Source organism: Chiloscyllium plagiosum, unplaced genomic scaffold (assembly GCF_037043375.1).
Source record: "Chiloscyllium plagiosum isolate Xiang-an unplaced genomic scaffold, Cpla_swu_hap1 HiC_scaffold_16, whole genome shotgun sequence".
NCBI classification, from domain to species: domain Eukaryota; kingdom Metazoa; phylum Chordata; class Chondrichthyes; order Orectolobiformes; family Hemiscylliidae; genus Chiloscyllium; species Chiloscyllium plagiosum.
The window spans coordinates 44,562,680-44,706,858 of NW_028270154.1; the positions used below are offsets into that span (position 1 = coordinate 44,562,680).

Here is a 144,179-nt window from a genome sequence, read left to right on the forward strand (position 1 = left end):
TTCACGATGTCAAACTGTTAAAGTCAGCTGAGCATTCCATAAAATCTCCTACATAGGTTCCCACAGAGATATAAGATTTTTAAAAAGTGGGCATATTTATGCATTCTTATATTTTTTCATAATATTTAATTTCCTTAGAGTCTGGTAATGATAGTAATAAACACTGAAATAAAATCAAAATTTATATTTTGACAAATGATGAGAAGGAAAGACAGTGTGCTGCCTGGGGAAAGTAGTGTCATTCTTTTGACAACATGTTTTTTTCCCATCTTGTCAAACCCCGCATCCTGCAAAAACTCCATCAGTTTTCCCAATCTTCTTCTCCGTTGTATCTGTTCTGACGAGCTGTCCGCCTATTTTAAACAATGCGCTTTTCCCCACTTCTGTCAAACCCACTTTACTGCTCTTAACCCCTTCCCCTCCAAACATAATAAAGATAGAGTCCCCCTTGGCTTCACTTTCCACCCCTTTAGTCTCAGCATCCAACGCATCATCCTCAAATACTCCTGCCAACTTCAGTTAGACCCCACCAACCAGAACATCATCTCCTCCCTGCCTTCCACAAGAACCGTTCCCTTTGTCACTCCTTGGTTCGCACCACTTCTCCCCACCAATCCCCCAGTACCTTCCCCTGCAACCGTAAAAGATGCAAATCCTGCCAGCACACCACCTCCCTCACCTCCACCCAGAGCCCCAAACAGTCCTTCCAAGTGAGACAGAGGGTCATCTGCCTCTCTCCAACCTAGTTTACTGTATCCGGTGCTCCTGATGTAGTTTTCTCTACCTTGGTGAGACTAAACATAAAGTTACGAGAATGTTTTGGCAAATATCTCAGCCGGGGTTGTAAGGGCCAGCCTGACCACCCAGTCACTGCCCATTTCAATTTCCCTTCCCACTCCTTCTCCAACATGTCCATCCTCAGCTTCCTCCATTGCCACAGTGAATCAAATTGTAAATTGGAGGAACAATACCTCATCTTCCTCCTGGGCACCTGTAGCTCAGGGGATTCAACATTGAGTTCTCCAATTTCAAATAACCTTTCCACCCATCCCCCAACTCCCTTTCCAGCCCCATTTCCTTCCTTTCCAGGCTACTTCCTCCCTTTTATTCCACCTACCGAGCTTTGCTTCCAGCTACCAACCAGATTCACCCCTCCCATTGACCTATGAACATTGACACCTATGTTCACCTATCTCTGCCTCACCACTCTGCCCCTCTCTCCGCCCAAAACCCTTCCCTCTTCTCTCCAACCCCACCTCCATTCCTGAAGAAGGGTTATACCCAACTCTTCTCCACTTCCTGATGCTGCCTGGCTTGCTGTGTTCTTCCAGCCTCCTGCTATCCACTTGTTCTTTCGACAGTCATAAGTGTTGTACAAAGGACAGGACAAAAACAATGATATTTAGAAGGAATACATTACAAGAAACTAGAACAAAGATTGAAGTGGATGACAACACACTGGAACAAATAGATAAATTTGTTTATTTTGGATAAGTGATAACAGAAGAAGGCAGATGTGAGGTAGAAGTTAAGATAGAGATAGCCAGAAGTACTTTTGTGACATTAAAGGATGTGTTAACAGCATGAAAATTCAAACTTGTAACAAGGAGAAAAACCATAAAATGCTTATTCTATGCAATTTCTTGGAGGCCTCAGGAGCCTAACTATTAAGTTAAGATTATGAAGAAATTTGAGATTATGAAATGTGGATGCTAAGATATACATTTAAAATTGAATTATACACTGAGACAATGAAAAGGTGCTTGAAATTGCAAGAGCAAAAACATACTTTAAAAAAATGCCAAGAAAAGAATTTGTAAGTATTTTGGAAATTTTGGATATATATGAAAAACTACAGATCTCCTGATAAGACTAGTTACAAGCAGCAGGAGGGAAAGGGCAGAGATTTCCTGGTTTTAGGACCTCAATGTCAGGAGCAAAGAAGGGTTGGAGCCTGCATTTGCTAAGAACTAGACCAGGGAGTTCTATTTTCCCACAGTCTTCTAATTGGCCATGTCGGAGTTTGTAGTTCAATTCAGGATATGGAGCAGGTGCAGAACACTACTCACCCTCTCACAGAACCAGTAAATCCAGAATCTTGGCAGGCTCACTAAGTGAGTTGGGTGTTGGTTTGAAGAACATGGAGGTGTCTAGATATAAAAGCAATTCAATATTTCATAGGGACCAAGCATGAATGCCCCTGTGATCAGGTACGCTATTCCTCTAGCAGGAGGGTTTCGGGGTGGTGAGGGCAGCACCATAATTGAGGGATGGAAATTCTGTTGAGGTTTCAGGAAGGGCACACTCCATTGCTGGGAAATTATCAGTGAGCACTTCAAATAGTTTGTAATTGCTGTTTTAAGTGTATAGATATGCTGGCTGGCTCTGTTTCTGCCTCCCAGTGGCAGGAATACATTGGGGAACCATCCCAACATGGCTGCTGGCAATTTTCTCAAACCAACCACCATGCATACACCCTCCCCCACTGCCTCCCCCCACTTTCCAGCTGCCATGTACCCTAGAACTGTGAAAAGACATTTATAAGTCTTGTGCCTTCAAAACTGAAATGATCATGAAAAGATTTCAACATATTAGAGTTATGTAGCACTGTAAATAAAATATTCCATCATTGACTTTGTGTTAATGGCTTCTTTCATTGTCATGGTTCTCCTGTTGCAAATGCTACAATGTTAAAGTCATCCGTACTGTCGTCAGAATATATAATAGCGAACTGAAACATGAAGGTCTGTGAATGTTATTGACCTGCCTGTAGTTTGGAAAGGATTTCCTTATTAGGTAAACTATATCATGCTCAATTTTCAGAACAGGAAATACATTTGTGGCTTCATTAAGAGCTTTTCATTTTTTTGATGAAAATATCTGACTCTTTGACCCACTCTCTTGTACTGTTTTTTATGTACTATGGGAATCCAAACTACACCACATACTGTACTCCAGAGAAGGATGAGCTAATCTGCATAAGACCAGGCTGTGGGAAACCACATCCTTCCCACAACTTTCCCATAAGTTTTATTGCTGCACATTATATGGACAGAGTAAGGATGATTAGCGGCAACTATCTGATATCTATTAGCACAGTATGCCTATAACAGACAGAAGAACAATATGCTAAATATTTAATTCTAAAAATACATGATTTAATAGTGGATTTGGAAACAAAGCACCTCCAAATGCTGCCCATTAGTGTAACTGCATTAATGCCAGGCTCAAATCATTAAACAATAAACATTTTAAATCATAATTTTATATTATCAAATGCATAAACTACACCATCTAAGTAATCTACTACTAATAATATATAATAGCTTCATGTAGGTTAACTATATTTATGTCTTAATATTTTTATTGAAACTACATTCATCGTAATGATAACAACCTTCCTATGGCATTGCTCAAAAGAATTTAGAGGATGTACATTTCTACAATGTAAGCAGCATCATGCCTCTCCCTGCAAAAGTACCTAATTTTCAGTGTCACTTATTTAAGTTATAGAGTCATGAAGTCATACGGCATGGAAACAGACCCTTCAGTCCAACTAGTCCACACCAATCACATTCCCAAATTAAACTGATCCCACCTGCCTGCATTTGGTCTATAAACCTTTCCTATTCATGTACTTATCCAAATGTCTTTCAAACATAGTAACTGTACCTGTATCCATCACTTCCTCTGGCAATTCATTCCACTCTCTGTCTTTTTAAAATTTTTGGCCTCTCACCCTAAAAATATGCCCCCTAGTTTTGAACTCCCCCAACCTAGGGAAACAACCTTTGCTATTCGCCTTTTCTCTGCCTCTCATGATTTTACAAACTTCTACAAAATCACCCCTCAACCTCCAATACTCCAGTGAAAAAGTCCCAGCCTAACTATTCTATTTTCACAACTCAAACCCACCATTACCAGCAATACTCTAGTAAATCTTTTCTGAACCCTCTCCAGTTTAGTAATAAATTGACTGGGATTTTCTGTTTCTCAGATCTGTTCAGACCTCTGCATTCCGTAGAGATTCAGATTATATGACCATAACAGGTAGGAACAAGAATAGGCCCTTTGACCCCTCGAGCCTGCTCCACCATTTAATAGAATCATGGCTGATTTAGCTTTCCTCATATCCACTTTCCTGCCTTTTCCCCACAACCATTGATTCCCCTACTGACCAACAATCTGTCTGTCTCAACCTTGCCAAAGAGAGCTGTGGGGGCAGAGTCCTTGTGTTGAACATTGAACTGCAAACAAATTCAAATCACAGCTTTTATATATTCTAATGTTTGACAATGCCAATGAGACACGGACCCTACCCTCCAAAAAATAAGGATGAAAAATTTGGCAGTTACTTTGGAATCTGCTGCAGGGTGGGACTTTCACCAATACCCAAATCATTAATCTTGGTTCCTGGGTTACTCGTCCTATCATTAACCAGCCATAAGCAATATCTTGAAGACTGCACTCAATGATAAATGCATTAAAATCTGCACCTCTGTTGAATTAGAAGTGAACAATGAGGTATAATGATTATAAATTTGCTGATTGATGAGATTTCAACATCAGTTTATTGTGGTTTAAACACTAGTAGAACAGAAATCAATTGTTGTTTTTGGGAATGGTCTGATAAAGGTTTGTTATAAGGAGATCTATTGTAAATGCATCAAACAACACATACTGACAAGACGTAAATTAGAAATGAGACCACTGGGATCAGAGTAGATTCACCTTGCAAGAGAAACTGGCATATCTCTACCTCATAACTATTCACTGCAAATCTAATGAAGCAATATGTGTTTTTCAAAAGTTATGAAGACTGATTGGTACTGGTCATATAGGAGAGCTGTACAGCATGGAAACAGACCCTTAGGTTCAATCCTTCCATGCCCACCAGCTATCTGAAATATCCCCTTTGCCAGCAGTTGGCCCATATCCCATATACCCTTCTTGTTCATATACCCATCCAGATGCCTTTTAAATGTTCTAATTGTATTAGCCTCCACCATGTCCTCTGGCAGCTCATTCCAGACACACATCATCCTCTGTGTGAAAAGGTTGCTCCTTAGGTCCCTTTTAAATCCTTCCCCTCTCACCTTAAACCTATACCCTCTAGTTCTGGACTCCCGCATGCGGAAGAAAATACCTAGTTTACTCACCCGTGTTACAGCACTGTTTTACTCATCTCTTTACGGAACTGAAATCTATTGATTATTTCTAAAGTTTCCTGACATCTGCATTCTCCATCTTGAAAATAACCTTTTCTTACTTCTGATATGGTCTTTGCTTCTTTCAAATGATCATTGCTTATTGCTTCATTGGCTCAACTTTTTTCAAAGATCAATGCAACTATATTTTTCTGTAGGAACAATCCTCTGGCCTCTGTTCAGCATACACCGGGGAAGGCTTGCCCCTATTCAGTGAAGCTGCTCAGTTTTATGTTTACTTCGCTGAAGTGTGTTTTTTGGTCAATTTTATCTTGACACTTCAAGACTCGATAGAAGCTTTGTTCCAAACATAGATTAAGATGAGAATTTTAATTATATTTACAAGAACAATAAATAAATTTGGCATTCCATGACTTGTTTCTAAAATTTCAGTCAAGTCACTGCTGGAGCAAAATGTAATGCATTTGTTGCTCTTCTGTAGGTCATCAAATCACTGATTACTTTTCTTTAAAAATGTAATCCCTTCATAAACTTGGAGCATTCTGAAATACTGTGCAAAATCATAATTGAAATAATTTTATTAGACTATGCACTTCAATCAGATTAATTAATAATTAATACCATGGTACAAAGGCTGTTAATTATCCCATTATCTGGCACATGTTCATGTTTATTGCTTCAATACAGATATGAGTATTTCAAATTGTTTTAATCAGTATCTGCCCTGTGTCAATGTCGTTCTAAATTGGAGTTAAGCTGCACCTTATCAAAATTAACAAGGCCCATGCTATCTTTACACTGTTCTGGATTTTGATGTCACTGTCTTGTGTTGGAAAACTCTTCTTCTGCAGAATGTTTTTAAAAAAAATCAGACACCTCACACTCATAGCCCTGTATAACCCTAATGCATCTTACTTAACTGCAGTCCGACTGTTTTTTTCTAAGCTCTGCTGCTTATGATAGAAGCTCACATATATACAATTAACTCAAGAGTTGTGGAAAAATGATTATTAGGTCATGTATTATGCCATGAAAACCTGCTGTTAGGATTCCCAGTACAAATCTTCAGAAGCTATACCCATTGTCACACACAAATGGCCCATCAGGTCTGTGCAACACTCAAATTGGCCAAAACGCTTCCTCTCTTCTTCTCTCCCCCATTCTCTACCCTCCCCATTTCTGTCCTCCCACAGCCATGTAATCTTTTGGGAAAGTTATGGTAGTGGGAACAATGGAAGGGGTAATTGTGAAATGTCATTAGAAGCTGGTACAAGAAACTGCTATAATACATGCTGGATTAATCGTTATTACCCAATTTATTTACTAGCATCATTCAGAGAAGGAAATCTGCCACCCTAACAATGACTGGGCTACATGTGACTTCAGACCCATGCTGCATGTCTTGATATTTAAAACTTTGGTGGCGACTAGGGAAATGATCATAACCCAGGATAAACTAACCAATCTCACTCCCATAACTGTTTTGCCATACCTTGTAATGTTAATCCTCAGCTTTCACTTAGCACAAACAATGAACCATCAGAAAGAAAGTTATGTTTAAGGGTGTTGAAGTATAGAGCAAGGAAGTCAGAAAGGGTTGACATGAAACTACACCTAGGGCTGGTCTGCCTTACCCTACTTGAGAAGTTACTCTGCAGCTGTCATCTGGTCATTGAGCTGTTAATTAGTCCAAAGCTGTTGATTATTTCTGGAAAATAAGTCTCACCTCCAAGAGCTGTTGACCAATCAAATAGCAATCCCTTAGAAAGAGATTCCATACACCTCAGAATTTAATCCCTTCCTGCTTCAGAATTAGACAAAACAATGAAAGTTCAATATTGAGCAACTTTATCATGAGAAAAGCAGGACAAACATATACCTAGGATTCTGGAAGTGATTGTCAGAGCAACACAAGCTATATTCTACCTGTATTAAAATTGGATGGAGATGCACCCTTTTATCCTCACTATAGTCTTCAGTTCTTCTTGGTTCTCTCTTGTTCATTTTTATTTTTGCTTTCTTCTATGTCTTCTCCATTGTATCAGGTAGTGGAAAGTGAGCTTCTTATGCAGCAATGTCTCCAGTGGACTCCGCCAGAAGAACCAATTTGGATCGTCCCTGTGTAATTCACTCACTTGTATATAGGAAGAATCTTATTTAATTGGAGGGGGTTCGGCAAAGATTTACCAGGATGTTGCCAGGAATAGATGGTTTGAGTTATAAGAAGAGGCTGGATAGGCTGGGAACTTTTTCACTGGAGCTTAGGAGGTTGAGGGGTTGAGGTTTATAAAATCATAAGAGGCATAGCTAAGGTGAGTAGCAAGGGTGTTTTCCCTAGAGTGGGTGAATTCAAAACTAGGGGGCAAATTTTAAGGAGAGAGGAGAAAGTTTTAAAAAGGTCATGAAAGGTAACATTTCTGCACACAGAGTGGTTTATGTGTGGAATAAACTGTCAGAGGAAGTGGTGGATACAGGTACAGTTACAACATTTAAAAGTCATTTAGATAAGTACATGAATAGGAAAAATTTGGAGGGATATGGGCCAAATGCAGGCAAATGGGTCTAGTTTAGTCTGGGAACATGTTTGGCGTGGGCTAGTTGGACCAATTGGCCAGTTTCCATACTGTATGACTCCATGACTCTATTTTTCCTCAGTGAAAACAGTTGCTTTTGTTATTTCATTATCTCACATTTCTAACCAACATAAATAGACATAAAGCACGACAACTTTTTTATAATACATTCACTGAGACCATTATACAAAAGAAATTCCTCCAACCTAGACTTAAGACTGCGGTTTAACTGGGACGAGGTTAGTAAGTCCTGGTGAGAGGTTGGGGAATTGTAAGAACTTGGGAGGTGGGAACTACCTTGATGGGGTCCTCTATTGAGCACAGAGTCCTTTATCATAAAGGACAATTCTCTTCAGTTCACAAAAAGGCTGCATGATGAAGGCTTTCCCTTATCCCACCATGGATAAAATCCTAGTGGAGATGGGTGGATATTCTTAAGTACCCATTAATTGGCCCATGGGTGAGCTGGTTGTCCAATGTCTCTCCCACTGCAGGTAAAATTGAAACAGAAGTGAGTAGATGACAGGCCCAGCACTTCAACAATGGCTCCTATTGTTACCTGTAACCCTCTGCCCCTTCCCCTTCTCTCCCCACCAACACACAGACATATCCCGAAGGGTGCAACGTTCCTCTCTAAAGTTAGAAAGTTGTAGTTTGGCATATATAAACTTTGCAGTTTGTTGTTTAAAAATTGAATGTTTAGATTGTAAATTTGTTCGCTGAGCTGGCAGGTTTGTTTTCAGACCTTTCATCATCATGCCAGGTAACATCATCAGTGAGCCTCTGGTGAAGCGCTGGTGTTCTGTCCTGCTTTCTATTTGTGTGTCTTGGTCTGTTACAGTGGGTGATATCATTTCCAGTTCTTTTTCTCAGAGTTTGGTAAATGGGGTCCAAACCAATGTGTTTATTAAAGAAGTTCCAGTTTGAATGCCAGGCTTCTAGGAATTCCCGTGTGTGTCTCTGTTTAGCCTGCCTTAGAATTAAAATGTTGTCCGAAGTGGTGTCCTTCTTCATCTATTTGTATGGATACTAGTGATAGTGGGTCATGTCTTTTGGTGGCTAGTTGGTTTTCATGTATCATGGTGGTTAGTTTTCTGCCTGTCTATCACTATCTGTCTGACCAACTACCACTAGTATCCTTACATACAGATGAAGGAGGACACCACTTCGACTAGGACAAGGCTAAACAGAGACACACACACGGAAATTCCTAGAGGCCTGACATTCAAACTGGAACGTCATCAATAAACACATCGATTTGGACCCTATTTACCAACTACTGAGAAGACGAACCGGAAATTATATAACCCACCGTAACAGACCAAGACATAAATTGCAAGTGGGGTCAGAACACCAGCGCTTCACTGGAGGTTCACTGATGAAGTTACCTAACATAGTGATGAAATGTCTAAAAACAAACCTGCCAGCTTAGTGAGCAAACTTACAACCTGAACCTCAAACTAAGCAACACATCTTCTCAAGAATCGCAATAAAATGGTAACTGATGTTGTACTCTATTAGTCATGTAGGTTAAGGTCATACAGGAAAGGATGTGTTTAAACCTTGCAGATACAAACAGATTATTATTGACTTTGTCATTCAGAATCAAAGAGGTTGGTGTGTTGTCATGTTCTAGGATGGGTACTGGATTGGAACCGTCTGTTTTGAAGTCGAGGAAGAAATAATTAAGATAATCAAGACCAAGACATTCTATTAAATAATGAGGAGCCTTAGTAATCAGCTGTGCTCTGATGCCCTTTATAGTAGTCATTAAGGAGTCCTCTGTGATGGTCATAATGATGCATGATGCTCTTTTCCAGCTACTTTCACACAAACTGCTGGGGCTTCTTCTGAGGATGTTCCAGTAAATGCTTCTTTGAATAGAAAAACGGTACAGGATAATGAACCACTATACAATGCTGGTATTGATTTGAAAATATGCTTTTGGCTTCCTGGATAGCTAAAGTCTGGTGATGCTGATTTATTAGTGAGTTGTACACCCACTTAAGCAGTTTTTTAAAAATTAATGTAAAGCTCTCTGTGCCTTTTGCATTTAATGCTGCAGTGTCAATGCTATGTCTTCTCCTAACATTATTCTAGGACAGGTGTAGACACATCACAATAAAATGATATTCTATTCTGCAAGTTGAAAATAGAAAATAAAAGTGAAGGTGGGACCATCCATGAGTATAAGGACAGATGTAAATTTGGCAATGACTTTGGCTGAAGTTATGGGCATTTTTATCAAAGCCCTAATAGTCTTTGACCAAGAGGGATCCAGAATTAGTCTTCAAGTCACATGGAACAAGAAGAAAATGCAATTGTTGGGAATATAATGGAATTCCAGCTGCATTCATAATATATGACAATCCGTCAAAGGCAGCGGAATCAGTGACACAATTATTTACTTAGACAGCACTACTTTTTTCTTCTTCATCTACAGGATGTGGTGGTCAAGGTTTCCTGTCCTTAATTGCTTTTAGGAAGGTTGCAGGGACCTGCTTCCTTTACCTGCTACAATCTGTATGATGAATGTATCTCCATGTTGTTCTGAGAGATGGCGGTCCAAGATTTTCACCCAGTGGCAATTAGGATTGTTTTTCTGAATGCCACAGGTACAGTGTATTCACAAGCTTTACAAACTCTCCATTAGGGCCCTTTTGTGGCACAGTGGGAGGTCATTTTGCCTGGACTAAGAGATCTGGATTCAAGAACCACCTGCACCATATCATGTCCAATCAGGTTGATTAGGAAAAACAAGGTTAAATAAAAAGCAAATGAATCCCCACCCCATATTTGAAGATTAGACGTAAAACAGAATCTTAATGCTAAGCTCCACAACCCATTTTATGACTAAATTAAAATATGACTCAAATACCACTAATTATCAAATTAACAAATAGGCAAATTTATAAATGTCATTTTATATTGTTTCAAACACTGCTAAAGGCCTGGCGACAAAAACTTAAAGGAGATTATGCATAATCTGACTAACCATTCTGACCTGATCGGTTGATTGTCAACGATTCTTCTGCTATGGACACTTTGAGGAACCCAAACTAAGCATCATTGAACAGGTTACTGCAGAGTAAGTGCTGCTTGACAGCAATATCAATGACACCTCACTTTGCTGATAATTGAGAATAAACTGATGGGGTGATAATTAGCTGGATTAAAGTTCTATTGTTTATTGTGGATAATACATACCCAGTCAATTTTCTACATCATTGGGTGGATGTAATTCTCCACGTTCTGCGTGGGTTTCCCCCGGGTGCTCCGGTTTCCTCCCACAGTCCAAAGATGTGCAGGTCAGGTGAATTGGCCATGCTAAATTGCCCGTAGTGTTAGGTAAGGGGTAAATGTAGGGGTATGGGTGGGTTGCGCTTTGGCGGGGCGGTGTGGACTTGTTGGGCAGAAGGGCCTGTTTCCACACTGTAAGTAATCTAATCTAATCTACTAATCATGGGGCCAGAACCCATGAATTAACTCATCATCCACAAATTAGTTGTTAAGATAATTTTCTTCCTTGAAATGATCATGGAAAGGGGACTTTGGAAGGAAAAACACATCTTGACAGCTTCTTGGAAATTTCAATTTGACATACAAGATCTTAAAAATGCCATCAATATTAGGAAACACTTTACAAGTGTTCCATAGTCTTGGTTTCAGGTCACCTCGCCTTGCTTGGAGTTGCCTGGAGATAGAAATTATGAAAAAGTCAACATCAATTTTTTTTCAGTAAATTCTTTAGTAAATGCTTGAAAAAAATTTCACGTATGCTAGACTTCAGTTAAGACCTGCTAGAGGAACAGAAACATGAAGGTTAAATACTTTAGTCGTAATTTCACAAGGAGCAGTCAGAATTATATCAGAGCCAGCCTGTGAAACATTTGGAAATCAAATTAGTTTCTAGTCATGTGATATTAGACAGTAATGTATTTGCTATTGCACAACTTATTCACAAAGTCATGTGGCCTCTTTCTTTTCTCAGGGAAGAAAGGAGAATGACATCATGAACCAAAATTAGCACCTACAAATTTGTGCCCAGATTCCTTAAACTAGTTTATGTATCCAAAATATTTTGTCCATTGTTAACAAACATTTGGATATCCTAAAGAAGGATATTTCCTATTTTTTTCTTTTGAATGAAAAATTTAGATGAAGGGTTAAGCCAAAAACAAAAAAAAACTATTTTCTATTCTCTACCTGTTTTGGATGGGCAGCTGGCTGACTGAGAGCAGGTTAAATATGTAGATGCTACATGAGTTGCAATCTATTTGGTGGAGAAGATCTAAGGCAGTAGAATCAGCAATTCTGAGAAATCAGAAGCAACCTTTTGATTTTGTTTAGAAGGTCTCCCTCCTTTGCTACCAGGTTTTACTGAACAGGCTGCTCAAGGCCCACTCAGTCAGCAGCAGAAATATCATTGGAATTCTTTGGATGTTATAGGTTCTAAGATCTAATTATAAAGGAGGCTCCTAACTGAGGTAGGTTGGAACCTCTGGCGCTTAATAAAAGGGACCAACTAAGAAGGTAGTATATGGAAATTGAGCAAGATCAAAAAGGGAAATCAATGCACAGGTATTTTAATTGTCCAACTGTGCCATTCCCAGAATGGGTTCACACTATGCCCTATCCCATAATAATGCTTGATGTGTATACGCATATGTGAAATTCTTGGCAATAAAATGTAATGTATACCATTAAATTAAAAGAAATAATGAGGATATAAATGAATCAATTTCAGAAATTCATCTGAGGTTTCAATTAGATTAAATCAAGCCAATGATAACATAAATTTTACATTCCAGAGAACAAAGTTCTATGTTTCTATTTGCAAATTCTTAAAGGGTTCAAATGCAAGTTTGAAGTACACTACTGCACACCTCACAACCTGTTGTGGAAAATTAAAAAATTTAACTGCAGCAGACTGTAAAATGCTCAGTACTCAGGGATTACCCACTGGGAATGGGATTAAATTTGGAAAAGTCAATTTTGCGACATTATTTATTGACACTGAAAAAGGATTTTAGGAACTTTTAAGGTGTCTTGGCTAGAGTCAGTGCAGGAGCTACTGAAAAATGTACGACGGCACCTTCAGTATAGAAGAAATTTAATTCTCTGTAATTCGTCACAAAGTAAATGAACATAATACCCCAGAATCAGTGTTTGATGTACAGCAGAACCCCAAGTGGAATAAAGGGAATGTAGGAAGTGTAGAGGAGAAGCAGTGATGAGTGAGGAGAGCGAGTAGGAGTGGGAATGAAATAGGAGGGAGTTGGAAAGAACATAATGGGAGGAAAAGAAGAAAGAGGGTACAGAGGGAGGGACTTTGGATAAGGTAAGGGGTATGTGGATGGGATGGAGGGGCAAGAGCAGGAAGGGAGGAGCAAGGGGAACAGGGAAGAGTGAAATCAGCAAAGAGGGAAGCAGGGATAGGATGGGAAGAGAAGAGCAGGGTAGATGTGAATGGTCTAGAAGAGGGTGGGGAAGAAGGGATAAGGCAAGGAGAGAGGAAGGAGAGGAGGTGGAGGAATGTGGAGGAGCAAGTAGAAGAGCGAAAGGAAAGTGGGGGATGCAAAAAATGGAAGAGTGGTGTTGTGAGGGATTTGAGTGACATGCACAATGGCAAGATATTTGTGAGAACACAGCAAGAATGGAAGAATTAGATTCTCCATACCTGGATAATAAAGTCTGATTTTCTCTTTATGATTTTAATGGTTAAATAAGAATTTCACTAGTGAGTAGTGAGGACCCTATTTTCATCTTATTATTGGTTAATCTTGTCCCACTCCTATGCAGTGTGTGATTCCTCAGCTGGAAGGCCCCAGTTCCTGAGTTGAACATTTGAGCTTTTATTTGGTGGCTGCAGATCACTGGTGTGTTCTCTGGAGCATCCTGCTGGCTATCATTTACCAACATTTCAGAACAACAGGGGTCCTCAAGATGAGCTTCTGATGTTTGGATCAATCTGGACGGGCCTTGCGATACACCCTCTACACAGAATGGGCTGCATAATCTGACCCTGTAAAACTGCAACAGACAACCTGGACTGTCATGGACATCGAGGAGCTGGGGGGGGGAAGAGAGAACAGCAGACTTCTGAGGAGGAAGATGAGGACAATGACCAGGAAGGGCATCATTTTCACCATGATAAACTGATTCAGCATCAGATAAGACAAGCCAAACAAGAATTAATTAACTGGGAGAAAGTAAACACTGCAGATGCTAGAGATCAGAGTCGAAGAGTGTGGTACTGGAAAAACGCAACTGGTCAGGCAGCATCCGAGGAGCAGGAGAATCGATGTTTTGAACATAAGCTCTTCATCAATCCAAGATAAGTGAGTACATCAGTGAATATAGATTTATTTTCATTAGAAATGTAAGCAGCCCCTTTATAATGAACAAAAGCAAATGTACGTACTTTGTTTGTCCTTTCTTAAAGTCATAGAGACATAGAGATGTACAGCATGGAAACAGACCCTTCGGTCCAACCCGCCCATGGTGGCAAGGTGGCACAGTGGTTAGCACTGCTGCCTCACAGCACCAGAGACCCGGGTTCAATTCCCGCCTCAGGCGACTGACTGTGTGAAGTTTGCACGTTCTCCCCGTGTCTGCGTGGGTTTCCTCCGGGTGCTCCGGTTTCCTCCCACAGTCCAAAGATGTGCAGGTCAGGTGATTTGGCCATGCTAAATTGCCCATAGTGTTAGGTAAGGGGTAAATGTAGGGGTATGGGTGAGTTGCGCTTCGGTGGGGCGGTGTGGACTTTTGGGCCGAAGGGCCTGTTTCCACACTGTAAATAATCTAATCTAATCTAATCTAATATCCCAACCTAATCTAATCCCACTTGCCAGCACCCGGCCCATATCCCTCCAAACTCTTCCTATTCATATACCCATCCAAATGCCTCTTCAATGTTGCAATTGTATCAGCCTCCACCACTTCCTCTGGCAGCTCATTCCACATATACACCACCATCTGTGTGAAAACATTTCCCCTTAGGTCTCTCTTATATCTTTTCCCTCTCACCCTAAACCTATGCCCTCTAGTTCTGGACTCCCCAACCCCAGGGAAAAGACTTTGTCTATTTACCCTATCCATGCCCCTCATAATATTGTAAACCTCTGTAAGTTCACCCCTCAGCCTCCGACGCTTCAGGGAAAACAGCCCCAGCCTGTTCAGCCTCTCCCTGTAGCTCAAATCCTCCAACCCTTGCAACATCCTTGTAAATCTTTTCTGAACCCTTTCAAGTTTCACAACATCTTTACGATAGAAAGGAGACAAGAATTGTATGCAATATTCCAACAGTGGCCTAATCAATGTCCTGTATAGCTGCAACATGACCTCCCAACTTCTGACTGATAAAGGAAAGCATACCAAACGCCTTCTTCACTATTCTCTCTACCTGCGACTCCACTTTCAAGGAGCTATGTACCTGAACTCCAAGGTCTCTTTGTTTAGCAACACTCCGTAGGACCTTACCATTAAGAGTATAAGTCCTGCTAAGATTTGCTTTCCCAAAATGCAGCACCTCGCATTTGTCAAAATTAAACTCCTCCTACCACTTCTCTGCCCATTGGTCCTAACTGGTCAATATCCTGTTGTAATCTGAGGTAATCCTCTTTTCTGTCCACTACACCTCCAATTCTGGTGTCATCTGCAAACTTACTAACTGTACCTCTCATGCTCACATCCAAATCATTTATGTAAATGACAAAAAGTAGAGGACCCAGCACCAATCCTTGTGGCACTCCACTGGTCACAGGCCTCCAGTCTGAAAAACAACTCTCCCCCACCACCCTCTGTCTTCTACCTTTGAGCCAGTTCTGTATCCAAATGGCTAGTTCTCCCTGTATTCCATGAGACCAAACCTTGCTAATCAGTCTCCCATGGGAAACCTTGTTGAATGCCTTACTGAAGTCCATATAGATCACATCTACCGCTCTGCCCTCATCAATCCTTTTTGTTAATTCTTCAAAAAACTCGATCAAGTTTGTGAGACATGATTTCCCACGCACAAAGCCATGTTGACTATCCCTAATCAATCCTTGCCTTTCCATATACATGTATATCCAGTCCCTCAGGATTCCCTCCAACAACTTGCCCACCACTGACATCAGGCTCAATGGTCTATAGTTCCCTGGCTTGTCCTTACCACCCTTCTTAAACAGTGGCACCACGTTAGCTAACCTCCAGTTTTCCGGCATCTCACCCGTGACTATCGATGATACAAATATCTCAGCAAGAGGCCCAGCAATCACTTCTCTAGCTTCCCACAGAGTTCTAGGGTATACCTGATCAGGTTCTGGGGATTTATCCACTGTTACGCATTTCAAGACTTCCAGCACTTCCTCCTCTGTAATATGGACATTTTGCAAGATGTCACCATCTATTTCCCTACAGTCTATATCTTCCATATCCTCTTCCACAGTAAATACTGATGCAAAATTCACGTTTAGTATCTCCACCATTTTCTGCAGCTCCAGACAAAGGCCGACTTGCTGATCTTTGAGGGGCCCTATTCTCTCCCTAGTTACCCTTTTGTCCTTAATGTATTTGTGAAAACTCTTTGGATTCTCCTTAATTCTTTTTGCCAAAACTATCTCGTGTCCGCTTTTGCCCTCCTGATTTCCCTGTTAGGTATACTCCTACTTCCTTTATACTGTTCTCAATCTATCCTGTCTATACCTGACACACGCTTCCTTCTTTTTCTTAACCAAACGCTCAATTTCTTTAGTCATCCAGCATTCCTTATACCTACCAGCCTTTCCTTTCACCCTGACAGGAATATACTTTCTCTGGATTCTCGTTATCTCATTTCTGAAGGCTTCCCATTTTCCAGCCATCCCTTTACCTGTGAACATCTGCCCCCAACGTTTTAAAGTTCTTGCCTAATACCGTCAAAATTGGCCTTTCTCCAATTTAGAACTTCAACTTTTAGATCTGGTCTATCCTTTTCCATCACTATTTTAAATCTAATAGAATTATGGTCGCTGGCCCCAAAGTGCTCCCCCACTGACACCTCAGTCACCTGCCCTGCCTTATTTCTCAAGAGTAGCTCAAGTTTTGCACTCTCTCTAGTAAGTACATTCACATACTGAATCAGAAAATTTTCTTGTACACACTTAACAATTCCCCTCCAACTAAACCCTTAACACTATGGCAGTCCCAGTCTATGTTTGGAAAGTTAAAATCCCCTACCAAAATCACCCTATTATTCTTACAGATAGCTGAGATCTCCTTACAAACTTTTCTCAGTTTCCCTCTGACTATTAGGGGGTCTATAATACAATCCCAATAAGGTGATCATCCCTTTCTTATTTCTCAGTTCCACCCCAATAACTTCCCTGGTTGTATTTCCAGGAATATCCTCCCTCAGCACAGCTGTAATGCTATCCCTTATCAAAAATGCCACTCCCCCTCCTCTCTTGCCTCTCTTTCTATCCTTCCTGTAGCATTTGTATCCTGGAACATTAAGCTGCCAGTCCTGCCCATCCCTGAGCCATGTTTCTGTAATTGCTATGATATCCCAATTCCATGTTCCTAACCATGTCCTGAGTTAATCTGCCTTCCCTGTTAGGCTCCTTGCATTGAAATAAATGTAGTTTAATTTATTAGTCCTATATTGTCCCTGCCTGCCTTGAATGTTTGACCGCTTCTGTTCTCGATTGTACCAGTCTCAGATTGATCTCTTTCCTCACTATCTCCCTGGGTCCCACCCTGCCACCTTACTAGTTTAAATCCTCCTGTGCAGCTCTAGCAAATTCCCTGCCAGTATATTAGTCCCCTTCCAATTTAGGTGCAATCCATCCTTCTTGTACAGGTCACTTCTACCCTAAAAGAGATTCCAATGATCCAAAAATGTGAATCCAGCTCCTCAGCCTTCTTCATCTTTCCTGTTGAGTAATAAATGTTACTATTATTAGCAGTTTGAAGTCTTTACAGAATCTGCTGCTCCCACATTCAAGAATCATAGCACTATCTGTTTTAATGGGTTTGAGGCAAAGAGTAACAATCAGCCATACAGAGTTCCACATCATTTGGTGCAGAGGAAAGTTAGCTTCTGAGATATGCTTCATGATCTAGTGTCTGGGACCTGTGTACTCAATTCTGCCGTGGCCATTATCCATCTGAGAAGCAACGTGACATTAATCCGACAGTGCCTATGGCCATACTAGTCTGCAAGTGTCTAATGTAGTCTGAGCTTGCAAGCTAAGTAGATGCAGGCCTAGTTGATGCTTGGGTGACTACCTGGGAATAGCAGGTGCAGTGGAAGGAAGCTCTTGTGACACAGTGGTAGTGTTCCTACCTCTGAACCAGAAGGCCAGGGTTCAGGTCCTAAATGCTCCAGAGATTTGATAGCATCTCTGAACAGGTTCAATATAAAAACAAACCTCTCCAAACCATCAGCATCAATATCTGTGACTTTACACAGACACAGAGGTAGAAATGAACTTTTGCAACCCAGAGAGGTGTGTAGCCATGAATGGTCACTTACTCACATTCCCAAAGCGCTCAGAAGCATGGAATGAATAGAAGCAAGGATCTAGCACAAGGCATTTTCATTGTATTTGCATCAATAATCTCCTCACCAAAGTGTTAAGTCTTGGCTGCAGTCATGAACATAAGTGTGGAATCTGTAGCTATCCCGGATATTTCTCAGAAGCAATACCTTGTCATTATAACTTTTACCCTCCTTCTAATTTATTAAGAGGTTGCTTAACTCCGACATAGTATCCAATTAACCCACACTACAACTAAGATAATAGTCAAAATGATAGGTGAGGATTAAAAGTGCATCTATTTACAGATATAAGACACATAAACTTGAACACAACCATAAGCTCACCTGCCTGTGTCTTAACTTGCACTGAGTCCTATTCCCCTTCAAACTCTATGCTCAGTGACCTGTTTAGCTCCTGGTGTGGATTTTGAAATTCTCTTCCTTGAGTCCAAACATTCCATTGAGAAGAAACAGGAAATTGGCAGAAATGATGCTCATTTGGCACAGACATGATAGGCCAAAAGGCCTCCTTCTGCACTATAACATTTTTGTTCTTTGATTCTGTCTTGTTAGCAAAATAATTAGCAATATATTGTCTTAGTGTTGGTTAGAACTAGTGAGACACATCGCTAAAAATCTTATTGGATTAGCCAGAGATGAAAAATGAAATTTTTGACAAGAAATGGAAAAGCTTTTCTATTGAAATTATATTAGGATATCATGTTTCCTCTTTGTAAATTTTCGTAAAATATCAATGTATGTCCATCCACGTGGTCAAAATTATTTTGGAGGTAACAATAAATCCATTTTTAAAATGTAACTACAGCAAATACAGCCTAAAATCTGTATAGAGCTATTTTATTGTAATGAATCAGTAATTGCAAAGTTGTCATGTAAACAAAGGGATAGGAAGACTTCTGTAACCATGTGTAAATAGAGCATCTTATTACAACTCCATTCTCTCTGAAACAGCAAACATACAAATTACAACAGCACAAAAGGAAGATTCTTAGATGCCAGAAATCTGAAATAAAATCAGAAAATGCAGGAAATACTCAGTGACATGATCAACATCTGTGGAGAAAGAAACAGGTGACCATCACTATTTTGAGACCATCACTATTTTTCTTTTACCTTTCTCATTTTTGGTTCATAACCGAATGTTCCTGAGAGGGTGGCACAATGGCTCAGTGGTTACCTGCCTCACAGCATCAGGGACTCAGGTTCGTTTCCAGCCACAGGTGATTGTCTGTGTGAAAGTTGCATATTCTCCCCATATCTGCGTGGGATTTGTCCAGGTGCTCCAGTTTCCTCCCACAATCCTAAAACGTGCAGGATAGGGGAATTGACCGTGCTAAACTGCTGATACTGTTCAGGGATGTGTAGGTTAGGTGTACTAATGAGGGGTAAAAGTAGACTAGTAAGGTAAAGGAATAGGTCTGGACATGTTACTCTTCAGAGGGTCGGTGTGGACCTGTTGGGTTGAATGGCCTATTTCCAAACTGTAGGGATTGTAAGTTCTAAGTTGCAGTTTAGAATTGAACTTTTGAACAGCTGCTTCTTTTAAAAAGAGAGAACAAAAGACAGATGTTGTTGGGAACTGGACTGGAAAGACAATGCAGGTTAATTACTACTCTAAGGACATTGTAGACATTTCAGCACAAAGTTATTGCTGAGCTCAGGGACTGGTAGCTGAATGTTGAATTGGACAATCAAGGGATGGACCAGTGCTGACCAGCCAACCACGGTCAATGTTGGGAAAAAAAGAAAACAGAGTGAGCTGGTACTGACTGGGTTTTGGGCGGGAGGCAGTTTTGTTTTGGAAGCTACCAGACTTAGGGCTGCTTTTTTGTTTTCTTTTCTCTCTAGTCATTTTCCAGTTATTGACTTTTTGAAAGTTGTGAGAAAACAATCCCAGTCAATAAGAAATGAATTAAAGTTTCCAGAGATCTGCAGAAACTGTTGGCATTTACTAGTGCCTTTGGAATCCAAACAAGATACAGAGCCCATGTGCTTGTAATACAATCCAGTATCCAAGGGTTTCATGAAAGCCTTGCATTCATGACTGAATCAGTTATCAAACTGACAAATTACAATTCTTTTATTTCCTTTTTTAAAAACTTTTATCCCTTAACTGTGTCTTTCTGTCAAATCAGTGTGAGAGTGGAGGATTATGATCAAAGAAGAATGATCTTAAATCATAGATAAACTACAAGGCAATCTCATTAATAGATATGTTTTGATAAAGTTAATTATAAGAGTCATAGAGATATACAGCACGGAAAGAGACCCTTCAGTCCAACTCGTTCATGCCAACCAGATATCCCAACCTAATTTAGTCCCATTTGCCATCATTTGGTCCATATCCCTCTAAACCCTTCCTATTCATATACTCATCCAGATGCCTTTTAAATGTTGCAATTACACCAGCCTCCACCACTTCTCCTGGCAGCTCATTCCATACATTCACCACCCTCTGCATCAAGAAGTTGTCCTTTAGGTCCCTTTTATAACTTTTCCCTCTCACCGTAAACTTACATCCTCTAGTTCTGGATTCGCCCATCCCAGGGAAAAGATTTTGTTTGTTTATCCTATCCATGTCCCTCATGACTTTATAAACCTCTATGAGGTCACCTCTCAGCCTCCGACACTCCAGGGAAAACAGCCCCAGCCTATTCAGCCTCTCCCACAGCTCAAATCCTCCTACCCTGGCAACATCATTGTAAATCTTTTCTGAACACTTCTTAACAATAAATTGCTAATTTTGCTTAAGTTGCAAACATGGTGTCCAAGAACTGTTGTTTGTAAGGCATGGTTAGGAACAATTGTGCAATTTTGAGGGCAACTGAATGTTGCAAACCAGCGATGGTAATGCCAATTTGGGTTTGATATACTTGATATACTTGGTACTATCTGTCTCTGTCTCTCTCGGTCTCTCTCTCTCTCTCTCCACAGATGCTGCCTGTCTTGCTGAGTATTTTCAGCCTTCTCAGTTCATGACAATCAATTTGGTCACTGTTACTGCATAAAAAAAAGGAAGCCTTGCAAACAAGTAACATCTGGGTTAAAGGCCAATTAACATTCTTATATTAGCTGAGAGAGCAATATTGCTCCTGGAATAAGCAAACTATGTGCTCCAGATACAGTACACCAGTATCCTTGGGGGGAGGTTTGCTAGTGCTCTTTGGGGGGGTTAAAACTAACTCTGCAGGGGCATGGGAACCCAGATTGTAGCTTCAGGGTGCAGGGCCTGGAGTGTAGGGAGGTTAGGAACATGGCATCAATTTCCAAGGAGGGTGTCTGTAAACAGGAAAGTGGCTTGAAGTGTGTATACTTCAATGCAAGAAGTATACGAAATAAGGTAGGTGAACTTGCAGCGTGGGTTGGTACCTGGGACTTCGATGTTGTGGCTATTACGGAGACATGGCTAGAACAGGGACAGGATTGGCTGTTGCAGGTTCCAGGATTTAAATGTTTTAGTAGGGTCAGAGGTGGGGGTAAAAGAGGGGGAGGTGTGGCATTGCTTGTCAAAGATAGTATTACAGTGGTGGAAAGGACGATGGATGAGGACTTGCCATCTGAGGTAGTTTGGGCTGAGGTTAGGAATAGGAAAGATGAGGTCACCCTGTTAGGAGTCTTTTACAGGCCTCCTAATAGTCCTAGAATCATTGAAGAAAGGATAGGGAAGGTGATTCAGGAGATGAGTGACACTAATAGGGTGGTTGTTATGGGGGACTTTAACTTTCCTGATATTGATTGGGAAAGCTATAGCTCAAGTTCGTTAGATGGGTCAGTGTTTGTTCAATGTGTGCAGGAGAGTTTCCTGACACAATATGTAGACAGGCCAACAAGAGGTGAGGCCATACTGGATTTGGTTCTGGGTAACGAACCAGGCCAGGTGTTAGAATTAGAGGTAGGTGAGCACTTTGGGGATAGTGACCATAATTCGGTGATTTTTACTCTCGTGATGGAGAGGGATAAGTGTGTACTACAGGGCAAGAGTTATAGCTGGGGTCAGGGAAATTATGATGCGGTGAGGCATGACTTAGGATGTGTGGCTTGGAAAAGTAGACTCCAAGGCAAGAGTGTAAATGATATGTGGAGCTTGTTCAAGGAGCAACTATTGAGTGTCCTTGATAATTATGTACCTGTCAGGCAGGGAGGAAAGGGTCGTGCGAGGGAGCCGTGGTTTAATAAGGAATTGGAATCCCTTGTTAAATGGAAGAGGGCGGCCTATCTCAAGATGAGACGTGAAGGTTCAATTGTGGCGATTGAGAGGTATAGAGTAGCCAGGAAGGACCTGAAGAGAGAGCTAAGAGCAGCAAGGAGGGGACATGAAAGGTCCTTAGTCGGTAGGATTAGGGAAAACCCTAAGGCTTTCTATAGGTATGTTAGGAATAAAAGAATGACTAGGGTAGGAATAGGTCCAGTCAAGGATAGTAGTGGGAAGTTGCGTGTGGAGGCGGAAGAGATTGGGGAGACACTGAATGAATACTTTTCTTCAGTATTTACTCAGGAACAGGGCATTGTCGTCGATGTGAATACTGAGTCACAAATAAGTAGAATGGATGGCTTTGAGGTATGTAGAGAAGAGGTGTTGGAAATCCTGGAAAAGGTGAAAATAGATAAGTCCCCTGGGCCTGATGGCATTTATCCTAGGATTCTCTGGGAAGCAAGGGAGGAGATTGCAGAGCCATTGGCCTTGATTTTTATGTCCTCTTTGTCTACAGGAGTAGTGCCAGAAGACTGGAGGATAGCAAATGTGGTTCCCTTGTTCAAAAAGGGGAGTAGGGATAACCCTAGTAACTATAGGCCGGTGAGTCTCACTTCTGTTGTGGGCAAAGTCTTAGAGAGAATTGTAAGGGATAGGATTTATGCACATCTGGATAGGAATAATGTGATCAAGGATAGTCAGCATGGTTTTGTGAAGGGCAGGTCGTGCCTCACAAACCTTATTGAATTCTTTGAAAAGGTGACGAAGGAGGTTGATGAGGGGAAAGCGGTAGATGTGGTATATATGGATTTTAGTAAGGCGTTTGATAAGGTTCCCCATGGTAGGCTACTGCAGAAAATACGGAGATATGGCATTGTGGGTGAGTTGGAGGTTTGGATTAGGAATTGGCTGGATGGAAGGGTAGTAGTTGATGGCAAAGTTTCTTCATGGAGTGCCGTCACTAGCGGTGTTCCGCAAGGATCTGTTTTGGGACCATTGCTGTTTGTCATTTTTATAAATGACCTTGAAGAGGGGTTAGAAGGTTGGGTGAGCAAGTTTGCGGATGATATGAAAGTCGGAGGAGTTGTTGACAGTGAGGAAGGATGTGGCAGGTTACAGCAGGATATAGAGAAGCTGCAGAGCTGGGCAGAAAGGTGGCAAATGGAATTCAATGTAGCTAAGTGTGAGGTGATTCACTTTGGGAAGAATAACAAAAAGATGGGGTACTGGGCTAATGGTCGGATACTTGGTAGTGTGGATGAGCAGAGGGATCTTGGTGTCCATGTACACAGATCTCTGAAAGTTGCCACCCAGGTAAATAGTGCGGTGAGGAAGGCATATGGCGTACTGGCTTTTATTGGTAGAGGAATTGAGTTCCGGAGTCCTGAGGTCATGATGCAGTTGTACAAGACTCTGGTGCGGCCGCATCTGGAATATTGTGTGCAGTTTTGGTCGCCATACTATAGGAAGGATGTGGAGGCACTGGAACGGGTGCAGAGGAGGTTTACCAGGATGTTGCCTGGTATGGAAGGAAGATCGTATGAGGAAAGACTGAGACACTTGGGGCTGTTTTCATTAGAGAAAAGAAGGTTTAGGGGTGACTTGATTGAGGTGTACAAGATGATTAGGGGGTTAGATAGGGTTGACAGTGTGAACCTTTTCCTGCGTATGGAGTCGGGTATTACAAGGGGGCATAGCTTTAAATTAAGGGGGGGTAGATATAGGACTGAAGTTAGGGGTAGGTTCTTCACTCAGCGAGTCGTAAGTTCATGGAATGCCCTGCCAGTTGCAGTGGTGGACTCTCCCTCTTTATGGGCATTTAAGCGGGCATTGGATAGGTATATGGAGGATAGTGGGTTAGTATAGGTTAGGTGGGCTTGGATCGGCGCAACATCGAGGGCCAAAGGGCCTGTACTGTGCTGTATTCTTCTATGTACACTGGAGTCTTTAACATCTCCCTCAACAGGGAAACAAAGCTTTGATTTTCATGTTTCCATTGATGGATGAAACTCACTTTAGTACACTAAACTATTTGCTCAAGCTCTGGAGCAAGACTTGAACCCAAGTGCTTCTGACTCAGAAAAGAAGTTGCTATCACTAGAACCATGCTGTTCAAACTATGCTTTGTATCATCTTGAGTCTGAAAGTGAGGTTAATTGGAGATCTTTACATAAATCATAAAATGTTTAACTTTAGTGACAACTGAGAGGAGCAGAGCTTGATTTCCAGTGTGCTATCCCAGTGAATCGCAACAATGAACAGAATTTCCTACAGCACTCGCAGAGAGTAAAGAAACACAATCTTTTGTTGGAATCTATGCAGAAAAGACAGGTCTGAAGCATCTGCAATGACCTTCAGCAAGAAATACCCAGTGGTAATTTATCTCTGTATTTACCTGAGTTTAATTGCATCACAGATGCTAGTCTTCAACCAATTTGATTAACTGCAGGAAATATGAAAAAACAGACTAGATTAGATTAGATTACATTACAGTGTGGAAACAGGCCCTTCAGCCCAACAAGTTCACACCGACCCGCCGAAGCGCAACCCACCCATTCCCCTACATTTACCCCTTACCTAACACTACGGGCAATTTAGCATGGCCAATTCACCTGACCTGCACATCTTTAGACGGTGGGAGGAAACCGGAGCACCCGAAGGAAACCCACGCAGACACGGGGAGAACGTGCAAACTCCACACAGTCAGTCGCCTGAGGCGGGAATTGAACCCGGGTCTCAGGCGATGTGAGGCAGCAGTGCTAACCACATTGCCACCGTGCCGCCCACAATGGCAGTGGATACCTGACAACATACCTGAATTGGTATTGATGACCTGTGCTCTAGAACTAGTCACAGCAAGGCAGCAGATGCATGGGAACACCACAGTTACATGTTCCTCTCCAAGCCACTTATCATGCTGATGTCACCATTCCTTGGATCAAAAGCTTGAATACACATCTTAACGGCACTGTGGATGTACCTATGCCACATGGTTTGCAGCAGTTCAAAAACACAGCTCATTCCATCTTCTCAACAGCATGTGGGCATTAAATGCTGGCATTGTCAGCAATGCCTACATCCTGTGGAAGAATTTTAAAATAATTTTTGATTGGATTATAAAAATATTGGATAAGAAAATGTGCAATCACAGAGAGGGTTTTCATGTTAAAAATTTTGCAACATGTTGAATAGAAAATAAATTGGTTGATGTAACTGTTATGATTCCAGCTGATGGTAATACTGGACAAGTCAGATCCCAGAGTGAAACCTGGCTTGACAGACCACAAGTTTTATTTTTGCAATTTGTTTACCATTGTGGTCAGTCACTGAACATATTCAAAGAACACAAAAATTCATTAATTTATTACAAAAGCAAAAGAAAACAAACTATATTACACTTTATACACTAGTTGAAATGGTTTTCTTACAAATATCAGTTATAAAGATTCAATTTTCCCTCAGTAACAACCTTACAGATTCTTCAACTTCAGTGAAGAGTCAGCTGGTTTCCACTTTAAAGTTCCTTGTTTAGTTGGTGTGGCAGTAATCATTTTCTTCTCAGCAAATTTCTACTTTCACTCAATATTCTTTTATTTAGCACTCATTTATTTCTTAACAAGGGTTCATTAACTCCTGACACCTCGAAAGCTTTCTGTTTCTTGAACTTTTTTCCTCCTAATTTGAAGCCACTCAAGATTTCATCTTTTCTGCATTTACTGTTTTGGAGACTGAAAATGTGTTGCTGGAAAAGCGCAGCAGGTCAGGCAGCATCCAGGGAACAGGAGAATCGACGTTTCGGGCATAAGCCCTTCTTCAGGAATGAGGAAAGTTTGTCCAGCAGGCTAAGATAAAAGGTAGGGAGGAGGGACTTGGGGGAGGGGCGTGGAAATGTGATAGGTGGAAAGAGGTCAAGGTGAGGGTGATAGGTCAGACTGGGGTGGGGGCGGAGAGGTCAGGAAGAAGATTGCAGGTTAGGAAGGCGGTGCTGAATTCGATGGATTTGACTGAGACAAGGTGGGGGGAGGGGAAATGAGGAAACTGGTGAAATCCGAGTTCATCCCTTGTGGTTGGAGGGTTCCTAGACGGAAGATGAGGCGCTCTTCCTCCAACCGTCGTTTTGTTGTGGTCTGGCGATGGAGGAGTCCAAAGACCTGCATATCCTTGGTGGAGTGGGAGGGGGAGTTGAAATGTTGAGCCACAGTGTGGTTGGGTTGGTTGGTCCGGGTGTCCCAGAGGTGTTCTCTGAAGCACTCCGCAAGTAGCCGGCCTGTCTCCCCAATATAGAGGAGGCCACATCGGGTTTGCAGGGAATGTAGGTAGCGGTGCATGGCTGCAAGCGTGGAGCGGAGACTGTTGAACTGCACTGCTGCACTTACATGGCTTTTTCCCGCTGACTTCTCTCGCTGAAAGAAACCTGCACTCTCACTGACGTTCTGGACAGTTCTGCCACTCTTTCCAAAGAAGCTGGTTTCTGTCCCTGTCTCACAGCCTAATGCTTTTCTGTCTTCTATTCTTGTTTTCTGAAGTACTGAACCATTCACTTGAAGTGTTTAAAGACCTCATTTAATTGCATGTAAGCAAACTCCAAACAACCCAGTGCCATTCACAGAAATGATCTAAAATGAAACTAAAGTTATGCCCTTCCCTTCTGAACATACACAACATAGAAACACAAAACAAACCTAAAGCTGTACATGGCTCTGTCCACTTTAAACCCAAGCTGCCAAATAAAAATAACATTGCGTACTGTCATCACATTTCCCCACTGGAAAAAGCTGAAAAGGTATCTCTAAAGAGCATTCAAATTTTGCTGCAGTGTTGGGGGGCGGGTGGGGGGGAGGGAATCGAAGATGGCAGCGATCTAGGAAGATCACTTTGCAGAGCTCCGCACCACATCACAAGCGGGATCAAGTCCTAACCTGTCCTACTCTGAGACTCTGAAAAGGCTGTGGAGTCCCAGGAACCTGTCAGAGAGTATTCATCATTCAGGGATGCCGAAAAAGGGAGGAGGTATGTCTGAGGCCGGGCCCACGGCCCAACTTGCAGGATCTTTAGCCTCAATTTCTTACTGGGTCCTGATGATGGAGCTCGCGAATTCTTGCGAGATGTTGGGCAAGCAGATAGAGGAGAAGCTGGCCCTGATTTCTATCATGCTGCAGAAGCACGAACAGCAGCTGGGAGACCTGGAGAAAAGGACAGATGAGGTAGAACACTGTCACAGTGGTGGAAGCTCCTATCCTCCAAGGATAATTTCCAGGCCCTCAAGATGCAGGTCCGTAATTTGCTTGACCAGGTTGATGACTTGAGAACAGGGGCAGGGGCAGATTGTCGGTCTGCTGGAGGGTAAGGACAGTGAGCGGCCGGTGGAATTTATTGAGGACCGGTTGCCAAAATTCCTTAACTTGGAGGCTGGAGTGAGAGGCTTAAAGATTGAGAGGGCTCACTGGGTCACGGCACGGAGATCAGGTCTGGACCGGTGTCCTCATTCTATCTTGGTACGGTTTCATCACTATAGAGATAAGGAGAGAATCATGGAGGCTTCCAGAATCCAGGGAGAGGATCTGAAGGCCCTAGTTTACGAGGGCTCCAAGATCATTATCTTCCAGGACTTCACAGCGGCAGTGATCCGGAAAAGAAAATCCAACGATGGCATCAAGAGAAGACTGAGGGAGCTCGGGATCCAGTACTCTCTGAGGTATCTGGTGCTTCAGAGCACCTTAGATAGATCTGTACATCTCTTTGACATGTCGTAGAAAGCAAGAGACTTTCCGCACAAATTAACTTAATCTGAACAATTTAGTATGTACAAATAGTAGTGTTGTTTGGGTATGTCTTTGTTTCTCTTTAAAGGAAAACAGTAGGTCCAGTCAGGGCTTTCTTTTCCTTTTTTTCGTAATAATCTGTTCTAAATTATGCTTGGGGAGGGTTGGGATGTGTACTTTCAATTTCTAAGTTGCAATACCAAAGGATGGGTGGGGTACTTAGTTTTTTTTCAAAATTTCTTTATTCGCATTGTTATTTCATGGTGTATTTTCTTTCTTTTCTCCTTGTGTTTGTGGTGCAGCTCTAGCTAGGAGGAGGAAAAATGGTTGGGATGGCTAGATGCCTACTTACAGGCAGTTTATACCCAGTTCAGGTATTTAAATGTCCTGACTGCAGTATTGGCAGCGGGTTGGGAAGTTGGGCTTTGGGATGTCTAGGGGCCCTGTTTGGGCAGGGGGTGAGTTCCCCTATTCAGCACCATTGGTGCTTTATATGTTGGTTTGTTTTTTGGTTTTTATTGTATACAAGTTTTGGAGATTTGTTAACTGTAGTGGTTTTAGTTTATGTAGTTTTTATATTCAATGAATCTTGCGACACTAAGGCTCGATGATTTGTAGAGTTCCTACTCTCTGGAATTTAAATGCTACTGCAGAAGGTTATGGCTAATGACTTGACTAAGTGGTATATGTGGAACATCAAGGGGAGTCACTCACCAATTAAGAGGAAAAAAGGTACTCTCGAGTCTTAGAAAGGAAAAGGTGGATCTTGCTTTATTACGGGAGACACACTTGGATGATAGGGAGCATTTGAAACTAAAGCAGAATGGCTTTGATTGGGTTTACTTTTCCTCTTTTAATACCAGAAGCAGGGGATTGGCTATGTTGGTTAGGAGGAATCTCCCAGTTAAGTTACTAGAGTGTGTTAAAGACCATAAGACCATAAGACATAGGAGTGGAAGTAAGGCCATTCGGCCCATCGAGTCCACTCCGCCATTCAATCATGGCTGATGCGCATTTCAGCTCCACTTACCAGCGTTCTCCCCGTAGCCCTTAATTTCTCTAGACAACAAGAATCTATCAATCTCGGCCTTGAAGACATTTAGCGTCCCGGCTTCCACTGCACTCCGTGGCAATTAATTCCACAGGCCCACCACTCTCTGGCTGAAGAAATGTCTCCGCATTTCTGTTCTGAAATGACCCCCTCTAATTCTAAGGCTGTGTCCACGGGTCCTAGTCATGGGAGGTTTGTAATCCTCAAATCCCTGATAAAAGGAGAAAAATATGGTGTTTTAAATGTTTATCGCCCTCCGGCCCATCCTCTCCAATTTCTGGTAGATGCATTCTCAATCTCAAGTCCCAGCATATCATTATAGGGGAGATTTTAATTGTCTTTTGGATCCCATAGTAGACAGGTTGCCCAAAGGCCCCCTGATACCCTCTGTACAAACTAAACAATTAGTGAATCTGTGTGTGGAGTTAGTGTTGGTGGACATCTGGAGGTATCTCCAACCTACGGACAGGGATTTTTTCCAATCCAGATAGGTGTCACACCAGGATTGATTTTTTTTCTGATCCCTGTGGCAACCCTGGACGTGGTGCTATTTTGTACGATTGGTAAAATTCCTTCTCCGATCATGCTCCAGTGTACCTGTTGGTTTTGATTAAAGATGCTGTATTGGGCCCGAGGCACTGTTTAATGGATCCCTTTATCCTTTAGGAAAATAAGTTTGTGAAGCACTTCTCTAAGGAATTTAGGGTGTGCCTAGACATTAATTCAGGCTCGGTTGGTAGCACATCCATCCTTTGGGAAACTACCAAAGCCTATGCCGGGGTTAATTATTTCCTACTCTGCCAGTAGGAGGCTGCAGAAGGGCGAGCAGCAGCGTCTCCTCGAAACATGGTTGAAGACAGCTGAAAAAGCTGACTTTGACAGTCCCTTGTTGGCCAAGCTAAAGAGGATTATGGTGCTGCTGTCTGCCTTGAAGTCTGTGTTCATGCAGACAGCAAAGAAGGAGCTTACTTTCGCAAAACAAAGGTTATGTGAGCATGGTGACAAACTGGGCAAGTACCGAGCATATCTTGCCAGGAAAAGGAGTGCCCCTTGAGCCATTATGTCGATTAGGGAAGGACCTGGGTGCTTAGTGTTAAGAGTACACTTTCTGTCAGCACGTTATGTCATCAACTGGAGGGTGGCCCCTCAGATGAGTTCAATTGGCTTTGCAGGGTGTGGGAGAGAGAGCTAGGCATTGAGGTCTCTTCAGATGCATGGGAAGATATTTGGGAAAATGCAAGAAATATATCAATTTGCAATAGGATAGATGCTTTACAGTTGAAGATTCTCCACAGGGTCCACTTGGCTCTGGATCGATTGACAAAATTTAAACCAGGGGCGTCTTCAAGATGCCCCAAGTGTAAAGTTGGCATGGGCACTCTTACCCATTGTCTCTGGTCATGTGGTAGGCTTCAAACATACTGGAGCGCTGTGGCAGATGCAGTGGGGGGGGGGGAATTTTGGGTGTAAGGATGGAGAAGGTCCCGATCTCTCTTCTTCTTGGCCTGTCCAGTATGTTCATGTAGATGCGCATAAAAAACTTTCAACATCCAAACTTTCTGCGCTACAAAGAATGTCTTGTTAGATTGGGTGTCCGAAAATCCCCCGGGCTCATCGGGTTGGCGTAAGATATTGATGAAGCATATCCCCTTGGAAGAAAATTTAAGTATTGTAAACCACTAAGACATGGCGGCCCTTTTTGGAATACCTGGACACAGATTTGTCTGCTGCACTAATAAAGGATTTTATATAGCCGTTACGATTGTGCTTTACGAGTCCAATATCAAGAGAACATATGAATAGATGAAAGTTAACGCTCTCGATTTTCAAGAGTTAGTGTTTTGTTTTGCTAAGCTGTATTATTATTATTTGTTAGTTTGCTGTTAGTTATAATTTATTTAGTTAGGTAGTTAGTTTTTTCTTCTTTTTTTAATACATATTTATACATTTGTACATGAGGGTGGTTTGGGATTTTTACTTTTTGGGTGTATTTTGTATTGTTTTATTTGTTATAATATTAAAAAATCTATTTTTCAATAAAAATACATTTTTAAACAATTTTGCTACTGCAATTTCCTCTCATCACCATACTTACTCAATTTACACAAATTTAATTTTGACAGTAATAATATTCACATTAAATTTCTGTATCAATCATACTCTACAGATTTTGATCACAACATTTGTTTTTCTCCATATTTGCATCTACTATATTATCTCTTGTAGCTACATGAATGATTTTCCGATTTTATGGTTATAGTAATAAACTCCAACACAACAGTCTAAAATTCTTGGTGTGAAATTTTGATAGAAATGTCAAAAGGTCATGTTTCATACAAACTAACAATCTCTACAGTTATTAAATATGCAGATATAAAAAAATTCTAGAGCTATTCCAAAGTCAAAATCTAAATGTGGAAAAAGAGATATTTCTGCTGGTACCAGTTTAGCTTGAACTAACTGGTTGTTAAATCCCTATATCATCTTCCTGTATTAACACTGTAGCACTGACATCAGTGGCATCAACAGCCAATTTGAATAGCTGAACATAATTTGTTGCTGCAGTAGCTGTGTAAAGCTTTCAGTACAGCTTTCAAAGGTACTGACATTCTTCCCTCAAAAAATCTTTTGGTCTTTTTTAAACAAAATTGCCTAAATGCTGAAATTCAAACCAAACTTCTGATAAAACCTATTTATGCTGAAATACAGCAAAATATCATCTTTTGTCTTAAGCATGAGAAATTCCAAGGTAGCTGCTGTTTTTTTTGCTTCTCCAAGGAATACTTGGCATTAACCCAACAAGTGTGGCCCAAATAAGTATCTTTTTCTTTGGTAAATTCACTTCTGATCAAATTCATTACTGAATTAGCTCATTGTAACAGATCATTAAATTTGGTCCAGCGTTGTAAATATTCCTCTGAGATTTGGCTGAACACAACCACATTATCTATATATATATATAAAAAAAAACTTAGTTGCATAATCCTTTGATGATTTAATTGATTAATCTTTGAAAACATTGCTAGCTCATTTTTTCATTCTAAATGGTACGATTTACCTTGAGAAAGTCCATCCAAAAGTACAAAAGCTGATATTTCTTTGACAGTATTGCTCAGTGGAATTTGCCGACATCTTTTAACAAGTTGATTTTTTAAACAAATTGTGCTTATCCAATTCTCACAATCATGACATCAGATATGACTTCAGCTTTGTTCCCACATTAACTTTGCAATAATCTAAACGCAATCACCGTGATCCAACTTGATTTGGCACCATCACATTAGGTAAATTTCAGCTACTATGCCTAATTCAATAATGTTATTGGCCATTATAAACGTAAGAGTTTCTCTCACTTCACTTAACATCTCTGGCCAGAATCTGTAAGGATGTTGTTTTATTAGGAATTCATCATCTACCTTAACATCATGTATAGACAAAGACATTTTCTCTGTTCTATTTCCACTAAATTTATGAGTCTGTAATAGTTTTTTAAAGTCACATCAATAGTTTTTTTGGGGGATAGTGAAATATGTCATGTAACTTTTCAAGCACCTTAGTATTATCCAATCTGATTTGTTTTCAAATCCTTCTGATATATTAGTTTTACTTCCTATTTATTTCACCACTATAAATATACTTCTCACTTGACTATCCTCCCTGCCAAAGTATCACTTTAACATCTGAACATACATTTCTTGATTTTCTTTTCCTCCTGATTACATAATTCGGATCATTGAGTTTTTTTTCGATTTGATAAGGTCCAATGAACTTTGCTTGTAATGGCTCCCCAGAAACAGTTAACATTACTAACACTCTTCAGCAACTAAATGAATTACTGCCATTCCGATCCATTGGCACTTGAGGTGGTCTCCATTATTTGATATTTCGGTTTTCAAATAATAATACTAAAGTATTCATTTTGATTCAGTTTCTGAGGAATCAGTTCTTTAAATTAGTAAGGAGTAGATCAAACAAACATATACACACATCGTGGTTGTTTCTAGTTAACAAAATAGGTGACATCCATTCTCTGGGGCAATGCTTTCACCAGTAGGAGTCAAATTTAAACAAAGTTTGACAGTTATCTATCAGTCATCATCTAACTGGTGTGTTCTCTATGGCAATGCCTCTACTAATCTGTTTACTTGCCAACTAATCAGCACGTTCTGCTCAAAGAGTACAAATTGTATCTCTCTTTTACTGTGAATGTCCTGATGCATGCAAGACCAAAAGCTTCAATGAATGTGTCTTTTTTCAGAAACTCTTAAATTCTGTACTACCTATCACCTGTTGTTGTCAAGCAAAAACTACACCATGTTTTGTATGAAAACTGCCTCTTCTTGTCTCTATAGTGGTGTATCCTCTACCCTTGATGATTAGATAGGGGCTTATATAGATCCTTAGAAAAGAGGATTGCCTGTCTGGTTGGAATGCACAATCACTCTCAGAGGTGATGTTATAACTTAATTTTGATCAATTTTCATTATAATTGTTAAGTTTCCGTTGACCATTTGATTTTTTAAAGTTTTGTTCCTGTGTGCCATCAAGGTCTATCTAATGTGCTAAAAGTTTATTTAAAAGAATGGAAAGGAGTATTGGTGACAGTCAACTATCCCAGCCTCAGGTAACAGAAGACATGGTGTACTGAAAATACAAAAGCACTAATGACACACACATTTGTAACTCATTGCTGACCATCTCATAGTTTATACAGACACCAAATTCATATTTTAGGGTGGTGACCTTTATTTCTGTTCTGTCTCCAACAAAGCTTCTAAACCTGTTGATCATCTCCTGCATTTCATGTTTTTACTTTTGTAATACTTACCTAACTCACTTGATGGAAGACTAACAGGATTGAACCATGATTTGGAGATGCCGGTGTTGGACTGGGGTGTACAAAGTTAAACATCACACAACACCAGGTTATAGTCCAATAGGTTTAATTGGAAGTACACTAGCTTTCGGAGCGACACTCCTTCATCAGGTGATTGTGGAGGGCTCGATCGTAACACAGAATTTATAGCAAAAGTTTGCAGTGTGATGTAACTGAAATTATACATTGAAAAATTGATTGTCTGTTATGACTTTCATCTGTTAGAATGCAGTGATAGTTTCACTTCTTTCATGTGTAAATCACAAAACCCTTTTTTTTAAAGTTGCATTCTCGGGTTAGCTGTTAACAATGGTGATAGCTAGACAATATGTGAAGGTGTTAGCCCCCTGTGTTCTCTGTCTATGACCTGATGTTTAGATTGATTCTAAACTAAAAAGTGAGATAACAGAGTTTTACATAAATTCATGCAGTTTTTGAGCTCAGAGTTCTACATGAATGTATTCAGTTTTTGAGCAAAGTGCAATGTAACTCTGCAAGTACAAATTCACCACACAAAATATATGTGTGCATGTGGGTCTTTGTCTGTCTGTGTGTGTGTGTCTGTCTGGGGTGGGGGCTGTGAGTGAGAGAAAGTGTGCATGTGCGTGTGTAGTGAGTGCAGAGTGTCTTAAGTCTGTGACGGGGTGCATGTGTGAGTGTGGGAGTGTGTGTGTCTATAAGGGTGTGTGTGGGTGTCTGTGTGCACGTCTGTGTGTACCTGTGTCTGTGTGTATGTGTGTGTGTGTGTGTGTGTGTGTGTGTGTGTGTGTAGGAATATCTGTGTGTGTGTATAGTGCAATGGTGATCACCTGTAATGTGACATGAACCCAAGGTCCCGGTTGAGGCCCTCCCTATGGGTACCGAACCTAGCTATCAGCCTGTGCTCGGCCACTTTCCCCTGCTGCCTGTCCCGAAGTCCACCTTGGAGAATGGTTGCCCGAAGGTCCGGGGCTGAATGTCCTGGACCACTGAAGTGTTCCCCAACTGGGAGGGAACCCTCCTGTCTGTTGATTGTTGTGCGGTGCCCATTCATCCGTCATCGTATCCTTTGCTCAGTTTCCCCAATGTACCATGCCTCCGGGCATCCTTGCCTGCAACGTATAAGATAGACAATGTTGGCTGAGTCACATGAGTACCTGCCATGTACAAGGTGGGAGGTGTTCTCACGCGTAACGATCGGTGAAGATGGATCGAGAGAGACAGCGAGAGTGAGAGAGAAAACAGCAATGGGGCAAACAAGGAATAGCCACAATCAATCCTGAAGAAAGCTCGCTGGACCCCAAAATGTTGATTCTGCTTTCTCTCCACAGATGCTGCCAGGTCTGCTGAGTTTCTTCAGCTATTTCTGCTTTAGTTTCAGATTTCCAACATTGACAGTTCTTTGTTTCTGAATTGAATTTCTTCCAACTTGTGACCTTAAAATGATTTCCGACTGAAAGGGTAATAGGTTTATTGATCCATGGATACCATCAATCACAGAGTGTATGACTATAATGCCACAGATGAGCTATTCAAGCTATATACATGATGTTTTATCAAAACAATGTGTTTTACTCAACTTTTGTTGGCCACATTCATAATACCTGTGCTCTGTTGACCAACACCAGTAAGTCACCTAGTTTTATTTTAAAATATTTGCTTGTGCTTTGTGTGGAAGTTGTCTGTTTTGGGGCAAAATAGAATCAGAATGGTGAGAAATTGAATCAGGCGTGGTCATAGCAAACTGCAGAAATACACATTTTCTTGGACATGATAAAATGTGTCTCTAAATTGAGACACATTATTGATAGTGGACCATGTTCCTTGTTTTTGCTCAGACTTATTAGAATTACATCAATTAGGTAGAAGTGGGTTCTGCAGATGCTGGAGATTAGAGTCAAGATTAGTGTGGAGCTGGAAAAGCACAGCAGGTCAGGCAGCATCCAAGGAGCAAGAAAATCGACGTTTCGGGCAAAAGCCCTTCATCAGGAATTATCCTGCTGAAGGACTTCTGCCCGAAACATCGATTTTCCTGCTCCTCAGATGCTGTCTGACCTGCTGTGCTTTTCCAACACCACTCTAATCTTGACTCTTATTAGGATTACATGCAACGTGAGTTTGTTTAGCATGGGGCTAAATATAATAATTTTAAGCTCTACATGGGTCTATATGATATATATGACATTCCTCATGAAATAATTTACTATTGCTTTATTTTTATGTCAGGATATCAGATTGATGGTGTCTTGTGGTGCATTAGTAGTGTCCTTGCCTCTAGAACCAGATCACCTGGGTTCAAGTCCCACCTGCTTTAGGGGTGTGCAATAACATCACTGAACAAGTTGATTAGGAAAGTATCTATATCTGATTGATAGGTTATATACTAAATTGCATGATCTGATAGGAAGAAAAGAAATGCATTTACACTTTTCATGATTAACATATTTTTCAGCCAATAAATAAATTTTAGAAAAGTAGCCACTTGCAATTTAGGAAATGGATAACAACTTTTTTTTTAGTTATTCATGGGATGTGGGCATCACTGTCCAAGCCAGTTTTTATTATTCATCCTTACTGGCCCAGAGGGCAGCTAAATGTCAACCACATTGCCATGGGTCTGGAATCACATGTAGGCCAGATAGGTAAGGATGGCAGTTTCCTTCAATAATGGACATTAGTGAACCAGGTGGGCTTTTCCAACAATCAATAATGGTCTCTTGGTCATCATTAGACTCCTAATTCCAGATACTTATTGAATTAAAATTCCACAGTCTGACATAGCAGCATTTGAGCCTAAATCCCCCAGAACATTACCAGGGTCTCAGGATTAATGGTTTAACAATAATATCATGAGGCCATCACCTCCCCTATTACAATCAACTACAATGTAATAAAAAAACCCAAGATGCATAATAGGAGCATTATGGCAGATGACTAAATATTTGATTTATTGAATAGGTTCTAATGAAAATCATAAAAGAGGGAAAAGAAAGGCAGAGAAAGATGGAGGGAAGGTATTCCAGAGCTCAGGGTCTGGAGACTGAAGATGCAGCCACCAATGGTGCAGCAATTATAATGGAGAATGCTCAAGTTGCCAGAATAAGGAGCATAGATATGTTGGAGGGTTAGAGAAGGTGAAAAGTGAGGCTATGGCTATTTGAAAACAAGGATAAGAATTTTAAAATCAAGATGTTGCTTGATTGGAAATCAGTAGAAGTCAGTGAGCACAGGGATGTTAGGTGAACAGGACTTGCTGCAATTAAGACACAGGCAGTGTAGGTTTGTATGATCATAAATCTATGGAAGGTAAAATGTGGGAAACCATCCAGTTGTACCTTTGAAGTCAGCTTCAGAGGTAGTGATAGAATGAATAAGGGTTTCACCCATAGGTGAGCTGAGATGACAGGTAAAATTGGATCTTACAGAGATGGGAATAAGTGATCTTATGAATATCAGGGCTGAGGCTCATGTTGGGGTCAAATGTTATATCAAGGTTGCAAACAGACTATTTTAGTTTCAAATGTTGCCAGGGAGAGAGAGATGAAGTCCGTAGCTAGGGAATAGAGTTTGGAAGTAAAAATAATCAATAAATACTAAGATGACTCAATTAATTCATTTTGGTTGATTACTTTATTTGACGATAACATTGTATGATAATTGACCTGCAGAACATGTATTTCAAAATAAATGGGGAGATATTACTGAGTAGAAGGAAAAATCTACACTAGGAGATTACCACTCTATCACTGGCACACCGCGCATGCAAGAATTCATTGTTCAACAGACATACTAGAGCAACTGTAACTAATTTGCAGTAATTCCCATCTCAACAACTCAGTCGTAAAGTGGCAGCACCATCACCTCATTCCCTGTATTTCAATTCCTGACTTGGACATGCATTATCATTTCATTATTTTTGGAACAAATCATGAAATTCCCTGACTGTAGTTATGCAGCACTATAATTACAAAGATGTTGCAATTCTAGAATGCTTAATGCTACTTTCTTAGAGTATTTAAGGTTTGGCATAAAGAAAGAAATACTTGAATTTATATAGCATTTTTCAAGACTGTGGAATGTCTAAAGTATGTTGTAGTAAACTAAGCACTATACTTCCAAAGTGAAACCAGTGTAATAATGTAGGAAAGATCTCCACCAATTTCTGCATGGCAAGCTCTTCAAAATAGTACTATGGGTCTTTTGTGTCCATCTGAGTTGGCAGACAGCACCTTCAACAGTACAGCACACCTCCATACCACTGTCAGCCTGGAGTTGTGTGTTCAAGTCCTGGAGTGGGACTTGAATCCACAATTCTTTGACTCAGAAGCAAGACTGCTATGAACAGTGACCACAGTTGATACCCACACAAAAGGAGTATGATCACAGCAGGATCTTCTGCATCTAAAAAGCAAAACAAAGAAAAAATTCTGTGAATTAAAACAGAATCAAATACTTTTTAACTGTGTCTAGCGTCATTATATGTCACTTCCCAGAATCCAGAACAAATATAGCACCATCTGCTGGTGGAAATATCAATGGACAAAATTCAATATCCATATTGCTGAAACTATCTGAAAGATAATTGTACTAGATCTTGTTCAAAAAATAACATTAATGATTATGCACAATTTGCAAATTAACTAGAAAATTCATGGGATTGAGATATCAAGAGATTAACTGAGATCTGCAGAAATCTATAGAAGATGCTTAATCATTATACCATTCTATCATTTGAATCAACTAAAAGGCATGTGTCATTCGGCCTCCTAATTTTTTAAGAACTTAATGGATTTGTATCTAATTACCCATTAAACGTACCAAAGATAATTCAATCTTTCACAAGGTGCAGATGTTGCTGGTTAGGTCAGAATTTATTGCCCTCAGTGTGGTGGTGGTTGAGTGGCCTTCTAAAGCTGCAGTTCATGTGTGTAGGTACCTCTACATTGCTGTTAATATGTGTTGACAGAAGCAAAAAGAGGGAAAAATTCACTTGACCTTATCGTCACCAATTCACCTGTTGTGGATGCATCTGTCCACGACAGGAGTGATTGCCACAAAGTCATTGTGAAGATGGAAGTCCTTTCCTTATACCAAGGGCACCATCCAAAGTGTTGTGTGGCATTGTTATGGGAAATAGGACAGATATTGAACAGATCTGGCAACTCAAATCTGGGATCCATGAGGCATATCAGCAGAATTGCATTCAACCACAACCTGTAGACCCGTGGGCCCACATATCCTCACTCTACCATTAAAATCAAGCTTGTGGCTTCTTTTGTGGTCCAGCAGTTAGGATTCAGCTATGTCGTTTTTGGACTCTTGAAGCTGCATGGGTAGGCAGGGGGAGACAAGAGTTGTGAAGAAGAGAAAATAGTTTCAAACCTGATAACAAAGAAATAGTCTGCTAACTGGAAGCTAAGAAAACCTGAAGTCACTGAGGTAATGAAAACTTTGCAAATGAAACTGTAATCCCTCGTCCGTATACGTTCAAAAGGTCTTATATGAGGAATGAGACAGTGGATGCTTCCATTGTAATGAACATTACATCAATTACTAAATTAAAATCTGATGAATCTCCTCTGCATCCTCTCCAATGCAGTTATGTCCTTCGGATAGCGTGGTGACCAGAACTGCACACATTATTCCTACTGTGATCTAACCAATGTTTTATAAAATTGTAACAAGACTTCCTTGCTCCTATATTCTATGGCCATGGAATGAAGGCAAGCATACCATGTGCTTCATCACCACGCTGTCTACCTGTGCTGACACCTTCAGGGATCCATGGAGTTGCACACCAAAGTCCCTTTGTTCCTCAGTACTCCATAGGTACCCACCACATTCATTGTGTAAATAGTCATCCCAAAATGCATCACCTTGCACTTATCAGGGGTTAAGTTTCTTCTTTCACTACTGTGCCCATTTTACCAGCTGATCAATACAAGACCATTGATCGCACTGTTAACACCACCACCAATTCTCGAGTCATACAGTCATATGGCTCGGAAACAGACCTCTACAACTTACTAATTATATCTTCTATATCCAATTCCAAGTCATTATGTTATTGTTATGAAGATGTGAGTGTACTGGACCTTTAAGAGTTAAAAGCTAGCAAAAACTACCTGACAGCACCAAGTGTTATGAAAAAAAAGATACAATGTAACTTGTGCTCCAGGTACTGGGGTAGCTGGTTGCCTGGAAATGACAAAACATATTCGAATCAGGCCAATCAATTTAAACTATACCCCCAAAAATACCAAATGCCAATCCGGTTTGGCTTTTAGGATAGTCAATATACTAAATTCAATGACACAATCTGATGCTTTGGGGGGGGAGAGGTATAAGACCAAGGAAAATTGAACACTTGAGAGGAGAACTGCCCAGCGACCAGCATGTAAAGACCGTCTGGAAAATAACTCTATTAAAAGGTACCTTGATCAATCAGTAACTTGCAAAGCAAAAGCCCCCCAAAAGAAGACAGGTATACAGAGAAAACTGAAAGCTGCCTGGTTTTGAGATAAGAAGTTTGTAAATCTTTATTGGGAATTTTATCAGACTAGTATTGTAAAAGGGGAAGGTAAAAGATAGGTTAGAGGAAGGACTTGTAAATAGTTGTTAGTTAATTATTCTCTATCATACTTTAAGAAATAAAGTTGTTAATATTAACTTTAGTAGTTCTTGGCCACTTGAGTTTTCACAGATTACTGCACAGGACAAATCTTTTTGGTGTTGCTGGTTTACAATAAGCAAGAGAGTTTACCCCATGTCTTAACAGTTATGGACCATACTAGACCCCCTCAAAACACTTTAAGAAGGTAGCCTAGAACCTAACTTTTCTAGTTGTTATAAGCAGATGTAATGTGAATATTCCATTTAGTTTTAAGTCAAACCACTCAGTTTTAAACAAAACAGAATTTATTGACACATGAACAAAAGTAAACCAAATTTAGAACATAACTAATTGAAAACCCAACTGACACGAAAATGCAAAGAGCTGTACCGATTTCCTGCAACATCCCATAAACACACCCCTTAGCAAAAAGATAAATTCAAACACAAATTCTTGGAGGAGAGAGATGTCAGAGAGAGAGGGGGGGTCAGCATGGAGCTGTTTCTTTGGGTTCCCAACCAAAACTAGAAAAAACCCTGAACTGGTATAGCTGGCCACTTCCCTTTCAATGTACAATGTACATGAAAGCCTTTCCCGATTGTTGACTTAGGCAGCATCTGTTAGCCATTATTAAAGTAGTCAGTTCAGATATTTCAATACAGTTAAAACGTCTGATTCATATCCGATTCCATGTTTGGAAGACTACATTGAAAAGGTGGGATAAGCAACTTATATTTCCAAGTTGGACTTACTTAGGGTACTGTCAGGTACCTTTGTCTGAAAGAGCAAAGTCAATTTCAGATTTCATAATGCCGAATGGACTGTATGAAAAACGTGCCAGCCGCATTTCAAAGGCTGACCAATAAGATCATTTCTGGATTACCCAATTGTATGGTATATATTGATGACCTGGTGATTTTTAGTCACATGTGGAAGAAATATTTGCAACATTTATCAGAATTATTTGATTGACTTCGGGAGGCAGGCTTGGTGATAACCCCGGCTAAAAGCGAATTTGCCAAAGCTCAAGTCACCTTCCTGGGCCATGTTATTGGACATGGACATATGGCCCACATGGAATGCAAAAACAAATTTAATTGGGAAATTTCCCATACCATTGATAAAAAGAGCAGTACTAAAATTCCTGGGATTGAGTGGATTTTATTGGAAATTTGTACCAATTCTTAGCAGTGTGGCAGCTCCACTCACTGAATTACTAAAGAAAGGCAAGAAATTTCAGTGCCTTCCTGAAGAAGGGCTTATGCTCGAAACGTCGATTCTCCTGCTCCATGGATGCTGCCTGACCTGCTGTGCTTTTCCAGCAACACATTTTTCAGCTCTGATCTCCAGCATCTGCAGTCCTTACTTTCTCCTAAGAGATTTCAGTGGACAGTGGACTGTCAGGAGGCATTTGACAGCCTGAAAGCTGCCACCTTTCTAGTGCTCTCTGTGATTCTGGATAGTATACAGCAAATTTGAATTGTTTTACTAATCTAGTCCCATTTGCCAACATTGAGCCCATATCCCTCTAAACCCTTCCTATTCATATTCCCATCCAGATGACTTTTAAATGTAGTAATTGTACCAGCCTCCACCACTTTCTCTGGAAGCTCATTTCATACACGCACCACCCTCTGCATGAAAAAGTTGCCCCTTAGGTCTCTTTTAAATTTTCCCCCCTCATTCTAAACTTATGCCCTTAGCTCTAGACTCCCCTACTCCACAGAAAAGACACCACCTGACGCCTGGAGGAAGAACCACGCATCTTCCACCTCGGGACCCTCCAACCCGATGGCATCAACATGGATTTCACCAGTTTCCGCATTTCCCCTCCCCCCATCTTATCCGACCTTCCAACTCGGCACCTTCCTCATGATCTGTCCATCTTCTTTCCCACCTATCCACTCCGCCCACCTTTCTGACTTACCACCATTACCCCCTCCTCCATCCAACTATCGTGCACTCAGCTACCTTCTCTGCAGCCCCAAGCCCTCACCTCCCATTTATCTCACCATCCCCTCAGCTCACAGCCTCATTGCTGAAGGGCTTTTGTCTGAAACGTTGATTCTCCTGCATCTCGGATGATGTCTGATCTGCTGTGTTTTTCCAGCACCACACTCTCGACTCTAGTCTCCAGCATCTGGAGTCCTCACTTTCATCTTGTCTATTTATCCTATCCATGCCTCTCATGATTTTATAAACCTCTATAAGATCACCCCTGATGCTCCAGGAAAAAACAGCCCCAGTTTGCTTATCCTCTCTCTATTGCACAAATCCTCCAAGCCTGGAATATCCTTGTAAATCTTTTCTGAACCCTTTCAAGTTTCACAACAGCCTTCTGATAGGAGGGATACCAGAATTGCACACAATATTCCATACTTCTCAAAACCCACCTCTGACCAAACTTTTAATCACCTAACCAAATATCTCCCTCCAAGGCTAGGTGTCACACTTTGTTTTATAATGTTCCTGTGAAGTCTCTTGGTATTTCATTACACTCAAGTCACTACATAAATATACATTGTTGTTGTTATGGTTACATTTTATTTTTAAAAAAATCCTAACCTTTTAAATCAAGGTGGTTTCAAATTTTGTGCAATTCCTGGAAATGACAAGATTTTATAGATATGTGATATTTGCGGTTAACCTCATATACCTTACATAACTGCTACAAACTTTGCATACCTTAGAAGATGATCACCTCTAGAATATGTGCATATTTAAGGTGGTAAACAGATGAACAGAAATACGTTAAAGTGAAACAAAGAACTGCAGATGATGGACATCTGAAACAAAAACAGAACTTGTTGGAGAAACACAGCAGATCTAGTATGCTGAAAGTAGCCCATGTGATTACATGTCCCGGGGTGTGGGGATAGATAAAGGTCTGCTGTGTTTCTCAAGCAATTTCTATTTTTGAATGAAAGTACATATCATTTTTAAAAGTCATCTTATTTTTGGATTGTTCAGAATTTTAAATGTATCATTTTTAACTATAGGTATATTCCATTATTTAGAAGTCTAGAAATGGTAAAATGCAAGAAGTTAACCAACTAGTTTTCACTCTGCTACAAGCTAAAAGCATACACTAGAGGTTACATGGAGACAACTACATCCAGAGATTTAACATTACTTTTTTTTACATGTTGAACAAAATGATGCAAAAACAAACAATAATGTTGGAACAATATTGGTATGCAAATGTCAGAAATATATTTACCACTAACAATAACCAACAGATACAAATCCAAAATATTAATTTATAACAATACAAATTCTGTTATTAGGCTTCCACTTTCTTCATTATGGCTGTACTCAGTCCATTACAAATAACTGAAGAAACATACTGTTGATTCAATCAACCTGTCACTAGGATGTAGGATTTATTTGCTTAATATCTATTGGCACTGAAATTCATAGATAATGTTATTCAATTGTTGGACAAGACTTTGATCTTATCAGTTATCTGTTGTTGCTCACCTTGCAAACATGATGCAGAAATAAGGTGCGTCAACAATGTTCTGTGGGACATCAGGTATCCTGATGAGATCAATGCATACTTTGTATTGCGAAAACTTCTAAACAGACTAAAGGCTATCAATTTCAGAAATGGAAAGTACCTGGTTTCCCTCAAATTATTGTGGAATGGCAAAGTATCTCAAAAACTTGAACAAAAGCTGAGGAAGTCATTCCATATTGCTACTAAGCAGTGGCAACGTGAGTGCATTTGCCAGTAACATTACATTGCTGTCAATCCAAAAAGAAGTTCTGTTGACCAGATGTTGAGAAATGAATTTCAGTGCCAGTTCAATGTCAGCCAGTGATTGTTAATCACACACATTTCAACCTATTTAAAAACAAAAATAAAATAAATACAGTTCTAATGCAAATACAGAATTAATGCAGAATATTAAACTGATTATTACATAGGCTATGTGGCACAGAAACAAGCCATTCAGACCAACTTAGTAGTTGTTCATATTAGTGGTTATGCTTGACTCAAGCCTCCTCTCATCTTTCCTTATATAAACTTATAGCTATAATCCTCTATTTCCTTCACCCCGATTGCTTATCCATTATTCACTGTGTCTACGTTTTTCATGTTAACTGCCTTTGGTAGGCAGTTCCACATTTTTACCACTAAGTCAAGTGATTTCTTATGAAATTCTCTGTTGAATTTCTTGGTGACTATCTTATATTGATGGCTTTAGTTATTACTTCCTGAAAGATGAAATATAATATTCACTCTCTCTATTCACCGTAGGCGGCATGGTGGCACAATGGTTAGCACTGCTGCCTCACAGCGCTAGAGACCCGGGTTCAATTCCCGCCTCAGGCGACTGACTGTGTGGAGTTTGCACGTTCTCCCCGTGTCTGCGTGGGTTTCCTCCGGGTGCTCCGGTTTCCTCCCACAGTCCAAAGATGTGCAGGTCAGGTGAATTGGCCATGCTAAATTGTCCGTAGTGTTAGGTAAGGGGTAAATGTAGGGGTATGGGTGGGTTTCGCTTCGGCGGGTCGGTGTGGACTTGTTGGGCCGAAGGGCCTGTTTCCACACTGTAATCTAATCTAATCTAATCTAAAAAAAATCTTTAATGTTTCTAAATACCTATATTGGATCACTTATCAGCCTGATGTTTTCAAGAAACAAGAAACTCAGCCTATCAATCCTTCCTTCATACTGGTCCTCATGCATTTCTGGTATTATAATTGTATATATTCTCTGCATCATCTCCAATACCTTCATATCCTCTTGTTAGTTTAACAGCCAGAACCACTCACAGGACTGTTAATGAACTTAACCAAAGTTCAATACAGCATTAGCAGAACTTCACAAATTCTCAATTCTATTCTCCAAAAATAAACCCTGACATCTGGTTTGCTTGCTAACATGTGATATAACTTTTAGTGATTGATACATTTGCCCTGAGATCCCTTCTTCCTCTACTCTACCTAGACATATACTTTCCAATAAATGGTCATCCTATTCTTCCAACCAGATGTACAATTACATATTTATCTGTGTTGAACTTCATTTTAAATTATTTGTCCATTTTGCAAGTTTATTCATGTTTGCCTTTCATTTGTTGCAGGCCTTCACAGTATTGATAATCCTCCTCAATTTGCAAATTTTGAAATGCAACTTTGATTCTTAAATCCAAATTGTGAACAGCACTCGCAAGCACTGATCTTTGTGGAAATCACTTCTCACATTCTGCAACTCTGAATAACTGTGTTTTACTCCAAATCTCCTTTTATCTGTCTGAAAGCCAGTTAATAATTAATTCAGTCATTTGACCCTGACTCTCCATTCATTGATTTTTTTGATTAGTCTATTATTGGAATCTTATCAAAAACATTTTAAAAATTAAGATAAATCATATCTAATACTATTTTCTCTTAAAAGCGCAAAATATATCAATACGCTTAGTCAAACACGATTCTGCCTTTTGAAATCTATGCTGACCATCCATTACTATATTTTCCCACTTCCAGATATTCTTATATTCTCTTGAGATATTAGATAAAGTAAATAAAAGAAATATTACAAATTTAGGATGTTCTCAGTTAAAAGATTTTATTGTTCTCATAAATAACCTGTCTAATATACCTAAAATCTAACTACATGTTAATCTAAGCTAAGCTGTGAAAATTCTGTTTCTTTTTGGTTTGAATTAGGTCTGCTATTTCTTTCTTTCACACATTCTAATTTGATGCTCAGGCAGACTTGGTGAGACCAGGCCATATGGAAATTGTCATGCTGCTTATTAAGCGTAAAGGACACATTACTGATGGATTTCAAATGAATCCAATCAATACTTTATGTCACGTAACGTTACGCGTCTAGTCAGTGGATTGCCTTACTTGACAACTCCTAACTATTCTACTGCATACTTCAGAGTTTGCCCAAAGTTTGCCAATGCAGTTTTGCATTTTATAAAAAAAGTTTACATAACCTTTGATGGACATGACAGTCTATGGTCTTCACTTTTATTGTCATATATTCTAGAGGAGAAGGCCAATCAGATCTTTTCTGAAGAACCACCATCAACCCAAAATATCAATTCTATTTCAGCTTATAGAGCTGCCCAAACTGCTGAGCATTTTCTGTTTATAGTCTTGCTATAGAAAGTTACCTTCAAAATCTGCAGATTTTTATGTACCAGTAATAGGTTATTAACTCTGACTAGATCCCACCATTGTACCCAGCAGGAAACCATCTGAGAGCCTTGTGCTACTCAGGGGATATAACTGTCCATGTGAGAGACAGAGGCTGGATATTCACCTAATCGGTTTGGACTAGGAGAAAGTTTTTGACAAACATCTCACGCATGCATGATGGATGCTCTTTCCCAAGTAGAGCTTCTGGAAGGATCTGCAGTTGCATCCAATTACACAATACAAACATCAGTAGCACAACTTCAATGACAGAATGGGATTTACAGAGTCACAGAGACGTACAGCATGGAAACAGACCCTTCGGTCCAAGCCGTCCATGCCGACCAGATATCCCAACCAAATCTAGTCCCACCTGCCAGCACCCGGTGCATATCCCTTCAAACCCTTCCTATTCATATACCCATCCAAGTGCCTTTTAAGTGTTACAATTTTCCAGCCTCCACCACTTCCTCTGGCAGCTCATTCCATACATACACCACCCTCTGTGTCAAAACGTTGCCCTTAGGTCTCTTTTATATCTTTCCCCTCTCAGCCTAAACCTATGCCTTCTAGTTCTGGACTCCCCGGCCCCAGGGAAAAGACTTTGCCTATTTACCCAATCCATGCCCTTCATAATTTTGTAAACCTCTATAAGGTCACCCCTCAGCCTCCGACGCTCCAGGGAAACCAGCACCAGTCTGTCCAGGCTCTCCTTATAGCTCAAATCCTCTAACCCTTGTAAATCTTTTCTGAACGCTTTCAAGTTTCACAACATCTTTCCGATAGGAAGGAGACCAGAATTGCACACAATATTCCAACAGTGACCTAACCAATGACCTGGACTTCAGTAAGGTGTTCCACAAGGTTCCCCATGGGAGACTGGTTCGCAAGGTTAGATCTCACAGAATACAGGGAGGACTAGCCATGTGGATACAGAACTGGCTCAAAGGTAGAAGACAGAGGGTGGTGGTGGAGGGTTGTTTTTCAGACTGGAGGCCTGTGACCAGTGGAGTGCCACAAGTATTGGTGCTGGTTCCTCTACTTTTTTTGTCATTTATATAAATGACTTGGATGCGAGCATAAGAGGTATGGTTATTAAGTTTGCAGATGACTCCAAAATTGGAGGTGTAGTGGACAACGAAGAAGGTTACCTCAGATTACAACAGGATCTTGACCAGATGGGCCAATGGGCTGAGAAGTGGCAGATGGAGTTTAATTCAGGTGAGGTGCTGCATTTTGGGAAAGCAAATCTTAGCAGGACTTATACACTTAATGGTAAGGTCCTAAGGAGCGTTGCTGAACAAAGAGACCTTGGAGTGCAGGTTCATAGCTCCTTGAAAGTGGAGTTGCAGGTAGATAGGATAGTGAAGAAGACAGGGTTGCCATTTCCGTCTTATACATGTATTGCATTGAAATATTTGTTAAGTCAACCAGGAAAGATAAAGATTAATTAAGTTAGAGCGTGACACAGTGGATTCTGAGACGAGAGTCCTGAATCTAAATAAAGGAAACAAAGATTGCATAAGGTGCAAACTGGCTATGATAACTTAGGGAACAAAACGTAAAGATATGATGGTGGACAGGCAATAGCAAACATTTAAAGAGTGCATGGAGGAATCAAAAGGTGCCTGACCATGGGTAACCAAGGAAATTAGGGATAGTATTAGATCCATAGAAGAGACAGTCAAATTGGCCAAACAAAAAGTAGCAAACCAGAGAATTTGGAGCAGTTTAGACTTCAGCAAAGGAGGACAAACAGATTGATTAAGAAGGGGGAAATAGAATGTGAGAGAAAGTTGGTGGGGACTATACAAACTGACTGTTAAAGCCTCCAAAAGGTATGTGAAGAGGAAAGGATTAATGAAGACGATATAGGTCCCTTACAGTCAGAAATAGTGGAAGTTATAATGGGGAACTAAGCGATTGTAGACCAATTAAATACATACTTTGCTTCTGCCTTCACAAAACAAAACACAAATAATGCCCAAGAATGTTGGGGAACACAGGGTATAGTGAGAGGGAGAAACTTAGAAAATTATCATCAGTAGGGAAAAGGCATTGGGAAAATTGATGCGATTCATAAGGACCCAATAATTCACATTCCAGATTATTAAAAGAAGTGGCCCTAAAAATAGTGGATGCATTGGTGATCATCTACAGATTCTGAATCCTAAGGATTGGAGGGTTACTAATGTAACTCCCCTATTTAAAACAGGAGGTAAACATAAAACAGGAAATTATGGGCTAGTCAGCCTGACATCTGTAAAAGAAAAATGCTAGAGTCCATTATAAAAGATTTAATAATAGAGCATTTGGAAAACAGTGATTGGATTGGATGAGAGCCAATATGGATTATGAAAGGAAAATCATGCTTGACAAATCTAGTGGAATTTTGAGAGGGTTCTGGTCATGGAGGGGGAGTATGAAGAGTTATTAGACTAACACCTAAAATGGCAAGACTGTCATATGAATAGCAACAAGATCAGATAGGGTTATGTTCACTGGAGTTTACAAGAATTGGGGGGGGGGGGGGGGGGGGGGGGCAGGGAGGGAGAGGTGTAGAATATTATAGAAATATTATGTAAAATTCCAAAATGACCAGACAGAGTAAATGCAGGAAGGATGCCTCTGATGACCAGGGAGTCCAGTATCAGACATTATAGTTTAAAGATACCAGGTGGACAATTTAGGACTGGGATGAGGAGTAGTTTCACCCAGAGAGTGAGGAGTCTGTGGAATTCTCTACCACAGAAAGCAGTTGAAGTGAAAACACTGATTATTTTCAAGGAGTTGAAACATTTCTTTGGGCTAAAGGGATCAAAGGGTATGCAAATAAATTGGGAACAGGGTAATGAACTGGATGATCAGCCATGATCAGATTGGTTGGTGGAGCAGACTCAAAATACCAAATGGCCTACATCTGCTTCTACTTTGTGTTTTCTGCTTCTATTAGTGAAAAACCTAGGAGGGGAGGTGCTCAAGTCAGAGACACCCTATGCATGGATGATGTTGTCATGTTCCATTCAAATCCACTGCATACTGATACACATCTATGACCAGTCAGAACTGGCCTCCAAGGTCGGAGTAAATTACAGTTTGAGTAAGGCCAGGTTTCTTTGGAAACTGAACTGATCTATCCTTTGTCACCTTCACTACCAGATCAGATTATCAGGAAATGAAAGGATATGATTTGGAAATGCCAGTGTGTACACTAAAAACTGTAAAGAATGTGTAATAATGCTTAAATAGAATTTGGGTGCATGAGAACAATTTCCGAACATTGCAGGTAAGAAATTGGTCATTAGGTGTGAGGTACTTTAGTCTTGTTGCGTCTGGCTCATAATCCACTCTTGGTGTCAGGTGGTTACCTGAGCCAATCTTTTATTTTACCTAAAAATTGAAAATGGACTAGGTCTGTAGAAAAATGATGTGAGAATCTTTAAGAAGAAAAATATGTTGCCAAGTTTGCTTTCGACTGATGGCCAGCTTTGTGAGCAGCTGTGTTATTGTGTAGAGGCCCTCAGTAAGTGTGCTGAAGTTCTGTTTATGCCCACCCCAAGTTGCAAAGCATTGCTTATTCTTTCATAAGATGTGCACCTTGACAGAAGGGTCAGCACTTATTGCCCGTTCTTTGTTGCCTTTGAGAAAGTGACAGTGAGTACATAATTCCCCAATAAATATATATGAAGCGCAGGGTCTCATCAATTTCTATGATGTGCTCAGATTCTGTAAAATGTATGATCAGTGTTAGTTAACTTCAAGTAACATAAACTAACAGTTTGATTGCCATTCTGTAAAATTACTGTTTCTCCATCACTACTCCAATATTACCCCTGTTCTCTTTCTTCTTCTTTTTTGTAATATCCATGTGACCAGAATAAAATGTATTTATGATGGCCTTATACTCATAGACATTTACAGCACAGAAGGTGCCCTCTCAACCTTCACTGTGCCAAGGTAAACAAGGCCAGAGTATCCAGAGTTCAGACTCTCCAGTCCTTGCAGTGGTAAATCTCCTCTGCATCATCTCCAGAGCAATTGTATCCTTTCTATAATGACAGGGATCTCCAGTTGTAGCCTAACCAACATTTCACAGCAAGGTTTAACTTCCTAGCTCTTGTACCCTATGCCTTGGGTAAGAAAGGCAAGTATCTCATATGTTTTCTTAACCATCTTATATACGTGCAGGGACCAGTAGAAATACATACTAAGATCCCTTTGATTTTCAGTACTTTCAGGGTCCGGTCATTCCTACTGTAATCCCTTGCTTTGTTAGTCCTCAAGTGTATTACATCACAATTTTCTGGGTTGAATTCCATTTGCAACTTCTCTGCTGAACTAACCAGTCCATTGATATCCTCCTGCAACTTACATTTGTCCTTAGCATTATTTACCAACCTACCAATTTTTGTGTCAGCCATAAACTTCTTGATTGTACTCCCTATTTTTAATTCCAAATCATTAACGAACACCATCAACAGCAAGATTCCCAGCATAATCCACTGGAAACAAAGTTTCAGTCATAGAAACATTCCTCTATCAGCACCCTATGTTTCCTGGTTCTCAGATCATTTTGAATCCAGCATACCATTTTGCTTTGGACCCCATGAGCTTTTATTTTCGTGACCAGTCTACATTGAAGCTCCTTATCAATAGCCTTGCTAAAGTCCATGTGGACTACATCAAATGCATTACCCTCATTAACCACCTGGCTATCTCTTTTAAAAACATTAAGCAAACTTGTCAAACACAACTTCCCCTAAACAAAACCATGCTCACTATCCCTAAATAATCAGTGTCTATTCAAGTGCCGATATATTCTGTCCCTCAGAATGCTTTTGAATAACTTCCCACTAATGAGCTTAAACAGATTTGCCTGTAACTTCCTGCTCTAGCCTTTCCTACCTTTTATAACAACAGAACAACATTAGCAATCCTCCTGTCCTCTGGTTCCTCACCTGTGGCCAAGGAGATTTTGGAAATTACTTCCAGAGCCTCTGATATCTCCTTGCTTGCCTCCATCAACAGCCGGGGAAACCTCACATATGGGCCTGCAGACTTATTCACTTTTAAGGCTGATAAACACTTATGATCTCCTTGCTTTTGCTCTATAATAATTTCTAATATTTCACAGTCCTCCACCCTGGTGTTTGACTGCATTATCCTTTTCCATTGTGAAGGCTGTATATTATGATGTACAGTATTCATTAAGGATTGTGCCTATTTCATCTAAGTCCATGCACAGATTATTTCTATGGTCCCTATTCTTTCTTTAGTTATGCTGTTATTCTTTATATTAAAAAAAAACAAATCCCTTTGTGTTTTCTTTATTTAATATGCCAATGCTTTCCCCAGCATTCCCTTTGCTTGCTTAATATCCTTTTGTTCACCACTTTTTCTCCTCCTCTCAGAACTGCCATATTGAGACCTCAGCATCCATCGGAAGTTCTTGTTTTTTCCTTAATCCTAATCTTTATACCACTTGACATCCCGGGTTCTCTGGTTCTCATGGTTCCACCCCTTGTCTTTTTGGAAACATATTTGCTATATATGCTTGCTGTTTCTTCTTTGAGTGACACTATTTAGTCTACTTGGACCAAATCATATCTTACTGAGTAAAATTAACCTTTTCCCAAGATTAGAACTTTTATGCCTGGCACATCCTCATCCTTTTCCATAACTATGCTAAATCTAATTGAAAAATAGTTACTATCTCCAAAATACTCCCTTACTAATACACTTTTAATGTTTGGATTTCTCCTTAAAAATAAATGAAGTGAACTGTAGTCTCCCAACTGTTTGCAGCGAGCTTTCGTACGGATAACCTTTGCCATGGCAGGTGTTAATTTACAACTTTGTTGATTCACTAGGATTTCATGAAGCATTGCATCTAAGACTGTCTGATTCATTCACAAACTCCAAGACTAAATAAATTCTCCAATGCTGTGTTTATTAACAGAAAGTTCATATTTTCACACACATCCTTAAATTCATCACAAGCAAAAAACCCCTCATTGTCAGTTAAGAATTTAGCTGGTGCCCAAGTCTAGACTCTATTCACTCCTCAATATCTTGCCCACTATCGTAAGAATATAAGAGCTAGGAGCAGGAGTAGGGAATTCAGCCCTTGAGCCTGCTTACCATTTGATATGATTATGGCTGATCACATCTCAGCCTTATCTCCATTTCCTTACCTGCTCTCCATAACCTGTCAACCAATTACTAATTCCAGTGATCTTCTCCACAAATTTACTCAGTCCCAGCACCCCAGCACTCTTGGGTAGGGAATTCCACAGACTTATGACCATATGAAAGAAGCAATTTCTCCTTGTGTTTTAAATTTGTAATCCCTTACTCTAAAACAATGACTTCTTATTCTAGATGACCCATGAGGAAACATCCAATCCACATCTATGTTGTCAATCCCCTTTAGCATCTTATATACCTCAATAGACCTCTTTTCATTCTTCTAAATTCCAGACAGTATAGGCCTAAACCACTCAATCTCTCTTCAAACTCCTTAGTCTCTGGAATCAATCTACTGAACCTCCTGAAATGCCTTCAATACAACTACACCCGTCCTCAAGTAAGGGGACCAAATTGTAGACAATACTCCGGGTGCAGTCTTACTAATGCCTTGTACTTTTGCAATAACACTTCCATACTTGTTTTCTCTTTTCCTTTAGGAAAAAATGCCAAATTCCATTTGCCTTATTCTTTTGACTTTACTATACATTATTGGAAGCTGACTAAATCTCAATGCTATGTCTATGAAATGCGCAATGACTGTTTTTCCCTTATCCCATTCTTTCCAGTTCATTGCTACAAATCCCTTGCTAATGGGTGACTCACAATGGACTGTTGTGATATTGCCCTCCTTTTTGTTTGACATATGGAACAGTTGTCATTGATCTCTTCTGTTTGTTTGGTGTTCTCCTAGCCCTTAGTCCTGTATCTTTCAGTAGGATTTTTAACTTGTGAAAAGCTGGATGAATAAACTGCTCAAGTAGTTGGAAGATGATTAGCCTTTTTTCTTTTATACTCACATTTCTTGAAACTAACAATACCTGCTTAATATTTTGATTAGAGAAGTGAGGGCTTGTTAACAGATCTCATTAATGCCTGGATTGTTGAATCTGTAACCCCCCTGGCTGTTTAAAACAATTACCTTGTTATGTTCAATGCCCAGCTTTGTCTGAACCTTTTTCTTCAGAGCTGTTAGTTGTAAGGGTACTTCACTGACACTGTCTGTGCTGATAAAATGGTTTGCCCCAGCTATATTACAGTGAATTTTTTGAAGTGATATCAATATGTTGCCAACCCAAACCTGAAGCATATAGAACTCTGAAATTCCTTAACCTTACTCTTGTCCTGATTTTTTTTTTAAGGAATTTAGGTAACGTTTTATCAAATGCTCTCCATAAATTTTCAACAAAATTCAGTTAGTAACTAGTACAATTTCCTCTGCCTGATCATTATCACCACATTCTACTGCAAAATGTTTTGAGTCATGTAATTTTTAAAACCTCGTTGTTCCATTTCGGACAATTCATTGCATAATATTATTTTGAGTCACATCTAAATCATCTGTTGACCAAATCCCAGGCATTCCTGGCAATTATTCTTTTATTACAGCTCCTCCATACTGTTACTGTTATAATTACCAGAGGCAGTTCTATCCTTACAACTTTTAATTACGATTCTCCTTTTGATGCTTTTAGTCTGTATTTGGGTAGTTTTGCATTGCCGCTATTATTGAATCCTGTATTACTGCCAAATGTCCCATCTGAAGAATGAAGTCAGCTGGAAATGGTTGTTTTGCCAGAAATTATTTTAAGTTTTCTGACTGCATCTTTCAATTAATACTAAGATTACTATTCATGGTTGACACCATAGCACATTTCAACAATTTAAAGGCAAGCACTGAATTCAGAGTCTCCAAACCAAGTTGTGCAATCTTGCATTTAGGCTCTTAACTATGATGCATTCTTTTATTGAACATCCATTCTTCCCTCAGAATTTATCAAAATCTGATCATGCCTCACATTCATTTAATAGATGTATTAGCTTTCTATAAATTCTGTTCATAAATTTTAGTAAAATTTCCAAGCCTTCTTCAGTGTCCGATTGTTGAACCTATAGATATTTGAAAACATCACACCCGATCTTGCTTCTAGTAGAAAGCAATAATCCCACAAAAATATGACTCAGGTCCATACATCCACTCTGGTGGGAAGTCAGATTCTGACACTTTGCACTTGGTTTCTGCCTTTCTTCTCCAACGCAACTTCTATCCGAAACTCTTAGTTTCCAACATTCATCTCTAGGAAACCATCCTCTGCTACTAATGTCAAACCTAATTCAAGCCAGTGGGAGAGAAAACCAAGTCACTTTTCTTTTAAAATTGAGGCTATTAACTGCTTGATCTTATGATAGCTTCGCAATATCCAGATTTAGAGATGCTACTACACATCTTTGGAGCAAGTGGAATTTGAACCCAGGCCTCCTGGCTCATTGGTAGGGATACTACTACTGCATCACAAAAGCTTCAAACTACTCAAACTTACAGTTCCTTCAACACATCTGTCTCACCTATTCCCCTTTATATCTACTCAGTCGATGAATTTTTAATTAACCCCAACCACCCACCTAACTCCTTGCTATCTCAACAAGTTCTAAAAGAGTATCAAGATATCGCATGTTTAATATAATGAGGAACTTTATCTTTTAATGGATATTAAATAACTACAATGAGCAAAAGAATTGCCCAAGCAACATAATACAAGTCTTAATATTTCTGATGTGAATATTGTTGGTATTATAGAAAAATATTGAAAAGATGAAGTGTGCTCAAGTAGAGGTTGGTATCCTGCAGTGTTTATAGGAACGAATTTTAGTCTTGGGTACATATATGTACAGTATAAAACTGTAATGACAGTTCTTATTTCAAAAACTTTACTTGGAAGACATTTTTGTGAACTGTTTTTGTAAACTGGTCCAAGATCTATTCATGGTACATAGTACAGGAACCTTTAGTTGGACACAAAACAGATAATTCCAATTTAGAATCAATATAGAATCCCTGGAAATAGGCCATTTGGCTCATCAAGTCCATACCGACCCTCTAAAGAGCATCCAAATCAGATCCACACACCCTACCCCACTCCTGTATTTCCCTTGGCTAACCAACCTCGCCTGCACATCCCTGGACAGTAGAGGCAATTTAGCAAGGCCTATCCACCTCACCTGCTCATCTTTGGATTGTAGGAGGAAACCATACACCCAGAGGAAACCCACGTAGACATGGGGAGAAGGTGCAAGCTCCACATAGTCACCCGAAGGTCGAATCGAACCTGGGCCCCTGGCCCTGTGAGGCAACAGTGCTAACGACTGAGCCACCGTGCCACCCCATTTTATGCTTATTTGCTCAAGTCTGCCCCAAACAATTAGAAAGAATAAAGAAATATAGAAAAGGTTCAGAAAAGACTTAAAAGGATACTGCCAGGGTTGGAGGATTTTAGCTACAGGGACAGGATAAATAGGCTGTGGCTGTTTTCCCTTGAGCGACGGAGGCGGAGGGGTGACCTTATAGAGGTTTACAAAATCATGAGGGTCATGGAGAAGATAAACAGACAAAGTTTTTTTCCCTAGGGTGGGCGAGTCCAGAACTAGAGGGCATAGGTTCAGGGTGAGAGGGGAAAGATATAAAAGAGACCTAAGGGGCAACTTTTTCACGCAGAGGGTGGGACGTGTATGGAATAAGCTGCCTGAGAAAGTGGTAGAGGCTAGTACAATTGCAACATTTAAAAGGCATTTGGATGGGTATATAATAGGAAGGGTTTGGAAGGATATGGGCTGGGTGCTGGCAGGTGGGACGAGATTGAGTTGGAATATCTGGTCGGTATGGACAGGTTGGACCAAAGGGTCTGTTTTTGTGCTGAATATCTCTGACTCTATGAGAAGACACGTTTTTAAAATTTATCATAAATAATTTCTGTACATTGCTGATAAAAAGACTAAGGGCGCATGGTCAGTGTTCGAGAAAGGGAGACAGAGACAGCATATTGGCGAATCTAGTTCAACTTGGGAGCACGCAGTGGGGGGAAGAAAAGGTGTTTTAAGTTAGACTTAATGCAATAGGTAGTGTGCTGAGTGGGAAACTTGACCAAGGGTAGGAAGGTTTTTTTTTCAGTAAGTCTTTACAGTATTGGAATATGGTTACAAAACTGGCGGTGTAATAGGACACAAATAGTAATGGTCAATGGATAATTTTTTGGGCTGGAGAAAGTTTGTAGCGGAATTCCCCAGGCGTCAGTATTGGGAACCTTACTTTCTAGGCATGAAGTAGGCTGTGAATGCATCGATGAGAGTGCTGAAGCAATTGACAGGCATGAAAAATTTTACTTCTGAGTATATATTGGACGGGTTAGGATAGTTCTTGAAGAAAAGGCGACTAACAGGAAATCTGATAGAAGTTTTCAAAATTAGAAGCAAGCTAGTAGAAAGATCAAGAATGACAGGGCATAGATTTAAAGTGATTTGCCAATGAAGCCAATGTAATGTGAGGAAAAACATTTTCACACAGTGAGTGATTTGCATCTAGATGCACTGCCTGGAAATGTGGTGGAGGCAAACTCAATTGAGGTATTTAAGAAGGTAATAGATGATTATTTAAAGAAGAACAATGTGCAAGAAATGGAGAAAAGGTAGGAGAATGGCAATAAGTGGGCCAGTAGAGAGAGAGAGGAAATGAATTTTCAATGAAATAGGATAAATATTTGAAGAGAAGGAATATGAAATGTACTTGGGTAATTGGGTTACAGAAGAAGTCACTAGCACCAGGGATCAAATGGTCTCCTCTACTCTGCACTATAGTTCTCTGAAAACTGTCCTTTACTGAGTTGAGAAAACTGTCAACAGTTCTATGGCTGCCCAGAAATTGTGCAAAACCTATCTAAGTCTCTATTTACTAGCAAGCCTTCGTATGATAAATTGGCCTGTAGCATCACCAATTTAATATTAACTTTGCTCACCACAAATAGTAAGCATATTATTTTACTATAATTCTCTTCTGTGCTTTCTACAAAGGACTAAATCATTTGCTTATGATTGATCATTTAGTTTCTTAAAATCAACAGAAGTTTTACTATTAAGAATCATAGTGAACCTCTTATACCTGTAGATGCAGATGGCCCTGCTACATTGGGATGCGAATTCTAGGCTTGCCAATAAGCATTGCAGTCTTCCCAATACAGGCATTGCCAATGTTCTGAAATAATTAGAGAATGAAAGCAAACAGAACCAGAAAATGTAAGCAGGGTTTGCAAATGAGTAAAACTAGGAAAAGGACATAAAATCTTGGAATTTGCAAAAGGGGACATGAGATAGCTTTGGCAAGTAGAATTCAGGAGGATCCAAAGGGTTTTTACAAATATATTAAGGACAAAAGGGTAACTAGGGAGAGAATAGGGCCCCTCAAAGATCAGCAAGGCGGCCTTTGTGTGAAGTCACAGAAAACGGGGGAGATACTAAATGAATATTTTGCATCAGTATTTACTGTGGAAAAGGATATGGAAGATATAGACTGGAGGGAAATAGATGGTGACATCGTGCAAAATGTCTAGATTACAGAGGAGGAAGTGCTGGATGTCTTGAAACGGTTAAGGGTGGATAAATCCCTAGGACCTGATCAGGTGTACCCACGAACTCTGTGGGAAGCTAGAGAAGTGATTGCTGGGCCTCTTGCTGAGATATTTGTATCATCGATAGTCACAGGTGATGTGCCAGAAGACTGGAGGTTGGCAAATGTGGTGCCACTGTTTAAGAAGGGCGGTAAAGACAAGCCAGGGAACTATAGACTGGTGAGCCTGACCTCAATTGTGGGCAATTTGTTGGAGGGAATCCTGATGGACAGGATGTACATGTATTTGGAAAGGCAAGGACTAATTAGGGATAGTCAACATGGCTTTGTGCGTGGGAAATCATGTCTCACAAACTTGATCGAGTTTTTTGAAGAAGTAACAAAGAAGATTGATGAGGGCAGAACAGTAGATGTGATCTATATGGACTTCGATAAGGCGTTCGAGAAGGTTCCCCATGGGAGACTGATTAGCAAGGTCAGATCTCATGGAATACAGGGAGAACTAGCCATTTGGATAAAGAACTGGCTCAAAGGTAGAAGACAGAGGGTGGTGGTGAAGGGTTGTTTTTCAGACTGGAGGCCTGTGACCAGTGGAGTGCCACAAGGATCAGTGCTGGGTCCTCTACTTTTTGTCATTTACATAAATGATTTGGATGCAAGCATAAGAGGTATAGTTAGTAAGTTTGCAGATGACTCTAAAATTGGAGGTGTAGTGGACAGCGAAGAGGGTTACCTCAGATTACAACAGGATCTTGACCAGATGGGCCAATGGGCTGAGAAGTGGCAGATGGTGTTTAATTCAGATGAATGCGAGGTGCTGCATTTTGGGAAAGTAAATCTTAGCAGGACTTATACATTTAATGGTAAGATCCCAGGGAGTGTTGCTGAACAAAGAGACCTTGGAGTGCAGGTTCATAGCTCCTTGAAAGTGGAGTCGCAGGTAGATAGGATAGTGAAGCAGGCGTTTGGTATGCTTTCCTTTATTGGTCAGAGTATTGAGTACAGGAGGTCATGTTGCGGCTGTACAGGACATTGGTTAGGCCACTGTTGGAATATTGCGTGCAATTCTGGTCTCCTTCCTATTGGAAAGATGTTGTGAAACTTGAAAGGGTTCAGAAAAGATTTACAAGGATGTTGCCAAGGTTGGAGGATTTGAGCTGGAGGGAGAAGCTGAACAGGCTGGGGCTGTTTCCCTGGAGCGTCGGAGGCTGAGGGTTGACCTTATAGAGGTTTACAAAATGATGAGGGGCATGGATAGGATAAATAGACAAAGTCTTTTCCCTGGGGTCAGGGAGTCCAGAACTAGAGGCCATAGGTTTAGGATGAGAGGGGAAAGATATAAAAGAGACCTAAGGGGCAACTTTTTCACGCAGAGGGTGGTATGTGTATGGAATGAGCTGCCAGAGGATGTGGTGGAGGCTGGTACAACTGCAATATTTAAGAGGCATTTGGATGGGTATATGAATAGGAAGGGTTTGGAGGGATATGGGCCGGGTGCTGGCAGGTGGGACTAGATTGGGTTGGGATGTCTGGTCGGGATGGACAGGTTGGACCGAAGGGTCTGTTTCCATGCTGTACATCTCTATGACTCTATTATTAAGACACTGAGAAAGAATAAGAAAGGTTTAGTATAAAATTTCTGAAAACTAGTGAAAATTCAAAGGAGGAAATGGAAAAATAAAATAATAATTTTTCTTAGACATTCTAGTGAAGATATATACTAATATCCTCAAATTTAATCCAACATGAGCATTTTAGTCTCAGAGGTTATTTAGGGATGTTCTATAATTGTATTTATTAATAATTGCTTTTAGATATTCTGAATACTTCTTTCCGACTAACCTCACCAATTCTGATGATGCTTCCAAGATATAGGAAATAACCAAAATCATTCTTGAACATTTAAGTCTTTGTCTGCTCTTATGTCACCAATTTGGCTCAATCTCCATAACAAATACATTTGTCTGCCAAAGCTACAGTTAGATTCCTTGAAGGTCTCACTAGATGATGAGAAAGCACATATTAGTAGTCATTGACTTCAATCCAAAGCTGAATCTTTCACACAGCCAATATTGAGTAAAAAGCATATGCAGCACAAATAAAGATAATACCTACCAGAGCAGTTGTTGGTTGTGCATGGATCTGCTTCAGTCAGTGTGATCCTTAATAATACAGTAAATACTCAGCATTTCAGGCAACATCTGCAGAGAGAGAAACAGGGTTAATGTTTCAGCAGTTCTGATAAATGTCCATCTGAAATCTCAATCTTCTTTCTTCCTCCACAAATATGACCTGACCAGCTGAGTAATTCCAGCATTTTCAATTTTAATTTCAAAATATTTTGATTTTCTGTAAAAATACACTGGAAGACACTGATTTCAACTTATTTCTTTAACTGGATGTTAAGAAATACAAATTTGAGTTGACAATATTTATGACCCCATTGACCAAGCTGATGTGGCTTTGGCTATTCAAAGTAATAATACAGCCTGCATCGAAACCTTCAGCCAGTTTCAGCCAATAGACACATTTCAATATGTATATCAGCATTCAAACACCTCATTTCCCATTCTGGGTTGGAAATAATCAGTGCACATTCTGTGTAGGCACAGGTCACTCCCAGGGGCTTAGACTAGAAAATTTATTCTTATTTTGTGTGACCTGGAAAGGCAGGAATGCTTCTTTGGGACCCACCAGAAGAAATGCCAACACAGAAGTTCTCCCTGCACCTCCTCAATGTACACAAACCCATCATACATAACTTTATGTTGTTCAAGGTGAGTTCATAAGAGAAAAACTTAATCTGCCAAACTGAAAAAAGAAATCAGGCCGTTTTTAAAAAAAATCTTTCATAGAAGGTGAATGGTATTAGCTAAGCCAGTGTTCATTACACATCACCAATTGTCCTCAAGGTGGTAGTAGTGAGCCACTTTCTTGAACCATGCAACACGTGATGTTGGTACACTCACAGTGCTTTTAAGGAAAAGTATTCCATCATTTTGACCTGATAACAGTGAAGAAACAGTAATATAGTTCCAAGTTAGTATGGCATGTGGAGGGGAAACTGAAAGTGGTGGTATTCCCCTGCATCTGCTGTCCCTGTCTTTCTAAATTGTAGAGGTTGATATATTCTTGAAGGACCCTTGGTGAGATACTGCAGGGAATCTTGTAGATGGTGCACACTGCGTATTGTTGGTGAAAGGAGGTGGATAAGACTGGTGTCAATCTAGCAAAATAACCCAAGAAACTGTGAATGCTGGAAATCAGAAACAAAATCAGAAATTGCTGGAAAAACGCAGCAAGTCTAGTAGCATCACTGGGTCACTGGACCTGAAATGTTAACACTGCTTTCTCTGCTCAGATGCTACCAGACCTGTTGAATTTTCCCAGCAATTCCTCTTTTTGTACTCAATGGTGTTGAGCCTCTGGAGTGTTGTTGGAGGATACACTCATCCAGGCAAGTGGAGAGTATTTATATTCCTGATTTGTGATGGACAGATTTGGGGGAGTCAGGATGTGAGTTACACGCATTCCCAACCTGTGAACTACCCTTCAGTCACAGCAATTATGTGGCAGGTCAGTTCAGTTTCTGGTCAATGGTAAATCTGAGGATTCAGTAATGAGAATGTCATTGAATGTCGGGGGAGATAGTTAGATGCTCCCTTGTTGGAAATGGCCATTAACTGGCAACTGTGTGACACAAAAGTTACCTGTTGGACTATAACCTGGTATTGTGTGATTTTTAACTCAGTATCTGAGGAGTTGCAGATGGGATGGTACATTGTGCAATCATCAGACAATGCCACACTTCTCATCTTATGACTAATAGGAGGTTGTTGATGAAACAGTTAAAGATGATTGGGCCAAGGACACTAACCTGAGGAACTCCTGCAGTGATATCCTGTGAATCACATGATTAATCTCCAACAACCATAATCATTTGCACCAAATATGACTCGGTCCAAGGCTCACCTCACCCTTCACTGCAATTCCATTGAGTCCAATTTTGCTAGGAGTCTTTAATTGCCACCTTGATATTAATGAGCAGTCACTCTCACCTCTCCCCTTGAATACAGCTCTGTGGTCCATGTTTGTACCAAAGCTGTAATAGGTCAGGAGCTAAGTAACTTTGGCAGAGCCCAAACTGAGTTAACCCACAGCATCTGCGATATATGTTACACTGGCTAACATATATAAAACCACAAATGGCATCACAGTGATTGTAAATAGAATCTAAAAGCTAGTTAGTGGCAATGTGTGAATACTAAAGACTGAAAAGCTGACAACAGCATGAAGGATGTGAAAATTAATTTTCTTAACAGCCATCCATCAATATGTCCTTGTACAGAGATATGATTAATAAATACAACCAAAAATGAAGTAAATAAACCTTATTTTCTGCACCTACAATTTAAAGCACACCTTACCTATGTTGAAGATCATGCTTCTTCATTCTCTCTCGTGGCCTAGCCCTGCAATGCTTCCTCTTGTGAAGAAACTTCCAATTGGACTCCTCTCTGGACAACCAGGGCTCCTAAGATAGCACAGGATAACTCCTCTTCATCAGTAAACTCGAGGCACAGTTAAAGTTCAAGATTAAAACAAAGCCCTTTTGTTGTTGATCATGTCCTCCACTGCACAGGTGGCCAATTCCAAATTGTTTTAAGAAAGTGTGAGAATCTTAAAAAAAAGTGAGTGTGATGTCACCGGGATCTCCACTTTGGCACCAATGCTTTACAAAGCCTCCAGACTTTGTTTAAAGAGCAGTGACAGGAAAATTAAAAGGGAAGAGAAAACTGGTAAAAAATAAGAGAGAGTAGCAAAATCAATTAAAAAAAAAACTAGAACTGCACGAAACTTGGCATTTTAAATAAAAAAGTAGAGAAAGCACCAAAAATACAGAAAAGCACAATTCTGCAAAAAAATTCTCACCCTGGCATTTTAGTGTGAACAATAAAATGGAAATCAAACAAATAACAATGGAATGGCATACCATTAACTTTCTGTCAAAATTTCAGTTATTCAAAGAAAGAATCAATATTTACTTTATGGAGCAGCAGATTGCTGACAAAGAATGATAGGCAAAGTACTTCATACTTTGGGCACTAAAGAGTTAAGAACAACAATATCCAATGGTGCTCTGATGTTGATTGGAATGATCCTAATAAAATTTTCCAGATTTCGAAGATCAACTTAATGTTTGCATTCATTTCCAGATACACAAGCTTGAGTTCAAGTCAAACTGACCAACAGCCAGGTGAAAGAACTGACTAATTCATAGGCATTTGTCCACACACGAAAGCTAATTTAGCTGAAAGGCTTATTGAGGAAGTCATTGTAGGCACACCGACACATCTTTCAGAAAAGCATTTCTGGATAAATCCAAAGACTATACATTGACACATGGAAGAAGAATGCAAGTTTTGAGCAGTTGTAGCCGAGTAGCAGCATTTCATGTGCTCCACTCTGCAGCAATCATTGCAGCCGCATCAACAGGCTCAGTAGAACATCCAAATCTTGCAGAGATGTGGCTTATCTCACCCACCAAGATAATGTCCAGCATTTCATCACATATGTAAGTTATGTTCTACAAGAGGACATTGGGCTAAACATATTAGAAGTCAAATTGCCCAAAGAAACCCAATGTATAACACAATGCTCCACAGCAGGTGGAGAAATACCAACCACAGAACAATGACAAAGAAGCTTCCAAAGTTCAATCTATGGCATGCAAACATGTCAATAAATTCTAAGACGGACAAAATTACAGCTTGCAAACAGTAAATGTGGTAAACTTGACACATCCCATATCAACGCGGTCAGAAATTGGCACCTTGTTTGGAAGATATTTCATCAATGTGCAAATTTAATTTTGTCTACAAGCAACCCAGTGAACTGTGAGAATTCATAAACATCTACCTTTTGTTTCCCAGACTGTTAGCCAATAAGAGTAATTTTCTTTTGGCCCTTTTAAAAATATCTCTGCAGAATGTTTGCTATCTGTTGTGCTGTGTGAGTATGTTTGCGTTGGGATTAAAAGGATATATAGTTCTCATTTTAGATTATAGTTCAGATGCTAACCAATTTTGTGGTTTCTTTTTACAAATTAATTTGGTTTAATAATAAACAGATTACTTTTGAGTTCATGAAAGAAACCTGATGAAAGTTTACTTTCTTCTGGATAGCAGCACTGAACGAGAAACAATCCACTATTTTGGTGACTTAATCAATACATTTGGAATAATGGTGTGACTCATGAAATGGTGCAACTTGATTACCAGAGCATTTGTCTCATCCACAGTTTAACACATTTTAGAAGAATGAGGGGTGATCTTCTTAAAAAATAAGATATCTGAAGGGGCTTGACAGGGTTGGTCAGAAGCTCGGAACACTCCAGCGAGTGACTCACCTCCTGATTCCCCAAAGTCAGTCCCATCTATAAGACACAAGTCAGGAGTATGATGAAATACTCCCAAACTCCTTGGAGGGTGCAGCTCCAACAAAACTCAAGAAGCCTGACACCACCCAGGACAAAGCAGCCTGCTTGACTGTCACCACATCTACAAACATCCATTTCCTCCACCACTGACATTCAATAATTTCAGGGAGTACTATCTAGAAATTGCACCACAAATGCATCAAAGGTCCTTAGACAGTACATTCCAAATCCATAACCATTTTCATCTCAAAGGCCAAGGGCAGCAGATTCATTCAAACATCACCTGCACATTCCCCTCCAAGTCACTCACTATCCTGACTTGGAAATATATTGCTGTTCTTTCAGTAGGAGTGGCTCAAATCTTGGATTTCCTTCCCTAATGTCATTGCGGATCAACCTATAGCACAAAGAATGCAGCAGTTCAAAGAAGGCAGCTCACCATCACCCTCTCGAGGTCAACTGCGGACCAATAATAAATGCTAGCCAGCCAGCAATGCTCATGTCCCATGTATGAGTAAAGAGATGACACTGGAAAGATGTTTGCCCACAGAGTTATTTAGAAGTAAAGGACACAGTTTCAAAATAATAATTTCCCCATTTAAAAAGGAGACAAGGAAAAATTTCTTTCCTTAGAAATAATCTTTGAAATTCTCTATCCTAATGGAGGCCGAGCCATTAAATATATTCAAAGCTGAGTGAGACTGATTCTTGATCCACAAGGGAGCCAAAGAGGGCAGGGAGCAAAATTAAGACAAGGCCATAATTAGATTAGCTCTGATTTTATCGAATACTGGATGAGTTTCAAAAGACCAAATGTCCTGACCCTGCATTTGTTTATGATTTTATGTCTGGCTCAAACAAATTTGATATCTGCAGTTTCAAACAGACAGCTACAAAAAAACATTCCCCCATGAACCTAATTCAGTGTACAAACCATAGAGATAATAATATAGATTTCATGGTGAATAAAATTATGGCTGATAATGAAGAACACCACCAATGAAGATTTAGTAACTCTGTGCTACGGATTTCTCCTTTTCCAATGTCAATTTGAATCTGAAACCAGGTCAAAGGGCTTTCAAAGCATTCAATAACAGTGATATAATCAAGAACAAGAAGCCAATCACACTGAAATATTCTCACCAACAGCTGCAGTAAGTGAACTGTAACAAAGCTTTTACTATTAAATAATATTTCACAAAGATTAAAATAAATTATTGGTATTTAAACATGTGGTTAGAGTAGAAGCTGAAATGTACAAGTTTAAACAGTTAAAATGCATATTTAAGAACAATGCTAAATTAATTGTTGAAAAAAGTCATGCCTGTTGAAGATTTTCATTTTGCACTAATCGGAACAAAATTGTAAGAATACCATATCTGAAAGGTACAATAATTTACACTGCATTGAAATTGATTGGTAAACCAACTGCCATTTTTTGAGGCACTGCCAGGGAGAGTATATCAGAGAACTATTGTCTTCCACACATTAAAAAAAATGTATTTGGATTTCAGCATCAGTGATATACATGCCCTCAACTGGCAGATCATATCAAATGGCATCCTTTTGGCTGTTCACAGTAGGCAAAATACTGACCATACTCTACCAGTCATCCCTACAAACTCAGAAGATAATGTCTAACATCTTGGAAGAGCAGGGTCGGATTAGAACAAGTCAACATGGATTTAGTAAGGGGAGGTCGTGCCTGACAAACCTGTTGGAGTTCTTTGAAGAGGTGACAAGTAGGTTAGACCGGGGAAACCCAGTGTATGTGGTCTATCTAGACTTCCAAAAGGCCTTTGATAAGGTGCCACATGGGAGGCTGCTGAGCAAGGTGAGGGCCCATGGTGTTCGAGTGAGCTACTGGTATGGATTGAGGATTGGCTGTCTGACAGGAGCCAGAGAGTTGGGATAAAAGGTTCTTTTTCGGAATGGCAGCCGGTGACAAGCGGTGTCCCGCAGGGTTCAGTGTTGGGACCGCAGCTGTTCACATTATATATTAATGACCTGGATGAAGGGACTGGGGGCATTCAAGCGAAGTTTGCCCATGATACAAAGTTAGGTGGACAGGCAGGTAGTACTGAGGAAGTGGGGAGGCTGCAGAAGGATCTAGACAGTTTGGAGGAGTGGTCCAGGAAATGGTTGTTGGAATTCAATGTGAGCAAATGCGAGGTCATGCACTTTGGGAAAAAGAATAGAAGCATGGATTACTTTCTAAATGGTGAGAAAATTCGTAAAGCCAAAGTACAGAGGGATCTGGGAGTGCTAGTTGAGGATTCTCTAAAGGTAAACATGCAGGTTGAGTCCGTGATTAAGAAAGCGAATGCAATGTTGTCTCTTATCTCAAGAGGGTTGGAATATAAAAGCACTGTTGTGCTACTGAGACTTTATAAAGCTCTGGTTAGGCCCCATTTGGAGTACTGTGTCCAGTTTTGGTCCCCACACCTCAGGAAGGACATACTGGCACTGGAGCGTGTTCAGCGGAGATTCACACGGATGATCCCTGGAATGGTAGGTCTAACATACGAGGAACGGCTGAGGATCCTGGGATTGTATTCATTGGAGTTTAGAAGATTAAGGGGAGATCTAATAGAAATTTACAAGATAATACATGGCTTGGAAAGGGTGGACGCTAGGAAATTGTTTCCGTTAGGTGAGGAGACTAGGACCCGTGGACACAGCCTTAGAATTAGAGGGGGTAAATTCAGAACAGAAATGCGGAGACATTTCTTCAGCCAGAGAGTGGTGGGCCTGTGGAATTCATTGCCACAGAGTGCAGTGGAGGCTGGGACGCTAAATGTCTTCAAGGCAGAAATTGATAAATTCTTGATGTCACAAGGAATTAAGGGCTACGGGGAGAATGCGGGTAAGTGGAGTTGAAGTGCCCATCAGCCATGATTGAATTGCGGAGTGGACTCGATGGGCCGAATGGCCTTACTTCCGCTCCTATGTCTTATGGTCTTATTAAATATTTTCTGCACACGTGCTATGTATGTCAACCTACCCTCGACAGCTAAAAGAAACATGACCATGCAATGCACATTTTTAAAATAAACACAGATGTGCAGGACAATACTTACCTGGTGCATTAGAGTTTTACAGCACAGAAAGAGGCCCATTGGCTTATCATGCCTCTATCAGTCATAAAGTATCTATCTGTTTTAATCCCATTTTCCAGCATTTAGCCTTTAACCTTGTAAGCTATGGCATTTCAAATGCTTACCGAATCACTTTTTAAATGGCTCAACGGTTCTCACCTGTACCTCCCTTTTTGGTAGTGAGTTCCAGATACCCTCTGGGTGAAAATGAATTCTCAAATCCCCTACTTCTTACCTTAAAATTGCTACCTCAATTATTAACACCTCAATTAAAGGGAAACATTTTTCTATGTATGTCTTAACCTTTTATACTTTAATCAGACCCCCCAGCTTTCTCTACTCTAAGGAAGACAACTCCAGCCTATCTACTCTCTTTTCATAGGTAAAGCACTCCAACCTGACAGCATCATAGTGAATCTCCTCTGCACCTTCTTTAGTGCAATCACATCCTTCCTACAGGTGATGACCAGAACTGTACATATTACACCAGCTGTGGCCAAATAAACATTATATATAGCTCCATCATTACCTTCCTACTCTTGTATTCAATACCTTGACTAATAAAAGGCAAAGTCCCATATGTCTTCTGAACCAACTTATCTACCTCTCCTACTCTCAAAGATCTACAGACATGAATAAAAGTCCCTCTTATCCTCCGTACTTCCTAGAATCTTGCCATTCAACTTGAACACACTTTGCCCCATTAGTTGTTCCAAAATGCAACTTTTCAGGATTTTAAATTCCATTCATCACTGTTCAGCTTAACTATGTGCATAGATCATTGACCAACCCATCTGTATCATTCTGTAATCTGAGGCTATCCTCCTCACTATCACCCCATCAATTTTCATATCATTGACAAACTTACAAATCAACCCTACTGTATTCAAATCTCAATCATTTATAGATACTATTAACAGCAAGGGCTCCACTGACTCCCAAAGAATCCCACTGGACACAGGCCTCCATCACAAAACTTCAACCTTCACTCTGTACTTCCTGCCATTAAACCAAATTTGGAACCAATTTGTCAAATTGCCTTGAATCCTATGGGCTCTTAGCTTCTTAATCAGTCTACCACATGAGACTTTGACAAATGCCTTACTGAAGTCCACATAGACTACACAGACTACATCAACTGCACTACCCTCACGTACACACCTAGTCAACCACTTGAAAAATTCAAATATTAGGTATTAAAAGCCACGCTGACTTTCCTTGATGGATTCTTGCCTTTCCAAATGTAGATTAATTATATCCTTCAATTTCTTTTCCCTATAGTTTCCCCAACACAGGTGTTAGACTCATTAGCCTACAGTTTTGTGGTTTGTCCCTACCACCCTTCTTGATTAATGGTACCGCATTAGTTATCTTCCAGTCCTTTGTCATCTCTTCTGTGGCCAGAGAGGTTTGAAAATGTCAGAGCCATTGCAAACTGCCTCCTTGCTTCCCACAGCAGCCTGGGCCTGAGGATTTATCCACTTTCAAGCCTGTTAAAATCACTAATATCTCTTCCCTTTCGATAATTTTGTTTAAATATTTCACAATCCTACTCTTATTATCCTATTTTTTATAAATTTTTTTGATCTATCCAACATATCTCTCTCTCCCTGGCAGTTTACAGGAGACACTTTTTTAAAAAAATTCGATCATATGGCCTCATTTGAAGAATCTTCAAAGATACCATCCATCCTTACTACAGTAATTGACTCCATGTTCAACATCATACCACCTCTCCCTTTACCACATCTCCAGCCTCCACCATCTCATCTGAAGATTCTGTATCTCTGAGCTACCATTCCTGTACTACCCTCAACCATGTCTGCGTGATAGCAATGAAATCAGATCCCCATGTGCTGATCGCCTCTCGAATATTCTGCCTTACTCGCAAGCGTCCTTGCATTCAAATAAAGCTACTCAGTCTTACCATATTTCCCCGTGCCTTGAGTAGATTTGCAGTCTTCGAGATTGACTTGGTTCTTCTGCGCAAAACACCCGTCTGAACCTTCACTGCACATCCCCCCCACCACCCCGCAACATTATCCATCGCAACACATTGTCCAGTTTGTCAAACAATCAGCACCTTTTCTCACCCGGTATAAACTCCCTTTGTAATTTGGCAGCCTTGGGCTTATCTGGAGGAGTGCAAGGTAGAATGTATGTGTATTTCTTCAGCAATACTCAAAGATAAAATTAAGTCTTCAGGTCTAATTATGCTGTTTAGCAGTAAATATGAACTCAGTATAACACCAAAAATTGAGTTATACCTCCTTCAAAAAATACCGCATTACTGACGGGTTTTACAGCTGTGTAATAGCGGAAAGGCCAGTTCTTGTTAATTCATCGATTTGATTGCAATGGGGGCGGCACTTCAATAGCACACCTCAGGGTGAAGCATTGAATCACTGACACCAGTCTGTGTTTAACAAGATACACGGTCTTGCTGTCAGTTTCAAAGGATGGCAAACGCTGATAGTTTCGCTGTCATTAAAACCTTAAAATTCGGGTCAATATAGAAACCTCGTAAAAGTTAAATGCAGACGTTTGTTTCTTGTTTGACATTTTGAACGCTACATTTTTCTCTTTAAACTGTATGTGAAATTAAGCAAGTGCACAGTTGTTTTGGGACGGGAATGCTGGGTCTGGAAACCTTGCAACAAAGTTTGTAGCCGTCACCCGAATGTATTTCATTCGTCAGAATGGGTTTACTCAAAAATGCTTTTAAAGCTTAGAGATGGAAGTCTGATCATACCCCTCTTAGTTCATACCCCTCGTCCCTTTCTCTCCTTTAATTCCTGTTTTCGGTTTACATGTCATTTCACTCTTCACTGTCGCGTTACCTCAACATGCAATCTAATGCATAACTAATTATCCCACGCTTTCAGGTAGTACTGATCTAAATAAAGGATTGTGATTAAATAGAAAGGCAATTCAGCGAATGGGCTGGCACGGTGTGATTGTTGCAATAGTATTGTAAGAATTTAACGATTGGGTCACAAATTATTGCAAAATTCTAATTAATGGGACAAATAACAAAATAACCGATTTTGCTGGATCGGAAAGTTACAAAAAATGTCATATTTAACAGCAGCCCATGTTCGATCAGCTGGGTTAAACTAAATTAGAATATAAAAGGAACATCGATGAAGGAAACGATGCTGGGATTTTCAACCAGGTGGATGTCTAACAGTTTAAAACTGCGTGGATATCCTTCCTGGTTCTCCGTTAATCTGAAATTTTTGTTGTTAGCCTCTGGCAGCCAAAGCTTCGCGTTGTTCTTCAAGTAGTTGGCACTGGGCTCCCGGGGCGGTGAGCTGTTGACTTGACTCGACTGTACTCATGGTGTGTACACTTACTGTTGCTATACCAAGTGTTCAACAACAATCCACAAGATGGAGTCTAGCAAGAAACAGAGTTTCAAAATGGAAAGAAAATAAACGGCACCAAGAAAAAAAACCGTGCATTCAGCGAGTCGGAGACTGCACCTCAAAAGGAGGGCCGCTACCACCGTCAGTCCTATCAACAGCAACTCAATTTAAAAAAAAGAACTTGTCTCAACCAATCGGGAATATTGCAGGATAGACCACGTTTTCAGCCATCACGATTGACGTGGTTTTATGTTCACGAATCTCTAACCATCCAGATTCCACTATCATTAGTCAACAGGGAAAGGGAAGAATGACTGATGTTTACAGCGGCAATATACTGAAAGATTTCCAGAACCGCCTTAATATTGGTCTGTCAGCATTTCAAGCTACCTACACTGTATTGCGCATATTCGTAAAAAGCATTAGTCCACACTTTTGTAACGCTTGTTCTCAGAATGCAATGAGAACATCTCGCTACGGGAGAGGATTTCAGATTAAATCCTAACCGGGACTGATTTTCAAGGGGGTGAGGGGGCGGGATGCTGAGGTCGCTAAAGAAATCTATTTTTGGAACAGTCCCATGGTTGTTTAATCCAGCAATGGCAGATCAGAGATCCAATCAATGCTCACGTATCATAGCAATAAACACATACACTGTGAGCTAGATTTGTGATTGACGTGGTCATCATCTACCAATATGGAAGATTGCAAAAAGATCACAAGTTACGACTTAAATTCTGCATGTTACCTTAAATATATCCCATGGAACAATGCAAAAGAGGACAGGGGCGATTTAAATAGCATCGTGAAAGTGTTTTCTTGCGCGGTTAGAATTGGCCGGGAACATTGATACGTGACGCCCCTGACTGGGTCACATGACAGCTGCACATCCGAAGTAGACAGGCAGGAAGCTGGAAGGACACAGCAAGCCAAGCAGCATCAGTAAAGGAGCCAACGTTGTTCAGACCCAATCTCCAGCATTCCCATCTTCAGAATAACAACACTGGGTCACCCCCCCTCCCATCCAGTGTGCTTTCACGTCAGCAACTTTTACGAGCCAAGTTCTAACAAGCGTGCTCCGAGTATTCGAGCCGGGCCACAACTTGGAGAAACCTAAATATGTAGAAGTGATTCATGTGGGTGTGGGTGTGGCTGTGGGGTGGTGGGGAGAACCAGAGGTAGGAAAATATGATTCCGCTTGAATTGCCAGTGACCAGTAAAATACTTACATCCCTATACTTGGATTTCACATGTTAGCAGTCTCTCAAACTAAGCTGAGCCAAACATCGATATTGAAAGGACACTGCTAACAGGACGTATCACTCTTTATTCACCACATCCCTAAAATAATTTCCTCCCCTCAGCCTCAACAAAGGAGTGCTCCATCGAATCAGCCTTTTGGCCCGAAACATGTGCTGCTGCTCTCTAAACCGATTTCTCTCAGATCGCTTTATATTCAGACATTCCGTTTTAAATTATGTTCTAGACACGACCTCACTTTGGATGAAACATTCCATTGTGTGGCAGTCTTCAGTTTGCGAATCCTTCTTCTTACTGCTGCCTGGGAGTTCCAATAAAATGCAGTCGCCATTGACATGTTCCCCATTCAATCCCAGTGAAGTACCCTGATATTCACTCACTACTTTCCGAACCTCTTTCTGTACCCCGCTTCCTCTCCCCATTTCACTGCTACTATACACCGAATGCTGTCTCCCCTTCCCTCTTTCATAAAATACCGTTGCCCATGTCCAATGTTCCACCTGGAAAAGTACCTGTGCAGTACATAACCAATTAAGATCCGCCAGTGCGTGGCATCGCGACCACCTTGCACAACACCGAGAGGCTGCGGACCACAACGGACAATGGAAGGAAACACTGGAAAATGGGCCCAAATCCTCCGACCCTCAATCGCCTTCTCTCCCTCAGCGCACATTTACAGTCTCCCATGTTCCGTTCTGAGGGCTCCCTCCTCCTCATGGAGGCAGTCCACGCCGTCAATGAGTGGAGAAGGGCTCGCTTTCTGTGCTTGAGGTGAGGAATTTAAAACGTCAATTCCGACGTTCTACTCCCAGTCAAACAGGGAAGGCTGGCAACATGGGATCCTAACTAAAGTAAACATACAACACCTTCAAGCATCAAAAGTTTCCAAAAACGAGTAACAACTTTATGCATTTTAGATTAAGGATTCCTGCAACGTTTTTAAGATTTATTTTTCAAGTCAAGATAATCTATCCTTGAAGTAATGGGTCATGATATTAATAGAATCATTTTCGGCCTCTGCTGTAAAAGCTCGAGTACAGTCCTTCATTTTAACTGGGTCTCCCCTGGGGGCATCTGATGTATGTCCTTACAGCATAAGGCAGAAACATTCAGAGGTTACTCCTGGATCACAACACACAAGCATCCATTTTCGCGCCTTATCTCTCAAGGCATTTCCTAGACAGACACGTCGGGCATCCTTTCTCGTAAATGTAATATTACATGTTACCTCTGGAAAAGCTCAGCAGGTATGGCAGCATCTGAGAAGAGAAATCAAAGTTAACGTTTTGGGCCCTGTGATCCTTCCTCAGAACATTTTTATTTGAATCCGTACGGTATTCTTGCAGGTTGACTGAAGGTGCTACTCAGTTTTGGAATGAGTGAATAACAAACCAAATTACTTCTCAGTCTCATTTCCGGTAGTTAGCGTTTAGTAAAATACACGTAGATCCCAATTTTCATTTTTGTTTTAAACAATTCACTCATTTCAGAGCATCCTGAGTTTTTGGAACATGGGTTATCATAGCTTTCCACACGTTTCTATCTCAAACAGTTTTTGTCATGTTATCAGAATATAGCAAGGAGAGGATGGAGGCTCTAAGAACAACCGCCACAGATCCAGGGGCTGAGTCTGCACTGTCGCCTCCATTAAGCACCCCCCTTTATAACCACCTGAACTAATTGACCCTATATTTGTAAATGAATAGCACTTCGTGATCCCACTCTTGCATATTAGCTGTATCGGTGATGAACCTAAAGGAATATAGCAATAGATCGTTCCGTCACTCAAGCTACCCACATCATTTATTGGATCACGGTTCATCATGATTCTATTTCTCAGTCTTTGTTCCATCTTCGTTGAAGACCTTACCTCTTAAAAAAAAATCTAACAAGCACACTGAAGATTTCTGTAAATCCTGTATCTACAGCCTTTTGGAGAGGAAAAAAAAAAGTTCCGCTTTTACTCACCTTTGTGTGGAAACTGTTTTTAAACAATATCACAATGACATAGCTCTAATTCGACGATTGTACACGCTCGTTCAAGACTCCTGCACCAGAGAAAAAAAAGTGGCATTATCTCTACTTAAATTCTAAACTCAAGCGAATGTAACTCAAGCTTATGCAATATGTCCTTGTGATGTATACAAATCCTGGTAGCAGTCAGTTTTTCCTGTGAGGACATAGAGAGTACCTGCAAAGGATTGTAGATTGTGTGAGATTTGCAAAGTGATGGAGGCACGTTAAATCTAACATGTTGAACTGTGAATTTACCCACTTTGATAGTAAGCTTGGAAAAAGTAATATTTTCAAAAAGATGGGGGAAAATAAGTGTTGGTAGTCAGGGGATGTGTGCACCCTTGTGTACAAATTGCATAAAGTTAACATGCAGGTAATCACATGTTGCTCTTTATTGGAAGAAAGTTGCAGTTTAAAGATAAGGAAGGCTTTCTACAATTATATAAAGTCTTGATGGGACCACACGAAGTACTGTAAGGTTTCCATCTTTTATTTGCATTCCAAAGTCTGTAACAAAGATGCACTGGAATGAGAGGGCTGTTCTGAGTACAGATGAAGTAGAATGAACTGACACACTCTGGAATTTAAAAGAATGAGAGATATCTATTGACACATTTAAAGTTTCTTTTTCCTCACAAAGAAGGTATGGACAGTGCTAAGGGGTTGATTTCACTAACTGGAGAGGCCAGAGGTTGGAGTCATAGTCTCAATGATGAGATGATGGAATATAAAGAAGCGTCAACACAGACTTTCATGAACCTTTGGAATTTTACCACAATGGGCAGCAGATGCTCAGTTATTGTATACGCTTAAGTTTTTTTTAGGCTTAAAAGATATGACTATAAAGTGAAAAGCAAACAGAGTAAAGATTTTAGCCATTATCTTATTGAATAGAGGACCAGTTTTAAGGGACTGCATATTCTACTTGTACTTCCATTTCTTCATAGTTATCTTTCTTGAGGTGCAGCACCTAAAATTGAGTGCAGTACTAAAGTTCATACAATTTGAAGCAGAGAGTGTCCCCTTTGCATTTGAAACCTGTTGACAATATGGCCAATATTCCATTAGCATTTTTCGATTGCTAAAAGCTAATGCTTCTATATGAAAGTAGTGTGTGTATCTGGGCATTCATATCCCTTCCTTGCCCCCATCCCCCAATTTAGTTCCCCATTTCTATTCAATAGTTTGCCCATTAGACTGCCTCTTCCCCTATCAACTTCCCCATAGCTTCCTTCCTTGTACCCAAAGATAGAAGGTATGCCACACATGTAGGTCAGCACCTATTTCTAGTGTCCTTCCTCCTCTGCACCCCCGAGTTCTCAATAAACAACATACTTTTTTTTGTCCCTCTATACCTGATGAAACTGTATTCTGAATTATTTTGGAGTGTCTCATGCTCCAGCTCAATATCTTTGAGCCAAAGTGACTCAACTGGAAATTCTCACTTTTCAGCGGGGGCAATCCTACGAGAGTCAAAGAGATCTATAGCACAGGAACAGACTCTTTGGTCCAACTCATCCTTGCCAACCAGATATCCTAACCTATCTCATTCCATTTGCCAGCACTTGGCCCATATCCCTCTAAACCTTTCCTATTCATAAACCCATCCAGATAGCTTTTAAATGCTGTATTTGTACCAGCCTCCACTAGTCCTGTTCACAAATTTTCATTTTCTATAGCCCTGACACAGTGCTTACACTAAAATTAATTTACCTTGTTATTTATTTACCTTGATTTGCTCATTTGCTTTCAGTGCTACATTATAATTATCAGTTGAATTAATTTGGTTTCTATTAGCTATATTTCACAGTTTAGAATATTAGGCAGTTACATCTATGTGCTTAAAGCATATAGGTTTCATTCGGTCTGGCCTCTTGCATATTAATTTTTTAAAGCACTGCTCCTTAATATACTAAATAATTGAATATTAAAGTATGAATAAATAATTGAACACTTAGCTTTTATTCTTCGCGTTCTGCTGCTCCTTCCTCACAAAATGAGACAAATGAAGAACTTGACGCTGTTGTCAAAGTCTTGATGTGCTGTAGTCTTTTTAAATACTTTTCCCAGGAAATATCAGTGATACTCCATTGTATGTCACTCATTCATTGAATGTCATAATTATTGTTTCATGGTTAAATGACACTAATTACTTTAAACGTGGATGGCAGAAAGAACTCCTCCTTGCTTGTTCCAAGAAGTGCATGGCCAGGTGATAAAGATTTGGACATCCAAGACAGCAGTTGTCTGCTCCAAGTACGTACTTTTGTGAAGTCACAATATGATATGAATTTTATACAGATCTAAATACAAGGTTCATTCAGCACTGCACACTAATGCATAAATAGAAAAGTTGTGATAAGGTTGTTTTTAATCCGATTCTGAGAACCTGTGCATGGCATAATATTAAATGGCAACAGTATCTTGTTTTAAAAAAAAGTATTCAGATCTTGTCAATTAGGACAGCATTCATCTCTCTACAAAACATTGTACAGTAAAGTTCTGCCTGCCTTACTTGAAGACAATGTTGTCCAAGAGAAAAAGCTGACTAGGCATAAGTATGACTACAATGTTCTTAGAGCAACATTCACTAATTTTACTAGAAAACATTTTAAACACAAGTACTTATATTTAATGTGCAGATATTTTCTAATCAACCAGTTCAACAGTGTTATTATACACCTCTAGAGCAGGAAGAATTTGAATTCAGGTCTCTTGGCTCAGAGGTGGGGACATCATCACTGAACACACGAGTCCTCTACTTAATGTGCATACTAATAGGTATCTATAACCAATCAGTTCAAGCCCTTTCACAAAAGCTTTGAATACTGCTGTTAACTTATAGCTAAACCATATTTTAATGAAGTTTCTTGATCTTGTCCAGAAGTTACAGGAAGTACTTTTGGCATGAGAACGATTGTCACAAAAGGTTGACTTGCACAGAAAGGTATGCTGGAGATGCAACTACTCTTTACCCAGAACATGGTTGAATGTGCTTTCTTCTGTTCAAGCTGCTTGCCATTCGTTGGCTTTACTGGGCTGGACAGTTATCTCAATTGGTTGAACTGACATGATTACATTCACTCCCTGCAATGGTACTGACATTTCCATGGTGCAATGCTGAGTTATACCATTTATGTGATAGAAACCATTTTGGATTGTAATTGCTGATAATTAATAAACAGCAGCCAAGCAAAGAAAGCACAGACAATGTTCAGAATGCTCTCTCACTGAGATTTTTGTTTCAGCAGTTTATGCGAAAAGAAAAATTAAAATGCACATCCATACAACATGAGGAATGAAATGACAAATTCACTGATGGTGTCTATTATTTAGTTTCATTTAATAATCAAAATACTCTATCCATACCTGAGCAGTTAGCCACATGTGACAAGGGGTTAGTTTATTGAAAATATAATGGAAAAAAAGATGTGATATCTGATATCCGGGGAAATACATGCTTCACTTAGTATTCATTGCTAACAGAATAAATACAATAGTTTCCAGGGAAACAGATCAAAGACAGGTGTCCCAAAAAATCCAAGACCAGTATTTTCAACTATGGGTTCTGCAAGCTTAGCATCAAAGAATCCCAATAATGCAAAGAGAGACTATTTGACCCATCATGTCTGCACTGACCCGCCCAGGAGCATTCCACCCAGACCCAAACCCCCACCCTATCCCTCTAACCTTGCATTTATCAAGGCTAATCCACCACCCTATTCATCCTTGGGTTGTGGGAGGAAACCAGAGCATCTTGCAGAAACCCACTCAGACAGTGGGAGAATATACTAACACCCACAGACAGTCACCCAAGGCTGGAATTTAACCTTGGGTGACTGAGGTAGATCACCATGCTGCCCACTTCCTTGGACTGGAAAGCTGCACATATCAGAAGTTGTTCAGGTACTATCAGGTGGTAGACATTTATCGTCAGCTACCACAACATGGTGCAGATAGAAGAGTATAAACTAGGTAAATGAAGACTTATCCCTGGATAACAAATACTGAAGATTTCCTACTTTGTCTAAATTCTACGCAGGTTTTCCAATCTGCAAAGTGAAAAAGGGGCCTTTTACTTCAGTAAAACAGAGGGGAGCAGTAAAGGTTTTCTTCATTGCAGGGATGCACTGAATAATCCATGATAATAGCCCAAACTATTAGCACACATTTTAAGATGCAGCAGGAGTTACCTCAAATATGGCCACTTATTCATATTGACTGAACAAATTAAATACTGTTTTGATTGCATGAAGCTAGAATCTTTATCCACATTATTGTTCATAATTAGAACCACTTACATCGAGTAGGTTTGATTCCATTTTTATTACAGTAGATTCTGTGATCATTAACTTTCTGGGCATGGAATCCTGAGATTCAGTTTTTCTGAAAACTATAAATCAGCAGCCTACTCATCAGTGGAATGGTGATCTTCTCTGTTTACTATCTAGGCATCCAACTGTTATAATGAACAGTTCACTCAAATGTTGCGTGTTTTTTTTCACCGAGGTTTAAGTTCATATGCTTTGTGCATTTGCAACTCCAGTTCCAGAAAGGGTACCCCAACAAAGGAAAGACTATACATTTAATAGTATAAAATTTTATTTGAATTTAAGGAGCTGAAATTAAAACAGTTCAGTAATAAGGATACACCAAACATAATATTTTAATATTTATTTAGTTTAGTGCTGATTTAATTAAATTTGTATTTTAAAAATAATCATTTCCCTTTTCATTACACAACACTACAGGATTACAATACAATCTGCATGGTAAATGTATTTTCAGATAATCTTTATAAAACATCCCATGCATCTTAAGAAAACTGATTTAAGTTCAAAATAAATTGTGTCCATTTTCAGTAATACTGCTATATACACATAACTTAGTGAAAGATGTGTATCAATTTTTGAAACATGTAAAGGCCAATTTATGTTATTTGAACTTAGCTGCAAATGAAAAGTATTAACATATAATTTTTGTTCAATTCACTATACATGACTGGCTGTCTTTCATCTTTAGTTGAGTTCTCCAAGACACATAATAAACCTTGGGTCATGTCAGCACAACTGCAATGTCACACAACTGTTGTTCCCACAAGAAGTAGTCTTTTCAGTGTTATGCACGTCTAAATTAGGAAAAGTAGAGTTTTCGTTATACATACCTTTGAAATGTTTATGCTAGTTATATTTTTATATTAATAACCTTGTCTATGGTGGCATGTACCTTGTGTCACAAATTCACATTGGTAAATGTTATGCGAAAAATTTCTAAAGTGAAATCAGACATTAACACTTACTTGCAACACTAAAACGTAATAATGTGTGAAGCCACTAAGTGGCACTTTATCTTTTCCACAAATCATTCAAAATGTTTTGAGAAGGATTTAACATCTTAAATTTTGTACAATTACATAATTCACGATTATGGCCAAATTGTCACTTGCATTCTCTTTGATTGTCTTTGTTAAAGATTTTACTAAAAGGCTTATCTCTTGTTTAAAAGAAAATAGACTTAAGCATGATGCTCTGCCCCAAACCAGGCCTCTGTTACTGAAGGCAGATTGTGCTGTCTGATTATGTGCAGTGCATCCAATTTCCCATGATGCGTCAGCAACATTTACTCAGCTGAACCACAGGAACATTCATCAGCATCTCGCAATTCTTGCACAGTTATATTTCAAAATTATTTCCAAAGAAAAAAAAAAGGGTAAATTTAAGGGTTTTTTTGTAATAACAAAGTAGTGTGCTTCTGTAAAAGGAATGGAAATGTCAAGCTGTATGAATATAGTTCTGTTATAGATTATATTTTGCATTCTTTAAGTTCAGGTGGCATATCAAAGACACAGAGTGGCTTTTTGTCCTCTGTGTGGACATAGAAATGGAGAGGCAGATCAGTTCCTATTTAAACAAATTGACTGATTTTCATTTTTAATGAATTTAATGGAAAATAAAACTGATTTTTTTTTATAAATGAACAACTGATCCAGAGTGCAAATTTAAACCTAGCAATCAAGTTGAAAATCCACTTAAGTGACTTTCCCTATCTCAATAGGTGTTCATTTAAAATAGTTAAATTTTAAACAAATGGAATGTCTCCTATTAACAGCTGCTTATCAACTAAGTTACTGTTAAACTTAAACACAAAGTATATTAAGTTGTCAGACAGAGATGGTGGAAGGAGAGATTTTTCTCAGTTTAATTTGCATTTTTGAAAGGAAAATGAAAGCTGTTAAATCTTGAAAGCAAAAAAAAAAGAAAACCCCAAGTAATCACCTAATTAGTATTGCTATTGATATAACTATTTACATTTTCATCAGGCTGTGATGCAAACAGCCAGACACTGAAGGAATAAAAGAATGAGAGAAAGAGGCAAGAACTCAATGATGACTGCTCACTGACGCTATGGCCACTCAGCTCATTACCACCTTGGTCCAAAATGCATGAAAAAGCTGAATCAAGGGTGAGGCAAGAGTGACTGCCCTTTATATCAAGGTAGTCTCAGTCAAATGCTGTCAAGGGGAGCTCTTATGAAACTGAATTCAATAGGAAAATGGGAAGGGGAGAGTTTAGTTCTTAAGTCATACCTGGGAATAAAGGAAGATGGCTATGGCTATGGCTATTGAAAGATAGCTGTTTCAGTTGCAGGACATCATGGCAGGAAACTGTCATGGTCCCAAGCAATTCATCTACTTTATTAATGAGCTTCCCTCTATCATAAGATCTAAAGTTGGGACGTTTGCTGACGACAGCATAATGTTCAGCACCATTCATGACTTCTCAGATACTGAAGCAGTCCAGGTCATTATAGAGCATGTCATAAACAAAATCCAGCCTTGGGCTAAGTGGCTAAGTAAAGGTTGTGCCACACAAGTGCCAGACAATGACCATCTGAGACAAGACAGAATCTAATCATCTCCCCATGATTATATATAACAATATCATTACTAAATTTCCCAGCAAAACATCTTCAGAACTGCCATTCATCAGAAACTGAACTGGGCCAGTCATAAAGTATTGTGGCTACAAGAGTAGGCCAGAGGCTGGAATTTTGTGGTGAGGAACTCATGTGCCAACTCCCTGTCCACTATCTACAAGGTACAAATTAGGAGTGTATGCAATTCTGTCCATTTAATTAATGAATACAGCTGCAACAACACTGTAGAAGCTTGACATCATCCAGGACAAAGCAGATCACTTGACTGGCATCAGTATCTTAAAACACAGTTCCAGTAGTGAAAGTCATATACAGATTGCTCAAGGCTCTTTCAATAGCACTGTCCAGACTTGTGATCTCTTCCACCGAGAAAAGGCCAAACTCTCTACTGACTTGGAACTATATTGCTATTCCTTCACTGCAATTGTGTCAAAATCCTGGAATTCCCTTCTCAGCAGCATTGTAGGTGTACGTACACCATATGGACTGCAGCAGTTCATGGTGAAAGCTAACCACCACCATCTCTAGGTCTGTTGGGGATGGGCGACCAATGCTGGCCTGGCCAGCAATTTCATATTTAACAGACAAATTTAGTAAAAACATGGCCGCCTCCATGACTGAACATCAGAAAATCCACTGTATAATGTTAACCATTGTTACCTCCATCCATCTGTTTAATACCAAACAATTTCCTAAAGCCAAAGCATTTCCAATGCTTTGAAAATGCAGAAATTAAAGAACTGCAGAGATGCAGGAAATCTGAAATATAAGAAATATCAAATGCTCAGAACACACACCAAATTATGCAGCATAAGTAAAGAAAGGCAGTGATTCATATCTAGACTTAGCTTTGGGCACTCATTCATATCTAGACCTGAAATGAGTAATCTTCTTCCTTCTTGCACAGAAAAGCCTGATGCTGAGTTTTGCATTTGTGTCATTAAGTGCAGGTCTGTCCTCCAAATAAAGCAAACATCATTCTGTCTCTTCAGTATTTCTAAATGCTTGAGATCTACCTGTAACTGGTGCATCTGTATATTCTTGGCTTTAAAAATAACAAGGGATTAAAAAAAAATTTCAAAATGGAACAGTAAGTGAATTCACATTTATGGGTTTCATAAAATTGTGGCAAGAACTCAATCATCAAAGCACTAGTAAAAATCTCAATTCAATAAAAATTAAATTTGGTTATTTGGTTATGGGCCATAATGTGGTATCCTGCATATAATAAAATATTTTCAACATTATGTATTGAGATTTTATTCAATTACCCTAAGAAATCTGACAGCTGATCTAAGAGTACTTGATCTAAGGCACGGTGACCATCTGAAGTCAATGGAATTTTATTCTGGATTCATATACCAAAGTCAGTTGGATTAAGCACCTGGCTATTACTGTCAGATTCATAATCGCCTGCCCAATATTATAATCATTTTCTTTTCCCCTCAAGAACATCTCTAACTAGATCATAGCTGATTCAGTACTTGTCAATGGCATTGAACCTTTCTGTAACCACTCAACTTAGGGCTAAAGGGTATAATTATCATGTGAAATTGAGGAGAGTGTGGGGTGCTGGAAAAAACACAGCAGGCGAGGCAGCATCCGAGGAGCAGGAGAATCGATATTTCGGGCATAAGTCCTTTGTCAGAGACTAGATTTTCACGTACTTGAGCATCATGCAGCTAAACGGAAGGAAAACCAACTTTGGAAACAAATTAAATGACTACTTTATGTTGAGTATAGGAAAAGCAATCAAAGATTATATTGGAAGTGAATGGACATTTGTCAGACATGTCCAGGAGTTCTGAGAAGCATTAAATTTAAAATAAAGTAGAAGGGAGATCTTTGAGGCACATTCAGAATAAAAGCTAATCATTCTGAAAAAAAAAAAGAATCTTTTAATTAGATTTTCTTACATTTCAAGCAAAATTACACGAGCAATGTGTCATAATAAAAGGTAGCTGTAAATTTTGTTTAATGATGGAGGGAGAAAGAGGGATTGTGCCAAGAGACAGGAAAGACCACACAAACAGTGAAGTGTTTGGGTGTAGAATTAAATTCATCTGTATGCGAAGAGAATACATTAACACCCCAGATCCAGGGGAAGGATCTGTGAAGAATGCTGAGACAAGAAATGGGAAGGGAGATGCCAATCTACCATATGAACTGTTGAGAATAAACTATTCTTTCCAACTAGCATAAAATTTGAACTTTAAATCTTTATTTTAATTATTGTAACCAACAAGCACTAAAATTGAATGTCACATTTTCTGCCCCCTTTGAGGATGAAAAGTTCCAATCGAATTCTTTACTAAATACAATTCTTTACTAAATAGGTTGCTTAACGTTTCTTTAAAAAAAATGATAGAAAGAGCATTGTGAAGTTTCAAAATTCACATTAAATCAATAATACTACCAGTCAACTTGAATTCCATACCATTTAAAACAAAATACAGAGAATCCATATGAATCATTACATTGAACTTTGAGAAATAATCCAAAATTGCAAGCTTTTACAATCCATTAAAATTTCACATAAGTCATTTGAATTTATTCAACATGAAAAAGCTAATTCATTCCCATTAAATGTTGAGACACCAATTTAGTTGCCACTGCCACAAAATGTATATTTTGGATCAAGTGGAACTGAAATACTTTACAGTATATTATAAATTTTAGGCATCCAATTTGAATCACTCATACTTCATTGCAAAATGGTGCACATCAAATTAATACAATGTATTAAATCTGGTCTATGACAATAGTTGCAGTTTTTTCAGAAAAAGCCAGTTGGTCATCGGTGCCTTAAATACAAAAAAGATGTAGCTCATTGTCAGCAAAATATAAAATCAGATCTCATCTGAGGTTTGTTCAAAGAAACGGTGCTCAAGGTTTGTCATATTTTCTAATTTTTAAAGCCCTCAAAAGGTTTGATAAAGTACATATATAACAAACTGTATATCTCCATTGCAGCTAATCTGCAATCTGTTTCCATGGTGCCTTTTTTCTCTCAAAATTAATTATTGCTATAAAAATATCAACTTAATATGCAAGGTCAAGATTAATATCACTTTCCCTTGAAAAATTGAGGATCTATAGGAATCCTGATAACATGAAATAATATTCCATATAGTTAGAGATTAAAATATGTATGAAAATATGTAACTACCACAAGAGGTTTTAAATTTCTTCAAACCCGAAAATGATTTTTAAAAACTGTAGACAAATTAAAAGCTCAAGGTATTTATAATAATTATGCCACACAATCCAACCTAAAATGGGCATGCAACTAAAAGATATAGCAAATTATAGCATACAAGATGCAATTCAATACAGGTCTGTGCCAGCATTTTGCTATAGAAACCTGAAACCAATCTCTACCCACAGTCCTATACAGCACTCTTCCAAAAATATCCCTAGAGGTTTTCCTTCTTTTAAAAAAGGTCCCTGCCTCACCCACTAATTATGACAAAGTAGTGCATATTCCAGAAACTTCTGTCAAAGAAGCTTTTCCCAATGTTTCTCCTATCTTTCTTACCAAATGTATCAAATTGATAATCCCTCACTATTGTCTCCAGGAACAGTAAATTGTCTTAATTTATTTATTTTATCCATACCTCTTTAGTCTTTAAAAAAACTTAATTGGATTTACCTTTAGCCTTCATTGCTGAGATAGGAAACTGTTCCAACACATTAATTCTCTCCCAATAACTGTGTATAAGCTATTCCCCTGTATCGTTTATGCACCTTTTTTTTGTAAGAGGCTGCCCAAAACTGCAGTGTTTTAATTGTGACCTCTGTCAATTCAATACTTATAAATAATGCTTTAAATTATATAAAAATTTCAATTAACCATTTTTACAGCTTTTACCATATACCAGCATTTTCAGAGAATGGAGATGTTTTAATTCTGCTTTTAACCACACTTGATTTTTTTTTCATAATTACGTACTCCTACTCTTTGCTTTTTACCTACGAACCTCAAGCATCACTGTAAAGTACACTTTTCGCTTCTTGGTCTCTTTTTAACCAATTCGCATCTTCCTGGTCTTTTACAAATTGAGTGTCCTCCATAAAACCCAAACCGAAACATCTTAACGTGTATTCACAGAACAAAATTGGAGCGAACGCTGACTGCACGATTAACTTACTTCCAACCCTTTTCTGAATTCCCACTTGCCCTAGCTCTTTATTACCTGACTATTAACCGACTTTCCATTTCAGCTGTTCAAACTGGCCATTTGAAAAATTGGGAGAGTTCTCGAATAGTCAGAAATTGCTTCCGTGTAGCACTGTATTATCGATGTACTCATTTTTTTCACATTGTGTACAATCCCTGCCCTTTCAGAACACCTTTATTGCCACGTTTTTTCTAATCATTCTTTCCGAGATCTCTCACAAAACATTTAAAAATAATCCAAACACTATATTCCTTTAGCTGCCTATTCACGCATTTCTTAAGTATGCCCTAACTTAAATACTTCAGATTATCTGTAGTACCATTAGTCTAACATTGGTAACTCCACTTGAAGTTTATATTCAGTTTCCTGTATCCATCCACAGAGCTCGATCACTTGACTCATCCTCCTTTTTGCCTTATGCGACTACTTATTTTGCACTCTATGCATCTCACATTTCGTCAAACCGTTTGTTGTTTATTTTTGCTCGGTTATTTTGGGTTACATTCCTTCCTATCTCACGGAAAATACCATTTTCAGCCAAACCCTCTAATCTTGAAGACGTCATTATCTGAGTGGCAAAATCATCATCGTCATTTTCGCTATCGCCCTAGGGCGTCCAAAGCTTCAGGAAATCATTCTTCACCCAATCATCTTTGCTGATCATCAGATCTACTAAAGGCGGCCCGACAAAACCAGTCAATATGAATACATGCACAGTTCAATAATCTCAACTACACAATTCAGAACAGTTGGTTTTAAAGTCAAAAATTCACACGACAACAGGCTATAGTCCAACAGGTTTATTTGGAAGCACTAGCTTTCACTGATGAAGGGGCAGCGCTCCGAAAGTTAGTGCTTACAAATAAATCTGTCGGACTATAACCTGGTGTTATGTGATTTTCTACATTGTCCACTCCAGTCCAACACCGGCTCCTCCATATCATGGTTTTAAACAACTACATGATACATGTTAATTCTTAAGGATAACCCCAGTTTGGTGAAAATAAGGTGTTTCCGGTCGGTATAGATATTTTCTAATTAGACCGTTCAAAGATATTATTACACACTTCTGGAGCAGGTCGGACTTGAATCTGGGCCTCCTGGCTCAGAGATTGGGACTCTGTTACTGCTCTAAAAGCCTCCTGAGTCCTGGTGTTCGAGGCAGTCTTCCATCCAAAGACTAACCTGGCCCAAACGGTTTAGCTTTTCAGACAAGTGTGACAATCCGCTCTATGACTGTATACTTTTATTCTTAAACAGGAATGTTTTAAATATATCAATTATTAAACTATGTTCGTTGTTTCAGTCAAAGCAGCTTCCTTAAATGAAAATCTAACCAAAGATCGCTTCCAATATAAAACAATAGCATTTGGAATTTAGGATGTTCTTAATAAACTGATTAAAATAAAAATGTTCAACAGAGATTTTTACGATTTTGCTTTAAAGGACACTGGCTGAAGGTTAAGGAATGAACAAACATTCGTTACTTTTTCAAAAGCAAACGGACAGGTCAGAATCACTGTTTCTACCCAAATTCCTCCTGTATTTGTAAATGAATCGAAGGATGTCTCTTGAAATCTGCAGGTTCGACAATCTTAAATCGTGCTGTCTCGTGGTTGTTTATTTTTCCAAGTAACTGACGATTTATTAACCCGTAGTTCTGACAGTGTCTTCAACAGGGCGAAGTAATGAATGAACATCATTGTCACATAATTAATAATCGCATGTCTGTAGTGTTCGGCGGCTGAACAGACTGCCAACTGCCCGCGCCATTGTACTTCGATGGATCTCAGTTAGTTCAACAGGCAATATCCACTTATTGTAACGAATGGATTCAGAAACAATGATTTCAATAGTCTCTACTTGTCTTTGGCCCGTAAATTTAACCATTGCAATTCTCTGTAATGCGCAGTACCGTGGGTCTAATTTTATGTTTTGTTATCGCATCCCAATAATTTACTTTTAATGCCGCGGCTGCAAGTTTAAGATTATCCGATTCCGATCAGCAAATATTCGTGGTATTAAATAATATTTCCTCATGACAAGATCTAAGGTATTTTTAAACAAACGGTTTTCAAAAATGACAATTCAAATAGTGGGAACGTTAGAACATCTATTTCTTCGATCGGTTCAAACTGTTAGAAATAGCAGAAATTCTTGGAGCAACTCAGCAGCATTCTGATGAAGGACTTATGCCCGAAACGTCGATTCTCTTGCTCCTTGGATGTTGCCTGACCTGCTGTGCTTTTCCAGCACCACACTCTCGACTCCGATCGCCAACATCTGCAGTCCTCGCTTTCTCCTCTTTGGAGAGAAAGCAGAGTTCACGTTTCCAGTCCAGTGACCATTCTGATTTCTTCGGCAATTACTGATTTTGTTCCAGATTTGCAGCATCCGCAGTTCCTTGCTTTATTTTACTTTTAGCCACTAATTATAATAACTATTATAATAATTAGTGAGCACTGGAACTGTTTAGACTTAATGTAACGATTTGATCAGTTGCTTTCCTATTCACCCACTGATCAAGTTCCCTTAAGCACTTGACCAAAGACGAACCACTTGAGCAGAGCAGGCTGCGTCCCTCCATCGCCCCTTTCTTTCACAAATTACTCGATATTCAAATCCTAACGTTCGACATAAAACAGAGTCAAATTATTTTGACGATCCAATCCAATATGATAGGGAGACATTAGTACAACATTTGCATTTTTAAAATAAACAAACTCAATTTTTAAACTCTTCATTGCATTGACGGTCTATTTGACCATAAATGTCCACAGAAAATTAACGAGACGTTGCAAGCACGTGGGAAAACTATTAATATTGTCCATCACCATGTCCCTTCAGTATTTTGGGGAAAAGTGGTTTCTCTTCAGTAACTCATGGCCAGAGCCGATGAATATATTCCACTCTTAACAATCGTGTTTCTTAACGAGTGTGCAGTTTAAAGGAATTTGGGATTAAGTTCGATTGCCAACGAAAGTGGGCTCGAGAATTAAATTCCAACTATCGCTTGGAAGCAAGGCCGTTTAACATAACTGCAGCGCTCAGACGGGAGAAGTTATCCAAATACAGGGCCATTCTGGTCAACTGTACTATATTAAAGACTGAACAGAACACAGGAACAGGTCCTTGGCTCACTGTCGGCACCGACCATGATGTCAATCTAAACTAATCCCATCTGTCTGCACATGGTTTGTATCTGTGAAAGATAACCTGTACCGTTTAAAGGGAAGGTGCACAGTGGCTACGCTAGGTGGTGAGAATGCTTAGATACTACCTGAACCCAACATGAGAAAGCTAGAAGAATGGCACATGAGAGAACAGGATTCAGACGGTACAGCAAACTTTGATGGAAATAGATTGGAGAAATGTCTAAGGATCTGCAGCAACCCAGGAGATCCTCCAAACTCACACTTCAAAGTTAGTGCGATGAGACAGCTCCGGCCAAAGTCAGGACTTAAAACACTAGGACCTGGATGTAATGCTGCAAGACGTTCAACTACCTCTCACCAATGATCAAGATCATTGAATGGATCTTCAAATGCTGTTTATTTTCAACTACTCCAAAGCATCAGACAATCAATTAACCAGAACCCTATCAATCACCTGCGTCAAACAGGATTCATATTATCGTTTATATAGATTTTTAAAAACTAACCAATACAGAGGTGTTCTTACATATCTCTTGAACCCAGGCCTTTTGGTTCAGTCACATTTTGACCTGTTACACCTTTATGCCAGCACCTCAGCATAGACACGCTTATAGATGATAACATCAGCCAAATAAGTTGCACAACACTGATGAACTTCCCTCTCTCTTGCAGGGCACATGAATTCACATATGAATCAGAAGCAGGAGTAGCCCTTGCAGCCAGTTGAGACTGCTCTTTTTAAATTCACTCATGGGATATGGGCAATGCTGGCTGGCCAGAATTTATTACCCGCCCCTAGCTGAACTGAGAGGCTTGCTAGGTCATTTCAGAGGGCTGTTGAGAGTCAACCACATTGCTGTGGGTCTGGAGTCACCTGTAGACCAGACGAAGGTGACAGGTTTGTTCAGTGAGTCAGGTGGGTTTTCTGTCAATTAGCAATGGCTTCACAGTCATCAATAGATTCTTAATAGCAGATTTTTTCAAATTCAAATTCCACCATCTGCCATGGCAGGATTTGAACCTGGGTCCCCAGAACATTATCTTAGTATATCACTAGACTATTAATCCAGAAACTATCAGGCCTCTATCTGATCAGCTGATCTGATTGTAACCTCAAATCTACATTTCTACCAACACTCTAAGCTTTCAACCACTTGTTTAACAGGTCTCTATCTACCAACACTTTAAAAAAATTAAAGAGTGATACCTAGTTCTAGTTTCTTCAACAGGAAACAACCTCTTCACATCTATTCCGTCAGGATTCCTCATTTATATTTCAAATCTTCTAAACTCCAGCTGATCTAAACCTAATCCATTCAGTCCTTTCTCATAAGACTAGTCTAGTAAATCTCTGAATTGCTTCCAAAAGATTTGCTTCCAAATATTTTTCCTTAAATAAGGTGTGTATAACTAAAGAACAACCTCCCAATGCTTGTATTCAGTTCCCCTTGCAATAAAGGATAACATTCTATTCACATTCCTAAGTTATCTCCTCCACAATAACCTTTTGTGATTCATGCACAAGGATAACTGGATCTCTCTGCATCCTCTTGCTATTTAGATAATACACTTTTTCATTCTTCCTGCCAAAATGAACAACTTCACATTTTCCATACAATACCCTACTTGCCACATTTATGCCCATTTACAACCAATCTGCGTTTTTGGAATCTCTTTGTATCCTCTTCACAGCTTACTTTCCTACCTTGTCATTAACAAATTTAGCATCGTAACTTGCGCCCATTCATCCAAAGCACTATCTTAAACAATATCAAATAAGCCTTCGCAAATCCATTCCAGCTTTGATCAGGTCATACTTGTCCTAGTGTTCAGTTACTCTGACAAATCATAGTAACTTCCCTAAAATGTCCAACTATAGATTCTTATAGTTAAATAGGTCTATAATATCCGATTCCCTCTTCTCCATCACTCATATGTTAAGTAATTGGAAGGTAATTACAGACAATTCCCAAACTTTCCAAACTTAGGAAAATTTGTACCTTCCTCCATTGTTTGATATTTTGGAAATTATCAAGACTTTGGAAATTGCATTTTAATTTTTATTTTCTTATTCAATGTTTACCCACTAAATCTACAATTTGTTTCATTGGAATCTTTAGGTTCCATTATATGGTTGGCATTTTGAACATTAACAAATGTACATGGCAAAATAAAAAGATTTGAATATACATCGTGCTTTTCACAACCACTGGATGTTGCAAAGCATTTCAAAGCCAATGAAATATCTTTCTGAAGCGTAATCACTGTAGGAAATACAGTAGTTGCTTTGTACTCAAAATCTCACATATAGCAAAATGATAATAATATCAAACAATAATCTGTTTTCGGTGATGGAGACTGAGGAATAGATATTGGCCTGGACTATAGTGCAAAGCTCTCTCATCACTACACTGGAGAATCAGTTTTGATTGGTGTGTTCAGCCGCCTGAGTAGGACATGAACCGGACTCTTGTGATTCAGAGGGAGTATGCCACCAACTGAGTCACACTTGACAATTTGGTATTTTTCTTTAATTATATATGCAACACACAAAATAAGATGGAAAATTTTATCAAACTAACTTTTAATAGAGCAGATGTTTCTATTCATTCATATGACTTTAGTAGATGTGCTCTGTGTAGTAGTATTAAGAACTACATTATGAACTTAAAACAAAACCTGAAAAATCTACTCACCCCAATGATTCTGGGGAGACTATATTTGAGGTTGGAATATAGAAACTTAAGTTTTCATCACTGAACCATGACTGATAAAAGCTCATTAAAATTAATGCATAATGAGCATTAATGGGCATTGAGCTAAGAAATAGAAAGTTCCATAGTTCCATGCATTACTCTTTGAAAAAAAAAATGAGGTAGATTATCCCACCCTGAGATGAGTTTTTTAAAAAAATGTTTTTTGAAGTAAAAAGAGCGTCATCGTTTTAGGCCACCATCTTGGATTTTCAAAATGTCTTCCAAGGTCTAGTGTTGTTCTTTATGATTTTTGCAACATCAAGTTGACAGATGTCTAAATAGGAATTGATACATTCTGGGGACTCAGTATCAAACATTCTCAACTAAGATAAACTTGACAGACCCCTATCCCTGTCTATCTTCTTTTTAACCAAAGGTTTTCAAAGCTCACACATGCAGCTCGAAACTGAGTTGAAACTATCCAAATTTCCTTCATAAACCTTTTCCAGTCAAATCAAGGTAACTTACAACTTGGTAATATTCATTTCCACATCTTAAGTTAAAGCATCAATTAATTTGCACTAACTGCTCAAGGTAGTAAACGTTTCCATTTTAATTGTCCAAATCTCTAATTATTCTATCACCACTTCATAGTTGAGCTGTTTAAGTCCTAAGTTTGTACCAAATTTATTATTTTCTATCAGGAGATATTCTGGAATACTAGAATTGACCCTGATGTGATAAACAAATAGGATTCCTGCTTTTCACGTCTGTTAGGTCATCCCAACTAGAACTATATGGAGTGTTGGGAAAGCAGTAGTCTAGGTTCAGCTTAATGCTCACTGCATTTGAGTAGTCAATGCAAATATTAGCTTTTACACGAATGTTGATTGCGTTGGAGAAGAAGAAAGGTGGGACAACACACCTCGGGGACAGGCAAAGGAAATTAATAAAAATTCCAACTCTCGAAACTTGTAACTTTTTTTTTTAAACACACAGAGGAAAGATCCGAAATTATGTACCTGTTTTTTCACCAATGACAACTACAGTGGCAGAATTCCAGGGAACTACCAAAGGTGGATCAGTGAGCTATTAAAAACAGACATATTACAGTATGAAACTCTAAATCCAAAGACTGCATTTGAAACGATCTTGATGTGTCTACATTAAAACATCTGGACCACTGCATTACAAAAAAAGTAAATCATTAACTGGCATGAAAAAGAAAGAAAATTACTTAGGTCATAAACAGTGTAATTCTTGTAAATCATACAAGTTAAGTTTGTTCGTGTCCATAGGTACATCTATGGTTCAAACCATACTCTCATTACTCGAGAAAGGCATATTGACACAGGAGGTAACAAATCATTTTTTGCTATTGTCCTTCAGGAAGTATTTTAGTTAATCCCACTGACAGCAGAAAGGAGTACACATGACTATTTTCTTTGTAAAGGTTTTCTATTGTCATTTATTACAATAATGGGTGTTTGTAAACTCTGCTCTTGAATCATGGCAAGTTTCCCAGTAACATCTTATTCAAATTTACAGGGGAGCATAACGTGCAATTGTTTATTTGTTGCCTTCTCTTGCCGATTATTTGCGTAGCACCACTGTACAATGATAAAATAATTAGGATTTGATCTATCCAAGAGTTTCATATATCGATGCATGAAATTCCATCTCTTATTCTACATAAAACCTAGCTCAAAACACAACTTTCAGTTTTCTTGCCTTGTTCAGTTGAAAGATTTTACTTTCTCAGTACGATCAGTTTTAAATCATTGCTTTGGAATCTGATTATTCCAACTTGTGAAGTTTTGGCATCCTCAGTTTCTGTGTTGATAAATTGCTTTTTCCAATTAAAACTGCTCCACTATATGCTCATACCAGGCTTCAAATATTGCATATCCTGTTGTGGCTTTGCTGAACACAAGTAGTTTTTTTGCAGGATGCCCCTGAACTCACCAGGAGTCTGTCTTCAGTCCAAACCTAAAATGAAGCACAAACACTCCAGGTCAGAGAGATTCATCTAGCATTGTAATTGGTTGTACCATCGACTGTTTCAACACCCATGAAATCAGGCTGTAAACTGTCTTTTATGAAGTATCAAGACTTTCCAATGACACAATTGTTTTTTCCAGCTCTTGCCTCAAAAGCAGTGTAGATTCTGGTAATACATGGTAATCGCAGCAGATGCTGAAGACAGCCTTGTATTGCATAATGCTGCAATATGTGTTATTAAGTCTTCCATGATTGTTCCAACCACCACCTTGGTCAGGAAGGTGTCATCAAGCAGAACCTGTGACCTGGATGTATAGTTGCCCTGACTAACACTCATGAATCCAGGTAGGTCTTGGACTTAGTTGCTTCTGAATCTGACCAATATACTTGGACCCCGAGCAACACTAGAGGTTCTCTGTACCGCATTGAATTCTTTATATTATGGGGAACCTTTTGTCTGAAACAAAATTAAAGTTGTGAAACTCTGGCAAGTTCTTGGATGAGTATCACCTCTTTTGAAATCATCCACGAGGAAAGAATTAGCTTGATATCATTATAGAAACTTGGCAACCCAGAGTGTTATTTTTGACCCAAAGACTACAAGCTTTGATTTCAACCTTTGTTTCAAAAGGTAACTAGTTCTAATCTCAGTTGGTGTCCTAATTCAGTTATTTTTGTCAGCTTATTGGTTGTTCAGTTTTCTTTGATCAAATTTCTCATGGGTCTCAAGGATTTTGCTGACAAAAGACAACTGTTAGAAATCTTCTATCTGTATTTAAAAATAGGGGCATACCAACTTTTGACATGATACCTCAACACTTTCAAGGCAGGTCCTGCTTGTTCAGTTTAACGTCTGACAGTAATTGTTCTGAGTGCAAGCTTTACCCCTCTCTCTTTCGTTTTAGCACATGGATCAATCCTAAGTCTACGAAGTTAACTATCTAAAGGGGTTTTCTCATACTTCCTTTCACGCCATTTGTGGTTGACTGCAGACATTGTCTAGAAAGGTAATTAAAACTGTCCTCAGGCAGGATGGACAACATTATAGTTCCAACAGTCATCAAAGAAGCCACTTTTTTTTCTTCCTTGGATTCTTCTCTGATGTTCCAAGTACTATATAGGACTGATTCAAGTCCTTAATTTTTTTCAGACTGAAAAAAAATTGTTGGTTGATGCTCTTCAGGCAAGAGGGCGAAGGAATGTTCTGATGCCTTGGATATCCTGTTCAATGCAGTGAATTACTTTTGTATTTCACAAATGTATGCACATCTTCAGATAAAACTGCTGGGGCTCCTTTGAATGCAATATACTTTTTCTGGAACAGGATGAAGAAATGCTTGAATATTTTCAGCAATACAAAAAATATTGACACCATTTGTTTGAAAATACACCAAAAATAGAAAACTATCCAAGTTGTCCTAAATAATTATTAACTTTAAAATTGGAAGAAACCCAGTTTGAAGGAAAACTTATTTATTTTAGGGTCAAAGAGATTGGTATGAAGGTCTGGGTATGACAAACTCACACAGGACATCAGCAGAGCATTGGGACAAAATCTAAACCTTTACAAGTCTATGCCTCAATACTTAACTCCCAGTTAATTATGATAAAGAAAGATATTCCAATAGTTGAGGCATGAAAAGTCATTCTATCCAAAGCTAATAAGAAAAAGGAACAGTTTATTCAAAATCAATTTGAAAGTGGAGAAAATGGTATATAAATGGATGACAAAGGGTCAAGCTAATAACATTTTGTAGTTTGCAAACTGCTGAATCGTTAGTAACCCATTTTGCATCCTTTTCATTATCCAAAATAATAACCTTAAATTATTGTTCAAGTTAGACAGTCCTAAAAAATCTCAAAGTTAAAACTTCTCTAAAAAACAGAAGAATATTTTGAAGTGAAAAGCATAATAGTGAAAAGGCAACATCAACTTCAAATGGGTAAATTTTGTTTGACCAATCCTGAAGTTGTGAAGGAGGTAACTGAGACAGTAGATAATGCAATAAATGTAACTTAACTGGATTTTCAGATAAGGTTATCCTTAATAATTTAATGAGTAGTGGTTAGAGAAAAAGGAGTAAAATGAATAGTTAGTGGGCGGCACGGTGGCACAGTGGTTAGCACTGCTGCCTCACAGCGCCAGAGACCTGGGTTCAATTCCCGCCTCAGGCGACTCTCTGTGTGGAGTTTGCACGTTCTCCCCGTCTGCGTGGGTTTCCTCCGGGTGCTCCGGTTTCCTCCCACAGTCCAAAAATGTGCAGGTAGGGTGAATTGGCCAAGTTAAATTACCCATAATGTTAGGTGAAGGGGTAAATGTAGGGGAATGGGTCTTGGTGGGTTTCGCTTTGGCGGGTCGGTGTGGACTTGTTGGGCCGAAGGGCCTGTTTCCACACTGTAAGTAATCTAATCTAGTAAACTAATCTTTAGCTGACTTCAGGACAGAACTAAGTATGGAAAAAAGGTTGAAAAAAAGTCGGTGGCACATGGTGGGAAGTGACGTTCCATAGGGATCAGTGGCTGGGATCACTGCTGTTAACAGCTGACATTAATGATTTGGACTTTGGAATCAAAGACAATTTCTGAATCTGCAGATGACAGGAACAGTCACTTGGTACCTATGGTGGTAAAAGTCAACTCGGGGCAGACCGCAACAAACAGGAGGACATTAATAAACCTGCAGAATGGGCAAATAATTGTCAAGTAAAGATAAATGTAAGGTGCAATATATTGTTAGGATGAATAGGGAAATAATTTAGATTAGTTAGATTAGATTAGATTACTTACAGTGTGGAAACAGGCCCTTCAAGTCCACACCGACCCGCTGAAGCGCAACCCACCCATACCCCTACCTTTACCCCTTACCTAACACTACGGGCAATTTAGCATGGCCAATTCACCTAACCTGCACATCTTCTGACTGTGGGAGGAAACCGGAGCACCCGGAGGAAACCCACGCAGACACAGGGAGAATGTGCAAACTCCACAGTCAGTCGTCTGAGGCGGGAATTGAACCCGGGTCTCTGGCGCTGTGAGGCAGCAGTGCTAACCACTGTGCCACTGTGCCGCCCACAATTTATTAATTGAAAGCAGCAAGTCCACGTGGGGAAAAGGACCAAAGTGATCTCAAAAGTAGAAGTTCAACAATCATTAAAAAGTGGTGACTTAGGGTAGTAAGCTTATAAAAGTAAAAATAAGCACTTGTGTTTTGTTTTCTAGAGGAACAGAATGGAAATGTAAAGTTTTGCTAAATCTGTATTAAACTTTGGTTCGAATGTATTGAGTGACCTGTGTGCCATTCTAGATGGCATATTATAAAAACTTTAGAAGGGCACTGAGAGAATGCAGAGAAGATTTATAGAAGATGATGCCAGAAATGTATGGGTACATATCAGCAAAGGACTCGCAAACAGTGTCCTTCTTCTCTTGTGAAAAAAACTGAGGGATAATTTTGTACGTCTGAACATAGCAGAAATATATTTCTTCAAATTTCTGACAAACTAGAAATTAGAATGCTGACAAATTCTCTTCACTTTTGTGCTGAATTACTCCCTTCATGCTCTGCATGTTGGTTCTTTGAACATTTTGAAATGCAGTACTATTGAATCCATGAAGATGGATTCTTATATTAGTTACAATGAACATCTGTTGGACTTTTAAATACTTCTCCACAAGCTGGGTTCACTGTTTAGTATAATGGCTGAACCTGTCACAGTTTCTTCAGTTAACCTCCACAGATGGTTTTGCTGTTGAACATGAATACAGGCAAGGTCAAGGATGAGATTAGGCTATTCAACCTCTAAAGCGATGTCCCTCCACATTTCATTAACTCTCATCACAGCACTCAATTGCATCTTGAACAACAAAGCTTGTGTTTTTATTATATTCATCGCAAGACGTTTGTAAATACTTGAAAATAGAAAAATGTTCCTGATCAGTTTTAAATTTACACCTGTCTTACTTATTTTTGTGCACTTTGAAGTGCTAATCTTGGTTGGTTCTGATCATATGATCTCAATACTGTGCATTTGAATTATTTAAAGATAGATAATTATTTTGAAATGAAAGCATTGCAAAATTATGCAAATAAAAATTCACGCAAATTAAATTCTTATTAAATAATCTAAATATTTCCTCTTTGGATTTCCCTTTGAGATGCTGATTAATAGGCATTTACAGTATTTTGAAATTAAATATAATTGATTGATACACTGCTTTTACTAATTTAAAACAAATTTTGCGACATACAAACATCACTAATTTGGTATGCAACCAATGTATTCAGATAGAAAGAGACCAGGGAATAAAATTCTTCTAATCTTCAGGCTGATGTACTATTAAGAAAATCTGTTTACTAGCCTCCAATCAGTTTACAGTCTGATTGTTTTTTGTTAAGAAGTTTCTTCTTTACTCCTGACAGCTGCTTAAACAACGATATGTACCTGGCTATACAAAGTTCAATGACCACTGAAGTCTGTGAAAGGAGTTGAAAGGTTTTATCTTTCAGAATACGACTTCCTAATAATTTCTTCTTAATCTACAAATATATACACTGATTACATTTTTAAGGAATTAGGTAAATGAATTTAACATGTACCTGTCTTAGAAATCTATTTACTACACTATACCAATAAATTCAGTTATTTGTTCCATTTGTTAAGTAATAGAACTGTCAAGCAATCCAGTGTGACAGACTGATTACAGGAATGGGATAGGGTTATCAGATAGACAACGTGCAGATTTTAAGGCAAGAAAATGAAATACTCAATGTACAGTCAAAGGGCTAAAGCACCAGTCACAAACATCTTTTTGGTATACATTTCTTCTTTGACCATGTTCCTACTTAACACGTTTCCAGTTTGCATTGGTCATATATTTGCATTGTTACCATTCAAATGCTGTCAAAACTCAAATCACAACCAATACAATAACACCACATATTGTTTATTTTGCGCATGCACTTTTGATCTGAATCCAAGCTCTACAAATCAGTTGTAGAGAAGAAGCCAATACAATAAGAGCAAAAGAAATGTATACCAAAAATATGTTTGTTATTGGAAATACAGCAATTAAACTGCATTTTGCATGGAAGTTTTCTTGCCTTAAAACCTAACGTTGTTTATCTGGTTACTCTGACCACTGACTCATCTTTGGGGAAAGGAAATGGTAGAAGATTGGGGGAGACTATGCATATCATCATAGCGTGGCATAGTTTACTGCATAAACTTGGAGATCATAAGTTCCAATGAAATAATTAACAGTGCACACAGATGCAAGTTGTTGAATATGGTTCAACATAAATCTTAATTCTGGGAGAAATGATAAAGCAGATTATTTCTTTCCAATTTACAGTACTTATATTTCTGCTATAGCACATCACTGGGAGCTAATTGAGGGAATCCACTCTGCTGGACTGTACTACATCGATAATTTACTGACAGGTACAATGGTTACATTGAGTTCTTTTCTTCTCTCTCCATCTTCCTCATCCCAACATTACTTTTGTCAAGCTAGAACAGAAAAATAGCAAATGGGGAACAGATATTGAAGAAATGTAATTCATGCATCACAGTTTCCTTGACAACAACTCCACCCTCAGCAGAAGCACGCATAAGATCGTAGCAGCTTTATTACTGTGTTTACCTACATGCTGCAATCACTAGTTATAGATTTCTTTTAAAAAAAACATAAGCACGAAAAGTTAATTAATCTCCCCAAATAATCCCCAATATAGCATGTCTCTTGTTTATTTCATAACTCCTTCCAGGCACAATCTAAGTTTAAAAGTTTATAATTTAGATCAATGCTGAAGCTGATTTCCCCATTTTAACAGAAGTGGTAGGGAAAAAAAAAATCCATGTCCACCGCATATTTTAAAACCTGTGACCAATCACTGTACATGAAAGCTTAAATGCATACAAAAGCAATCCTTTCTATTTTACTACTATTTACTAGGTCTCTCCACAAAGTAGATTCATGACTCAGATCAGAACACGTGGAGTCCAGGGACAAGTCATAGAATGAATAGCAAGCTGGTGACAACACAAATACAGTAGAGGCTCAACAGTAGTTGATGGGAATTGGTGTTGCAGCCACCATTGTATACCTTTACAGAACAATTTGGTCTCGGAATTAAAAGAACAATTTCAAAATTTGCAGATCAACTGGAATTTTGAGGAAAGGAGTATTATCAATACAGAGGCAGATTGCAACAAAATACAAGAAAATATTAAAAGAGTCGCAGACTGGTCATGTAACTAGCATGAAACTTCAATATACTGCAGATAATGCAAGCAGCCTATTTTAGATTTTGCTAGGGAGATTAGAAGAACCACAAATACCTTCAAAAGTAAGAAACTAAACTGGGTGAAGTAACATAACGATCTGGGGCAACAGATGCAGAAATCGGTAAATCAGCAACAGATTAGTAAAGACATTTAAAAAAAACACTGGGATTCAATTCTAAAGGGACAGAACAGACAAGTAGGAGAGGTAAACTTGTATAAAATCATGGTTAGACCATACTTGAAGTACAATTAACAGTTCTAATTTTCATTTTACGTTAAGTATATAGGTCTAGAAAAGAAGCAAAATCAATTACCAGTATCACAACAGAACTGAGATTATACCCATCAGGTTCAACAGTTTGGGGCTCTTTGCTGCAGCAATGTTTGAATAATTTCTTTACAGGGATTTTTTAAAAAGTATAGGAGGTTTCAAAAGGATATCATGGAGATATTGAGAAATCAGAACAAGGATTCATAAATATAAGACAGTCATTAATAAATGCAACTGGGAATTTTAAAAAAAAAAGTCTTCACTCAGAATGGTTAGAATGAGGTAGTCTTTACAACAAGGAGCTCCTTGTTACAGTTCAAGTAAGATGAGGCCACGTAAACAGAAAGAGAGAGGAGTGGAGATATATATTGATCAGGCTAATTAATAAAGGATAGAGAATAGAGGATGTTGGTGCAAAATATAAATACCAGCATGAACCTGGTGTGCGAAATAAACAGTTATGTGCTGCAAATGCCTTATAATAGTGCACATTTCCAGATATTGGAATCATTAGGTATTCTTTATTATTAACAAACTGTGTTCCAGCTTCATTCAATGAGTTGATTATTACTTCTATTACTACTTGGAATTGACCAATGTTACAGGAAAATACTAGATATATTAAAAATAAATGCTAACTTTTTTTAAGAGACTGTTTTGCTTCAAATTTTCAATTGAAAGAAAACATTTTGAATAACAGCTATTATTTTTGTGTATATGGAGGTGTTTGAAATGTTTTTTTTTAGATTAGATTAGATTACATTACAGTGTGGAAACAGGCCCTTCGGCCCAACAAGTCCACACCGACCCGCTGAAGCGAAACCCACCCATACCCCTACATTTACCCCTTACCTAACACTACGGGCAATTTAGCATGGCCAATTCACCTGACCCTGCACATCTTTTGGACTGTGGGAGGGAACCGGAGCACCCGGAGGAAACCCACGCAGACACGGGGAGAACGTGCAAACTCCACACAGTCAGTCGCCTGAGGCGGGAATTGAACCCGGGTCTCAGGCGCTGTGAGGCAGCAGTGCTAACCACTGTGCCACCGTGCCGCCCACTCATGTTAATGGACAACTCAACAGACAAAATTGTAATTTCCATTCATGGTTTGGGATGAAGCCCAGTCTCATTACTAAGCTGTTTTCCAAGAAGGAAAAACTGAAAGCTCTGGACTTGGGGAGAAATAGTTTCATTTTCAAAATAAAATGCACCTTGTAACGAAGAAACCTGTTTAGTATTCCATTCTCTAATGTGAGCTTGAAGGCAATAAAAGTTCTATGAGTAATCATCTCACAGAGTATATATAGCCAGGAATTTGCCAGGAAGAAACTCCAAGAAGTGCCTTTCTTTGAAATGATATACAGAATTTAACTACTTGTGGGCCAATCCAGTTCTATGTAAATATTACAGTATTGGTACCTCACTTTTAACTTGAATACATTTCATGCATAAATACATTTAATATTTAACCTTTTAGGACTGAATATATTTCATGCATAAATACATTTAATATTTAACCTTTTAGGATTGTAATTTAGTACTGTCTCTACCTTCAGAAATAACAGAGGATCTTGTATGGATTTTCCAGCAAGCTTAGTCAATTTAGAGATAATCATTAAACTTCTGCTTTTTTCACTGGGGCTCAGTATATAGTATCAGCTCGTCAAGGAGAGGTTTGATTTTAGGGAAAAATATCTGAATTCAAATGCAAAATTTTTCAGAGTATTTGAACTGAAATTAGGTATATGCTCCATGTATTGAAATATGACAGCTCCACAGGCTCTTGAATCCCGATTCATTTACTAGGATACAGACCTTCTCAAAATGGTTAATTCAAGTCTTATCTAATGTAATTATAATAATATCAAAAAACGAAATACTTTTACTTTGCACTAAGGCTTTCCCATTCCAAATGGATTGGGAACTTTTGCAAAAGTTCTATTCCTTATTTTGTCTTCCATCTCCAATTTGATAAAGATGAGCATCTGTGACAGAACCTGTTGGGAAAACCTCATTAACTACTGCGTGACACTGGCTATTTGCTCCTTGTCTTTTGGGGAAAGATTGAACAGAGGTCCTGCCTGGCCTCTCATATGAGTGTGAACAATGCCATGATGCAACTACTTAGCATAAGTACAGCATTTTTTGTTTGAAAGACAAATAGCCTTTTCGCTCTTTGTTGTTCACATGATCATGCCATGCATGCTGCCATATTTGCCTACATAAGTAACTATACTTCAACAGTAATCAATTGACTACAAAGTCCTTTCTGATATATTGAGGCCCAAAAAAAGGATCATTTAAAGAAATTTTATATTTTTTTCTACCAAGGAGCACAGATTTTTTTAAAAAGCATAATAACAATAAAGAACTGTGAAAATGCAGCCCGATATCAAAGGTATTTTTGGGTGCTTCTGCCTTGACATAATTGGCAATTTTCTCCAAATTACAATTGATGAATCCCAAAAAATATCCTAAGTACCTTTAGTTTAGACAATTTTTGTAATTATGTAATATAATGATATAAAAATATTTATTGTATCACATCAATAATTTTTAATAATGGCAGAGTTGAAATATAGCCTTGCTCCATGGGGTGAATTATATAGTAGCTGCACCCGATTCTTTTGACTTAAACCATCCTATCAATTTGAGTTGCATCAGTTATGTTTTAATGGACTCAAGGTCACAACTCAAATCAGGCACTAATTAACAATCTCACGACAGAAAGATGCCTAGTATCCTTCGTTGCAAATTACTACTGGTGTGGTAGGGATTGCACTTCACAGTTTTAATTAAATGGGGGGGGGGGGGGGGGGGGGGGGCTTACTCTGCAGGTGATGGGTGTGGCTTCTGACTGCAAAATTCTTTATATTTGGCTTATGTAAGTAATTAAAAATATCTAAAAATAAATCCCCAAATTGTTCATTTCTAGATTTAGTTTGATTTACAAGCAATAAAAACAAATGTAAGTTACTCATTTAATGCAAGAGAATTATCCTAAATGTCTATTATGATTAAATTTACTTATCACAATCCACCAGCTTTGAGCTGAAGTTGCAAGTCTAACTATTAACCAGGTCATAGTAAAGATGTCTTCTTCTTTCTGTTCTATAGTGACTTCATCATGGCAGTACAATATATTTTTTTCAATAAAAACATGCAGGGTGTAATCAAATTTCAAAGTGACACAGCTGACTAGGGCATGGGGTTTTAAAAATGTTATGAAAGCATAAAAAAGGTTTTATGGCTTTTGACATCGCTATGAAAAACAGTCAAACAGTAGTGAAATCCAGATATCTGCTGAAATTAGCAAGTTTGGAGAAAATTTGTAGCTCAGGTCGAGGTTCTGGATGTAAGATTGGTCACTGAACTGGATGGTAGTTACTTGGATAGAATTATTCAGTCAATGCAAACTGAAGGGATTGGAATCACTGAACATAATCTCCAAGATATTGGCAAAATTCAGCATTATGTAATAGAAGGGGTTGATTTAGACAACACAGTAAAGAAAAGGGACGAGTTGGACCGAAGGATCTGTTTTTGTGCTGTATGGCTCTAATTTACCTCATCATCAATTATATGCTAAGTTAGCAAATCCCATTTCTTTATCTGAACTGTTTTATGAACACAAGCCAAGAATATGGGGTATGGGGAAAGTACATCAAAAGAAAACCCTCCAAGGTGAACACATGCTGGTGAAAAACATGAAAACATAACCAGAGGTCAGGTATCGTACTGTATAACCGTTTTATTAGCGAGGCTCAACCCAAAAAGAAAATAAAATTGAATCAAATAACTGATAAAGCATCTGTATCCCAATATGGAAAAGTGCAGCTAGTTTGATTTTAGCTTTTATACAAATAAGCTGGCTCTATTGACAAACATACCCTTTTCATCATCTTAATGGAATTCAACAAACTTGGAGTCTAAGCAAAGGAGCTTTTGCATAGCTTAGGGACCTCAAATGTATTATTTCAAGTAGTTCATTCACATGTTCACTCTACTATCAAATATGCACAATAATAGAATTTGTTACTGGAGAAAGTAACATGTGCATGGTGGCACACTGATTGGCAGTGTTGTCTCAGGCCCAGGAACTCAGGTCAATTCCAGCCTTAGGCAACTGTCTATGTGGAGTTTGCAGGTCCTTCCCGTGTCTGTGTGGATTTCTGTCTGCTGCTCAGTTTTCCTCGCGAGGTCCAAATGTGTGCAGGTTTGGCCATATTAAATTGCTCCTTAATATCCAGGGATGTGTAGGCTAGCTGAATAGGCCATGGTACATGTGTGGTTATGGGGATAATGTAAGGTGGGTCTTGGTGGGTCGACGCAGATTTGATAGGCCAAATGGCCTCAATCTGCATTGATGAGATTCTAGGATTTAAAATACAGGAATAGCGCTCTGTAATTCTGAATATCTCCGAGGTCTTGTTTATTTTTCAAATGCGATATGAATTTATTTTGCACAAATATTTTTGCCCAAGCAACAGGTTATTCATACTACATTAACAAAATAAACGATTGCTTCATTGCTGATTTGGAATTATTGTAAACTGGAAATTTTCAATGCATCATCTGGGGATTAAGCAAGCTGATACATGCAATTTAGAATCGAAGTGAGTACCATATATCACTCTTTAACAAATGTCCATGGCAGTACAATATATACATTAAGTTATCCAAGTCTCGTAATTAAAGAGTGAAGTACAAACTTTTAGAGTGTTTAAGTATGTTACAAATCCATAAGACTATGAAACCTTTTTGTCTATTCTAATTCTGCCTTTTACAGGAGTCTTTACTTGCAGAATGAGCAGTGGAAAGGCACAGAGGTTGCTCACTGTAATGCACACTTAGCCTCCTTTACTTTAAAAGTAGAATATAAATTGTTTTGTTTGGTTTTTTGATCCTTTACAAATGGTTTGTTTATATCTCCCCCAGATTAAAATTAACATATTTTACTTCAACAAATTTATTTTTGCCAGAGATTTACTGCTAATTTGTCATTTAATCATTACTGCTAGAACTATAATATCAAAAGGGATTGCTTTTTGAAGCATACACAAAGTAGGAGCTCATGGTGTAGAGGACACATTGACATAGACTGAAGATTAGCTGGCAAAAAGCAGAGGTATGCATAATGGGTCTTTGACTGGCAGGTTGCAATAAGTGGAATCTGTGCGGGGCCCTTAACTTTTTACAATTCATATCAAGTGCTTAGATGAGGAGAAGCAAAGTCATGGTAGCTACATTTGCAAATGATTCAAAGATAGGAAAGAAAGCATGTTGTGAGGAGGTTATAGGAAGGTTATAAACAGGTATATAGGTTGGGTGAGTGGGCAAAGATCTGGCAGATAGAAGACAATATGGAAAATGGAATGATGTTCACTATTGCAAGTACAATCAAAAACAGTATTACCTAAGCACAGAATGACCACACAATTCTGAGCTGCAGAGGGATCTATATGCTACAATGCATGAATCATAAGTTAGTATATAAGTACAGCAAATAATTAAGCAGGCTAAGTAACACAACATTTTATGAGGAATTGAAGATAAAATTAAAGATGCAATGATTCAGACATACAGGGCATTGGTCAAATCACACATTAAATACTGCGTGCAATTTTGTCTTCTTAAAGGAGGATGCAAATACATTGACAGCAATTCAGACAAGGCTTACAAGCTGGAATGAGCGAGTTGTCTCATAAGGAACACAATAGATAGGCTAAACCTGTTCCAGAGTCCAGAAGTAGGGAGCATTATTTTAAAATTAGGAGTCACCCATTTAGGACAGAAATGGGGATTTTATTTCCTATCAGAGGGTTGTGATACTTTGGAACTCTTTGCCTCAGATGGCAAAACAGCCATTGAATACTTTTTAGGACAAACGTAGCTTGGTTTGTGATAGGCAAGGAAATCAAAGGTTATTCTGGGAAGAGGGGAATGTGGAATTTGTAACACAAACAGATCAGGCATGATCTTATTCAATAGCAGAGCAGGACTAAGGGGTCAAATGGCCTCATGCTGCTCTTAACTCATATGTTCGATTGATGCAAAGTGATGCAAGAAATAATCAAAACAAGATTTGATGGATATTGATAAGCCCCTCTAAAATTCGGATACTTATGGAAAGTTTGATACCAACTGCATTCAGAAAGATTATGGCTTTCTATGATCAATCTCAAGTAAACAGGCATTGTAAAAATTAGGCCTGAAATATTTCAAGACTTAAAAACATTCTTTAGGGCGAATTTACGGGAATATAAATTGTAGGCTGTTTCAAGGTTTCATGTGAAGCATTTGTCATGTTAATAAGAACCTATCTCTGAACTTATATTAATGATTTGGGGAGTGAAACTACTGTAAATGTCATCTTTCAGGAACTATTAATATTATTGTCAATGGTTGCAATTCAAGATATTAAGTGGCTGTTATCAGATAAATTCAAATATCCTTTTCCAGTCTACCAATAATATTCCAAAGTGTGTAAAGTACAATGTCATTATCTAGAATTATTAAGACTCACTTAATATTTAAGGACTGAGTAATACTTCCATATTAGCAAGAAACTTGGCAAACTTTCCTCCTAACAATTTATTGTGAAGTGTTAATCGAGGAATGTCTTCAATGTTACCAAACTCTGTATAAACTCCATTAAGTTAACATGCAATGGAAACTTGCAAGTGTATATGGCCAGAGAATATCAATTATTTTAGTATTTCTCTATTATATTTGGATAATTTCAAAAATGTTATCTGCAAGCCATTTGCATCTTAAAAATACATTCCAACAAAATAGTCTACCACCAAAGATTCTCAAAAGGAATTTATTAGGATTGTGAAAATACAACAAAAAATATTTCTAAAACTTCTAAAATTAACTTCATTTCTGACAATTAAAAATTAAATCAGCACCATGCTTAATTGATATTAAATGGCAGTAAATCAGTCAAATATTTTAGGTAAAAGTTTCGAAACAGATTGGAAAGATAATAATGGAAAGATAATCACATTTTGACACTTAGCAAGTTTTACAAACTGAGACTTTAAACTTAAAGCAAAGAAACTTACTAGCATACTATTTTTGGTTTCCTTTTAATTGATTCCTACTCACATACTGTAAACAGTAAATTAATTCCAAATTTGATTCCTTGCCAAAAATGCATTCCTTATGCACAAGCAACTTTCTTTGATAATAAAAGTGCCTTGCTTCAAAGAAGTTGGTATAGGTTGGAATTTACCAATTTAAACTTTAGAACTTTAACTAGTGTACAGTCAGGTTTGCAGGGGAAAAAAAATGGAAGAAATAAAAAAATACAAATATTTAAAAATATGACTTATTGCACATCACTCGTATTAAATTTTGTCACAACACCTTTTAAATCTGTGGCACCTTGCAAAATGATGGCTATTAATGCAGCAGACTCAACTTTAATGCATAATTCAGGCCAACTCTAACCACTGGGGGACAAGTCAAATAAACTGCAAATACAGAATTGTACTTTTAAACAAATAATCCTACTCTAAAATTCTGCACAGATTTAAATCTGAGAAAATAATTTTGTGGATTATTTTTCAGCCATATTAATTGTCATTGCTCGTATGAAAATTGCCACGTTTTAGGTTCTTTATTATTGAGAATATGGTGGGCTTAAGAGGCAGAATGGCTTTCAGTAAATATCATTAAAGCCAGTATCTCTGTTCTGATTAAAGCCAATGTATCTTCGAACTGCTGCACTGCAAAGCCGCTGGCACTTGAAGCAAACTGGCAAGCACACAAATTCAAAATCACGTACAATATATGAGTGGAGGTGGGGCAGGGTATAGGTCACTACTTGAAACAAGGGCTGCTACTACAATTGTTATATAGTCTGTAAATCATTAAATAATGTACTTTCATGAAATAAGTCATCTATGATTGGATTCATATGAATGTATAGTTTATAACTCTGTTTATTAATTTCTTTTACATTCTTCGTCAAAATCAAGTAAAACTACATATGATTGCATTTACCGATCTTGTCCTGCTTTAATTTTATTTTCAAATTAATTCTCCATCCGTATAAAATCTGTTATGGTGCAAGTTGGATTTCTTTATCGCAGCTTGACAATAGTAAATCAGATTCTGCATGACTTGTTGATACCAAATGTGGGGACTGAAGTGGGCTGAGTAGCTATCAGAAATTTTTGGAAGGCTGATCAGAATTTGGGTTCCAAAACAATTGCCTATTCTATTCATTGGATGTAATATTAACAAATTTTACAAGAAATTTTGTAAATATATCTGATATTCAATACTAATATATTGATCTGTATAATTACAATTGAACAGTGATAGGGTTAGTGATGTTTATTGCCCAGTTTCACACTAGTTATAATACCACTGAAATGTTGTGCTACAGAAATATAAATCTTCAAATTACAGTAGCACCGCATTGTTTTTGCAAGTAGTAAAAGGCAACTGGCAGGGCAAGTACTGGCAATGTCTGTTAAACACAGCATTATATAAAAAAAACACCAAAAAAGCATCAAATGTTACACTAAAAAATCCTTAATGTTACATTGTCATTTGCGCTGAATCTTGGAAACCCTCAAACGATAGATGAGAAATATTTAGGTTCACAACTATCAAGATATGTCTACTATAAATGGCTAAACTCTTCCACTAAACAATGAAGTATGAATGTGCTTAACAGTAATATTTAGTACCTCATTGTATACATTTTACTGTACAAGGATTTAAAACATTTCTTATGCAAAGTGCGGCTCTGATTTAAGTGAATTGAGCCAGGAATTATTGTTTACACATGTTTAGATCAAAGCAGCCCTTGCTTTACACACGATGGGAAAGCATAGTTCTTGAAATTTTACCACAATGGTTGTAAAATTCTATAAACAAACCACACAAAAGCCAAATAGTCTAAACTATAAAACATGGAATTTTATCTCTACATAATCCCAAATGACAAGGTCACAACTGACTGAAGAACTACAGAAAGAAAACTGGGAAAAACCCATAAAAAAAACACAAGACCTTTACAGTGATTAGTGACCTAGAATGTATGTAATACTTTCAACTTGCCAGCAACAGATAATCCACATGAATGCAACAGTCACTAGCAACCAGTAAGACGCAAAACATTTTCATAGGTTGTACTACAATAAAACAAATCAAATTATGTATATAGTGTTAATACTGTGATATTATAAAGTGCAGAATAATCTGTGCCTTTAGAATGTTCTAAAATATGATATTAACCAAACAGGAAATGTAATCTGGAAGAGTTGGCCCCAATAAAATGCTGTCATTGACATGTCATTTGCTTAGATTTCCACTTAACATTAAGTCAACCCCCTTCCCCCACAAAGTAAATAAATGCAATTTCCTCTCTTTACAGGTAACAGTAATTCAGGCAATAGCTTGCTACATGAATGCACTCACATTAAAAGTTCCCTATCAATTGTTAATTATGTACCATCTGATAGAATGCATATAATTTGACAACTAATCTAAATACATTAAATACCAGTAACTCACATTCACAGTTAAGAGCAAAATTATCATAACCTAACTTAAAATGTGCTACTTGCTTTGTTAATCATAGGTTAACATTTGTCTGTAAAAATCAAACAACTTTGCAGTTCATTTAAATGCCTTTTTTAATAATTTGCTTCATGTTCACAGAAGTTCCACTGACCAGTTTTATATGTTTAAGGTCCAGATGCAATGCATATTGTATAAAAGAGAGCACTTCTTAATAGTTTTACCTTGCATGAATAAACCTATGTACCTTTTAACTCTACAGACTTCTGCATTACATTTAACAAAGCTCAGACACACAGCATGCCTAGCCCTCATATATACACATCTCTAATCACAGGTATATAGGGTGTCAAATATACTATAACCTCCGTATAATGTTTGAAATTTGGTAACAAAATGAGAAAACTAAAAATATTATTTACGTGTTCTTCTAAAATATCTCTCATTTTGTGCTAAGTCAAATGTTAGCTCACATGAAAAGGACTTATTTCATTATAATTCAGCATATTATCTGACGATTGCAAACACTTTTAATAGCTTGAACGTGTACAAAAGTCTTGGTTAATTAGGGAAATAAACACTCAGTTTTTTTTTTATCAAGTAGGAAACACAGTTCATAATGTTATTACTTAGCAGCTGCTTACGGTTTACACGGTTGATAAGTGGACGAACATCCAGCGATGGGTGACAAGTCGAACTGTCAGTTGTGGAGGTTTGGTGGGTGGTGCTCCCTCGTAGTTAAACAGTTACAGTTTTACAGGAAGTGTTTTTTTTATTACAGTTTTATCAGTCTTCCTCCCCATCATCTCCGGGAGCTTCTTCTTGCTGTTCAGATCTTTTCTCCCGCTGTCTCTCCTGTATTTTCTTCATCTCCTCTGCGTATTTACTGAAAGTATTTCCAAACTTGGCCCACACTTTGTACGGTATCGTGATAGAATTGCGGTATGATGGTTTCACCTCACTTACTCTCATAAAAACGCCATACTTGTTTGACCCAACGTCAAAGAAAAATCGTTTGTTGTCCACAGTGAGAGATGTCCCTTCGGGTAACTCAGTGGGTTCCTCTTCGATGCCATAATCGTCGATGAGTTTAGCGAGTGCATCACGGAATTCAATTAGCCCCTGAGCGGGGAGGGCGATAGTCTGACCCTGCGAGCCAAGGCCATGTCCCCGGTTCACGGTTTGGCGGATCCGTAGGAACCGGCCTCGCTGGTTCTCTTTTAAATCCATGTAATATTTGCGGTTTTCCCGCACCAAGAATTCACTTTTCAGAGCTCGCCTCGGCTCGTCCGTCTGCATGTCCGGGTTACTGGGGCCGAGCTGTGCGTAATGCTCGATGAAATCGCCCAGGTAGTCGCGGAACTCCACAGCAACAGACATGGAGAGAGTTAGGCGACTTTTATTGCCTCCTGCTCCCACCTCCGCTATCTTCAGAAAACGGCCTTTGACATTCTGCTTCACGTCCAGATAGAAGCGTTTGTTCTGAATGTCCACCCTCTTGGAGGCCAGTTCCTGCGTCTCCTGCTGCAGCTGCTGCAAGCTCGAGCTCACCGCCCCCTGCTCGCTTCCACTGTCTCTATCCGCCATGATGGTAGCCTTCTTCCAAACTCCCAGCAGCCGGCGATCTCGCGAGACTGCAGCAAGGGAGGAGACATTTCGTTAGAGCCACTCTCATTGGCCGCGACCGCCAGAATCCCCCGCCACCCGCCAATCAGCAGTTCCTTTACAAGCTCCCGACCTCCCAGACTGCCTCCAACTGCTCAAGTATCGCAGCAAAGCAGCTGATGTCTGCCCTCGACAAAGTGAGACATTGAACGCCGATCAGAAAGGCTAAAGTGATGGGATAGCGCTTGCTTCCCCCTTTCCACCACCATAAACATTTTTCATCATCCTCATTTCGCAACCCTACCTAATTGTCCGGTGCAAGTGAAAGTCTCCCAACATTAAAACAGAATATGATAATTTTGCAATAGGTATTTATTATCTGAAAATTAACGCGATTTTGACAATCATTCAGATTCAACAAATGCTAATCATAAACACGAGAAACATAATGCGACTTATGTTGTTATGATGTATATAAATAACTATACTTCATAAGCAAAATGGCTGCATTCCTCAGCAAATGCATAAAGCTATTTCACATATAGTAAATAAATCAATGGCAGTTCATGACACTTCAACTAATCACTGATGGTGTTTTGTTTTGCACATGAAATATTTTGCATATCTTAAGCCAGGCTACAATACCAGACATTGCTTTTATCAAAAACTGCAAAACAATCAAGAATCAAGTTGGTAGATTGCATTTTTCCTGTTTATCATAAATAAAGATTTAAATGGGGAAATACAGACAATCACCCGTGTTACTGCATTAGCTTCGCAAAGAACTGTAACCTTCCACATAACTGATTAATTGTATACTTTCTGTGATACTTTGTCAATATTTTATACGAAATTACATTATAGTGAACAATTGTTTGTATACTGCGTATTTGCTTTCACTGAACTGGGCGAAAATGTGCAATAATTGCATTTATCATGTAAGAAGTGTTATCCCACGTTTCGAGCAAATTGCATTTAGTACATTTATTTGGATTGAAAATGAATATCCTGAGATGCATGCTAACGTTCGACATAATGGTACTACAAAAATATAACTGAATAAAAGACTCGAGGCACAAAATTATAAATGTGATGTTATTGTCCGTTTCGTAATGTTTACATATTGTTTGTCAAGATGAAATGTAACGAAAGTGGTCAAGGATTTTCAAGATCTTCCGAATAATTCAATATAAATCTTTACATAATCTATCAGATCATTCATAAAAAGTATCTGATCAATATCATTCTTAACTTTTCTCACACTTCCTCAAACATACCCGACTTACTAGAAACCACCACCTTCTCAATATATTCATGATTAACACAATACGTAACACCATCTGCATTTCACGAAATGCTCCTGGAAATAATCCTAACACCTTGAAACTCAAAGAAAAATCGACAGATTATAAACTTTCACAAGAAGGGCATCAATAACTAGAAATACTAATTTCGATAAAGTATGTTTGTGATTAAAAGTAACATGAACAGTGCTGTGTGTGATGGTAAATTAATCAAAATCTATATATCCGCAGTTCACACGGAGCTCCAAATATTCATAGAACATTGCATTGTCAATTTTATTTTCTAAGCCCAAAATGTAATTGCACAAATACATCTGATCTCTATTCTATAAAGTGGATTGAATTTTATATGTGATGAATTAAAGAGTCATAATAACGCTACATTTAGGGAGGAAAGGATACCTTGTATACTTCGTTTCCTCTTAGATGCGCGAGGATTTTACTTCCTACAGTCAATTATGGCAAATCAAATCAAAACCCAGATGACAATCTATGTTGCATAGTTTCAGATTAAATTATTCAATATGCTAAAACATTATGCTTTTTTCATTTCAGAAATCCAGTTTATTAACTTTTAATTTATCCCTGGAGAAAACGTTGGTGGGTAAGGGTTTTGACATCAACGCAATTCAAGCATCACGCTGTGTGGGGCGATAATGATGGACCAGTTGGTTTTCTCCCTGATTGTCAGTTTCGTATGTTCGTATAATTTTGAAGTTTTAATTAATACGTTTACGCGATTTGAAATTGAATTAGTTAGGAAAGAGAGCAGGTTTGAAATCAAACCGGTCGGGGTATTCGTAAGAATATACTTCTGCAAACGCAAAAGCTCCCGGTTGATAAGCAACAATGAACAAAGTTTTCTAAGGGGCATTCGGAAAGTCTGATTTCTACACTGCAACTACATTTCTCAATGTTACCCACACATAAGAAATCTTTGTTTCTAATTTACGTCAGATCCAAGAGGAATATACTTTAAAGAAAACTCGTGAAGAGATTCAGTGGTCATTTGGAATGATTTATTTCTGATAGCGGAAACGAATTTTTTCAAACTCCAGTATGAAAGCATGTCAAATGTTCCCCTTCAAATCGATTATTTTGCAACGGTTTATTTTATTTCAGATATCATCTGCAGCATTTATAATTCATTCACCCAAACCTTAGGCACGAATGATGGGAACTCCCGTTTCGTTTGTTATTTAGTCAACAATATCCCCGCTGATAGGAAAGTTCATTCCCTTTCAAAACAATTTAGTTATTCAAAGTGCTAATATTAAAATGATTAAATTTGGCACCTTTTCATCCTTAAATTATTCACGCGATTTCCGCAAACAGACAGCAGTCAGAATTGTGCAATGAGCAAAGGGTCATCGCAATACCAACCGTCCCCTTCATTCTAAATAGATTCGATAATATAACGCGCCCAAAAAGTTTCAAGTTAGTCAATGCAATTATTATGTCAGGAATGTGTTTTGCTCTAGTCTAAATTGTTGGGGCAACATTGGTACAAGGGATGGATAGGCTACAATGAAAAACAGTTAATTTTCTCCAGCAGTATTTTTCTCTACAAATGATTCACTGATCCATTCTGACAACTTCATTCTGACGAGAAGCTTAGTTTCATCCACTACAGAGAACGAACATTCGGTGCAATTTTTACAGTTAACCAACTAAGACAGAATTGTCGCTTAGATAAATATAAGTCCCTCCCTTAACTGAAAACCTTAACTGCTCTGGATTGCCGAAAAATTAAGAAATGTGATGTTTACCACTAAGACAATGTATTCATTGCTTTATTTGGCTGTTTTCTCATCATAAAACCCTCCGCCAAACAACATAATGGAGTTGCTCTAACTTATTATCATGATGAAATCAAAACTGAAACGCTGGGCATGCTCATCAAGCCTAGTAGCATTTATGGGAAGAGAAACAGTTCATGTTTCTAGTAAAAGATGATTATTTGTCTCCAGACATTAATTTTTCTTTCCATAGATGCTGTCAGACTCGCTAATCATTTTCTGCTTTTATTTCATATTTCCAGCATCGGCAATATTTTGCGTGGGTTTTATTTTCAATCTGCTAACATCAGCACATTTTTGTATTCACTTGTGGGATTTGAGTGTTGCTCACTGGACCTGCAGTTATTACCCACTCCCAGTTGCCCTGGAGAAGGTGGTAGTAAGCGGCTTTCTTGGACCGTTATAGTCCAAATGCTACAGATAGACTCATAAAGAGGTTAGGAAAGAAATTCTAAGATATTGACCTAACAACCTGAAAGAACAGCGTCATATTTCCAAGTCAGGATGGTGACTGGCTTGGAGGGGAACTGGTACGTAGGTACTGGTGTTTCCATGTATCTGCTGCCTTTGTCCTTTTAGATGGAAGTGTTTGTGGGTATGGAAGGTGCTGCCTAAAACAAAACTTTGTGATTTCTGCAGTGCATCAGTGAACGTACATCAAGCTCATTTTGTCTACTAGTGAGATATATAGTTATGCAGAAAGGTATTTTTAAATGAAAAGTGTCAAATAGTTTTAAAAATAGGTTATTTGTAAGAGATGGAGAAAGGTAAACAATCTTTCCCTTGACTTGTAAATAACGTACTTCAAATGTTTTAAAGTTAGGCTGTTTAATCTATTTAAATCAGCAATCATTAAGCTTAAGATGTTATAAAAGCTTATATAAATTACTCTTTAGTTTAGTACCTCTAAAGGCAAACAGCGTGTACAACCTTTCTAGGAGAGTTTCACAAAAGTAAATTCCTTAACCACAATGCTCTTGAGGTATGAACTTAAAGCATACGTGCGCTTTAGACACTGCAATCTAAGAAAAAAATCAAGATAAAAATTATACACAACGCCCTTTAAACCCTGAATCCCCTGAACAGGTTATATAGCTTTGGAGTTGGATTTTGTGACTGAGAAAGATGTTTTGTCATCGGCGCTTGACCGAAGTGCACGCGCGATGATAGCTTATCTTTTCCGCGGGAGACAGTATAAGTTAACATGGAGCCGGGGAAGTCAACTTCGGAGACCTTGGCTATAGAACACATGGAATTGTGACCAACACCAAAAACAGTCAAATCTTGTTTTCAATAATAATTCCAGAAGCTTTTTATGGTTTAGTGTTTTCTTAATGAGAAATGCCAGGCGAGTTGATGACACGATTACCTGCATTTTTATACCTTTGCGTATTTATAATCTATCTTTGTAAATTTTGAAGAAACTCACTGAAGAGCGCGCTTTGCTATTTGTCACATATTTCTCACTCCAGGCTTTTGAAACTGGATTACTTCTAACCAAAATTAGTAAATCAGTTGTTACAGACAGTTCTAAACAGTCTCACAAGTTAATTACCAGGTTTTTCACATAAAGGCGACAAATGGTTTGCTCTTCTTGTCAACTGCTAATCGAAATCTTGAACAACGTAATGAAAAAGGCCCATGGGTTATCGATAGCTTATATCGTTTTACAAAAATAAGTGTTTTATAGGTTCTAATTAGATTGCGGTTTTATTCATGAAGATAAGATGTGCTATTTCGCAACTAAATATGATAAATTATAGCCAAAACAAAAAAAACCCAATATTTAAGAGATAAAAAATTCAGTAGCTTTCTGGATGTCACAAAATCTGTTTTATTAAAATCTGCAATCAAAGTACTATAAGAATTTGCTTTTAAGTCCAAACCATTTCCTTTAAAAAAGACAGAAATCTCTGTTTTGTAAAATGCAGAATAATATTTTTATATTTCTTATATTGACAGTCTGTAAATCATAGCACAATATATTAACAGCATACATTCATAGGCATTTCATTGAAGCAGAGCTCCTTCCACCAATAGGATGGGACTTGTATAACCCAAAACTGAGCTAGCAATATTAATGACAATATAGCTCCCTTTAAAGAAATGAAGGAAATGTACAGTGCGCACTTGACATGCAGTAAAAATTATTAAAAATAATAAACATGAGGGTTGCGACCTTACCCTGCAGCTTTTCTGCTCGCAGACTTTGCAGATCTAGGTGTGATTACCTGTCAGAACTATGATGGCCGAACAGTGAAGTGCAGTTTATTAGGAAGGCCTGATCAGAGTGCTGCCACCTTGGCACAATCGATGGTGAGAGAAGAGAAAGCGACTCGTCTCACGACATCACGTTCTCCTGCGTCCGACACGGTCTCCAGTACGTCAGGGCAACGTACTGCATGGGCCCGGAACTTCCAGCAGGAATTGGGGAGTTTCTGTTGTTCTACTTAGAAGGTCATTTGTAACGACATAGGGGTATTTCTTTTCCCTCTCCATTCGCTCAACATAACGTTATATTCATATGTTTTTTTCTTTTGTAGAGGGTGCGCTCGTAGAGACTGAGCGCAAATGGAAAGTAGCGACCGGACTACAGTTCTCTCCTGGAAGTCGCCATAGCAGTACAGCCAAACCCGCAATTAAATGGGTTTTTAATCCTGTAGTTTCTTGATGAGAGATATGCAGCGTTTCTGTTAGCCTTGTAGGGGCCTTTCGGAAATGATTTTCGTGTACTACGCACCCAAAACTAGTACTGAGAGAGTTGTGAAATGTACCATTTCCAGTACTATATGGCTACAATGGTAACTGCCAGAGGGGAAAAAGTGGCATTACTGTAGTTTAGCGCCAAGTTGAGTATCGAAATTGTTGGCGTATGGTAATGGCTTTGAACGCTTCTGGAGATAATTTTTCGTATTAGTGGCATTATCACAATCTCTTTCTTTTGTGTTAATCAGCCCAGCGCATTCATGTGCCTGTACAAATTCACCATACAGCATTTTAAAATGTTTTAGATAGCAGTTAAGTGTCATCTGTATTCCTATGGGCTGGAGTCGATTGTATGCCTCATTAAGGACAGTACATATTCTTATTTAAAGAATTTTAGTGAATTAATTATGTTTTTATTGCAGTCCAGTAGTTTAATGGACATCATTACTGATAGAGTCATAGTCATAGAGAGGTACAGCACAGAAACAGACCCTTTGGTCCAAAATGTCTATGCTGACTAGATAGCCTAACCTAATCTAGTCCCATTTGCCAGCACTTGTCCCATATCCCTCTAAACCCTTTCTATTCATATCTATCCAGATGCCTTTTAAATATTGCAATTGTACCAACCTCCACCACTTCCTCTGACAGCTCATTCCATACACACGACACCCTCTGTGTGAAAAGGTTGTTCCTCAGGTCTCTTTTATATCTTTCCCCCCTCACCCAAAACCTATGCCGTCTAGTTCTGGGCTCTGCCACTCCAGGGGGGAAAAAAAGCTTAGTCTAATTATCCTATCCATGATGCCCTCGTGATTTTATAAACATCTGTAAGGTCACCCCTCAGCCTCCGATGCTCCAGGGAAAACAGCCCCAGCCTATTCAACCTCTCCCGATAGCTCAACTCTTCCAATCATGGCAACATCCTCGTTAATCTTTTCTGAATCCTTTCAAGTTTCACAATGTCCTTCCGATAGGAAGGAGACCAGAATTGCACGTAATATTTTCAAAGTGCTATATTTTATTCCAGTTTTATTTAATTAACTGCATTTCTGTCAAGCAGTTGGGACCTGAACTCATGTCTGCACATTATTGGTCGAGGCCTCTTGATTAATATTCCAGTAATATAATCACCATTCTCCCAAAACCTGACTATACTTTCATGATTCAGTAAGCAGTGTCATGCTGGGTCTACATGTCAGATGCAGTTTTCTGAGAACTGATTCAGCTATGCCAATCATTTGTCCCTCAAAAATGTTAGATTTTAAAGTTTCATATGTTGTGGTACAAAGGAAAAACATTTCTGGAGAGTATTTGTGATCTTTATCGATTTTTATAGGAGGTCTATAAATCTTCAGCTGGAGAATCCTGCAGAAATTCCAGGTGGATAATTTTTTAAAATGCTTGATTAATTTAAAATAATGCCACACAAATAATGCTTCTGCCATTTCCAGTCTTCAATGCATTTTGCAATGCTGTCTAGTTATATTGAATAATAAATAAGCTTCACCAACCATCATTAAATTTCAAAAGTACTGACAGATTGATGTTTAAAAGCCTCCAACTTTGCATAATTGAAATATGTGTGTTACAGCTTGTGTTTTCTCTCAACACTTCTGTGTTTATAGCAAAAGATAATTTCCAATGCTTACCAAGTATCCTGTGAATTACAACACACCATATCTGAGATCATGTGCCCTGCATTCTTTCATTGTGATAGCAGCCACTGAACGAGCATGTGAGCTTTCTACAAAAAGTGAATTAAAATCAGATTAAAGCATTTTGGTCAAAATGAATGACTTTCTTGTTATATAGATTAATTACACACCAACAGTAAATCATAGCTACAGGTAATTTCAATTAGGTTCTTCCACTATCACTTGAGCAGAAAACCAAAATTTGTTATGTACAGTGTGTTGCATTTTGAGGCAAGTTCCCAAACTCTCTGCTCCATCTCTGTGCCCTTATCTATGTCCACTAGCATCTCGTTGTTGATCCCATCAACCTGAAAACCCCAACAAACAAGATAATAAAAATGCTTCTGCCACTGTCCTCCTCATAGATCTGAGGATAGATTGAGGAAGTTGGCACTGTTCTCCTTGGAGAGAAGAGGGCAGAGAGGAGATTTGATAAAGGTTTTCAAAATCATGAGCAAGCTGGATAGAGTAGATAGACATTAGCTGTTCCCTTTAGTAAAAGGAATAAGAGGGCATAGATTTAAAGTGATTTGCACAGGACGCAAGAGTGATACAAGAACAGATCTTTGCAGACAGTGACTAGTTAGATTATGGAATGCACTACCTGGAACTATAACGGAAGCAGTTTCAGTTGAGGCACACAAGGGTGTTAGATGGTTATTTTGATATAAATGGTATGCAGGGATTTGGGGGAAAAGGCAGAAGATTGATACTAGGTAATAGAACTGGTGCAAACACAATGGGATGATTGGTTGCTTACTGCACTGTAATAATTCTGTCATTCTGTGATTTATTTTTGGTGTTTTCCATGATCGGCTCCTAAGTTACAGATGTAGATCGTGGAACATCTGTGGAGGTTGAACACAAGCATATTTAAATGTAGTTCACAAAATTGTTGTCTGGAGACCTCAAACATTTTCCTGGGTTGCCACTGCAACATAGGTGGACTTACAGAGAAATGAATAAGTAATAAAACATATATTTGTGGCATTTTTCTGGGAGCTACCTCGGATATTCCAATAAAATAATGGCAAGATTATGGAAGTTCTGTCCCAGTAACAATTAATTACAGAGATTAAATTATTCTGTTTAGAACATATTTCTTACAAAATCTCTCATACACCACTATGCTTTCGATGATGTAAATGAATTGAACATTTTGCAGCGTTTCTCCTGATTCTTTTTATAACTAATAAACTGCAATTTCAGGGCATGTATCTCTAGTAAGAAACTTATTGCAAGTAAAATGCAGTGCGAGTGCACATCAGGAGCCCATCTTGTAAAATTAAATAATGTCAATGCAGATTTTTCTCCAAAACATTTCCCATAATGATGTTGCCATCAAAGAATAAATTTATCTCTTTAAATTTGAATGCAAATGCCTGTGTTTTCTTTATTCCATTCTCAGGCACTCCTTCATGATAATGGAATCCAAGAGTATTCCCATAAATTACAACTACTGGCAACCTGAAACAGAAAATACTAGAAGCAATCAGTAGATCTGTCAGCATTTTCAGATAAGAACCATTATTCAATATTTCCTGCATTTTCTACATTAGTGTGTTCCCATGAACTGTTGATGCTTGGACATTAACATTTGAAGAGGGATGGTCAACTGGCCACCATTTTGTGTTCACCTTTTAGGAAAGATAATTATAGAATAAGTGGGTGTATCATGAGTGTATTATTATTCGTCTACAGGAACCTTTAAACTCTGTTAAAAATGCTGGACTGGATTTATAGCTCAGAGATGGCAAGCAAGAAGTTGGTGATTTCATGTTTGTGAAAGCAAAGACATGCTCTAGAAATAATTGGTGATGAATTGGAATGATGCATGAATTATCACTTTCTGAATCCAGCAACCACTGTGGCTTTGTGTATTCAGGATCAGAAAGTTGATATTAGACCCTCACTATCCCACTGATCAGTTTGGGATACAGATCCAGTGTGCAGTGAAATGGCAATGACTGGTTCTCACGTGACTCCTAGATTGTTCCCCAGGAAATCAGTAATAAAATCTTTGCCCTTTCTTCACTGAATACCTCAGATGGAATGTAGAATTGAAATGAAGCTTCCCAGCAGCAAGCTGCAGCGATATAACAAGCAATGTTTTCCTGCTAGGAACAAGTTGCATAATCCAGAACAATCTATATTTTGCATGCATTTTGTACGACAGGAACAACTGCCTATTTTGTGACCCATCCTATCCAATTAAGTTGATAGGATTCATGGTTTGTTTTTAAAAGAAAATATGTCTTACACCAAGAAATGCTAAATATTAAAAAGTAGTGTCATGATCCCAGCTGATATAGGGACAGAGTGGGGCGGCATGGTGGCACAGAGTGGGGCGACATGGTGGCAAAGTGGTTAGCATTGCTGCCTCACAGCACCAGAGACCCGGGTTCAATTCCCACCTCAGGCAACTGTCTTTGTGGAGTTTGCACATTCTTTCCGTGTCTGTGTGGGTTTCCTCCCACAGTCCAAAAATGTGCAGGTTAGGTGAATTAGCCATGCTAAATTGCCCGTAGTGTTAGATGTATTAGTCAGAGGAAAATGGGTCTGGGTGGGTTGCTCTTCGGAGGGTCGGTGTGGACTTGTTGGGCCGAAGGGCCTGTTTCCACACTGTAAGCAATCTAATCTAATAAAAACCATATTAAAAATGATTCCTAGACTGGCTTAATGTATTTTGTTTTTAACAAGGTGGTCTCTCATTGAAAAACAAGCATATAATTTTGCAGATTTGGTTTTAGCAATGAAACAAAAGTGTATTTGCAAAATAAGTGATTTACATATAACGCATTTAAAGATTTCAAAACACAGTAAAAATATCCTATTAATTGCGAAATCACACTTCCAGGACCCTCAAGATATAATTTCCTTCTCTATTCCCTCTGAAGGACTTAATTTAACTGCCTTCAACTACTGGTCTTGGAGAACCCGATAGTTGTTTTCAGGTGCCTTCATGAACTGAGCTTAAAATTTCTCAGCTTCAAATAGCCCTGTTATGGTTTTAAACAAACACTTCTGAAGTGGAATTTGGAGTAAACTCCTTATCCTGAGAGAACCTATTTTTAAAAAGTCTCAACTGTGTTTCCCCCTTCTTGGGAGTAACTCCCTTATAGACCAAGTGAATCAAATGAAAAGCCCTCTCTTTCCAAGATATGAATGTTTCCCCTAATTAAAGATAATTCCATTCCTGACCTTCCAAACCAGGTTTAATGCACAATTGTTTACTTTGTCTGCTAGTGAAATTCCCCCAATTTAAAAAAAAATCAATTTACTCTGCAGGAATACTTGGTCTCTCACTCTGCTGAAAAAGAAATCACCATGGCTGCAGAAATACTTACAAGTTGAACATTAAACCACTTCATATGCATAGAAAATCCGCATGCCTCAAAATCAAACTCAAATAATAAATAATCTTATATGTAGAAATCACATACATTACATCTGCTTTCAAAGAAGACTGAAAATGTATCTTTAAGAGGCATCTTCATTATTCAACTAAAATTATCCTAATACTATTGCTATGTCCCATTAACAGTAGAACATTATGACATTAAATGTGTAGTGAGTTACATAGGAACCTTATTTTCAAATTAGTTAATAGATGCCTTGTGTCCTTCAGATATGTCTCAATGAAATGTCCACCAAAACATTTTCTTTTCCAGGCCCATAAATGATTTTCCAATTTGGAGAATTAAACTCCAGTGAAATAATCATACATTTTTGTTCCAGAGTGTTGTATGAAATCAAAGGGTTATGGTTCAAATGAAAAACAGTTTATTCCATATTGTTGCTTATGTATGTTTCAAAATGATATACAGCCAACACAAGGCTGAATGTCTGATTAGATTAGATTACCTACAGAGCGGAACAGGTCCTTCGGCCCAACAAATCCACACCAACCCTCCAAAGAGTAACCCACCCAGACCCATTCCCCTACTCCCTACAAATGCACCTCTCACTATGGGCAATTTAACATGGTCAATTCAGCTGACCTGCACATCTTTGAACTGTGGGAGGAAACCGGAGCAGCCGGAGGAAACCCATGCAGACACGTGGAGAATGTGTAAACTCCATGCAGGCTGAAATCGAACCCGGGTCCCTGGTGCTGTGAAGCAGCAGTGCTAACCACTGAGCCACCGTGCTGTCCCGCCCCAGTTGTTTCTCAACTGTGGAATATTTTTGTTGACATATGATCAATTTATTTGGAAAATAACAGGCAGGCAAAATGTACCCCATCTCATCATATTGTCATGAAACAGTTCCCCACTAGATGTTGCTGGCTGCAATGGGACTTGGCCTTGCCCAAAATATGGCCCAAACAATTCACTTTTGCCTTGGTTCACCTTAGTTCACCAAACTGGCTTTCACTGATGATTAAACAGTTCAGTCAAGTAATATAAATGCTCTTCCAATGTTTTGCTAAAAAACAACCACATTGTTGATATAATTAACATAGATACACAGTTGTTCAATGGGAGTGTGGTGGGTGCATCTTTTATTCAACATGGTGTCACTTGGTACTATAATGTTCATTTGGTGTTACAAAAGCTGATATTTCTTTACCTCAAACAGAAGAACCTGCTAATATCCTTTTAACAAATTGATTTTTTGTGACAAATTGTGGTTATCCAATTCATTAAATTCTTGGTGTAGGTATGAGCCTACTTTCATTAGCACTTCAATGTGGTGATAATCAAAACAGAATCTTTGTGACCCATCTGATTTGGCACCATCATGATAGGTGAGATCTATCTATTGTGACTTGGGTTAATAATGTAATTGTCTCTCATAGCCTTAATCTTTTTGCTCACTTGAGCTAACCACTCTGGATTAAGTCTGTATGAGTGACATTTTATAGGTAGCACATCCCCCACATTAACATAACGAGCAACCAAAACACTTCTTCCTGGTCTATTACCACAAGTTGATTTATAAATCTGTAATAGCTTTCAAAAGTCATTTTGATAGTTTTCTGTTGTTGACAGTGAGGAAAGATGTGGCAGTTTACAGTAGGATATAGAGAAGCTGCAGAGCTGGGCAGAAAGGTGGCAAATGAAATTCAATGTAGCTAAGTGTGAGGTGATTCACTTTGGGAAGAATAACAAAAAGATGGGATACTGGGCTAATGGTCGGATACTTGGTAGTGTGGATGAGCAGAGGGATCTTGGTGTCCATGTACACAGATCTCTGAAAGTTGCCACCCAGGTAAATAGTGCGGTGAGGAAGGCATATGGCGTACTGGCTTTTATTGGTAGAGGAATTGAGTTCCGGAGTCCTGAGGTCATGATGCAGTTGTATAAGACTCTGGTGCGGCTGCATCTGGAATATTGTGTGCAGTTTTGGTCGCCATACTATAGGAAGGATGTGGAGGCACTGGAACGGGTGCAGAGGAGGTTTACCAGAATGTTGCCTGGTATGGAAGGAAGATCGTATGAGGAAAGACTGAGACACTTGGGGCTGTTTTCATTAGAGAAAAGAAGGTTTAGGGGTGACTTGATTGAGGTGTACAAGATGATTAGGGGGTTAGATATCTTTTCCCGCGTATGGAGTCGGGTATTACAAGGGGGCATAGCTTTAAATTAAGGGGGGGTAGATATAGGACTGAAGTTAGGGGTAGGTTCTTCACTCAGCGAGTCGTAAGTTCATGGAATGCCCTGCCAGTAGCAGTGGTGGACTCTCCCTCTTTATGGGCATTTAAGCGGGCATTGGATAGGTATATGGAGGATAGTGGGTTAGTATAGGTTAGGTGGGCTTGGATCGGCGCAACATCGAGGGCCAAAGGGTCTGTACTGCGCTGTATTCTTCTATGTTCTATGTTCTATAAAGTTGATTAGCAAAGGTTAGGTTAGCAAAAGTTAGATGATGCTATTTAACATTTAAGCATCTCCCTATTTTCCAACTTTATTGGAGAGTCAACTTTATTAATTTTTGAATTTTTGATTCATTCTCTAGTTGCTCTGATACTTCCATTTCAGTCACTATTTCTTTCACTACTCTAAAACATTTTTCTCCTGACTATTGTCCCTTTCATAATATCTTTTCAATATGTTATCATGATACATTTGCTGTCTGTCTGTCGTCTGTCTGGAGTACTCAGCACAATTCATACCATAACAACATAAGAATTAGGAGCAGCTGTAGACCACTCAGCCTGTCAAGCCATTCTGTAAGATTATGACTATTTTGCTCCTGACATCAACTCCAATTTTGCACCAGATCCTCACAACCCTCAGTTCCTCAAAATATCAAAATTCTATCAACTTCTTTAAATATTTTGTGCTCTGGCCACTACAACTCTGAGGTAGAGAATTCCAGATATTCACTACTGTCTGGAAGAAGAAGTTCCTTCTCATTGTTAAGCAATGAGCTGCTGCTTAAGTGCTCTGCTTTTAGGCAGGCTTTGTAGCTTTACTGCTTTTTTGCCACCTTCTGTGTCATTAGTATCACCTTGTGCTGAAGCTGCTGGTAGCTAATACTCCTACTCCATGCATTTTGTGCAATTAGTTTTGTAGATCATATCACTCTCCAAAATAGAAACAGATCTTTGAGGGTATCAAATCTTGCAAAATTGACCATGTTATTTTGAGTTTCATTATTCATTGTTAATGCTCCATCAGATTTGGTAGATTATGTTAGGAAAAAAGGACTGTGTACAAAAGAGTGCCTTTATCTTTTTTATAGACTGGGTGAAATACGTTATATACTATTTGTTAAATAAAGTCAATAAAGTGTCTTCTTGTCTATCTTACGTTAACAGCGATTTAAAAAAAATAGGTTTAACCATGCAGTGATCCATGATTAAATTTGTCATTTTCTAACCAATTGAGTAGAATCATTCAAGTCAAGTACACAGTGCACATTGTTGCATAATTAATGTGTACCAGCAGCATGACATTTGTTACAAACAGGTGATGAGAGATGGAAAGGCTCCCCTTTTTCTCTCCTCATGATTGGAGTATAACAGTTGCTTTTTTTTAAGTGAAGGATATGCTTGCCAAATCAGTGGGTGTTTGTTTAACTGTTCACATACAATAAAATGAATTGCACAAACAAACAGGTTTCCTTGTGTTGTTTCCTAAAGAAAAGCTTTTTTTGTTTTTAACCTGGTCTAAGGAAAATAAAGAAAGTTCTCCAACTTTCTGTCTCTCAGACATATATAGGAAAATGTTCACGTAAACACATGGATTTTGGAGTAAGAGGATAGATTAAGCAGTTCAAAGCCCAGTCAAGTTAGAATTTACTGTTCTTGAAGATTGGTGACTGGGCTCAATTCAGGATAAGCTCCTTGATCCTTGGGTTTTGGCATCAAGGCTGTTTATATATATGGACAGATGAGTTAATTGTTCTTGAGACAGCAGCTACTAAATTGAATTCTTTAAGCAGGCAGGGACAAGGTAGAACAAATAAATTAAACTGCATTTATTGCAATGCAAGGGGCCTAACAGGGAAGGCAGATGAACTCAGGGCATGGTTAGGAACATGGGACTGGGATATCATAGCAATTACAGGAACATGGCTCAGGGATGGGCAGGACTGGCAGCTTAATGTTCCAGGATATAAATGCTACAGGAAGGATAGAAAGAGAGGCAAGAGAGGAGAGGGAGTGGCATTTTTGATAAGGGATAGCATTACAGCTATGCTGAGGGAGGATATTCCTGGAAATACATCCAGGGAAGTTATTTGGGTGGAACTGAGAAATAAGAAAGGGATGATTACCTTATTGGGATTGTATTATAGACCCTCTAATAGTCAGAGGGAAATTGAGGAACAAACTTGTAAGAAGATCTCAGCTATCTGTAAGAATAATAAGGTAGATATGGTAGGGGATTTTAACTTTCCAAACATCGACTGGGACTGCCATAGTGTTAAAGATTTAGATGGAGAGGACTTTTTAAGTGCATATAAGACAATTTTCTGATTCAATATGTGGATGTACTTACTAGAGAAGTTGCAAAACTTGACCTACTGTTTGGATATAAGGCAGGGCAGGTAACTGAGGTGTCAGTGGGGGACCACTTTGGGGCCAGTGACCATAATTCTATTAGTTTTAAAATAGTGATGGAAAAGGATAGACCAGATCTAAAAGTTAAGTTCTAAATTGGAGAAAGGCCAATTTTGACCGTATTTGAAAGCTGATTGGAGGCAGATGTTCGCAGATAAAGGGACGGCTGGAAAATGGGAAGCCTTCAGAAATGAGATAACAAGAATCCAGAGAAAGTATATTCCTGTCAGGGTGAAAGGGAAGGCTGATAGGTACAGGGAATGCTGGATGACTAAAGAAATTGAGGGTGTGGTTGAGAAAAAGAAGGAAGCATATGTCAGGTATAGACAGGAAAGATCGAGTGAATCCTTAGAAGAGTATAAAGGAAATAGGAGTATACTTAAGAGGGAAATCAGGAGGGCAAAACGGGGACATGAGATAGCTTTGGCAAATAGAATTAAGGAGAATCCAAAGGGTTTTTACAAATATATTAAGGACAAAAGGGTAACTAGGGAGAAAATAGGGTCCCTCAAAGATCAGCAAGGCAGCCTTTGTGTGGAGCCACAGAAAATGGGGGAGATATTAAATGAATATTTTGCATCGGTATTTACTGTGGAAAAGGATATGGAAGATATAGACTGTAAGGAAATAGATGGTGACATCTTGCAAAATGTCCAGATTACAGAGGAGGAAGTGCTGGATGCCTTGAAACTGTTAAAGGTGGATAAATCCCCAGGACCTGATCAGGTGTACCCAAGAACTCTGTGGGAAGCTAAAGAAGCGATTGCTGGGCCCCTTGCTGAGATACTTGTATCATCGATAGTCACAGGTGAGGTGCCGGAAGACTGGAGGTTGGCAAATGTGGTGCCACTGTTTAAGAAGGGCATTAAAGACAAGCCAGGGAATATAGACCGGTGAGCCTGAACTCAGTCGTGGGCAAGTTGTTGGAGGGAATCCTGAGGGACAGGATGTACATGTATTTGGAAAGGCAAGGATTGATTAGGGATAGTCAACATGGCTTTGTGCGTGGGAAATCATGTCTCACAAACTTGATTTAGTTTTTTGAAGAAGTAACAAAGAAGACTGATGAGGGCAGAGCAGTAGATATGATCTATATGGAGTTCAGTAAGGTATTCGATAAGGTTCCCCATGGGAGACTGATTAGCAAGGTTAGATCTCATGGAATACAGGGAGAACTAGCCATTTGGATACAGAACTGGCTCAAAGGTAGAAGTCAGAGGGTGGTGGTGGAGGGTTGTTTTTCAGACAGGAGGCCTGTGACCAGTGGAGTGCCACAAAGATCGGTGCCGGGTCCTCTACTTTTTGTCATTTACATAAATGATATGGATGCGAGCATAAGAGGTACAGTTAGTAAGTTTGCAGATGACACCAAAATTAGAGGTGTAGTGGACAGCAAAGAGGGTTACCTCAGATTACAACAGGATCTGGACCAGATGGGCCAATGGGCTGAGAAGTGGCAGATGGAGTTTAATTCAGATAAATGCGAGGTGCTGCATTTGTGAAAGCAAATCTTAGAAGGACTTATACACTTAATGGTAAGGTCCTGGGGAGTGTTGCTGAACAAAGAGACCTTGGAGTGCAGGTTCATAGCTCCTTGAAAATGGAGTCACCCGGTAGATAGGATAATGAAGAAGGCATTTGGTATGCTTTCCTTTATTGGTCAGAGTATTGAGTACAGGAGGTCATGTTGCGGCTGTACAGGACATTGGTTAGGCCACTGTTGGAATATTGCGTGCAATTCTGGTCTCCATCTTATTGGAAAGATGTTGTGAAACTTGAAATGGTTCAGGAAAGATTTACAAGAATGTTGCCAGGGTTGGAGGATTTGAGCTATAGAGAGAGGCTGAGCAGGCTGGGGATGTTTTCCCTGGAGCGTCGGTGGCTGAGGGGTGACCTTATAGAGGTTTTCAAAATTATGAGGGGAATGGATAGGGTAAATAGGCAATGTCTTTTCCCTAAAGTCAGAGAGTCCAGAACTAGAGGGCATAAGTTTAGGGTGAGAGGGGAAAGATATAAAAGAGACCTAAGGGGCAACGTTTTCACACAGAGGGTGGTATGTGTATGGAATGAGCTGCCAGAGGATGTGGTGGAGGCTGGTACAGTTGCAACATTTAAGAGGCATTTGGATGGGTATTTGAAGGGGTATGGGCCGGGTACTGGCGCGTGGGAGTAGATTGGGTTAGGATATCTGGTCGGCATGGACAGGTTGGACCAAAGGGTCTGTTTCCGTGCTGTACATCTCTGTGACTCTATGACTAAAAAGGTCGCTGCCTGCATAATCAAAATCAGCAGACAGTTTTCAAAGGTAGTAAGTTTAACACAGGGAGAGAGGGGTTGGGGTGGGGGGAGGGGGAGCGGGAAGTTGGGAGAGTAGGAGCCCATTTGGTGTCTTGCCTCTTCGTCATCTTATTTTATACTGTATTATATACTTATATATTACTATTAATTTTAAGGATCCAACATGCAAAATATTCAGTTGTATTTACAACTGGATATTTTATAATGTACTATATAGTGTATCAACTTGTGAACAAATCAATTAACAGGCATATTAAGGAACAGAACTCATTCATAATCCAAGGAGTAAGTGAGGACTGCAGATGCTGGAGATCAGAGCTGAAAATGTGTTGCTGGAAAAGCGCAGCAGGTCAGGCAGCATCCAGGGAACAGGAGAATCGATGTTTCGGGCATAAGCCCTTCTTCAGGAAAGCCCTTTTCCTGAAGGGCTTATGCCTGAAACGTTGATTCTCCTGTTCCCTGGATGCTGCCTGACCTGCTGCGCTTTTCCAGCAACACATTTTCAGCTATAATCCAAGGAGTGCCTGTAATAATAAAGCTGAAATAGTCTAAAACCAATACAATTAGCCGTATCACCTCTGTGGTTAAATTTTATATTTGTTATGACCATTAGAGAAATGTGACTAGAAAGGAATTGATCAACCTCAGTCACAATATAATATTTTGTAATCACCTTAGGAGCCGAGGAGAGGCTTGTTCTAGAGAAGTTTCTAAGTATGTAACCTTCATAATTACAAGAAGTATGGTTACCACCAAGGGTAATTTCATTGCACAGTTAATAGTTTAAGTTGTCAATGACTTCTTTCAGTACAAAATAGTTCGATGTCAGCTAATACATTTTTTTCAGAGAAAACTGCAATGTGTTCTCCACCACTGTCCAGAAGAATCCTATTTTCACCAGGCAATGTGTACATTGCGATTCTTATAATTCCACATAGTGGAAGTTTACCCTTGTCACCTATCTTGCAAATAGGATCTGAGCCATTTGCTCACCTTGTAATCTTGACATGGAAATTGAGTTGTATCAAAGCAATCCTGTGGCACAATGGCTATCCTGATCAGATGTTTGTTCACTGTTTAATACACAAACATGCAGTTGGGCCAAAGACTGTAACCTTTGGACATGGAAACTGACCAGTTTAATTCAACAACTTTGGAAAGGCAAAGTATCTCAACATTTGAACTTAGGTTCCAGAAGCCTTTTCAGGCTGTTAACATAAGTTGCCATACGTTGTTTCTTTTGATCTTTGCTCTTCTATGAAATTGTTGCTGCCAAAACAACCCCTCCAATATTGTTGCTATTTAACACTGGAGCTGAAGGGACATTTATTTTCTGGTGGTTTATTTCACAACTTGTGATTTATTATGCATAAAGTTATATTGAAGCTTAATGAGGAAACTATAGTTTAGGTTATTCAGTTTAGTTAATCTATTAATTTATTTGTTTAAGAACTGTTCTCTCATAGTAAAAATAATGTTTTGTGCTGTTTTTCTTTCAGGACAGCAAGTTAAAGGTTGCAGTTATTACACCAATCATGGGATTACTGCCAGGATATCCATTCTACAATAAATGGATAAATAAATACATACAATAAATTCAAGAACTGAATTTATTTGAAGAATGCATTCACTTTGATATTTTAGATTCTTCCCACAGAATGCTTTGAAGATCATTGGGATTTCTTCATTATCCTTGAATGCTGAATATGTGTTTGGGATTTCCTCTGTTTGTAATATGAAATAAAGTTTAATATTCAAAATGCACAGGAGATATTTCTACATTTTAATCTCTTCAGGGGTAGTTCTACACAAACACTATGAGAACTCAAAGACATAATTTCAGATGACCAAGTTATTTGCATGATTCTATCAATCAATCCTGGATGTGTATCTTCTGTAGATCACATCCTTACTAATACAGGACTATCCAGTGAATTCTTAATTTATACTTGTCCCTATAAAAGTAAATTCACCATCAAACCAAACGTTTATACAATTTTTTTTGAAGAATTATTTTGAATGTGTTTTATGATTTTGCTGGGATATGATCCTATTCTGTCTCCAAACAGATTTTTTATTCTCAATTCTCAAGCTTTTTAAATTTTGAAACTCTTCTCTGTTTCAATGTCTTACTTAGCACTTCGTTATCTATTATTTTAAAATTTGGATCATATCAACATTCAATCTTTTCTCCAGTAAAGATTATCTGAGCTTGTTTCTCTTTTTTGTCTATAAATAAGTATGAGCATCACTGTCAAGGTATAATTTATTGTCCATCTCTCTTTGATTTTGTGAAGGTGATGTTGAACTCTTCACATCTCTCTCTCCCTCTTTCCTTGAAACATCAGGTCTATGGTTCATTGTCACCTATGGAAAAGGAAATTATGGTTGTTTCACAGAGAAAAAAATTCTTTAACTTTATTTGTAGGCTAAAATTGGAGTCAACCAATGCAAATTGTTTTTTTTTGCCGTAAATATCCTTTGCAGATTCAAAGACATTCGTACTTCGTCCTGACATTTAGAGAAGAGTTGTGACATTATCGAAGATGTATTATAAAACCCTGATAGCATTATTAAACACTTTTCATTAATTTGAAATTCATCTAGATAGTATTAAATCAGTTTTTTGGTAGTAGCAATTTCAATTATTGTCCTGTGCTCATTATTTAGCGATATCTGAGGAAATCAAGTTTATTTAATACAGAACATTAATACAGCAGATAGAACATGCTCCTAGCTCCTATAAATGTGTCAAATATAATTCCAGTTGCTGGAGTCCACCATCACCAACATTATTGTCCTCAGTTTAGCTGGGATTCCCTTGGTGTCACATTAGAGTTGAGTGCCATTTTAATGTTGTGGGTGTCAAAACTAAAATCTTTGGCATTTTTCTGTTGTTTTCAACTCTGATGAAGGCCTTGAAGAGGTTTATGATGTTGTGTCTTGGTTGAATCCAAACAGAGTACATTATTGACTGTTGCTTTTAAAACTTTCACAGCGTGAAGGCATTAGTAGCCAGATCAGCATTTATTGCCAAACCCTAATTACCTTAAGAAGATGGTAATTTCAGGTATAACTTTAGTATAAGTTAAGGTATATTCTGAATCAGATAGTCTGTGGCTTGGAAGGGAGCTTGCAGGTGATGATGTTCCCATATATCTGCTGTCCTTGTTCTTCTAGGTGTAATAGTTCATTAGGAGGATTTGAATTGAATGGCTGTTGGGTTAGATTTGTCCCACATTTAGTGGATGGTTTATATAATACCTCAACACCAAATATATAACACTTCAATCCCAAGGCATCAATGTGGACTTCACAAGTTTCCTCATTTCCCCTCCCCCACCCACATGACCCCAGTTCCAACCTGCCAGCTCAGCACCATTCTCATGTCCTGTTCTACCTGCAAATCTTCCTTCCCACCTATCCGCTCCACCTCCTCTGCGACCTATCACCTTCATCCCTACCTCCATCCACCTATTGGCTTCCTTCTCCCCAGCCCCACTCCCCCTCCCATTTATCTTTCCACCCCGGAGGCTCCCTGCCTCATTTCCAATGAAGGGCTTTTGCCCGAAACGTCAATTTTCCTGCTCCTTGGATGCTGCCTGACCTACTGTGCTTTTCCAGCACCACTATAATCTAGACTATATATAATACCTTGTCAATCATTTATACTGCTGCAGTGGAATAGATTGCCTTGGGAGGTAGCTAATTCTAGTCTGCAGGTCAGCTGCAATACAGCTGAGATTTTTTTAAGTACCCATAAATTTCACAGTAACTGATGTATTGAACTGCACCTTAATTTCATGTGGAATGAACCAAGTTGAATGGATTTCATATCATTGGTGGAATATGGGGAAGAAGACCAGCTTTGTGTCTCACACTCCTACAAAAGGGGTTACATTTGACAAAAGGGTGATAATAGACCCTCATAATCTGGGTAGCTGTAATATCCAACTGCAGAGCTATACTTTAGACAGCTCAAGATTGGTTATAACATGCTTTTTATGCTCAGCATATAGATTTAGTTTTCATTCACAGGATGTGGGTTTTGCTGGCGAGGTCCGCATTTATTGCCTAAATGCTATTAATTTCCAGAGAACAATTTCATGGTCATTGTTAGACTCTTAATTCCAGATTTTTAAAAATTGACTTCAAATTCCACCATCTGGAAAGGTGGGATTTGACTTTGGGTCCCATGATCATTATCTGGGTCTCTGGATTAATGGAGCAATGATAAACATTAGGCTCTTGCCTCCCTGAGATAGTCCTGCGTTTTAGCTTCAGTAGGCTAACCACAGATATTTATCACAACAAGCGAGGCTATTTGTCCATTCTGTTTGTGCTGGCTTTTTACTGGAACAATTCAAAGCCACTTCTAATGCACCATCCTTCACATTACTCAGTATCTCAACCTGTTTCAAACTATTTATCCAATTCATTCTTATATGTTCAAAAGTAAAAGGATCTCACATTCAATCTCTCCTAATTCAAGTTGTAATATGCACAATGTATTTTATTATTTCATGGCCTATCTATAATAAGGAGCCAAAAACTTCATTCGTTGCACAGGAGAATGTTACAATGATGGGACAGAACTTTGAAGTGCTATGAATAATTTTAATTTAATTTTTTTTAAAACAGGGCTGATCGGGTCAAAAATAGCTGCAGATGTAAGTTGAGTGGCTGTCTAGAGAGAGATCAATAGAAAATAACATCTAAAGTGTCAAAGAAATTTATGGAATCGACTGTGATCTCTTGTGACTACAAAGGGACTAAGGCTGTCTTACTCATCAAGCCACACTCAATGGATTATGTCCCAGATAATTTTTCTTTAAAAAATGAACAAGTTTGTCTCATTTCTATTGGAGTGTACTAATGGAGCTGAACACTCGCATATATATAATCTTGGGTTCGAGCATGAGCGTGCTCTAAACATCACAGTTGAAGAACTACCCCTTAGTTTCTCCTGTGTCATAATAAAGGCAGACTCTCTCTCACTGAGTGCTGCAAACCAATTTTTAAAAAGAGGTCAAAGGATCACAAATCAGCCTTCAATATTATGAATTGCAAAATGATGACTTATTTAATTACAAACGCCAATATAATCGGTAACCTCCACTGCAGTGGCTGCAACATTCAATGATTTGCTCTTTGCAAACAGTTCATGGATTAATATATATATCCTTTTTTAAAATTTAAATCTTTTTGAACTTGCCTCTTATTGGTAGCTTGTGTGTATGTGTATTGTGCTACTAGTTCTTTTCACATTTAGAAAGTAATGAACTCAATCTTTTTGTTAGTTCAAGAAAGCCTTGTTAAATTGGCTCTTTTTAGAGCTTGACTTCATGACCCATGAATAATAAGGTCAGAGTAAAAGGCATCCACAAAGGAAGGGATTCTTTTTATGTGGGTGCAACCTTGTTGCAACCAACCAGGGGTAGCAATCCTCCTAACTTTCTTCCAATCTGTGTGGGCATCTGAGGTCTGTGTGTAGCAGTGACTTCCAGAACTGGAAGTCAATGACATGACTGGCGTGGGCAAACTTTAAGTGCAGCTTAGAAGGGATATTGATGGAGGGGTGGGTGAATAAAGAAGGAGCACCAGTTCATCCCTCCTAACCGGGGAGCTTAAGAGTTTTGGGTCACTTGCCTGGAACCATAACAAGTTTGGAACATTCCTCCACCACCCCGCCTCCCCCCAGACTGATTGTAATAAATAATTCATCATTATTTATTTATTCTCTTGGGTGTGTCTGGATGGGGTGGGACTTCTGAAAAAAGGGACTATATTTTACTCTTGGTGTGGTTCACCTTTCAATGTTTATTAGTAGCATCTGGGCTCATATTTATAGCTTCAAGTAGCAGTTTGAATGCAACAGCAGCCACACTCGAGCAAAACACCTTTACAGGTGGGCAAAACTACCTGAGGAAGTCCAGGCATTTCCTCAAAAGTGAGTTAGGATTTGCCTCACTTGCTTGCAAAATTTTATTCAGCAGCATGGGTAGAAGAGTTCAACACAGTTCAATGGCCATAAGAGAAACTGGGAAAGTGTTGACGAGTGCAAAGAATTTGGTGAGCCATTCAATGTACCAAAGTCATCCACTCCATCCAGAATCAGCTCCAACCACGTCAACTTTGTTTTGCCACTGGATTCAATTAATGCAGTGCAACTTTCCTTTACTATAATCTACTTCACACACAACTTATGACAACACCCACAAATTTGTTCATTATACATTTCAATTTCAGTTGATCTCATCTTGGACTGCAAAGGACTTGGATTTTAAAAATGCTTTTGATAAGATCCCCCACAGAAGGCCAGTTAGCAAAATTAAAACACGTAGGATATGAAGTAACATATTGGCATAACCCATTGGCTAATGGAAGAAAACAGAGAGTAAGAATAAGCGGGCCATTCTCATACTTTCAGACTTTGACTAGTGGGCTACTGTAAGGAGCCTGGGTTCAGTTAACTCACTTGGCTGGATGGCTCATTTGTGATGTAGAATAATGCCAAAGCGCAGGTTCAGTTCCTGTACTGTTGAAGTTACTATGAAGGTCCCACTATCAGTGATTTATCTCGAATGAGAGAGCAGCCCTCTGGTACTCTGGGACTATGGTGACTTTAGCTTGCCATAAAAATCAGTACTGGACAATATACATCATATACAAATATATCAATGATTTGGATGTTAGGACAAAATATGATATTTCCAGATGTGTTGATGTTACAAAACTAAGCAGGAATATGTGTTATGAGGAAGATGTTAAGTGGTTTCAGGAGAATTTGGGCAGACTCAATTGGTGGATAAAAACATGGCAGTTGGAATATAATGCGGAAAACTGTGAGCTTATCCACTTTGGTGGGAGGGACTGATATGCAGCGTATTCCTTGAATAGTAACAAATTGGAAAGTACAGTTGTACAAAAAAACCTAGGTGTCCTTGTCAATATGTCATTGAAGGTTAACATGAGGGTTCAGCAAGCTGTTAAGAAGGTTAATGGAATGTTAGCCTTTCTGACAAGAAGATTTGAGCACGTGAGTCGTGAAATCTTGCTTCAATTGCATAGGAGCTTGGTTAGCCTGTACTATTATACAGTTTTGGTCTCCTTATTTCAGGAAAGATATTATTAACATTAAGAGAGTGCACTAAAGGTTCACCAGACTTGTTCCCAGGGTGGCAGGACTGTCCTATGAAGCAAGATTGGGCAAACTGGGCCTGTGTTCTCTTGAGTTTTGAAGAATGAGAGGTGATCTCGTTCAGACCTATAAAATACTTAAAGAGATTGACAGAGTAGATGCAGATAAGATGTTTCCCCTGATTAGGGCGTCTAGAACCTGGGGCAAAATTTAAAAATAAGGGGAATACCATTTTGGTCAGTGATGAGGAGAAATGTTTTTCCTCAGAGGTTGTGAATTTTTGGATTTCCCTACTGCAGAGGGTAGACTTTGATAGATTTCTGATTATCTATAATGTAAGAGTTATGGAGATATTGTGGGTAAAAGGCATTGACATGATCATTCAATCATGACCATATTAAATGGTTGTGCAGGTTGACACACTAAATGGCCTACTCCTGTTCCTATGTTCTTCATACAGAATACTCCTGTTAACTACATACTACATTTTTAAAAGTGTATCTATATATACTTTCACTTGTGGCAAATAATGTATTTGAATTCCTTCATCTATCTGTTTTTAACACCGTTTTGTTTAATCTTCAAAAATATATTACTTCACACTTATCAATACTAAGTTGCAGTTGCTACATGTCTGCCATTTCTGCCGATTAGTCTACGTCGTTCTGTACTCTTCCAGAGTGTGCATTCTTTGTCAAAGCTCCTTTTTTTGTTGTCATCAACTTTTGAGTTTGTGATCCCTACACTCAAGTCAATATCAATTGAAGCAGATATAAGCCCAACAGTGGCACATTTTCAATCTGTTTTTCAGTCTGAGCAATAATCTATCTATCCAGTTGATAATTTCTTTGAATAATGCAGTTAAATTTGTCAAGTGTGATGTGCCTTTTATCTTCAAGCATTTAGCTGTAACTGATATAATTACTCAATTTGTCCTTCCCTCCGTCATGAAGAAGATCAAAATATTATCTGTTCAATTGCACCATAAAATGTAATTCCTGCTAATCTCCATGCTCTCCTGCTTTCTTAAAGATCAAGATTGAGTTTTTGTTCCTCATCACAAAATTTTCCTCTTTTTACTTACGAAAGTGCAGAATTGTCACAGATAAAATATTAAAAAATAGTGGTTAATCTCACATCTTTTGTAACAACCTAATTCCAACAGAAAGTAGCTCATGGCTTGGGTACATTTTTGAGAACAAGCATGATAGGGAAACATCCAAGCAACTATATAAATCTAGCAAATTTGATTACAGTTTTGGGGTATGTATGAAAGCTGAATTAAATTGGGTTCATTCTGATTTGATTCTTTCACCAGGAGTTCTGCCTGTTGGGATAGAAATCCACACAACTGAACAAAAGCCTACTTTTTGCGTAATTTTCTGTTTTAGGCTTTTGGTTAGAACTACATTTAAATTTCAATACATTTTGATTGTCGTGTGGTGATGAGTCAATTATGTTACAAACAATAGTTTTAACTTTGTTAATAAAAAATGTGGTGAGATTATATTTTATGTAAGTGAAGCATGAATGATATTTCATTTGCCTCTGGCCCTGTTTGCACTTGACAATGAGCAGTAGTGAAAAGATAGTAGGCATTTTGATTTCTCCCGTGGGTTCTATTGCTTGATCCTGCTTCTGCCACAAACCATGGAGTGAAGGCAGAGGAGGTGGTACGGTGACAATATCACTGGATTATTATTTCAGGGGTCATTGATTTTAAACTTACTGTGGCAGATGGTGAAATTTGAAATCAATAAAAATCCGAAATAAAAGCGTGGCTTAATGATAGCCATTTAACCATCATTAAATGTCACAAAAACCCATCTGTTTCACTAATGTCCATCATGGAGGGAAATCTGCCATAGTTGCCTTGTCTGGCCCACATGACTCCAGTCCTAAAATAATGTGGTTGACCATTAACCACTGTCTGGCCAATTAGGGATCGGTAATAAGTGCCAGTCTGGCCAGCAACACCCTCATCCTGTGAACAAACTAAAAAATGGGTACCTTATAATTTTCTGGCTAAGTGTGAGTGACATTGAGTGTTTTGGAGGCATTCCTGCCACAAGCTTTAATGAAATTTTTCTATCTTACTCAACTTGCCTCATTTACTACCTATCAGGTCTCTATAATGAAATAAAGAACTGCAGATGCTGGAAATTTGAAACAAAAACAAAAATTGCTGGAGAAACTCAGCAGAGATGACTGCATGTGTGGAGAGAAAGCAGAGTTAATATTTTGGGTCCAGTGACTTTTCTTTGAACTATTCTGATGGAAGGTCATTGGATCTGAAATGTTAACTCTCCTTTCTCTCTCAGACCTGCTGAGTTTGTCCAGCGATTTCAGGTTTTGTACCACATCTCTATAATGTCCCTCATGTCCAATTCTATCCCCATCTTACCATATGTTGTTTCTGGAACTCACTGGATATCCCCTGACAGATCAGCATCACTGGCAGCTATGCCATCTTTCAAAGGGTGCTCTGTTGTGCTCTCAGGCATTCTGAAGCTGGCCTGTTCAGTCACAGACCAATTTGGAACATGTTTCAGAAGGGAAAGGTGGTGCCATAATTCTCTGACATGGACCTGAAACTCATAGTGGATAGATGGTCCCAAAAATGGACATCCTCTCTCCCTGAGGACCAGCAAAGGAGGCAACTACATTGGACTCTGGAAGCCTGGTCTGAGGTCATCACCTGGGTCAGTGCCATCTCAATGATGTGGTGGAACAGACAGGACAGTCATAAGAAGGTCAACAACCTTCTCCACTCCACCAGACTAAGGATTAGGTCACAATCACTCTGTCTCTGTTCCTGCATCCTAATCTCTCCAAGGTTCCAGCTCTGCCACTCTCACTGTTCCCTGCAACAGCCTGCTCTCACTTTACTCGTCTCTCTCACCACTAACCATGGATGGCCACTGCACTACCTATTCACTCCCTCACAATACCTCACCACCTTTCTTCTACTTGCGCCACCACAATCATGCCACCTACTTTCATCCCTTTCTGTCATTTCAGGAGAGGACAATGTACATTAGGGCAGAAGTGGTCTGGATGATAGACGGGTGTCAAACATTAGACTCCTCAGCCCCGAGGAAAAAGTATGGACTGCTGATGCTGGAGAATCAGGGTCAAAAAATATGGCGCTGGAAAAGCACAGCAGGTCAGGCAGTATCTGAGGACCAGGAGAATTGGCGTTTTAAGCATAAGCCCTTCATCATTTCAAATTCAGCACCAAATCAAAGCCACCCACCAACTGGAGGGAGCACCATGGGATCCTACAACCACACAGCATCAACATCGACTTCATCAGTTTCCAAATTTCCCCTCCCCTCACCTCATCCTAAATATAGATATAGAATCCCTACAGTATGGAAACAGGCCCTTTGGCCCAACAAGTTCTCACCAACCCTCCAAAGAGTAACCTACCCAGACCCATTCCGCTACATCTACTCAAGACTAATACACCTAACCTACACAACTCTGAACACGATGGGAAATTTAGCATGGCCAATTTACCTAATCTGCACATCTCTGGATTGTGGGAGGACACAGGAGCACCCAGAGGAAACCCACACAAACACGGGGAGAATGTGCAAACTCCACACAGATAGTCGCCTGAGGCAGAAATCGCACCCAGGTCCCTGGTGCTGTGCAGCAACAGTGCTAACCACTGAGCCACAGTGCCACTCAGATCCAAACCTCCAACTCGGCACCGCCCTCTTAACATGACCTATCTGTCCATCTTCCTTCCCACCTATCCATTCCATCTTTACCACCGACCTATCTCAATCACCTCCCACTTGCATCCATCTATCACCATCCCATCTACGTTCCCCAACAGCCCTACCCCTACCCCCTCACTTATCTCAGCCCCTTTCCCCGTTCATATTCCTGGTGAAGGGCTTATGCCCGAAACATCGACTCTCCTGCTCCTCGAATGCTGTCTGACCTGATGTGCGTTTGCCAGCGCCACATTTCTTTCGACTCCTCAGCCTCTAGGAGGAGGGAATCCTAACTTTCACAGGTGAAGATGGGACTGCCACTGTGAGGTTCTGAGAAATCCATGTCCTGCCAACTGATTATCATCATTCTTCATTCCACTACAGCTCTTGCAGTAACCACACTGTCAGTATCCTTCACTGCACACCATTCTAAACATTTGTCATTTTGCCACCTCTTTCTTTTGTCTTGCAGCTGCTGCCAGGGTGTCCACCACCACCCCCTGGCTGGCCCTGCTAAAGGCCATCACCTTGAAGATGAGAATATGGATGTTTCATGTAAAGCATCAGCAAAGTTGCCTTTAGCACCCATTACCAGCTCAAATTCTGATACCTCAGCGAGAATGTAAGCATTAGAGTGTTTGGGAGCACAATCTGTGAGCACCTCTGTGTTCTGTAAACACTTGAGGAAAATCATCCATGCTGTTGGCATTCGGAAGACTATAGGGGACCAAGCCACTGCTCAGCCCCACGCAGAAGATAAGCCTGTGGTATCAGCTATCCGGCACTTTGTCAGTATGCAGGGGAGAGAACAGGAGTGACAGACAAGGATATGGGACGAAATGGCACTCATAGTCCAGAGGCTGCAAGAATGCAGCTAGGCATGTGACTGTCTGGCTGCCTCCATGGAAAGATTATTGGTTGTCGTGAACAGCCAGGCAGAGAACCCTCAGGATGTGCTGGAGAAATACATGACAATAATGGGAAGAGGAAGTTGAGGCGCATTCCATCCTCATAAGGAGACAGGGTAGTGCAAAAAGCTACTTTGTAGAAGGTGGACCCACACACAAGTCCCTCAGGACAACTGCAGATGTGGCTGTGTCCTCCACCTCCACCTTCACCTTCATTCTGCCTGCCCCCCTCCAATCCTTGGAAGTTGAGCCCTGGGAGGCTCTGGCAGGGAGACACCCTCCACATGCCTGGACTATCCAGACACAAACGTTCCTGGGGTCACATAAACAAAACTCAGGATCAATGGACTCCACTGCAGATCAGACTCCCTCCACCCCAGCTGGCAAACCTGGGATTACATTGAGATGTAGTAGGAGAGAGAGAAAAACAGAAAACCTATTGAAGGCACTTTAGTGGCATGGGTGACATTGGACTGTATTTAAAGTCTCACAGTTGTATAAATCTCATTATTTTAGTCTCTGTGTGGCCCTAAATTTACATGTACCAAAATTACACCTAACTTGAAGTACACACAGAGATCCATGGTAGATCTGCTGCAGCATGTGGCAGCAAAATGAATAAGGTATAGACAGGGTAATAGGTTCTGCTAATACCGTTGACCCTCGTTCTACAATATACCTATGCTTTTCCTGGCTTCTGTGTCCAATAGTATTGTTGTGAATGAGGTGTTCATTGATGTCTGGGCAGGGTGATGCACAGAACACTGGCAGCCAATGCATTAGTATTAGGGACCTCACAGGTCTGTGTCCTGTACAATGCCTGTAATGTTGTTTGCCTTTAAAAGGTCTCACATCAGTGGTTCCTGCAGCTCCTTCCCTCACCTCTTGAGACACTTACCCACCCAGTCTAGGTATGGTTGTAGCCATTTTCTGTCTAATTGTGTTCTTTCAATTTCCAAATGATGGCAGGCGATAGGAAACTCCCTTCACAGTGGCTTGCAACATCCACCTTCACGTATTGATGAGGCCCAAATATCCTGACCCCTTCCTGGCAGCTTTTCCAATGAACCCTGTAGGCTTTGCACCTCCTCAGGCTTCACCACTCAACTTGCCTACATGAGTCTGCACCTATCTTTTCCCCCCTCAACCCAGCCTCTGGCAGATGAGATGACCATGCCAAGCGAGGTCATACACTATTCTCTCCTTGAAACTTGGGTGGTTCTGACTGTGAATGAACAATCTCTCACATCATCCCCTTCTGATCCATGCTTTACCTTATCACTGCCCTCCCCCCTTTACAAATACCTCTTAACAATTGTCATGCCCCACTTTCCCCCCTAGTCTGCAGCCCCCCAATTCTGAATAGATTCTGGAATCTCCTTCCTGCAATAGCTGACTCTCCTGTCTCTCTAAAACCCCCTTTCCTCTTAGTTTCTGTGGACAGATCTGACAAACTGACCATAGCTCACACCCTGGAGTGACCTAACAGGACAGCTCAGATGACAAGTGCCCAGATCCCTGACTGTTTGCTGTACATCTCTGTGACTGCGTTAGTTATGTCCCTGAACTGGCTGCTATGGAGACACAGACTGATTGCAACCCACTTCCTGGATCTCAGGGCTACACACTCCTGTCCCTGTCCTGATACCTGAACATGGCCAATCCCTGCATTAGTATTGAAGGCTATCCTTGGCTAATTGATCAAGGACCCCCCCTCACTGATGATTGTCTCCATAGATTTTACTGAAGATGACTCCTCCAAGAGTTGAATACAAGTAGTCCCGGTTATCCGAAAGTACAGCATTCCCTGGAAATGTTTTGTACGTCGAAAATGGTGTAAAGGGAAGGTGCATGATTATATGGGAAAAAGTATCATTGTTTTTTGTAAAAGTGAAAATCTCTTTGGATTTGCAAAAACAGATACTAATGTAAGTCGTTCGTAAAAGCGAAATTGTGTAAAGCGAATGTTCAATAAATAGGGGATACCTGTGCTTGCTTGCTGCCCATGCAGTCTGTTTGCTGTGTAAGCTGCTAACTCATGGTGAAGGTAAGAGATTGATGCAGTACACTGTTGTACTCTCTATTAACTGCTGACCAGGAAAGCAAACTGTCTGATTGTGTGACTGTGTTAATTGGCATAACAGGGTAAGGCAAGGTATGTACCCTGTAAAGGATGCAGGTTGGCATTAAGTGAGCAAGGATTAAAAAAACAAGCCCTGAAGTGCAGGCTGGTTCAATCCATGAGTTGGGAGCCTGCCCTGTATGTAAATGGTCCTGATGCTGCCTTTCAGTGCTAGTTGTGAATTCAGCCTGCTATGCTTCCTAAGTGGTGAGCAAGCAGAGCAGAAAGCTGCCATAATGGTTGAGAGAGGATAGGAATAATCAGTTCCCAATGTCCATGGAGGAAGTTATATGACTGTGCATTGAGATGCTGAGCAACATGGTGAGCTGAAGTCACCCAATACTGCTCTGATCTCCATGTTGAGAATTCTGATGTTTAGTGTGTTTGGTAAGATATGAAGCTGAATATTAATGAGGTGAGTTGCATCATTTGTAAGTGTTTAAAATAGTTATTTCCCTTAATTGGCAACTTGTCACTGCCTAACGAGAAACTTATCTCGCCATTTGTGAAATGCTTAAAGGATGCAGCAAGTTGCTGCCAACATCCAGATAGGACTCATTGGAGTCCTCATCACAGCCAATCCTACTCAAACCACAATAAGATTCTGCTCTATGATTGGAGGAGTCCATTTTCTGTGGTATTTTAAATGGGTTGTTAGCTTATTTCAATCAAGACACATAAGTTTCTGAAAACGTTTTGCTTGTATGGAAGGTTTGTATTTGTTTGGGTGCCTGTAAAGTATTCTGAGCGTTTTAACATTTAACTAATTTGTTCATGGCATCTCTGACAGTTCCACTTTACAAGAGCCAGAAAAAGAGTCAACAACAGAAGAACTGGCCAACCAGAGACAGAATGAGAGAGGATGCAAATAGAAGAATACAGCGCAGTACAGGCCCTTTGGCCCTCGATGTTGCGCCGATCCAAGCCCACCTAACCTATACTAACCCACTATCCTCCATATACCTATCCAATGCCCGCTTAAATGCCCATAAAGAGGGAGAGTCCACCACTGCTACTGGCAGGGCATTCCATGAACTTACGACTCGCTGAGTGAAGAACCTACCCCT

General features: G+C 39.1%; 1 protein-coding gene and 2 long non-coding RNA genes across 10 annotated transcripts; 1 reads left to right on the top strand and 2 right to left on the bottom strand.

Annotated features, from left to right (window-relative positions):
* Positions 1 to 34,203: 34,203 nt before the first annotated feature.
* Positions 34,204 to 73,254, bottom strand: LOC122556660 (uncharacterized). 8 transcript variants are annotated; one of them, XR_015759746.1, is made up of 6 exons: positions 70,001 to 70,148; positions 62,964 to 63,332; positions 60,652 to 60,737; positions 43,305 to 44,586; positions 38,492 to 38,527; positions 34,204 to 35,238 (listed from the first exon to the last, which is right to left on the bottom strand). It is a non-coding gene; the product is annotated as an uncharacterized LOC122556660 (long non-coding RNA). The 8 variants fall into 8 exon arrangements; XR_015759741.1 differs by lacking the exons at positions 34,204 to 35,238; positions 38,492 to 38,527 and adding exons at positions 58,072 to 58,164; positions 60,379 to 60,536 and having other exon boundaries at positions 42,631 to 44,586; XR_015759742.1 differs by lacking the exon at positions 34,204 to 35,238 and having other exon boundaries at positions 36,205 to 38,527.
* Positions 73,255 to 107,062: 33,808 nt separating this feature from the next.
* On the bottom strand, positions 107,063 to 116,816 carry LOC122556661 (transcriptional activator protein Pur-alpha). The gene is made up of 2 exons (XM_043703655.2): positions 116,686 to 116,816; positions 107,063 to 111,427 (listed from the first exon to the last, which is right to left on the bottom strand). The coding sequence occupies exon 2, from the start codon at positions 111,378 to 111,380 to the stop codon at positions 110,580 to 110,582; it is 801 nt and encodes a 266-aa protein (XP_043559590.1). The 5' UTR covers positions 111,381 to 111,427; positions 116,686 to 116,816; the 3' UTR covers positions 107,063 to 110,579.
* A 66-nt stretch (positions 116,817 to 116,882) lies between these two features.
* Positions 116,883 to 130,977, top strand: LOC148147531 (uncharacterized). The gene is made up of 2 exons (XR_015759748.1): positions 116,883 to 116,979; positions 130,713 to 130,977. It is a non-coding gene; the product is annotated as an uncharacterized LOC148147531 (long non-coding RNA).
* Positions 130,978 to 144,179: the final 13,202 nt, after the last annotated feature.

Bases quoted from the DNA above. Each gene is read 5' to 3' on its own strand.
- LOC122556661 (XM_043703655.2), bottom strand. From the start codon at position 111,380: ATGGCGGATAGAGACAGTGGAAGCGAGCAGGGGGCGGTGAGCTCGAGC.